We start from the raw sequence: 144,179 nt of genomic DNA on the forward strand, positions 1-144,179 counted from the left end.
GAAAGATAATGTCATCAACTAGCATTTATATTAGCCCTTTAACATATCAAAACGTCCCAAAGCTCTTCATAGGAGTGTAATTAGTTAAAAATGGTCACTAAACCAAAGCAGATATTAGGACAGGTGACAAAAAGTTTGGTCAGAGCTGGGTTTTAATGAGTGCCTTAAAGAGATGTTAGGGAGGAAATTCCAGAGCTTGGGACCTAGTCAGTTTAAGGGACGGCCACCAATGGTGGAACAACGGCAGTCAGGGATACACAAGCGATCAGAATTGGTGGAACACAGAGTTCCCAAAGGATTGCTGAGCTGGAGGAGGTTACATAGATAGAAAAGGGCAAGGTCATGGAGGGACTTGAACGCATGGATGAGAATTTTAAAATCAAGGCATTGGCGCACCAGGAGTCAATGTATTTCAGCAAGAACAGTGGTGTTGGGTGGGTTATGATATGGGCAGCAGGCCAAAAGCATAACAGTCCTAACATTACTCATACCGACAAAAAAAAATTCAAAGAAAAATCTCATCCCCAATAGCTTTTTTGCTTTGCCATGATTTAAGATGTTTATGTTCCTTTTATAACTAGGCTTTGAAATGAATATCTGAACATTTGACTTGTTGCTTACAAATGAGTAACTGCTTCAATGTTGCAGAAGCTGATAACGTGGCAGCAAAAGCGCTTTGCACTTCAATCTGACATCGTGATTTTGTAAAACTTAGTCATTCCTGGTATCCATCGCAGGAATGGTAGCACAGTGGTTATATTACTGGATTAGTAATCCAGAGGTCTGAACTAACGATTCAGAGACACGAGTACAAATCCCACCACTGAAGCTGGGGAATTTAAATTCAGTTAATTAAATAAAATCTGGAATTAAACAGCTTGTATCAGTACTGGTGACCATGAAACTACCCAGATTGTTGTTAAAAAAAAACCCCATCAGATTCAATGTACTTTAGGGAATTCTGAAATGGCCGAGAAAACCACTCAGTTGCATCAAACCAATACAAAAAAACCCCACCTAGCATCAATTTAAGCACCGGACACAACAAAGGTACACCTAGCCCAGTCAACCCTGTAAAGTCCTGCTCACTATCAGGGGATGTGTGTCAAAATTGGGAGAAATGTCTCACAGAATAGTCAAGCAACAGCCTGACACAGCCATACTCACAGAATCGTATCTTTCAGCCAATGCCCCAGACTCCACCATCAGCATTCCTGGGTATCCCTGTTCCACGTTCAGAACAGATCCACAAGAGGTGGAGGCATAATGGTGTACAGTTGGAAGGGAGTGGGAGTCATCAACATTGACTCTGGACCCCATGAAGTCTCATGGCATCAGGTCAAACATGAACAAGGAAAATTCTTGCTGATTACCATCTGGCTCAGCTGATTAATCAGTACTCCTCCATGTTGAACATCATTTGGAAAAGACATTGAGGGTAGCAAGGGTACAGAATGAAGTCTCCCATCAGAGTACAACGTCCATCAACAGGAATGGCTCAGTAGCATTATTACTGACCGAGCTGGCTGAGTCCTGAAGGACATTGTTGCCAGACTGGTCTTGCAGCAGGTAGTAAGAAAACTACTCGAGGGATAAACCTACTTGACCTTATCCCCACCAATCTACCTGACACAGATGCATCTGCCCATGACAGTATTGGTAGGAGTGACCACCCCACAGCCCCTGTGGAGATGAATTCCTGTCTTCACACGGAGGACACCCTCCATTATGTTGGGTGGCACCACCGCCATGCTAAATGGGGTAGATTCAGAACAGATCTCGCAGCTCAACACTGTCCCTATAGAGGCACAGTGGGCCATCAGCAGCAGCAGAATTATATTCCACCACAATCTGTAACCTCGTGGCCCAGCATATCGTTCACTCTACCATTACCAATGAACCAGGGGACCAACTCTGGTTCAATGAGGAGTGTAGAAGAGCATGCCAGGAGCAACACCAGGTGTACCCGGAAAAGAAATGTGCAAAATGGTTCAAATTGTAGCATAAGATTACATGCATGCTAAACAGTGGAAGCAGCACACTATTGACAGAGCTAAGCAATCCCATAACCAAGAATCAAATCAAAATTCTGCAGCTCTGCCACATAGTGGTGAAATGGCGCTGGACAAATAACAGGAGGAGGAAGAGATGGAAGCTCCATGAATATCCACATCCTCAATGATAGTAGAACCCAATAGGAGTACAAAACACAAGGCTGAACCATTTGCAACCGCCAAAGTGCCAAGTGGATGATGCATTTCAGCCTCCTCCTGAGGTCCCCAGCATCACAGGTGCCAGTCTTCAGCCAATTCAATTTGCTCCACATGATATCAAGAAATGGCTGAGTGCACTGGATCTGGCAAAGGCTATGGGGGCGGATAACATCGCAGCTGTAGAACTAAACATTTGTGTTCTAGAACTAGCCACACTTCTAACCAAGCTGTTCCAGTACAAACACTGCTTTCTACCCAACAATGTGGAAAATTGCCCAGGTCCTTTCCAGAAAAAGCAGGACAAATCCAATCCAGCCAATTACCGCCCCATCATTTTACTTGTGATCATCAGCAAAGTAATGGAAGGTGTTGTGATCAAGTGGCATTTACTTACCAATAAACTACTCACCAATGCTCAATTTGGGTTCTGCCAAACCATTTGGCTCCCAACCTCAGTACAATCTTAGTCCAAACATGGACAAAAGAGCTGAACTTCAGAGGCGAGGTGAGAGTAACTGCCCACGACATCAAAGCAGCATTTGACCTGAGTGTGGCATCAGGGTGCCCAAGTAAAATCAAGTCAATGGGAATCAGTGGGAAAACTCTTCACTGGTTGGAGTCATACCTAGCCACATAAAAGGAAGATGTTTGTGGTTTTTGGAGGCCAATCATCTCAGCCCCAGGAAATCGCAGCAGGAGTTATTCAGGACAGTGTCCTAGGCCAAACCATCTTCAGCTTCTTTATCAATGACTCTCCATCATAAAGTCAGAAGTGGGAATGTTAGCTGATGATTTCAGTGTTGAGTACCATTTGTAACATCTCAGATAATGCAGCAAGACCTGGGCAATATGCAGGGCTGATAAGCAGCAAGTAACAGTTACGCCACACATGCCAGATAATCATCTCCAACAAGACAGAGTCTAACCATCTCACCTTGAAATTCAAATGGCATTACCATTGTCGAATACTCTACTATAAATATGTTGGGGGTCACCATTGACCAGAAATTTAACTGGGCCAGCCACATAATTACTGTGGCTACAAGAGCAGGTCAGAGGCTGGAAATTCTGTGATGGGTATTCACCTCCTGACTCCCCAAAGCCTTTCCACCATTTACAAGGCACAAGCCAGGAATGTGATGGTGCAACAACACTCAAAAAGCTCGACACCATCCAGGACAAAGCAGCCCCCTTGTAGGCACCCCATCCATCACCACTTTAAACATTACTTCAGTGGTGGAGGGACAGTGTGTACACCATATACAAGATGCAATGCAGCAACTCACCAAGGCTTTTTTGACAGCATCTACCAAACCCAAAACCTCTACTAGCAGGACAAAGGAAGCAGGCACATGGGAACACCACCACCTCCAAGCTACCCTCCAAGTCTCACACCAACCTGACATGGAAATATATTACCATTTTCCATCATTGCTGGATCAAAATCGGGCAACTCCCTACCTTACAGCATTATGGAAGTACCTATAACCACTGCAGTCTGTGTGGTAAAGATGGCACACAACTATCTTCTCAAGGGCAATCAGGGATGGGCAATAAATGCCAGCCTAGTCAGTTACACCAGTGATCCCATGAACCAATTAAAAAAAAAACCTTGTTACATCATGTAATAGGTTGAATTATTTAAAAAGGGACAATAGTAAGTAATACATTCTTAGACATTAATTATATTCAAAACAGTTTCTCTTCCCCTACACCAAACCTGGGGCATGGTTTGATGGATATATCCCTACCTCCACCAGATATCAACTAGTCCTGGGGGATGGTTACACAGACACGGGCTATTCTGTCGCACCTCGCTCAAAATGGGCAATTTTTACATGTGCCTTGAGATGGACAGCAAGTATTCAGGGGAATCAGAGCCAAAGCCAATTCTGCCCTTTCAGTCAACCACATTTGCATTTTCCAACTGGAATCACGGAACAATCATGAGCAGGAGACTTGCCCAATTCCAATGTTTTCACCTCACTGGGGTACCCAGCACTCCAACTGTTGCTCCAGCTCTAATCAAATATGAACCTGCCTGGTCTATATTGCTCACTTGCATAACAAGATCCATACTTAATGTATACTTACTGCAGATTTAAAAAATAAGTTCGGATACTCAGTCTAAGATAGAAATATGCACAAACAATAAATCAAGTCAATTTTGACCACTTTGTTTAACATGGGTGCAAACTTCAGTCAAATTCACACTTCTGTAGCATACAGCTTAATGTATAAAAAAGTTATAGCACAAAAGAGCCATCAAGCAGATTTGACTTTGGATAAGGTTTATTCAAGGTACTAAATTGGATTATGAATACATGTATCTTATTTACAAAACGGAATGAAGACAATCAGCCAAAGGCATTATAATAATGTCAATAGACACATAGTACTATGACTGGATATATATTTACAATTTATAGCAACTGCAAACCAGATAGTTAAAATATTATACATTCTCAATGACATTAACAATGTATATAACAATAACTACTGTTGGGACAGAACCACAAGAACTTACTCTACACCTGATGAGGTGTCCAAGACTTCACGTTATTTCCATGCAAAATCCTTTCAGCAAAGAGCTCAATACAATCTTTGCAAAAATACACTTGAAACCGAACATCAATCTTGAAATAAATGGAAAACCCACCATTAAAAACACAACTGCATAAGTGAGAGGGTTCTTAAAATATATGTTTTTTTTTTGGAGTTTTCCAAGAGACCCTCCAAAGAGGCAGAAACAAATACTGAATAATTTCTATCCTTAACTGGAATTTTCTCAACAAGGGCAAAGTTTCAGCTTCAACCAATACTTAAAATCAATACAAAAGAAAGCGGCATTCTGTTCAAGTCATTTTAGAGTGTCATCTTTAAACACTTCAAGTTTAGGGAGGATTTACAGAAACCTTATCCTCCTATTGCCACAGTACCTTTCCTCATACAATGGAACTTAAAACAAAAGTCTAGTCGAATCATGAATTTCAGGAATGTTCTTATCTTCCTAAAATGTGATGGGCATGATTTTGATGCATGCCCAAGCAAAGGAGAGAAGATTTACAGAAGAGGGAAATTTTCCATGATTAATTCTCAGGCTGAAAATGTTGTATTACTGATATAAATCAGTGCATTGTAGTGATTGGGTTAGTAGGCACGTAACATACAAACATCGTCTTGGATGACCGATTTGAGATACCAATTTACTCTTTTTGTGCAAATTTGAAGGTGCATAAAGGATATTAAGATATTAAAAATATTCTCCTCTGAATTTTTCCTGTCAATTTTTCCTCCCCTGTTGATGTGGTGTAGTGCCGGAGGATTGGAGGACTGCTATTGTTGTAACTTTGTTTAAAAAGGAAGTGAGGGATAGATTAAATAACTACAGGCCAGTCAGTCTAACCTCAGTAGTGAGCAAATTATTCAAATCAATCCGGTGGGACAGGATAAACTGTCACTTAGAAAGGCACGGAGTAATGAAGGATAGTCAGCAAGGATTTGTGAAGGGAAGATAATGTCTGACCAACTTGATTGAGTTTTTTTGAGGAGGTAACAAAGAAGATTGTTGAGGGTAGTGCAGTTGACATGGTCAACATGGATTTTAGCAAGGCTTTTGGCAAGGTCCCATATGGCAGACTGGTTAAAAAAAAAGTCCATGGGATCCAGGTGAACATAGCAAGCTGGATACAAAATTGGCTCAGTGGCAGGAAACAAAGGGTAATGTTGACAGGTGTTTTTGCAACCAGAAGGCTGTTTCCAGTGGGGTTCCACAGGGCTCAGTACTAGGTCCCCAGCTTTGTGGCATATATTAATCATTTGGACTTAAATGTAGGAGGCATGATCAATCCACAAAAACTGGCCGTGTGGTTGATAGTGAAGAGGGAAGCTGTGGACTTGTCAGGTAGGCAGAAAAATGGCAAATGGAATTCAACCTGGAGAAGTGAGGAGGTGATGCATTGGGGAGGCCAAACAAGGCAAAGGATTACACAATAAATGGGACGATACTGAGAGGTGTAGAGAAAGTGAAGGACCTTGGAGTCAATGTCCACAGATCCCTGAAGGCAGCACGACTGGTTGATAAAGTGGTTAAGAAGGTATATGGAATACTTTCCTTTATTAGCCGAGGTATTGAATATAAGATCAGGGAGGTTATGCTGGAGCTATATAAAATGCTAGTTAGGCCACAACTTGTGTACAGTTCTGGTCACCTCATTACAGAAAGGATGTAATTGCACTAGAGAGGGTGCAGAGGAGATTTACGAGGATGTTGCCAGGACAGGAAAATTGCAGCTATGAGGAAAGATTAGATAGGCTAGGGTTGTTTTCCTTGGGAGAGGAGGCAGAGTGGAGATTTGATTGAGATGTACAAGGTTTTGAGGGGCCTGGATAGAGTGGATGGGAAGGACCTATTTCCCTTAGCAGAGGGGTCAGTGATTTAAAGCAATTGGTAGAAGGATTAGAGGAGAGATGGAGAGATGGGGAGAGGGCAGGGCAGTGGCAGTATGTGAACTGCTCCTTAGGAAAGCCAGCACGGACACAATGGGTCGAATGACCTTCTTCAGTGCTGTAACGATTCTATGATGTCAATTCCTTGCTGGGGTAAAGTTCCTCCAGCACCTTATTCAACTAGCCATTTTTGATTTGACACAAGAGCCTCCAGTGATTATAGACAGACTATTTGACTATCAGAATTAAGCCAGACGCTGCTCGCTCAATATCGACACAAGTGAGCTGTCCAGCAGGGATAATGATGAGGAGCAAGAAAACCTAGAAATTACTCTCTCGCCAACCCTTGGGCACCTACAGTCACCCCAACCAATTCAGCAAAGATCAAACCTGAAATTTCTGATGAATATGACTCAGCAACCTTGCTTTTTTTAGAAATCAATCATATTTTGGTATATTATGTAAATAGCAACATCCAAAAATAAATCAACTAACCAGAAATAACAGCATTAATTTAAAACAAAGAATTACTTTAGCCAATTTATGACAACACATAGCCGGGATTTTATTGGAATGGAGCAAGTCTCGACGTCAGGACCATATGCTGGCCCTGAGCAAACACGGACAGGCAGCAGGACCGCAGCGGCAATCTTCCCGGAGGTGGCTTCTTAATTGGCCGCCGCCAAGCCTGCCATCCAATTAAGGATGGAGGGTGGGCGCACCACGTTGGCAGCACAATCAGAGGGCCGGCAGCTGATTACCCTCAGCAGAGCCAATGAGAACAAGAGAGCGCTTTGCAAGAGAGGAAGACGCTTCATTTTTCTGCAGCGGCGAGGCAGGCAGGCCGGCCCCGGCGTTCGGAGGACAACACCTCCAGAGCCAGCGTCATTGCCGCTGCCGGCCTCTCCTTGGCCTTGGTGCCTCTGGCTCCAATGCGCACAAACTCCTTCCTCAACGTGGACCCAGCCTCCCACAGGGGCCAGTAAAATCTCAGCCATGAGCTCCATTAATCTGTTTGTGTACACCTGTACTAGGTAAAGTGGAATATTTAAAAAAAAAGGAACGCTGTACATCAATGATTGTAAACACAATCGCAGTATAACACACACCCCACTCTTTGTACGGCGATGTCCAGTTTTAAGAACTATTCTAATCAGCAATTCCGCAATACCATTCTATCTACATGAGGTCCCACCTACATGCTTAAAAGCAACCCTCTGTCCAATGAGTCAGAAGAGTAGCACAGACTAGTGATGGAATTTATATAATCGAAGCAAATACACAAAGTCAGAAGTAGTGTCATTATGTTGCAGCCATTTAATGTAAGACAATGGAATGAAACCCCAGAGAGAACAGCACACTTTAACGTCGCCCATTTAACAGTATAACTAGCGAGACTCTGGGGGCAAAGTTCAGTTTTAAAAACATTTTACTTGTGCACCAATTTCAGTTTTAAACTTTTAAAGACATTCAATAACTAAAGAAAAGGCATCAGCTCAAGATCTAGAAACAATCTTAAAAATAAAATGGCATGGTTTCTCTTGTTCTGCTCCATTTTCATAAGGGAAAGACTGATTGTCAGTCATTAAAACTTCAGTGCACACCATTGGAGCATGCCCAAATCTAACAGCTCAAACTTGGTGCAATAGTTATGGCTACATCTCAACTACATTCCTGCAGTTTTCAAAATGATTTGTTTCACAATGCCAACTTAGACATTGGATAAATCCATATCAGACCAGTTTTTTAGTGCCTGGATGTTACATTTTTGAAGTGCTTGATTTTTTAAAAATTGGATCAGATCCCTAAAGCATTGGTACTTGCAAAATGGGAAATAAAATTCTCATCATTCTTGAAGGAGCAAACTCTTGCTGGGGCGTGGGTCCCATAGTTGCTGGTCACTCTCTGATGCTTCATCCAAATAGCCATGCTTCATGTGGTGAACATTGAAAGCAGCCATTAAGAGGTTATTTCACTGTAGTGTGCATCACAGCCCAGCCCCTTTTTCACATATCAGATATACACATAGGACCACATATCAGCAGGGGTCAGTGGTTGGTGATCAGGAGCAGAACATGAACATGAACTGAATTCTCCCTGCTACAGGATTGCTAAATGCTTATTGTGACATTACTGCTACGTTCCCAGCATCAGTGAGCATGAAATCATTTATTGTTGCCACGGTCTAATTTCCCTGCCACCATAAACAATTTCTCATATTTCTGCTAACCTCATTTTCACCCAGGTATAAAGAATCAGACCTGCTTTTATCCACATCTCACTTAACATTAGACAAAAACAATTAATTTTCTTTAATCAATTCTATTAACAAGAATAGAAAAGTGAAGATTGATTTAATCAAGTTGCAAATATATTTTGCAAACTCACCTTGGGCAGGAACTAATTGTAATTTTAAAAGTTGCAGGTCAAATGAAAAGGAGAGTCTGCAACTTCAACAAAATATTCCTATCCAATTCCACTTTTAACCTGGTCATCAAAAATGTTCTTGCGCACTTTACGAAGGTAACAACCTATATTTTGTTTTGTATCATTTTGCTTATGTATTAAACAAAAATAAATTTTGCATCTGTAACGTATACAGATGCAATTCTATACTTAGATTGATAAAAACTATCAAAACAAGAAAAATCTACATAACAAAACCTATGCAACCAGCATGTTGGAGTTACTTGGGAGAAAAGGGGTTAAAATAAGCAAATTAAGGCTCGAGATGGCAGGTTGTTACCAACTACTTAAAGCAAAAGAGGAAATGTAAACAAACTCACATTCTTTAAACAGTTTTATAACTGAACTCCACAGGCAGGTGCTTGTCTATGTTAAGTACTGACAATGAAGACAAAATTGCGTTTCCTAAGTCAGCAAAATTTTCTGAGCAGTCAGGCAATGGAATATAAAACAAAAAGCAGCTTTTCAAAAGTGGAAGAGTTCAAAAACCGTTAACAGATTACATTGCTGGGATTCCTGTACCTGACCAGAGGAAAGGCTACTGCACATCCCTATATAGTATGCAGTTGGTTTCCCAAAAAACAAAGCAAACTTGAAACCAGATTTAAAACTTTAAAAGATCACAACAGTTTGTTCATACACCAAATCAAAAAACAATGGGCTATTATATCTTTCCAATGTTGAAAATGTTGTGATTTTATTCAAGTACCAGAATAAGTTATCCTTAAAAGGCTTTAGTTTAGGAAAACAAAAGCAAGATTTTCCAAAATTTCCTTATTTAATATATCAATTTGGCTCAGTTGGTGGCACCCATCTCCAAGTCAGAGGTTTATGGGCTGAAGCTCCCCCCCCCCCACCCAGAACATGAACAAATAGAACTATAGAAAAAATATGGCACATAATCAGGCCATTCAGTCCATTGTGTCCATGCTGGCCAAAAAAAATAGCCGTCCAATCTAATCCCACCTTCCAGCACTTGGTCCATAGCCTTGCAGGTTACAGCACTTCAGGTGCATGTACTTCTAAAAGAATTGAGGGTTTTGCCTCCACCACCATTCCTGGCAGTGAATTCCAGACACCCATTACCCTCTGAGTGAAAAGGTTTTTCCCTCACGTCCCCTCTAATTCTTCTACCAGTCACCTTAAATCTGTGCCCCCTGGTAATTGACCTCTCCGCTAGGGAAAACATGTCCTTTCTGTCTACTCTATCTAGGCCCCCCCCCCCCCCCCCTCCCCGAGAACTTTGTATACCTCAATTAAGTCACCCCTCAACCTCCTCTGTTCTAAGGAAAACAATCCTAGCCTATCCAATCTTTCCTCACAGCTGCAACTTTCAAGCCCTGGCAACATTCTTGTAAATATCCTCTGTACTCTCTCCAGAGCAATTATGTCCTTTCTGTAATGCAGTGACCAGATCTGTACATAATACTCCAGCTGTGGCCTAACCAGCGTTTTATATAGTTCCAGCATTACATCCCTGCTTTTGTATTCTATACCTCGGCCAATAAAGGAAAGCATTCCATATGCCTTCTTCACCGCTCTATCTACCTGTCCTGCCACCTTCAGGGACCTGTGGACATGCACTCCAAGGTCTCTCACCTCTTCTACCCCTCTCTATATTCTCCCATTTATTGTGTATTCCCTCACTTTGTTTGTCCTCCCCAAATGCATTATCTCACACTTTTCTGGACTGAATTCAATTTGTCACTTTTCCGCTCACTCAACCAAACCATTGATATTATTCTGGAGTCTACAGCTATCCTCTTCATTATCAACTACAAGGCCAATTTTTTGCATCATCAGCAAATTTCCCAATCATGCCTCCAACATTTAGGACCAAATCATTTATACCACAAACTACAAGGGACCCAACACTGAGCCCTGTGGAACGCCACTGGAAACGGCTTTCCATTCACAAAAACATTTGTCAACTACTACCCTTTGTTTTCTGTTACTGAGCCAATTTTGGATCCAACCTGCCCCATTCCCCTGTATCCCATAATCTAGTCTGCTACTTCAGCTGGAGTGCTGACTGAGCGCTGTGTTGTCAGAGTACTGTTGCTTGCATGAGAAAGTAAGCCAGAGCTTGTCTACCTGTTCAGGTGGACATCAAACATCCCACAGAATTATTCAAAGAGGGTAGGCAGATCTCCCAGTCTCCTAGCCAACAGTCCATCAACAACCAAAATAGTTTAAGCACTCATTCATCACATTGCTTTTTGTGGCAACTTTAAATTGTCTGCCAGTTTGCATACAATAATAAATCGCTGCACTGCAAAAGTAATTCACTGGCTGTGAAGTGCTTTGGGATATCCTGAGAATGTTATAAAGCACTATATATGTGTTCTTTTTATCAAACCAGCTAAAATAATGGTACTATTGTTATGAACCAATTTTTTTTAAAGCAACAAATAGATGTGCTTGGGAGTATATGGTTATCAATATGCAGCATTTCCAATCAACAGTTCAAAATTGAAGAACAAGATAGTTTATGATAAGGCCACACAACCACTCCCATGTAAACTGGTTGTGAACATAATGAAGGCCCACACACTAGTAACAATTCATCACTTGTGAAGCTGGTTTAAAGTACTCCTTTGCTTTTGTTTGTCAAGTTTTGACATTATTACATTAAAAAGATAAAAAGAAAAAAAAATCAAAATGCTGGAATCCCAATAAAAACGAAGTGCATTTCCAACGTTCTCTGTACTTTGTTTGAGCTTGAAAGTTTTTCTTTATATCTCACGATTTCTTTCTTCCTTGTGCAAGTGTTTTAACTTGACAGAATCATGAATGCATAAACATGGTGTTCAGTTTTCTTTTGACAACAAACTCCATTCTGGGATGCAGAGCACCTATTTTTCCTTTCATTTTGTAGGGATAATGAGAAAGTGAAATGTGAAGATATATCGGGGGTTCAGTGGAACATCTGTACCATATTTTATGATGGTGATATTTATATGTTGAATCTCAGCTTACATTTCTATTGTAAGATGTTACTTTCTAGCAAACCACCAACTAAAATTAAGTACAGATTATCCACAAATAGAGAGAGTGAAACATGAAGTGATGATAAATGAGAGCTGTAGAGTTTTCAGGAATTGTACCATTACAATCAGTATTCATGACTCTGTCACCATCAGTTTCAATTTAGAGATCAATGATCAGAAGGAGAATTACTGAAGTAAACAAAATTTCAGAAATTTACAGTCACCCAAACTTGTGTTTAAACTTTACAACATTTTGGAATTGCACAAAACTCTTAAAATGTGCATTAAGTACCCTATAATAAAAAAAAAACAAACTGAAAAATAAAAGGTGGTAAACACATTGAAAAGGGAATTTAAATACAATAAGCCCTCTTCAAATACTTTTCATAAACTGTACAGGATTCTTTTGCTGTTTCAGTCAACAAATGTTTATGGCTGGCCATAGAGGGAGGGGCAGGAGACATAAATATACCCCTACTCCAATACACAAGGAAGAAAAAATCCTGAACTCTTGCAGTTAAATTTTAAAAGGAAAAGGTAAGTTTGGGGAAGAAGCACTTATTAAACCCCCAACCCATTTTATTCTGAAAACCAAATAAGGCTTTCCAGTATCTGATTTAATATTCAAGCCAAGTTTAGTCAAATAATTTGCAGTGAAAACTAATGGGTGCTTTGAATAATCCTCTCCTAGACTTTCCCGCCCTCTCAAGCTCTGTATAGATTTCAAAAGGTTACTGATTACTATGGCTGCAATTCTGCATTGATTATTTTTACTTTCTCTAACGTTCCTTGGACAATACTATCCTGTTTGAATATTACAAATTTGATCTCAGAAGTTCTCATTTAGTGAGGTTCACAAGCTCTCTGACTATGCACTGTGGCCATGAGTACAGGAAGCAGACAGAGTGTTGCTAACTATCACAAAACTGTGATTTTTAAAAACATGCAAAGTATTTGGTGCCCGAGAGTGTTTATTAAAGCCAGAGGAAAACGATCCAAGAATCATTACCATATCACTAATATTAGATTATTTGTCACTTTCGTGACATAAAGTTGTTGCAAATCATGAAGCACAAGACCAGTGTTAGATAATGTACACAGGTCATGAGAGCACTTTCTATCACATCTATAGAAATTCAAAAGGATACCATTCAAACCTGTGGGTTTACATTTAAACTTTCTGAATTCCAACAAGGCTTGGATCTCTGCTCTGTCACTTCTCTATTTAAAAATATTCAGCAAACAAAAATTTAAGATGGGTCCCAAGGTCTTTACATAATTAGTGCTGACCAACCCAACAACTGGTTACTGTGCAATGTTTAGGGTATACTTTATGTTAAAGGCTAGTTACTGCCTCTAGTTCATAATAAAGTAGGTTAAGATTGTACACACATCTCATCCTTGTGTACTTTGCCCTGTTATTTTGTACAGGATAGCACAAATGATTGTCAAATTTCAAACTCCATGTTTCCATTCAATAAACTTCAACTTTACAATGGGAGAATAACCACCATCTAATTGAGTAGAAATAATGAGGTTTTCAATCCCACTATTGAGGAGGATTGCATTTAGATGCTGGCTGCATATATACTGGCTCCTGAGAATGTTGCAAATGAAGTTTGTTTCTTGCACATATTCCACGAAACAAGTCGTTGTTGTTGTGTCGATGCTGGCTGGAGTTACATAACACATTTTGGGGACAAGTGTGAATTTTCATTTCTTTATAGTTCTTTGCCGATAAATTCACACAATTGTTTCACTGGAATCTTTCCTCATGAGCTTTGATGAGAGGAGAGAATGCTGAGTGGCATTCTTATGGTCTGCTGCCATCAACTGGACCTTTTGGTTGGTCCTTCGCCATTCTGAGTAGAGCTGGCAGTGATAGCGGAATGAAACCTTTGGGCAAAAATCAGCATGTGTTATTTTGACAAGTAATGGATAGCTCTCTTCAAATTTCACCCTCCACCATAAACTGACTTTCCTGAGGAGGTGGTGATATTCTGGAGTAGAATTTCACATCAGCTTAGAAAGCAAGTTAGGACATCATGGGCAAACCCAACTGTGTCCTCACCTCACTGGTCAAGACTAGCAATCATAAGCAGGAATCCTAGCCAAATTTTTCTCGCTTCCCTGGCACAGGGACACAAAGACCCAATTAGCCAATTTAGTCCAGACCAGGGTCCGAACCAGGAACTTACCTGCTGTTTTAGGCTCAGAATAATGTTATGCTGAACACATACCCACTAAGCCACAGCACAGGCAGTTTTCCCTGTAATAATTCCACAGTTTGAATTTTCCTTTATAAGTTACTAGCCAGTTGATTTTGCACCTAAGTCACTTACCAAAGTTCATGATAGACATTTATCTTCAAATATGTCATTATTAGGTTTTGAGATAAAGTTATTGGACAATTGGGCTACCTGCATCCCCTGCTCAAAGCAAGTAATTTTACAAACAGGAAGTGCCTAAACACTGGTTTTGTATTTGCATTACAAAAAGTGGGCAACTCCAAATAAAGCACAAATGAAAGGTCAGTGATTTAATTCATGTGTCAGCACACTGCACCAGTGGCAATTCCACAAATAACTTCTATTTGCAAGCTACACTGCTGTTGAGAAGCAGCTAGGTGGGGCTACCTACTGCAATACAGGGAGAAATAACAAACAGCAGTCACTTTATGCCATTCTCACAGAGTACCTAGATGGCAGTTCTGAAGTGGTACAGAGCCTGCTCTGAGTAAAGGAATGGATCAACAACCCTAGGGTAGAAGATGAGGAAAAACAAAATGCATGTACATCATAAGGACTAGTTGCCATCCTTGGAGAAAGATCTGGAGAGAGAATATTAAAACATTTACAGCAGCATATCATTCATATTGCTGGAATAAGTTTTCGAATAAAAATACTGCCACTTTTAAAGTAAGGATATGAAACAAAGCATTTTGCCACAAGTGCTTCAAGACTAGTCAGCCCCCACTCTACTCAGTTATATGCTGCTCATTAGGTCAAAAAACTAATCTTCCTTTTGTTTCATCTGTATCATATCTTTTAAAAAGATCTGATAGTGGTGCATTGCTTTGCAGAAACCAACCACTGTCTGCAATGCTTTAATAATGCACACAAGACACAATCAGAAATGGTGTATGTACATAGATAAGCTCAAAGCAAGGCAGAATGGCATTAACAGATCGATATAGCGGTCAACTGGTTTAGCCATTCACCACCAGATCTGACTGAACCACATAAAGCACTGTCAGGTCCCGTTCTCCTCTGTCAAAACTGCTCACTATTCTGGATCATCCTGGAATGCAAAGATAACCCCCAGCTTATTTTCTCCGCTGCAAACCATTTTCTTAAACTCCTCTCCGTCTTCCCACCCTCACCTCCAAGTGCAAGGAGCTCATGGACTTCTTTGTCACCAAGACTGAGCTGCTTCTGCCTCCCTTCCCTCGCCCTAAACTCACATCATTCTTCAGTTTTTCTCTTATCTCCTCTCGTGCCCAATTTGAGGTCATCTTGTCCCCGAGACTTACCTCCTGCCCCCTCGACCCTATTCCCACTAAATTGCTGACCACCCAACTTCTCCTTCTGGCTCCCATGTTAGTGATATTGTTAACAATTCTCACTCTTCAGACACTGGCCCCATCTCTATTAAATTTGCCATTAATACCCCTCTCCTTAAAATACTGACCCTTTACAACTCTGTCCTTGCAAACTACTGCCTCAGCTCCAACTTCCCTTTCCTCTTCAAGGCCCTTGAACATGCCGCTGCCTCACAAATCCAAGCCCATCTTCCCCGGAACTCCATGTTTGAAGTCCTCCACAGTACTGAAATAACCCTCATTAAAGGTCACAAATGACATCATATGTGACTGACAAAGGTAAGCTCTCCCTCCTCGTCCTTCTCAACCTGTCTGCAGTCTTTGACACGATTGAGCACAGCATCCTCCTCCAATGCCTCTCCATCATCGTCCAGCTGGGTGGGACTACACTCACCTGGTTCCATTCATATCGGACTTATTTTGTAGCCAGACATTCACTGGCAATGGCTTCTCTTCCCGTATTGTTACCTCCCTCCTATTTCTCAACTACACATTGCCCTTCAGCAAATCAACTGAAAACACAGCTTCCACATGTGTGCTGGCAACACCCAGCTCTACCTCACCACTATATTTCTCGACCCCCCCACTATCTCAATTGTCAAACTGCATGTCTGACATCTGGTCCTGGATGAGCAGAAATTTCTTCCAATTAGATTTTGGGAAGACCAAAACCATCGTCTTCGGTTCCTGTCACAAACCTAGCCACCAACTCCATCCCTCTGCCTGGCAAATCTATGAGACTAAACCAGACTGTTCGCAACTTTGGTGTCATACTTAATCGAGAGATGAATTCCCGACTGCAAATGCACACCATCATGAAGATTGCCTATTTCCAGCTTTGAAACATCACCCGCTTCTGTCCCTCCCTCAGCTCTTGTGCTGCTGAAACCCTTATCCATTCCCGAAACCCTCATCCATTCCTTTGCTACCTCCCGATTTGACTATTCCCACACACTCCTGCCCTGTCTCCCACATGCTACCCTTATTTAACTTGAGGTCATCCTGCTGTCTGTGTCCCTACTTACATTAAGTCTTATTCACCTATCACCCCTGTGCTTGCTGACCTACACTGGCTCCTGGCTAAGCAACTCCTCAATTTTAAAATTATCCCCGTTTTCAAATCCCTCCATTGCCTTGCCTCTCCTTATCCACATAATCTGCTCCAGTCCCACACCCTCCAAGATATTTGCACTCCTCTAATTCTGGCCTCTTGAGCAACCCTGATTTTAATTGCTCCATCATTGGTGGTCTTGCCTTCAGCTGCCAAGGCCCTAAGCTCCAGAATTCCCTCCCTAAACCCTTCTGCCTTTCTACCACTCTTTCCATCTTTAAGATGCTCCTTTAAAACTACCTCTTTGACTAAGCTTTCAGTCATGTCCAAATAGCTTGTGACTCAGCATTAAATTTTTCTTTAGAATGCTTCTGTGAAGCGCCTTGGGACATTTTATAATGTTAAATACACTATATAAATACAATTTGTTTTTGTTGTGACAGTCACTTTGTTTTGTGCTTTTAATTGGAATCTTGTCACAAACCCACAACAGGAAATGCACTCGGTTTATCTTAACAGAACAGGGTCCACTAGATCTCTGCCACTCACAGCTGATATAATGAGCATCACTAACTGTGCACTCTGCAGTTAACAACTTATTTAAGCAAGACTACTGTTATTAGTTAGAAGTTTGAAGAAGGCAACACACCCATAATCCAAGCTGCTGCAGCTGTAAATGAATAAATCGCCACAAAAACTAGAAACAACAAAATTAAACTCCTCTAGTAGGTTTGAAGGCACGGGGGCAGACTTTCAAAAGTTTTCAAAGTAAACATATTGAAAATAGGACAGACTCATTTCCTTAAGCATCTGGTTAAAATTGCAGCAACACTGCCTGGTTGTCTTCAATATCTGTTTCTCATTGACTGTTATTGTTTTTTTTTGTAGTGGATCCCCTATTCATAAATTTGACACCACCTTGATTTTTGCATTTATTTGAGTTCATGACTCAATTTTTCTATCACGTCAGTCACAGCCAAATGTTTATAGCACCCTTTAAATTGAGGTGTAAGCCAAGTCTCTACAAAATCACAGTTGTGGTTACTGCAAAGACCATGATGGAGTGTATGGATCTTTTACTGAGTGCAAGAAGGGCAACACAATTCTCCAACCGATTTCAAACTTTTAAAGGATGACATACATTTACAGTACTACAGGTTTTGGCATTGAAAACTGTTTCAAAGACTGATTTGTGATCTGTCAATATTTAGGATTTTTCCATTTAAATGGCTGAAATCTTTGGAACTGGAATTTGTCCAAAAATATTTATACAGTTGATCCCATCTCCAAAATGAGCGATGAGAACAAGGAAACAGATTGTTTATACAAACAAAAATATGCTTTAGGCATCTAGTTTAGCAATTTAGGGTTATTAAACTAATAAATCTATAACTGGAGACTTTATTACTGTATTATTGCTGGTTTTCAATTCACGCAGTGACACTTACACCAAGTTACCCTAGGCAGATGGGAAAGGGAGAAGCTTTTCATTCAACCTGCTAGAAGTCTAAGAATTAAATCAGTTGAAATGGATAAAGTTACAGTAGAATGACTCACTGATGTTTAACCTCATCTAATTTCTAACGTTCACTTACCAGTGTCCACAGGACATAGATGGTAAAAAGTGCAACAGTGAGTGCAATAAGTCCAACTGCCTCCAGGCGGCTGTTGAATTGTAGATGATCCTGTGCCCCTCGCAAACAGAGCCAGCCAGAGATTGCTGCTAATGGAGTGATGAAAAGAAAGCAAATCATGTCACAAAATAATGTCCTCTTCTCATTCCTGGGACCCGGATCTCTGAGCCACTGAAAGACAGGACAGTCACATTACCCACCTAAATGAAGTATGCAACATGGACAGGTACAGCACAGTTGACTTGTTATGTAGCTTTCAGTAAACACTATAGGAGATGATCATATTTGTAACATTAAGTTAGTAACCAGGATGGGTGGTGGAAAGTGCCTCTGTTTGCAATGCAACAAAAACTGTAAACCTGTACTTTACAAATGAGCTTACAATTTTGTTAGATAGTGTGCTGAGATTTTCTTCTCCCACAATGCTGGATTGTGGTCTACTTTCTATCAACACAATTTCTTTTAAAATTAGCATCAATTCCAATGGATTGAATGCATTCACAGCCCAATAAGTATAGGTCTACATTCCAAGAGGGTTTATTGAATGATTCAATCATGATAGGCTGATAGTATGACACCTAATAAAGAGGAGGCAAAAGGTTGAATTTCTACTTTAACCTCTGTGAAATACCAAGGACATTGTTCTGAGTTAAAGGTGCTATATGAATGCAATAAATCCTTCCCCGCTCAAGAAGTATTGTTCATACAGCTCTCCAGACTGTACTTTGCTCACTTTGTCTTTCCTCATCCACTCCACCAAGATTAATTACATCACTACAAAGCTCTGCATTTACAGATCCAGTCTAGTAGAGAAGTGTATATCAAATATTGCCCACCTTAAAATGTGATACTTTGTTTTATTTAGTCGGTTAAAATTTTAAAAATTGTTAATAAAATCTTGCAAAGGAATAGAATTCATGTAAGCAAATTTAAATCTGCACCAAAACCAGCAAAAATTAGAGAACTACTATTCAAATCTTACATTTAAACTTTGTACTATAATGCATCATACGATAATTTTAGTACACCTACCTCCCTCAAAGGTCTAGGCCTTCGCTCCACCACAAACTCAGTGTGACAGAGTTCGCAGTAGCTGGTATTGGAAGAAGAAAGCCATCGCTCTAGGCAGGTTTTGTGAACTGTTCCGAGTGTTCCAGTGCAATCACAAGGTGACAGCAAGCTTTCCATGTTGTTGCCCTCGTGACATATCCGGCAAATTGGTCCATCACTGGAAGTGAAACATCTAGCTTTTATCAAGGCATGCTGCATTACATACTGTATATTAAGTACATTTGTATTCTGCTGCACATTACAACCTGCTAATAATGCATTAATCCACAAAAGAGCCAAAAATTTGATTGTGAATTCCACAGCAGTGAGACAATTACCAACTAACCAATAAAAAATACCAGAGGACAAGTTCTAGGCTGTAACATAATCTTGGATTTTGAAGAGGCTTATTAACTGCCTGAATTTCACACTCACATTTATTGCCCGCCATTAAATTATAGGATCTTCTTTCCTATGTGTGAGATATTTATACCAAGCAGAAAATTATGACAGACCTTCACCAAAACACAATTTTCAAACAGTCAAAAGAAATTCAAAACTTTTTATGATCATCTCGCAGATATGTAGGGCCCTTTATAAGGTTCCGTGGTCATGGAACAAGGTGTTGCATCTCTTCCCTTGATCACACTAAATAACACCCAACAATACTGGACGTGGTTAGCACATTCTGCTACCTTGGGTCCACAATGACAGACAACCTGTCCCTTGATGCAGAGCTCGATACATGCATAAGAAAAGCAGCTACCATCCTTGGCAGACTCGCAAAACGCGCATGGGAAAGCACCAAGCTGACCCTTAGGACCAAGCTGATGGTTTATAAAGGTTCTCAGCACCTTGCTTTATGGCTGTGAAACATGGGCGACTTACAGCTACCAGGAAAACAAGCTCAATAATTTCCATCTTCGCTGTCTGCAGTGCATTATGGGTATATCCTGGCAGGACAAAATCACAAATGCAGCAGTCCTCTCAAAGGCAGAGCTCCCAAGTGTGTTGGCACTAATCAAACAGAGCGGCTTCGACGGATTGGACATGCCCACAGGATGGAAGATGGTCGCATACCCAAGGACCTTCTGTATGGCGAGGTAGCCGGGGCCAGATGACCGGTGAAGCAACCAAAGCTCCGCTTCAAGGATGCTTGCAAGCGTGACACGAAGATCCTAAATGTTGTCTATCACACCTGGGAATCACTAGCTGGCAAGAGAGGGAAATGGTGACACATTCTGTGGACTGGCATGCACCACCACAATAACCAGTGGCTACAGCAGCTTGGCAACAGGCACCAACGCCGAAAACAACACTCACTTGGCAGCTTCATGTGCAGCACTTGTGGCAGAACCTGCCTCTTAAGGATTGATCTTTACAGCCATCAGCAAAGATGCACCAAGACAAGACACCCCATCTAAAATGGATGGTTTGCTGTGTGTCCATTATCTTTTGTAGAAGGAAGGATGCCAACATTATACAGTTTCACCAAAATTAAATTACCAACTGAAAATTCACAGCATTAAAATATCTTTTGTATTTTTATTGTGGGCGGCACAGTGGCTAGCACCGCAGTCTCACAGCTCCAGCGACCCAGTTTCAGTTCTGGGTACTGCCTGTGTGGAGTTTGCAAGTTCTCCCTATGACCGTGTGGGTTTCCTCCGGGTGCTCCGGTTTCCTCCCACATGCCAAAGACTTGCGGGTTGATAGGTAAATTGGCCATTGAAAAAATTGCCCCTAGTGTAGGTAGGTGGTAGGAGAATTGAGGGAAGGTGGAGATGTGAGGGGGAAAATGGGATTAATGTAGGATTAGTATAAATGGGTGGTTGATGGTTGGCGCAGAATAGTTGGGCCGAAGGGCCTGTTTTGGTGCTCTATCTCTCTATGACTATTAATTGTTAAGAAATTCATTTACTCAGCTGGTGAATTTGGGAAACAATGGCTCTGCTCCATTTGGTTCCCAATCGGAGTTGCTTTAAGTCAGCAGGAGCCCAAAATGAAAATCATGATATCTCCTTGGGATGGAGGGAAAAGCTAATTTCTGCCTGTCCAACACTGGGCACTTCCAACTATCCAGCCACCCAGAGTGCACTTACTGGAGTCTGGAACAGGTAGGATGTGACCAGTGGTGTCCCACAAGGATCTGTATTGAGGCATCAACTATTCGATGTTTTTATTAATGACTTAGATGATGAATTAGAAAGCCACATATCCAAACTGGCTGACGACAAAAAGATAGGCAGCATTGTAAGTAGTGTAGATGGAAGCATAAAAAAATCTTTGTAATTTTATCAGATTAAGCGAATGAGCAAAACTGTGGCAAATGGATTTCAATGTCGGCAAATGTGAGGTCATCCAATTGGGATCTAAAAAAGGATAGAAAAGGTTACTTTCTAAATAGTGAAAAGTTAGAAGCAGTGAAAATCCAAGGTATTGAAGGGAACAGATAGGATGGGGTGATAGTAGCTATTTCTGCTGGTTGGGAAGTCTAGGATTAGGTGGCATAGTCTAACAATTAGAGCCAGACCTTTCAGGAGTGAAATAAAAACAGAAAATGCTGGAAACACTCAGCATCTATGGAAAGAGAAACACATTTAATGTTTCAGGTCTGTGACCTTTCATCAGAACTGAAAAAAGTTAGAAATGTAATAGGTTTTAAGCAAGTGAAAAGGGGAAGGGTGGGAAGAACAACAAAAGGGAAGGTCTATGATAGGGTGGAGGGCAGGAGAGATTAAATGACAAAAGGTTTCATGGTACAAAGTCAAAAGGAGTGGTAATGGGACAAGTAAAGAAACAAAAGATGTGTCTAGAGGAGGAATGAATAGCTGGATTGCAGCTGTCCAAACACAAATTTAAGGAATTAAAAAAACAACAACAAAACAAACCAGCAAAAGAACATGAAACAAAATGGGCGCAGAGGTCACGATTTAAAATTGCTGAGCTCTGTTTGCAGAGTTGGCCATTTAATAGTCTGCTGTTTCTTCACAGCCCCTCCCTTTCTCTAAACTCCCCCAGCCCTACAACCCTCTGATATCTACATTCCTCTAATTCTGGCCTCTTGAGCATCCCTGATTTTTTACTGTTCCACTATTGGTGGCTGTACCTTCAGCTCCCAAGGCCCTAAGCTCTGGAATTCTCTGCCCAAGTCTCTCCACCTTTCTTTCCTCCTTTAAGACTTTCCTTAAAACCTACCTCTGACCAAGTTTTTGGTCATCTCCCCCAATATCTCCCTTATGGGGCTTGCAGTCAAAATTTTGCTTTATTGCATTCCTGTGACTTTTATTACATTATAGGCACTATACAAGTTGCTGTTGTGATTTACTGTTGTGATTTAATGTTAATACGAACATATGAATTAGGAGAAGTAGGCCATTCAGTAAGATCATGGCTGATCTGTTTGTGTCTCGAATTCCACACTCCCATCTACCCCTGATAACGTTTGATTCCCTTGCCTAACAAGAATCTATCTACCTCCACCTTAAAAATATTCAATGCCCCGCCTCCACCACCTTCTGGAGGCAGAGTGTTCCAAAGTCACACAACCCTCAAAAAATTTCTCCTTACCTCTGTCCTAAAAGTGCAACCCCAATTTTAAAACAGTGACCCCCTAGTTCTGGACTCACCCACAAGTGGAAACATCCTTTCCACATCCACCTTGTCAAGACTGTTCAGGATCTTGTATACTTCAATTCAGTCTCCTCGCCCTCTTCTAAACTCCAGTGAAAATAAGCCCAGTCTGTCCAACGGTTCCTCATAAGACTACTCGCTCATTCCAAGTATCAATCTAGTAAACCTCCTCTGAACCGCCAACGCATTTACATCCTTCCTTAAATAACGAGACCAAAACTGCCCACTGTTTGAGATGTGGTTTCACCAATGCCTTATGTAACTGAAGCATCACATCCTTACTTTTATTTTCAATTCCTCTCGTAATAAAGGATAACATTCCATTAGCCTTCTTTATGATTTGCTGTACCTGTATACTAACTTTATGTGACTCATGCACTAGAACACCTAGATCCCTCTGCACCTCAGAATTCTGCAGTCGTTCACTGTTTAAGTAATAGTCTGCTTTTTTATTCTTCCTGCCAAAGTGAACTTCACATTTTCCCACATTATACTCCACCTGCCAGATTTTTGCCCACTCACTCAACCTATCAGTCTGCAACCTCCTTATGTCCTCTTCATAACATACTTTCCTACCTATCTTTGTGTCATCTGTAAATTTAGCAACCATGCCATTGCCCCCCTTTTCTAAGTCATTGATATAAATTGTAAAAATTTGAGGCCCCAGCACAGACCCCTATGGGACTTTACTCGTCACATCCTGCCAATCAGAAAAGGACCCATTTATGCATACTCTCTGTTTTCTGTCAGCCAGTCAATCTTCTTTCCATGCTAATATGTTATCACCTACACCATGAGCTCCTACTTTGTGCAATAACCTTTTATGTGGCACCTTGTCAAATGCCTTCTGGAAATCCAAATACAGTACGTCAACAGGCTCCCCTTTATCCACAGCGCATGTTACTCCTTCAAAGAACTCCAATAAATTGGTTAAACACGATTTTCCTGTCACAAAACCATGCTGACTATTCCCAATTACCTTGACTTTTTCTAAGTGCCCAGCTCTAGCCTCCTTAATGATCAATTCTAACACTGTACTCACGACAGACGTCAAGCTAACTGATCTATAGTTACCCGTTTTGTCTGCCCCCCCCCCCATCTTCTTGAATACAGGGGCTGTATTTGTTATTTTCCAGTCTGATGGAACCTTTCTAGAATCTAGTGAATTTTGAAAAATTAACACCAACGCATCTACTACCTCATTAGCCACCTATTTTCAGACCCTAAGATGAAGCCCATCAGGACCCAGGGACATGTCAGCCCGCAGATCCATTAGTTTGCTCAGTACCGCTTCCCTGGTGATAGTGAAATTACAAAGCTCCTCTCTTCCTTCCACCTAATGATTTACAGTTATTACTGGAATGTTTTTTGTATCCTCTATAGTGAAGACAGAAGCAAAATATTTGTTAATTTCATCTGCCATTTCCTTATTATCTACTATTAACTCCCCATTCTCTCTCTAGAGGACCAACACTCACTTTACTTACTCTTTTCTTTTTTAAATACCCGCAGAAACTCTTGCTATCTGTTTTTTTACATTTCTAGCTATCTTCCTCTCATACTCTAATGTTGTGGCATCTTGATTAAAATTAGGCAATTAAGAGGTATACTGCAGTGACCAATGGTTCACCATAATATCTCAAGCCAATAGACATGTAAAATTGGTCCCCTAGTAAATTGCTGAGGAAAAAAAATTCCTACAGTTGAAAAGTACAATAGTTTCAAAGCTGCTAAACAATATGCTACTCTCACATCATGAACAATAATGGACAAGTGCATTTGAATTTTCTCACATTAACAACTCACCCCCATTTACCTTTGAGTGCTTAGAGCCTTAATGACAGTTGACAGCAGACGTCCATTTTTTGCTGTTACTTGCGTAATGTACTGAGGCCGCCCCACATCAGCTGCAGTTACTGTCTTAGAAAAGGCAGCACTGCCAGTACATTCACAGAGAGACCCTGGAAGATGACAGCAGTCGCCTGTTGTCATGGCAACAAGGAGTTAATACCTCTCGGGATAGATTCCCACATTCACGCTGCGCCTGAAAAACAAAATTTAGAAACACTGATGTTTTCAATTGGTTTTGTACAAGTTTAGTTTCCTCATCACTAATGAATATAAACCTTGCTGACAATTACTGCTCAGACTCAGTAAAGGCCATAATAATTACCATACACATGTGAAAATAAGGTTGTATAAAGGTCACTTGGAGCATCCTTACAGACCCTGTGAGATAGGGAATCTTCGTAAACCATCTAGCTTAATCATTTGTAACGCGAACTCTTGGGAAAGGCAACCCTTAACAAAAACTACCAACTTTGAGAAAAACACTGGGAAAATTCCTCCACAGCACAATGAGTCAATCAAACATGTTCTAGGAGACCAGTGTTCACCAAATGCATTACTAGATTAAGGCTTTAAAAAAAATACATATTAATCCTCTCTCCACCTATGTCCCATAGCTAGAATTGGGCACAATTAGAAGAGATAATTTTGTCCATTACAGAAGGATAGAATTCCTACCCCAGTTCTCATTCCTTTCAATAACTCTGTACACCAAAATGTATCCATCATCTTGAAATTTCTAATACTTGTGTTACCTCCCTAGATAAGGCTATTCCACATACTTCCCATCCTTTGATGAATTATATTATAACTGTATATCAACCTTTTTTTGTCTAACCTTGAAACTATTTCCTCTTGTCCTAGAGTTTGTGTTCATATTCGGCATCACTTGAGGATCCTGTTGATCTATTCCCCTTAAATACCATAGTACAATGCTTTGGAATAAAAATTCAGAAGTAGTGAGGTTATCTTGCATAAGACCCTAGTCAGGCCATACTTAGAATAATGTGCACAGTTCTGGTCTTCATATATCATAAAAAAAGATTTAAAAAAAAAAAAATTTGTTCGGGGATGTGGGAGTCACTGGCTATGCCAGCATTTATTGCCCATCCCAAATTGCCCTAGAGAAGGTGGTGGTGAGCTGCTGCCTTGAATCGCTGCAGTCCTTGGGGTGTTGGTACACCAACAGTGCTGTTAGGGAGTTCCAGGATTTTGACCCAGCGACAGTGAAGGAACAGCTATTATATAGTTCCAAGTCAGGATGGTGTGTGGCTTGGAGGGGAACTTGCAGTGGTGATCCTACATATCTGCTGCCGTTGTCCTTCTAGGTGGTAGAGGTTGCGGGTTTGGGAGGTGCTGTCGAAGGAGCCTTGGTGAGTTACTGCAGTGCATCTTGTAGATGGTACACACTGCTGCCACTGTGTATCGGTGGTGGAAAGAGTGAATGTTGAAGGTGGTGGATGGGGTGCCAATCAAGCTGGCTGCTTTTTCCTGGATGGTGTCAAGCTTCTTGTGTTGTTAGAGCTGCACCCAATAAGGCAAGTGGAGAGTATTCCATTACACTCCTGACTTGTGCCTTGTAGATAGTGGACAGGCATTGGGGAGTCAGGAGGTGAGTTACTCGCCGCAAAATTCCTAGCATCTGACCAGCTCTCATCACCACAGCATTTATGCGGCTCGTCCAGTTCAGTTTCTGGTTAATGGTGATCTCCAGGATGTTGATAGTGGGGGATTCAGCGATGTTAATGCCATTGAACATCAAGGGGAGATGGTTAGATTCTCTCTTATTTGAAATGGTCATTGCCTGGCACTTGTGTGGCGCAAATGTTACTTGCCACTTATTAGCCCAAGCCTGGATGTTGTCCAGGTCTTGCTGCATATAGACACGGGCTGTTTCAATATCTGAGGAGTCACGAACGGTGCTGAACATTGCACAATCAGCGAACATCCCCACTTCTGACATGATTGAAGGAAGGTCATTGATGAAGCAGCTGAAGATGGTTGGGCCTAGGACACTACCCTGAGGAACTCTTGCATTAATGTCCAGGGACCGAGATGATTGATCTCCAACAACTACAACCATCTTCCTTTGTGCTAGATATGACTCCAACTAGTGAAGAGTTGCCTGGAACAGAGGCCCAACCAGTCCCCATCCACCACTATGCTCCTCCGCCTGGCTGAACTTGTTCTCACATTGAACAACTTCTCCTTCAACTCCACGCACTTCCTTCAAGTAAAAGGTGTCGATATGGGTACCCGCATGGGTCCTAGTTATGCCTGTCTTTTTGTGGGATATGTCGAGCATTCTTTGTCCGGTACATTGATGACTGTATCGGTGCTGTTTCCTGCTCCCGCCCCGAACTGGAAAACTTTATCAACTTTGCTTCCAATTTCCACCCTTCTCTCACCTTTACATATTCCATCTCTGACACTTCCCTTCCTCGACTTCTCTGTCTTCATCTCTGGGGATAGGTTGTCTACTAACATCCATTATAAGCCCACCGACTCCCACAGCTACCTCGACTACACTTCTTCACACCCTACCTCCTGTAAGGAATCCATTCCATTCTCCCAGTTTCTCCGTCTTCGACACATCTGCTCTGATGATGCTACCTTCCGGTATGACTTCCTTTTTCCTCAACCGACGATTCCCCCCCCACTGTTGTTGACAGGGCCCTCAACCGTGTCCGGCCCATTTCCCGTACCTCTGCCCTCAACCCTTCCCCTCCCTCCCAGAACCGTGACAGGGTTCCCCTTGTCCTCACTTTCCACCCCATCAGCCTCCATATCCAAAAGATCATCCTCCGCCATCTCCAGCGTGATGCCACTACCAAACGCATCTTTCCCTCCCTTCCAGTCAGCATTCCGAAGGGATCGTTCCCTCCGCGACACCCTGGTCCACTCCTCCATTAGCCCCACCACCTCGTTCACTTCCCATGGCACCTTCCCCTGCAATCGCAGGAGGTGTAATACCTGCCCATTTACCTCCTCTCTCCTCACTATCCCAGGCCCCAAACACTCCTTTCAGGTGAAGCAGCGATTTACTTGTACTTCTTTCAATGTAGTATACTGTATTCGCTGCTCACAATGTGGTCTCCTCTACATTGGGGAGACCAAGCGCAGACTAGGTGACCGTTTTGCGGAACACCTCCGCTCGGTCTGCAGGCAGGACCCTGAGCTTCCGGTTGCTTGCCATTTCAACACTCCCCCCTGCTCTCATGCTCACATCTCTGTCCTGGGATTGCTGCAGTGTTCCAATGAACATCAACGCAAGCTCAAGGAACAGCATCTCATTTACCGATTAGGCACACTACAGCCTGCCGGACCGAACATCGAGTTCAATAATTTCAGAGCATGACAGCCCCCCATTTTACTTTCATTTTTAGTTGTTTTTTTCTTTTTTTACAACCTTTTTTTTTTGCATTTATTTCATTTCATCTTAGTTTGTTCAGTTTGCTTACCCACTGTTTTTTTTCATGTTTGCACTTGCTGCTGTTCAATATTCAGTCCGTTAACACCTATTCTGTACTAATGCTTTGTCTTTCAACACACCATTAACATATTGTTTGCCTTTGCTCCATGACCTTTTGGTCAGCTATGTGGCCTTGTCCAACCTGCACTTTCTCCTTTGTTATCTCTTGCCTTACCCCCACCTCACTTGCTTATAACCTGTGACATTTTTAATATCTGTCAGTTCCAAAGAAGGGTCACTGACCCGAAACGTTAACTCTGCTTCTCTTTCCACAGATACTGCCAGACCTGCTGAGTGGTTCCAGCATTTCTTGTTTTTATTTCAGATTTCCAGCATCCGCAGTATTTTGCTTTTATTTTAGTGAAGAGTTTCCCCCTGATTCCCATTGACTCCAGTTTGGCTAGAGCTCCTGGATGCCATACTCGGTCAAATGCTGCCTTGATGTCAAGGGCAGGTCACTCTCACATCACCTCTGTAGTTCAGCTCTTTTGTCCATATTTGGCTCAAGGCTGTAATGAAGTCAGGAGATGGGTGGCTCTGGTGGAACACCAAAAGTGAGTGTCAGTGAGCAGGTTATTGCTGAGCAAGTCCCGCTTGATAGCACTGCCGACGACCCCTTCCATCACTTTGCTGATGATCAGGAGTAGACAGAGGGTGCTAATTGGTCGAGTCGGATTTGTCCTGCTTTTTGTGCACAGGACATACTTGGGCAATTTTCCATATGGCTGGGTAAATGCCAGTGGTGCAGCTGTACTGGAACAGCATGGCTAGGGGTGCGGGTAGTTCTGGAACACAAGTCTTCAGTATTATTGCCGGAATGTTGTCAGGGCCCATAGCCTTTGCAGTATCCAGTGCCTTTAGCCATTCTTTGATATCACGTGGAGTGAATTGGATTGGCTGAAGACTGACATCTGTGATAAAAGCAAAATACTGCAGATGCTGGAAATCTGAAATAAAAACAAAGAGCTGGATATACTCAGCAGGTCGGGCAGTATCTGTGGAGAGAGAAGCAGAGTTAATGTTTCAGGTCTGTGACCTTTCATCAGCCCACAGCGCCAACAGCAGCAAGGTTGATACCAAAACTGAGAGATTACAGCTAAACAGGAAAGGTTGAACAGTTTGGGACTCTTTTCTAAAGAGAAGACTTAGAGGAGATTATGAATGGGCTGGACAGGGTAATTACAGAAAGGATGTTTCCACTTTTGAGAGAATCCAAAACAATTACTAATATCTCCAATAGGAAAATAAGGAGAAATTTCTTTACTCAGACAGTGGTCAGAATGTGGAACTCGCTACCACAAGGCAAATAGCTTTGATGCTTTCAAAAGGAAACTAGGTGAGTACATGAGAAAAAGGGAATAGAAAGATGTGCTAAAAAGCTAAGATGAGGTAGATGGAATGGGAGAAGGCCAGGGAAGACTAGTTGGGCTGAATGGCCTGTTTCATCGCTGAATATTCTACATAAAAAAAGCAGTTGTGGACTTGGCATTAGCAGTAAAGGTCTTCCTATAATCTTCTAAAATTGACCAGCTTAGAATGAATGATGCTCCACTCTTCACCCCATATTTCACACCTAGATTGCTAAAATTTGTAGTTTCCCTCCTTTTATGTTTACCATGTGTTATAGTTACCTTACAATCTAAAAAACTACTCCAGGAAAGAGAGGTGGGGAAGGACAAAGAGAGACATTGTTTTAGATAAGAGTGCCCAGAATCACTGAACTGGTGTTGAAGCTGCCCATCTGGAGACTGAAGCGTGCAACTGTAGTTTCTACCTACAAAAAGGTGAATTCTAGCTAAACTTATAACTATCAAGGAATGTCTCTGATATTAATGGTTCTTCAGTTCTTTGCAGCATGTATATCTGCTGCATTAGAGACCCTTTTGTGTAATCAGAGAAACGAACTTTATCTGTTAAGGTTAGAGAAACCCACTTACATTTCTGCCACTGATTTTCATATGGCTATCAATGTAGTGCGTCAAGTGGCCCTCATGACAAAACTGGAAGCTACAGGAATACATGGCTGAATCATTGGTTACTCCAACATCTGTGTAAAAACATATGAGGCACTGAGTTTGCCCCTATGCCCTCTCTCAAAAAGGAATGAGGCTACGTTGCCCACCATCATCCACAGTTTTAGCTTGTTAAATTACACCAGCATCCTTACACACACTTTGGGGGGATCCCCAAGCCTCTCAGCTTAGCCAAATATAGTTTCTCCCTCAATGGAAGCTAGTTTGCATTCTATATCAGGCACATATAGAAACTCGTATGCATTTCACAGTAATGATGATTGGGTCCTGCGTGCAACAGATATCCCAGTGACAAAAAAACATAAGTCTTGCATTCTGCTCAGATACATCATTCCTAATTTTCCTCATTAAACAGCTTTTTTTTTTTAAACAATCATTTCAAAGTAGTTCATAGCAGCCATCAGGTAAGTGAAAACATCAATGCTGAATCTATTTCCCACAAATAAATATAATTTACAGTACTCTTTTAAAAAGATGAGGGATTCCTTTTTTTAGCTACATATAATGTTTTTGTGAGTAAATGGTCAATACTGACATTTTAGCAAGGGACTTAAAAACAAATCACAGATTTGGAAGCAGAATTCAGTTAGAGTCTAAAACAAAGGCAGACAGCCAGTGTTACAAAAGAAAACTGACTTTATTTGTTACACCATGGAAACGCCCCAGTTGGAAGCGGTGTAGGAAATTGTTCACCCACTCGCACATCTGGAGGTGGTTGCAAGAGCAAGCTTAAAAAACCCATAAAAGGAATGTTTTTCTTAAATTGAACTCATTGCACTAGAGTCTGTGAGCATATTGTCCCTTTCTATTACACCAAACTTAATAAAAAAATGAAGAGTTATATCAGACAGAACTTATAATAAAAAATTAAGCTGCCTTCTGCATTACACCTGCAGTGTTGGTGCAAAGCTTTCTATACTTATCACTACCTGCCCTATGGTATGGTCCTCAGCACCAAGTCACATTTTAGCCTCTCCCACCAATCATCTTATATTTCCTCTTTCCACTTCTGTCAAACGCTCTTTCAAAATCCTTTTCATCTACAAAATCTAATCCTGAGTTTCTCACAGAACTATTATCCCTTCTATCTTTCTTTAGCTTCTGCACCAAGCAATTCTTCATACTCTGTGATTCCAGTTCCCCTTTCTCTGTCTCCTGAAATCAATACTTTCCTAAACCCCTCTGTCCAGAAAAACTCTCCTACCCATATTCATGGCCCTCCTCTTGCGATATCCTGTGGCCTTGACTGCAAACAGGCCTCTCACTGACCTTTTGTGTATCCCTCGCCATCCACATCTCCATATCCTCCTTTGCTCTGCATCCACACCTGGAAAAAACCCTCCCACTAATTGGTTACAACCACACTAAAATCCCAGCTGGCTAGCCTTTAGCCCTCCATTTGCCACAATGCATCGGAAATTGTTTATTTGCTCAACCACTTCCTACAATGAAGTGTCAGCCATGGTTCAGCTGGTAGCAATCTCATTGCCCAACACCATCTAGAACATCCTCCAGCCCCCAATTTCCTCCCTGAACACTCCATTCCTTGGATTCCAGACTGTGTACCCCCTTCCTTCACCTTTCAGATACCTAGGCCCCATGGTGTGGAAATCCCTCAATAAACAGCTCCTCCTCTATCTTCTTCTCCTTCTTTATGACTGAAAATAAACTATTGCTTCTGATCACAATTTAATAAATTACCATTTTCATTAATTTAGTTACTTCAAAACATATTTAAAAATGTATTTAAATAGGCCCCTTCAGAAAACACCTACAAAATGGGCCCTCAACTGGAACCTAATTTTCTCTGTTGCACTTGTGCTTATGCTCCCCACAGTATTGATTTGATTACAGACTCATCTATCCACAGTGAGGCTAGGAGGGGAAAAATACACCTGTGTCGAACTCTAATCACTATCTATTCTTCTTTGGCCTCCTTATCTCGAGAGACAATGGATAAGTGCCTGGAGCTAGTCAGTGGTTTGTGAAGCAGCGCCTGGAGTGGCTATAAAGGCCAATTCTAGAGTGACAGGCTCTTCCACAGGTGCTGCAGAAAAATGTGTTTGTCGGGGCTGTTACACAGTTGGCTCTCCCCTTGCGCCTCTGTCTTTTTTCCTGCCAACCAGTAAGTCTCTTCAACCCGCCTTTATGGCTGCCCGCCATATCTATTACCTTGTTATAAATAGCATATGTATAAATCTCCATTTGAATAGCCAATATTCACCATCTAAGCGCACATATAAATAGCCAATTGGGTAAAGTCATCAGTGGCATAGAAGGCCCCCAAGCAAGACCATTATAGCTATTCTTACAGCTCGTAATTTATGGTTAACTGGTTGGGGGTCAAATATGAAAAGAATTTTTTTTGATCTTCATTTTTTCTCCACCCCCAAAAGCAACAATTGCCTCAACAGGGAGCGTTGAAAGATTATTCATTCATGGGGTGTCACAATCCACCTGACCATATCCTTACCCCAATATGCAAACTTACAGCAGGGGGTACTGAATAGCAATAAAGAGCAGGAACCCAAGCCAATGTCTTGAATCTTCATTGGCCTCCTTATCTCGAGAGACAATGGGTAAGTGCCTGGAGGTGGTCAGTGGTTTGTGAAGCAGCACCTGGAGTGGCTATAAAGGCCAATTCTACAGTGACAGACTCTTCCACAGGTGCTGCAGATAAAATTGGTTGTCGGGGCTGTTACACAGTTGGCTCTCCCCTTGCGCTTCTGTCTTTTTTCGTGCCAACTGCTAAGTCTCTTCGACTCGCCTCACTTTAGCCCCGTCTTTATGGCTGCCCGCCAGCTCTGGCCATCACTGGCAACTGACTCCCACGACTTGTGATCAATGTCAGAGGACTTCATGTCGCATTTGCAGACATCTTTAAAGCAGAGACATGGACAGCCGGTGGGTCTGATACCAGTGGTGAGCTCGCTGTACAATGTGTCCTTGGGGATCCTGCCATCTTCCATGCAGCTCAAGCGCTGCTGACTCAGTAGTGTGTATAAGCTGGGGATGTTGGCCGCCTCGAGGACTACTGTGTTGGAGATGCTGAGAAAAACTGTAGCGGGTTGCCACCCAGCTGGATACCCCTCCCCTCATCCCAGGGTTATGGGAGCCCAGAAAAAAACCTCATTGTACAGGACTAACCACTCTATTGGCTGATATAAAGATGGTTAGTCATGGAAGTAGAGTTCACATTGCGAACTGTCAGACTGTTAATCAGTCTGCAAATCCTTCCATTACTTCACACTATTTTCCAAAAGGAAGAACAAGTTTGGTATTTATCAAATATATTACATCTTAGTGCATCTTCTAGGTTTTTGTCCATCAATTACAAGCAGTACTTTGACTTCAGAGAATGACGATGAGACCATTGACTCACACAAGTGTCCTGTCCTCCATCCAGAATGAAGTTCGAGACGGTTTGCCTTTTCCATAGTATGTCCTATTGGAGCTTCTCTGTATTGGTTGAGTTTGCTTTTTTCTCCTGTCCTGGAATGGTTCTTTCAATTGGTCAAGCTGATCAGGATGACAGCTCCTCTCTCTGGACAATGTTGTCAGTGTTTTCATGGTACTGAACTCCAGCGTTTTCGCTCATGTTACACATAATTTTGGCGGGTAACCAAGTACACAAAACAATAAGACAACATTTGCACGTTCTGCTTTTCGTCTTACCATTTTACAAACACAAAAAGGTTAAACTGTACATGCATACACCATATGAATATGAATATTGAGAAAGTAACCAGGTACTTACTTGCATTTATATAATGCTTTATCATATCCTTTGGATGTCTCAACGCTGTCACAACCAAAGCAGTACTTTTGAAATGCAGTCACTATTGTCACATATGAAAGCAAGATCCACTTCCAGCAGCAACATGCATTTAGATAGCCCCCTTAACTTAGAAAATATCCCAAGACGCAAAAAAAATAGATAAAAAGGGCCTATGGTGGGAAAATTACATGATCAAAAGCTTAGATTGAAGATTTTGGTTTTTAGAAAGTTTTTAAAATTGGTGAAGGATAAGGGATTTACAGTGAAGAGTTCATAGAGTAGAACCATGACATCTGAAGAGTTTGCCACTAATGGTGGAGGAAAAGGAGGACAGGCTGCACAAAAGGGTGCAAAGGAATATAATAGAGGAATTTTCAAAGATAGGAAGGATTGAGGATCCAGAGGAATTTGAAGAGGCTAGGAATTTTAAATTGAATGCTCTAAGAGAACAGTCAACCAAGGTCACAAGTCAGGAGTGTGATGAAATACTCTCCAGTTGCCTGGATGAGTGCAGTTCCAACACTCAAGAAGCTGGACACCATCCAGGACAAAGCAGCCCACTTGATCGGCAACTCATTCATCACTTTCAACATTCACTCTCTCCACCACCAGGGCACAAAGGTAGCAGTATGTAACATATACAAGATGCAGTGCAGCAACTTGCCAAGCCTCCTTCGACAGCACCTTCCAAACCCAAGATCTCTACCACCTAGGACAAAGGCAGTAGATGCATGGTAACACCACCATCTGCAAGTTCCCGTCCAAGTCACACATCATCCTGACTTGGACCTTATAATCGCCGTTCCTTCACTGTCGTTGGGTCAAAAACGTGGTACTCCCTCCCCAACAGCACCGTGGGTGTACCTACACCAGTTGGACTGCAGTGATTCAAGGCGGCGGCTCACCACAACCTTTTCAAGGGCAATTAGAGATGGGCAACAAATGCTGGCCTTGCCAGCGATGCTCACATCCCATAAAAGAATGAAAAATAAGTAGGTCAATGAGGACAGAGTGATGGGCAAGCAGTAATTAGTTTCAGACAGGATACGAGCAAAGTTTATAGAGGGTAGAAGCTGTGAGGCTAAAGAGGACATTGAAGAAATTGAGTCTAGAGTGTCAGAAGTGTGACTAAGGGAATCTACAGCAACAGGGTTGGGGTAGGGAAGGCAAGTTGTAGAAATGGAAAAAAAAATTGCAATTATATAACATTTTTCATGACCACAGGATGTCTCTAAGCGCTTTACAGCCAATGAAGTACTTTTGAGGTGTAGTCACTGTTGTAATGTAGGAAACACAGCAGCCAATTTGCGCATAGCAAACTCCCACAACAGCAATGTGACAACATTCAGATGATCTGTTTTGGTGATATTGATTGAGGACAGACCTGATGATGGACAATGTGTAGGGACTGAAGATCAGCTCTGTGCCAGACAATATATCAATGTTTTGCATGGTCTAGTTCAACTCAAGCTAGTGGCCATCAAGTGGGATGCAGTCTGTGGCAAGAAATTGCTGAATTGGTGCTGCGAATAGGACAATACCTGGACAGATGGGATTTAAATAAAGAGTTTTGGAGGGATGGTCTTGGAGCTAGATGGTGAAGGTAGAGAGGAAAAGAAAATTAGAGATCAGGCAAGAGTACGCGAATCAGGTGTATTTTTGAGAGAGTAGTGTGATGACTGTAGCTTTGAAAAGAGATGGTAGCTGAGAAAAAGCAGTCATTAACAATATCAGCTGGTACAGGGGCTAAGAGGGGCATTTGACCAGTTAAACTTTTCAATGGTGGCATTTTAAGGGAAGATGCTGGGAATATTACTTGCTCTTATTCACATAGTGCCATGGGATCTTAGACATCCTCTGGAACCACTTGATAAAAACTGAAGGGTCGTTAAATTAAATTTCATCTAATTGTTGTCACCTTTAACAATGCAGCACCCCTTACTACTGAACTGAAATATCAGCCTAGATACATTTTAGTTATAAGCCACTCTAAATTCAATATGCCTGTGATGCATAAATATATAGAAATTTTAGGAAATACCTAAAAGAATACCTTTTGAGTTGGGAGGGGTCAATTACACCCATCCTGAAACATTCCTTCCTGAATTGATTGGGTTCTTCTGAAACAAAGAGGGTGTGAAGTAGCCACATCCTAGGCCATTGTTGGTCACTACAGGGAGGGAGATCCACATCTCCCAACAGAGGCAAAGGTGTGAAACCATTTTTTGACCTTAAAGGTAGCTCCCTGAGGGGAGAGAGAGAGCGAGAGAGACCTAGAAAGAAGTTTGTTTCCAGCTAAGGGGAAATCTACCCCACTTAAAAACACTTACCCCTTTTCTTCTCTATCTGTATCGTGTGTGCATGCGTGAGTGAATGCCGTTGCGACAATTTCAGGATAAGGTAGTTAACTCAATAAATAATTAATCTTCTGTTTTAAACCTAAAAGAAAACCTGTCGTTGTCTATTTATTTGACAAATAAAACAAAAGGGTTAAATCCTAATAACAAAAAGCACTTGCTATCATCATGTGGGATTTGAACAGTGGGAACCACCACACCCCTCACCACATGGCCATAACACTCTATTGATGAAGCCCAAAATCCCATATGCTTTGTTTTCATTATGTCCCACCACCTTTAAAGTTCTATGCACTTGAACCCCCCCAGCTCCCTCTGTCCTTGCGCACTATTTAGTACTGCGCCATTAAGTCTATATTGCCTCTCCCTATCCCTTCTGCCAAAATGCATCATCTCATGCTTCACTATTAAGTTCCATCTGTCACTTGTCTGCTCATTCTGCTAGCCTATGTCCTGTTGTGGCCACACTGCACTGTTTGCCACACCTCCAAGTTTGGTACCATCAGCAAATTTTGAAATGTTATTCTGTATTCCAATATCCAAGTCATATATACCAAAAAGCTGTGGACCTAGCATTGAACCTTGGGGAACATCACTGTTTTTCGGACTGGAAGATAATAGACAATCATTTACCATGACTCGCTGTTTTCTGTACTTAAGCCAATTTTTTTTTTTATCCAAGCTGATATGGACCCTCCCATTCCATGAGCTTCAATTTTGTTAAACAGCCTTTTATGTGGCACTGTGAAACACTTTCTTAAAATCCATATAGACAGGATTCACTGCATTCCTTTAAATCAACCTTCTCGGTTACTTCATCAAAAAAAATCTAATTGGTCAGCACAATCTGCCTTTTACAAATCTGTGCTGGCTCTCCTTAATTAACTCAAACCTCTCTATGTACAGTTCTGGTCACCACATTATAGGAAGGATGTGACTGCACTGGAGAGGGTGCAGAGGAGATTCATCAAGATGTTGCCTGGGCTGGAGCATTTCAGCTATGAAGAGAGACTGGATAGGCTGGGGTTGTTTTCCTTGGAGCAGAGAAGGCTAAGGGGGGGGGGGGGGGGGGGGGGGCCTGACTGAGGTATACAAAATTATGAGGGGCATTGAGAGGACAGATAGGAAGAAACTTTTTCCCTTAGCGGAGGGGTCAATAACCAGGGGGCATAGATTTAAGGTAAGGAGCAGGTTTAGAGGGGAGTTGAGGAAATTTTTTTTCACTCAGAGGGTGGTTGGAATCTAGAACACACTGCCTGAAGGGGTGGTAGAGGCAGGAACCCTCAACATTTAAGAAGTATTTAGATGAGCACTTGAAACACCATAGCATACAAGGCTACGGGCCAAGTGCAGGAAAATGTGATTAGATTCGATCGGTGCTTGATGGTCGTCGCAGACATGTTGTGCCAAAGGGCCCGTTTCTGTGCTGTATAACTCTGACTCTCCAAGTTGCTGTTGATTTTATTCCCCCCCCCACCCCCGATTGTTTTTTTTCTTTTGTGCAGGTAGGAGCTTCATTCTGTATACCTCGGCAAACCCAACAGGCATGTTGCACTAACCACGCCGACCCAGAAAAGCGCATCAGATGGGTCCATCACACATGCATATATGAGAGTGGCCTGCCTGGTGTTATTAGGAGTGTCCTTATAACCTTTGTTGAACAAGGGTGTCACATTTGCCACGCTTCAATCCTCTGGCACCTTCTCAGTATCTAGGAAAGATTGGAAGATTATGGCAAGCCCTTGCGCTATCTCCACCCCCACTTCCCTTAACAACCTGGGTTGCAGGCAGCTTATCCACTCAGCATAGCCAGCCTTTCCAGAATATCCTGATCAGTTTTCAGTCCATCCATTACCTCAATCATCTCTGCTTCTACTAATATTTTGTCACCATCCTCTTCCTTTGTAACCAGAGACACAAAGTACTCATTAAGTATTCTAGCCTTCCCCTGCGCCTCTAAGCATAGATGACTTTTTGTTCCAAAAGGCCCTACCCCACCTCTTACTACCCGCTTACTATTTACATGCTGCTAGAAAATCTTTGGGTTACCTTTTATGTTACCTGCCATTCAATTCTCATTTTCTCTTTGCCAGTCTTATTTTCCTCCTCACTTCTCCTTTCAACTTATTGCATTTGGCCTGGTTCTCTCAGAATTCACCTGACATGCATCATACACCTTTGTTTGTTTCATCATATTCTCTATCTCCCTCATCATCCAAGGAGACCTTCCTTTTCCAAATCATAAATGTGAATCAAATCACCCATTGCAATGAAGCAGTTTCATTTTGTCATACTAGGACCCCACCTGCCAAGAATGAGGCACATTAATTTTGTCATGAACATTGATCTTAAACTGTTACTGGAGTGAAGAAAGGACTTGTTAAACAGATCAGCCATGGCTGGAAAAGACATTCGCATATTAACAGACCGTGATTGGAAGGACAAAGGACCATTCCCTGACACAATGGACCTTGATCACCAGGTATTGTGTGTAAGGGGAGCACTCCAGAGACTGCTAAGGTGACACAAACCAAGACATCGTCAGACTAGTTAGTCACGTGAGTAATCTGTTTGGCGACCTCAGTTTATTTGACTAGTACAAACAGTTTGAACTGAGTGTGTCTGTTTGCTCCTAGACTGCGAAGATCTCTCCTGTCAGCTCCCATATCTTTCTCACAAGCCTCTGAATCCACTGAGGACACATGAACCCCAAGAGAGAAAAGTCTCCTACAGCAAACAAGGTTTAAGAATAATACTGGGCCCAAACGAAAAGCAAGATCTACCTACAATCAAGGACTCTACAGTGAGCTCGAAGAACTGTAACAAAAACTCTTCAGATATTGCCTCAAACTTTTCCACTTAATTTTTCTTCTGCTCTTTTCTGTCTCTATTTGCATGTGTATGTATCGCGTATGCATGCTAGTGTGGGCACATAGTGTATCCGTAGGCGTTAACTGAACTAGAGTTTAAGTTTAATAAATTTCAACTTTTCTTCTTTAAACCTAAGAAAGCCTGTTTGTGCTGGTTTCTTCACCTTATAATTGGAACAAGGATTCACCAAAGGGGAGCTAAAAACACGGTGTGTTTAAAATTAAACCCTGTTACGCTCAGACCAGGTGAAGACTGAAAGGGAACCGTAGACCTCTGTCTCATCTGGTTGTAACAATTTCATTAGAAAAACTCACATCCGAAAGGGTTTCTTTCCATTTGTTTAGAAGCAGTGGCATCATTCCCACTGTCTATACAATGACAGGAAAAAAAAGTTAGCAGTAGTGTTATTACTACCAGCACAAAACAGGAAATTATTGCATCAGAATAATTCAGGTCACAAATTCTGGGAGACAGATAGAATTCTACTTGTACAACATCCAGTACATATTTTTGAACGCACACAGTCATAAATTTTTTAAAAAAGGACTAGAATATTAGAATGGTTTTCAAAGAGAATACGATTGAAATCTAGGGATAGTTAAGGTTTGAAAAAGTCGTCGATACTTGAAAAAGAGCTACTTTACAATATGTGTATATTATGCTTGAACTCCATATCTTAACCCTATCTTTCCAGAGGCTGATGGATCTGTTGTACTTTTCCAACACTGCATTTTTATTCTTGAACATTCTTTGTCTGCTTTCCTGATTTCCAGTTTACCCTATTTTTAAGTTTCACTCCAGAACTTCACCCTCATTTTGAATGCAAGAGAATGCTGATGTTACCAACATGTCTCAAATCAATTATGCTTTGTAACCAAACTGACAGGGGATATAACTCAATGTACAACAGTATAGCGGGATCATTCTTTCCCTTCTCCCAGGTGGAATTTACTGATGACCCACAGGCATGATCTGAATCTATCCCATTTAACACAGTGGTAGCGCCACAGAACACAATGAAGGGTGTCCTCTGTGTGAAGACAGGATTTAGTCTCCACAGGTCACTCCTACCAATACTGTCATAGACAAATGCATCTGCCCCAGGGAGATTGGTGAAGACAAGGTCAAGTAGCTTTATCCCTCTTGTTGGTTCTCTCACCACTTGCTGCAAGCCCAGGCAGCTTGGTCAGTAGTGGTGTTACTGAGCCACTCTGGGTGATGGACATTGAAGTCCCCCACCCAGAGTACATTGTGTCCTTGCTCTCCTCGGTGCCTCTTCTAAGTAGTGTTCAACAGTTCATCAGTTGAGGGAGTGTGGTAGGTGGTCATCAGCAGGTGGTTTCCATTCCTGTGTCTGACCTGATGCCATGAGACTTCATGGGGTTCAGTGTCAATGTTAAGGACTCCCAGGGTCACACCTTCTCGACTGTATATCAGTGCACCACCACCTCTGGTCAGTCTGTCCTGACAGTGGGACAGGATTTACCAAGGAATGGTAATGCAGGAGTCTGGGACATTGGCTTGTAAGGTATGTTTCTGTGAGTATGACTATGTCAGACTGTTGCTTGATTAGCCTGTGCAACAAATCTCCCAATTTTGGCACAAGTCCCCAAATGTTAGGCGAGATTGCAAGGTCAACCAGGCTCGGTGTGCCTTTGTCATATATGATGCCTAGGTCGATGCAAGGTGGTCTGTCCAGCTTTATTCTTTTTTGACTATTCTGTAGTGGTTTTATACAACTTAGTGGCTTTGCTAGGCCATTTCAGAGGGCAATTAAGAATCATCCGCATTGCTGTAGGTCTGGAGTCACATGCAGACCAGACTGGATATTGACAGCAGAATTCCTTCCCTAAAGGATATTTAGGGAACCAGATGGGTTTTTCATGACAATCTGGTAGTTTCACAGTCACTATTACCAATGATAGCTTTTTCATTCAGAATTTTTATTAATTGAATTTTGATTCCCCCAGCTGTTGTGATGAGATTTGAATTCATGTCTCTGTAGCATTAGTCTAGGCCTCTGGCTTACCAATCCAGTAACATATCACTAAGCTTCTGTTCTCAGTACTAGAGAACTTAAATGTTATAACCTCTCCTCACATACAGAAAGATGAGTTACAGGCAGAAGAAACAAATGGACACCAAGCATGATGGAGAAATGGTTACTGGAAAATGTGTGTTCAAAGCATAGACTGAAAAGAAAAGTTTTAAAAAGAGGCTTTTGAAAGCAGAGGGAAAGAGGTTGCTAAGCAGAGGGATTTGGGAGGAAATTCCAGAGTGCAAGATAAAGTAGTTGAAAGAACAATCACTGATGGTGGAGCAGGTATGAGATGTTGAAGAAATGGAAGTACATGGCTGGAGGAGGTCTCAGAGGTAGGATGGACAAAGAATAGCTGGGTGTCAAGGGAACGGAGGTGCACATGGATTTGTACGGCTAGTGGACATTGTTGAGGTCGGGTGGGGCAAAGCCATGGAGGGTTATTTAGGTTAGGATGAAGATCGTGAAATCAATTCACTGAAACATGGAGGGAACCATGCAGCTCAGCAGGGATAGAGATGAGAGTATAGGGACTTTGTGAAGTGAAGTAGTGGGCCATTGCATCTGCATACATTATATGCTGTGGAGGCCAGGAAGCAGAGCATTTGAGGAGTTAAATCTCATAAGGGCATAGATAAGGGTTTTGAAAGTAGTAACCATCTGAAAAATTCATGCGTATTGCATGGTTCTGTTAACAACCAATTGTTAATGCCATTGCCTAGCAGAATTCAAACCTGAGACTGTATCAACAGCAGCTGAATTAAAATTAAGCTTTAGTGCTGGAGCAACTACAGTTTTAAAACATCCAGTAATATTTCTTCAAATTATTTTGAAAGTTAATACTTTTTGAAACACTCCAAAACAGATGACTGTGAAAGCTATAATTATTTAAAGTTCATCATTTGTGACATATTTTAGGTAGTCAGGTTTAGTTTAATTAAACTTCCTAAAATGGTCTGGCTTTACATTACTACAGATTGGATTTTGTATGAGTGGTCCAAAAGTCACATTTAGTAGATCCAGACCATGCACATCTGCAGCATTTTTAAGAAACTAGACAAAGGATATTTGAAGAGCCGCCTCCCCCACAGCAGCAAATTACATTTTAAACAGTAAATCTCCATCTGTTGTGGTAACAGTAATGTTTTGAAATATTTAGACAGGGCAGAAAGGAAAGAAATTCCTTGCAAAAATGCAAGGAGACAAAACTGAAAAAGTAGTTCTCAGCACAAGAAATTGTAAACCAGTAAATCAATAATCAAACGCAAAAAGTGGGGTGGGGGTGAAAGAGTGTATCAATGTGAAATTACTGCCAGTGACATTAGCAGTTGAATGCTTCATATGTTTGTATAACATTCCTCTGTTAACAGCCATTAAAATAGCAGAGAAATCTTTACAAATGCAGTGTCTGTCTGTCTTCTATTGACAACAGTAATTTTAAGCTTTATATGAGCTTCCTCACATTCTTTTAAAGCAACATAGAAAGCAATTTCCTACATATAAATGCAAATTAATTGGAAAACAAATGGTTTTATCTCAATAAAAAAAATTCCCATATCTACTGCGAACTTGCAGAAAGAGAGACAAATGTTATAAAATATGGAGTACCACTGCTGAACAAGGGCCTTTCTTGCCCTTATTCTTCATTTTCTGATGTGACACCCTCCCCACAAGGTTAGATCTCCCAGCCTTTTGTTCTTCTACTTTCTCCTTTTCCAAACTTGAGAATTAGATGAAGGGTCAAGGTACATTGTACCAAGATTGAAAAACAGAAACTATGACTGAGGAAGAGAGTTTGGTTTTTCTAAGATCTTGGAAAAAGAATGGTTCAGATGATTACGCGATGACTCAATAAAGTGGGGATTCAGGGAGGAGGATGATGATGTAGGATGGTGTGATTGCAGTTGAAAAATCATGCATTATTTTTCAGCTAAATCAATAACAAAGCAGATATCCTTTTTTTGGTGTCTGTTAGTGTCACTCTAATGCAGGTGTTGTATGAAATCAGCTTGGGTTCATGTGCCGTGCAATTCTGCTTACAACAGCAATTTTCAAATATAGCTTAGTCTCCAGAAAAATGCTAAAAGTCTCATCATTGAATAGAATTGTACAGCATGGAAGACCGCCATTTGGCCCACCTGAGTCTGCGCCAGCTCCTTCTAACAGCAATCCACTTAGTCCCACACCTCCATTTTATAAATTGAAGCAAGAATACAGAAGCCAGGAAGTTATGTTAAATTTATCTAAAATATTAGTTTGGCTCCAGCTGGAGTATTGTGTCCAATTCTGGGCACCACACTTTAGGAAGGATGCGAAGGCTTTGGTGCGGACACAGAAAAGATTTACTAGATGGTACCAGGGATGAGGGATTATGGTTACATGGATAGACTGGAGACACTGGGTTGTTCTCCTTAGATCAGAGAATGCTAAGTTATATTATTGCCATCAAATTCACACATTTAAGGGGCTATCCATCAGACAATTCTCCCCCACCCCCAGAAAAGATTACACTGGTTCATTGATTTTTCAGCTTCCAAAAGCTTAATGGAGAAAAGATTGCAAGAACTATCAGAGTCATTTACAGCACAGAAGGTGGCATTTGGCCCATCGAGTCCATGCTGGCTTTCAATTGAACTATCCAGTCAGTCCCACTCCCCTGCTTGATCCCCAGAGCCCTGCAAGTTTACTTCCTTCAAGTGGCTACCAATTTCCTTTTGAAATCATTAATTGTCTCCGCTTCCACTACCTCTGTGGCCAGCAAGTTCCAGGTCATTACCATCTGCTGCATAAAAAAGTTCTTCCTCACATTTCCCCTGCATCTCTTGCCCAAAACCTTCAATCTGTCAGAGAGTCAGTCAGAGTTATACAGCACAGAAATAGGCCCTTCAGCCCATTGTGTTCATGCCAGCCATCAAGCACCTATCTATTCTAATCCCATTTTCCAGCACTTGGCCCATAGCCTTGTATGCTATGGCTCGTCTAAATACTTGAACTGTACATAGTACTCCAGCTGTAACCTAACTAGCATTTTATACAGCTCCATCATAACCTCCCTGCTCTTATATTCTATGCCTCGGCTAATTAAGGCAAGTATCTGATATGCCTTCCTAACCACCTTATCTACCTGTGCTGCTGCCTTCAGTGATCTATGGACAAGTACACCAAGGTCCCTCTGTACTTCCTAGGGTCCAAACATCCTTGTATATTTCCTTGCCTTGTTAGTCCTCCCAAAATGCATCACCTCACACTTCTCAGGATTAAATTCCATTTGCCACTGCTCTGCTCATCTTACCAGCCCATCTATATCGTCCTGTAATCTAAGGCTTTCCTCCTCACTATTTACGACACCACCAATTTTCGTGTCATCTACGAACTTACTGACCATACCTCCTATATTCACGTCTAAATCATTAATGTACACTACAAACAGCATGGGTCCCAGCACCGATCCCTGTGTTACACCACTGGTCACAGACTTCCAAGCACAAAAACAACCCTCGACCATCACCCTCTGCCTCCTGCCACTAAGCCAATTTTCAATCCAATTTGCCAAATTGCCCTGCATCCCATGGGCTGTTATCTTCCCAACCAATCTCCCATTCGGGACTTTATCAAAAGCCTTACTGAAGTCCACGTAGACTACATCAATTGCTTTACCCTCATCTACACACCTAGTAACCGCCTCGAAAAATTCAATCAAGTTCGTTAGACATGATCTCCCCGACAAAGCCATGCTGACTATCCTTGCCTCTCCAAGTGGAGATTAATCCTGCCCCTCAGAATTTTTTCCAATAGTTTCCCTACCATTGATGTTAGATTGATGTGTCCTCTAGTCCCTGTACCATTAGTTTTTTCTCTGTTTAACTTATCGAAGTCTGTCATAATTTTCCCTCAATCTCCTTTGCTCCAAGAACCAAAGCTTTTCCCACCTAACCTTGTAACTAAAGTCCCCCATCCCTGGAACCATTCTGTAAATCTCCTCTGCACCCTCTCAAGAACCCTCACAGCCTTTCTAAAGTGTGGTGACCAGAACTTGACTCAATGCTCTCGTTGTGGCCTAAAGAGAGTTTTATAAAGGTTCAGCACAACTTCCCTGCTTTTGTACTCAATGCCTCTATTTATGAAGCCCAAGATTCCAAATGCTTTACTAACTACTCTCTCAATATGTCCTGCCACCTTCAAAGATCAATGCACATGCACCCCCAGGTCACCTTGTTCCTGCACACTCTTTAGAACTGTGCCATTAAGTCTATATTGCCTCACCCTATCCCTTCTGCCAAAGTGCATCACCTCACACTGGTCGGTATTAAATTCCATCTGCCACCTGTCTGCCCATTCTGCTAGCCTATCTATGCTCTGTTGCAGGCAGTTCATATCATCCTTACAGTTTGCAGTCAGTATTAATTACACTCCCTCTGCAGTATTCTTAGTTGAAAATATAAATGATCTTTTACTAATGCCAGAAGTCAACTATACCTGCAGTTATTTTCATGTTTGAGAAGGTTTTTGGGGGGGGCGGGGACAGAAAGAAAAATATAGGAGTCCTAGTTGTCTATTTGGTTTTCAGAATGCAGAAAATTCTACATAAACACATAATTTTGTTATATTAGTATTTTTTAAATGCCTACTGTGGAAGAAATTACAATCGTCAGTTTTTTTTAAATCAACACCTGAATTAAAAACGAAGTTCTGTAAATACACAGCAGATCCATTAGCATATTAAAGAGAAGTTAACATTTTGGATTTATTTGAGTTGAGTCGATGACCAAGGCTTCCTGCGCAGAGTCAGTACATAAAATTTACTCGCCATGAAGTTTTTGGGAGGTGAGTAAGCAAAATAAATTCTGCAATCTTAAGGAAAGAAAGTCTGGTTGTGATGGATGGCAATAATACAATAATATGGGGCTTACGGGTCTTACTTTTTAAGATGCTGATCAGTACTGCTGTGTGTTTCCAGCACTTTGCTCTACAGACACACAAGATCCGACATTTTTACAGTCAACTTTAGGAGGGAAGGAAATAAATTATGGAAGCTCCGAACCAGCTTAGTTGAGGTGAAATTCTTATCCATAGTAATTAAGATTAGGATTTGTATGCTCTTTTGGCATTCAATTACCATTGCCGTCACACAACTTACTTCACATAAAAAGGTTTGATGAATTCTGACAACTTGTAATTAAAATTTCCATGTCATTATGATCAGAACCATTTCTCCAATTGATACTCAGACGTTTTATTAACTAGATTAAAACCACAATATAGAGCCATTTCCTTCCATGCTGCAGCCAACACAAAATTTGGCAACACAATTTATTTGCATAAAGTAAAGCCAAAGATTGACGTTAGTTCTATGGTTCACTTCAGAAAATAGTCCGGAATCCAAAATGGCTACATGAATTTAACTTTTATCTAGCTGAAAGTCCATTTTAAATACATAGTAGTCCATTGGTAGCAGGTTACAATGTTAATACATTTTCATGCAGTTACATCTAGAGAAAGGCTAACAAATTTCACAAGGGGCATCAAAGAAACTTGATTAAAATGTTAATTTTAAGTTATGAATAAAAAAAAAAGCATACTGAGGGGACAAAATAAGAGAAATTTATGATGAGTTACAGCTCTTCCTTGCTTTTGCAAGGTCAATTTGTTACCTTGTGTTCCCACTGTGTATGCTCTAGATAGTGTGTTCTGGCCATTAAACAAATTCCATACTCTGCACAGAAGTTTTACATCTGGAAACTGGGCGAGTATCCTACACACGTGAATGTATTTGTCTATTCTATTTTTCCATAAAACAGCAGTTACTTGGCAACCAAAACTGTTCCTGAGAGCTAAACAATTATTCCCATATACTATTCATCAATCTGACAGATGTGTTTTTACCTAAAGGTTATTCACATGAAAAGTGTATTAAACACTGTTTCAGTTCTTAAACTTATCAAATTTATACTTTTCTAAAATTTCTAAGAAACTTAAACAACAGAGCTTAGATTTGGCAAAAAAAATACATCTCACACTCGCATGCATACACAAGTACATATACAAGCTTTTACTTATCACATATTTCAATTACAAATAAACTACAGTTCCTGGCATATTTTCAAGTCACTGTAAATAATAAAAAGAACTTTTTTTTTTAAACAACTTGTTTATCAAAAGCTAAGTAAACTTTGAATGGTACGATTATGGAGTTTACTAGTCCATAAAGGTCCATATTTTAATCATAGAATCATACAGCACAGAAGGAGACCATTTGGCCCATCGTGCCTGTGCTGGTTCTTTAAAAAGAGCTATCCAGTTAGCCCCAATCCCTTGTTCTTTCCTCATGGCACTGCAAATTTTTCTTTTCAAGTTCATGTCCAGATCTGTTTTGAAAGTTACTATTCAATCTAATTCCACCACCCTTTCAGGCACTGCATTCCAAATCACAACTTTCTGCATTAAAAAAAAAATTTCCCCACATCTCCTCTCTTGTTCTTCTGCCAAATACTTTAGATCTGTGTCCTCTGGTTACCAACCCACCTGCCAGTGGTAACAGTTTCTCCTTATCTACTGCTTATTTTATTTTGAGAAACCACCAAAAATTATTTGCTAGTATACAAAAGATAAAGATTTTACAGTTTTCATCAAGCCTACTAAAAGACATTTTATAAACATAGATATATGGCAATTATGCAACATGATTTCCAAAAGATTTACATTATGCTAATGTAGTCAAGATCATAGAGGCTTTCATTACACAGTAGAATTTAAAGAACCACCCCAGGAAATGTAGGACTTAGTGTAGAGCAGCCTGGCATTTGAATACCAGGCTATCAGTAAATTGCACCAGTCCTCCACAACACATTCACAATGGCCAAATTCTTTACCTAAACAAAGCATATACATAAAAACTACCAGTACCATCACCCAAAAGGAAAGCAGAAAGTAGCTTACAACTCCTTATTAACTGGACACATTTTTATTAAGATACTTTACAGTATTGAGAAAAGATAGATACAATATACAGTATGTCTGTGCATTTTCTGATTACAGACAAATTAAAATCCTTCCTTTGCCTACGAGTCAGAAAACAATCCAGATACCCCATACTCAATGGGTTAAGTATCTCAATGATAATGCAGCATCAATAACCTCAGCTCAACGTTAGCAATATATTACCTGATAGGGACAGCTTTATAACAATTTGTATAGCACCTTTAAAGCAATAAAACATACCAAGGTGCCACAGGAGGGTTATAAAGCAAAATTTGACACCAAACCACAAAGGGGATTTTAGGGCAGTTAACCAAAGGTCTGGTCAAAGTACTTTAAGGAGCATCTTATAAAAGGAGGAAAAGAGGTAGAGAGCTGGAGAGTTTTAGGGAGAGAATTCCAGAGCTCCGGCCTTGGGAGCTGAAGGCACCTCCACCAATGATGGCACAATTAAAATCAGGGATGTTGAAGAGGCCAGAATTATAGCAGCAAGAATATCTTGAAGAGTTATGGGACTGAGCAGATTACAGACATAGGGAGGCAGTGAGGCATAGAGAGATATGAATTTTAAAATCAAGACACTGCTTAACCAAGAGTCAATATAGGTCAGATGGCACAAGCAAGGACACAGGCAGCAGAGTTTTGGATGACCTCAGGTTATGGAGGATACAATGTGGGCAGCCAAGAGTACATTGGAATCATCAACTCTAGAGATAACAAAGGCATAAATGAGGGTTTCAGCAGTAGATGAGCAAGGCAGGGCAGAGTCAGGTGATATAACAGAGGTGGAAATAGGCAGTGTTCATGATGGCACCAATATGTGGTCAGAAGTTCATCTTGGGGTTAAATATGACACCAAGGCTGCAAACAGTCTGCTTCAGTCTCAGACAGCTGCCAGGGATTATAAATATAAATGTATATTTCCACAAGAGAGACTGGCTTGGAAACTAGCTCCAAGCAGTGAAGTGAAAGATCTCATTCAGCAATATGCTTTTTATTCTGTATTTGTCCAAGTTGTGATCCTACAGGAATAGACTGTTCAGATGTGAATAATGCAAGTAACAGAAAATCTAAACTCAGAAGTGGCTAACCATTGAGCACTGATTAAAAATGGTACAGCCTTAAACATTATGTCACAGTGATATCACAATTCACTACTGGAAGATTTTTCAATGAGATACTAGTCTAGGTTCACTTATCCAAACTTTAGTACCATTTGGGTCTCCACTGTCAACAAGCTTGGCTGTTGACCAAACCTGTATGTATTGACAACTTATTTGAAACATTTATTCCAGACACACACACACACGACTATTCGAAAACAACAATAAACCACTCAGGCGTTGATGCCAGATTTATCTGGGAGTTTATGAGAGTTATCCGAAGAATTGTACGATTTGCTCAATTTCCTCCGAGTGGTGACAGCAGTGCCACGGGGTCCCTGCAAAAATGTTCACACAGCTGCAGAGTGACTGACAGCTCACTCGGGGGCCTGTTTAAACGATCACTTGAGGAGACATTTTAACCACAAATTCAACCAACAGAGACCCCCCCCCCCCCCCAACCAACCCAACCCCAGGATTATGACGCATAACACCACGTTAGGAGAGTCGATGTACATTTATTTTTTTTTTAAGTAACTGGCCTGATTCATCTTTCGTTACCTGAGTTATTGTTTTCAAAAAGACTGTGTTGACAATCCCCGAGACTCGGTTCAGCAGCTCATTCGAACCATCTCTTCGCCAACACGACCGCTCCCGACGCACAAACCGACTCCTCATAATAAAAAAAATCCGCGCCGGAAAAGGGGCGTGTGGATGATAACTGTGAATGACAGGCAAATTACGCAATCAGCGACGGCTGGTTAATTTGATTGACAGCATTTGTAAACAATCAGTGAACAGGATTCAGCAAAAGACGGGACGACGGCCGGACGGGGTGACTTCACCCAGTCAGGCGGCGCAGTGCGGGGGGGCGGGGGGAGGGTCTTGTCGCCGTAGCGATAGAACTTCTATGGTCTGTTGTATCCATCCCGGTCTATTATTGGTCAATAAGCTGTCAATCAGTAAGTGAGACGGAGGGCGTGTTGGTTCTAATTTCCGGTTGTCCGGTAGGGGTTGGGTTTGTGTTTGCGCTTGCACCGAAAAAAAAGATTTTTTTGCGGTCGTTGTTGGTTTTTGCTCTGGTCGAAACCGGTTATATTGAAGCTAAAATGGGAACCAGAGATGATGAGTACGATTACCTCTTTAAAGGTAAGCGAATTACAATCCGTACTAGAGTTAAAGTATATTTGTCCTTTTTCACACAAATAATTATGATAGATGTAGGCCTCAGGCTTTGAGTCTTCAACCCGGGCAAAGAGAGTACAAAAAATCTCCTCGCTGTGAACCAGGTAAGTTTTCTATTTCTTATCAGCAGTTTGTGAACTTACTATCAGAAAGCGTGGAGGGAATGAGTAAGCACCAATAGTGGGAGTTGGAACCGAGCGAGAAACGACCCAAGAAGCTGTAGTCTGCAATAATAATCCCGATCTATTAGCCACTTATAACCTACAGATCTAATCCAGCTAACACTTGCTCGCTATTTAATTGCACAGTAAGGATTTCTGTCCCCAATTTTTCTATTTATTTGAAATAATTTTTGCCATTTGGAGTGTGAAATTTGTTCTGCAGGTGTAGGGCATACTTTTATTCAGTTGTTTCTCTGGAAGTAGTTCCATGCACCTTCCCCTGCCTGATCTTATGAACTTTGTCTTAATTGTTATGTTTATCTTTTTTAATGTATGAATTATACTTTTTCCCGCCGCAGTATTGTATTTTTGATGTTTTTGCAGTAGGATTTCAGTAAAATGTAAGAGGTGCGTGAACTGCGAAAAACAATTAGTGCAAAGATTTTTGTTTCTAGACACTGATTGTATCTGGAGGGAGCATTAGTACGCTACCGGTGGTTGCAAGGTTATTATTGACTGGTTGAGGTGATGTGTATAACATGAATTGCATGGGCACATTAAATTTTATTGGGCCAAGGCATTTTTTTTGCTGGCACAGTAACCATTGTGCCAAATATGCCTGATGACATCAGTTGTCGTGCATGTTTTTGCAGATCTTTTCCCTGCTGGTTTTTCTCTTTTTTTCTCTCTTCTCCCTCAAAAGCCAGACTCCTGTTCTATATATGTCTACTATTCTCTGTATTTTCAACATAAACATTAATTCCCTTCAAGTGGGAAAGCAATGGTAAAACGTGTGAACCTTTGCAATGTTTGCATCCAATGTCAACATTAAGATCAAACGTAGGGTAGATTCAAAACTGTGTTTTCAATATGCCACAATTTGCAAGTACAGAGCCACTTTATCTACCCCTTCTAGCTTCTGTAAAAGCAAGCTTTCCTAACATTTGGATATTCCCTTACTTCAGTGATTCATTTGGCCTGGCATTCTCTTTTGTCAGAATATGCCTCTGAAGCACCTTGGGATGTTTTTCTACTTTAGAAAGTGCTATATATAAATGCAAACTTATCAGTTTTAAGTATAAATATTTGTCAAGTGCTTTAGCTATTGGCATTTGACTATGTACCTTGTTCACTAGACCCAGACTGAATTCAGTATATCGAAGTGTGGAAGCTAGGAGCTGCTGATGTTTGAACAATTTTATACAGACTGATAGAGTGAGTGTGTGTGTGTAATAAGTGCATGAAAAGATTTTATTACACTGCTTTAATCTCAATATTTTTGTGAAGTTGTAGTTAACACCTTTGTTAGTGTGAAAAATGTGAAGGACTCAATCTGTGGGTTCTCTGAGTTCTGGTCTCAATGCCTCATGGTACACATTCTCTTTTGGTTGGATGAATTTTGATGCATGTTTATTCTTGAAGCTTGCCTTTCCCAATTTTAGTGGGCAATCAGGTGGAATCCTGCAAAGTAGACAAATTTTTAATCCAGTCAGAGGCTAACTTTTTTTCAGCTCTTCTATCTTACCAGAGCAACTACATTTGTAACAGGTAGATTCAAAGCTGTTTTTGGGTTGCAATGCATTTATACTGGTCCACTATTTTGATGTGCATATTTCTTTTGGGATCATTTCACTTTTACATAACTCTAGAAATCAAATTAAGTACCACCAAGATCTGCCAGTGGAAGTATATCAGATGGTTGCACTTATATGATTTAGTTTCAAAGCATAATTGCTCCATTCATTTATTCATATCAAAAAGGGCAGGTTTTTTTTTTTAAGAAAAGGGCGGGTTCTATGCCTTCAATTTTTGAGTTGTCTTTGGTCATACTGTTGGATTCAGAGAAGGGCTGAATTATAAATAGTGGAAGATTAGCTGTCCTTTAAACTCCTCAAATATAGGACTTGATTTTACAAATGGCAAGTTACTTGAATGCATGAGAAAAAGCTTTTGGTCCATCAAAGCTTAGTCCTTTAGAGCCCTAGCATTCCCATCTAAATCCAACTTTATTTTGAATGAGCCTAATGTGTCTGCACTACTCTGTTTAGAAAACTAGTCCAAATATTTGTTATCCTTTTGAATAAAGTTTTTTAAAAATAATTATTTTAACCAATTTGTTTCTCTTCCAGTCTCTCTAACCAATCTGTGGTTTTTTAATACTTTGAGAGTCACTGTTCGTCAGTGCCCATGGGACATCAAGACCAAATGTAGACTTCAGGTGAACTGGGTTAGGGAGTAAGGAATAGGAGGACTAGGATGCGCAAATGTAATTCAGTCTGGCCTATTTTTATATAATTTTACTTAGCTTTGATGTTTAAACAATATTGGCTATTTGGGGAGCAACGTTGGTTCGAATATGTTAGAGTGCAGACTAAATGTTGGAAAAGGTAAAACTGAAGTACTGTACCTTTCCCAATGACATGAGGATACAATTAGTGTGACAAGTTCACATAGGCAATCTCTGCTTTCAGTGAGGACATGTAAATTTATAATGGAAAAGTTTACCAGCATGTGCAGACACTTTTTTTTAATACTTTTATATTGTGCTTTTTAAAGTAATAAAATGTCCCAAGGCACTTCGCAGTAGCGATTATTGGACAAAAATTTGATAGTCACATAAGGAGATATTGGGCCAGAAGACCAAATGTTTGGACAAACGGGTAGGTATTAGTGTCTTGAAGGAGGATAGGGAGGTGGAGAGTTTTGGGGAGGGAATTCAAAGCTTAGAACCTAGGCAGCTGAATGCACGATGGATGCACAAAAGGCCAGAGTTGGAAGAGCGCAGAGATCTCGCAGGTTTACAGGGCTGGAGGAGGCTACAGAGATGGGGAGAAGTAAGGCCATGGAAGTGTTTGCAAACAAGTATGAGAATTTTAAACTTGAGGCACTGCTGGGCCAGAAGCCACTGTAGGTCAGCAAACATAGGCGAACAGGACTTAGTGCTAGTAGATTATTTTGGATAATCTCAGGTGTGTCCCTAGGGTGTAAGATGGAATTCTGGCTACGAGAATATTGGAATAGTCAACTCTGGAGGTGTAATATAGTGCCAAGTATCTTTTTATATATACTAAATATACTTTTCTGGAAAAGCTTCTACCTCTGGTTTATTCCTTAATTTGCGTAACTTCTGTTCGTAAATTCTCTGCTTTCTTCCCCATTTCCGTCTGGCCTGTGAGTAGTTTTTAAAAACTTAGTTTGGCTCAGTGGTAGCATTCTCACCTTTAAGTATGAAGGCTGTAGGTTCAAACACATAATATAAGCTGATGCTTCAGTCCAATACTGTGGGAATGCTGAATTGTTTGAGGTGCCATCGTTCAAGTGAGTGTTAAACTGAGGCCCCATGTGCCTTTTCAGGTGAACATAGCACACTATTTGAAGGAGAGGAATCTCTTGATATCCTGAAGATCAAGTAAGTTTGTTGGGCTGTAATTTCACCCTCCCACCAAATGTAAAACTTTTAATATTACTAGTTGATCTGCTGTGTTACTCATGGGAAGTTAAGAGGCAAAACTAGTCTTCAGGTGAATCAGGGTTAAAGAGAAGGGGATAACGGACCAGAGTTTGCAAGGTATAGTTCAGTCCCAATTTTGAAACCATATATTATGGCCTTAATTTTTACTAATAAATTCTTATTTCCATATTTCTAATGGAACTAGCCTATGTAAACTTGTCTTGTGTAATTCTGACCATCTGTGTTGGTATTTCAGCATCTCCACTGTAGGGATGGCGTGATTGCAGTGTGACAAGTTTACACAGCCAGTTTCAATTATCAAAGCAGACATAGGAATTTATAATGAGAAAATTTGACTGCATTTTAGACAAGTGTGTGCCAATGTTAGATTTTAAATAGTTACAATTATATTAAAGTTTTCAGTTATCCATAGGCAAAGATATGAAGTAAGGTTGTTCTAATAATAAATAGTGTGGGATATCAATATCCATTATTGATGCAAGTATCTTGAAGACCACTGAATAATGGCCTCTGTTTCTACACAAGCTGTGCCTGGCACCAGTACAATTTTGTAATATTCTCTTTAGATAAAGCAATCTGGAATTCCTAACATACTTCTGGTTGACAGTTTGAGTTCCAAGTATGGAGCAGTGGTCCATGGTAGCTTTGATTATGATGTTGGCTTCTTAACCCTACCCTGTGCTATCAGTTTAAAGTCCACAGACTGAGATCTGCAAACCACAGGAGGTGTAACCTGTTGCAGGGCATTTGTACATTCAGAATAGTGACTTGATACTAATAGTAGAATGGGGTGGAGGTTGTTTCCCACTGAAAAGTAATTTGGTTGTCTTAAGTATTTACACATTTTATCACTTTTCTCATTCCAACCAACTTGATTTTTCAAACTGCTGCAAACATTTACAGTACTTTTGTGATTCAGTGTTGACCACTATCAGTAATTGGATAAAGTAGTTTATATAAATCAGGAGTAGCTAATGTAGACCGTATACCGTTTTGGATACTGTTGCGGGGGACGACTTACCAGAGGTAAGCAATGGGGTACAGGTATCTGGCACAGAGTCTGTCCCTGTTGCTCAGAAGGGAAAGGGGAAGAGGAGCAGAGCATTAGTCATTGGGGACTCCATAGTTAGGGGAACAGCTAGGAGTTCTGTGGGAACGAGAGAGACTCACGGTTGGTATGTTGCCTCCCAGGTGCCAGGGTTCGTGATGTCTCGGATCGTGTTTTTGGGATCCTTAAGGGGGAGCGGGAGCAGCCCCAAGTCGTGGTCCACATAGGCACAAACGACATAGGTAGGAAGAGAGATGGGGATTTAAGACAGAAATTCAGGGAGCTAGGGTGGAAGCTTAGAGCGAGAACAAACAGAGTTGTTATCTCTGGGTTGTTGCCCGTGCCACGTGTTAGCGAAGCGAGGAATAGGGAGAGAGAGGAGTTGAACACGTGGCTGCAGGGATGGTGCAGGAGGGAGGGTTTTGGTTTCCTGGATAACTGGGGCTCTTTCTGGGGTAGGTGGGACCTCTACAAACAGGATGGTCTTCACCTGAACCAGAGGGGTACTAATATCCTGGGGGGGAGATTTGCTAGTGCTCTTCGGGGGGGTTTAAACTAATTCAGCAGGGGGATGGGAACCTAAATTGTAGTTCCAGTGTACAGGATGTTGAGAGTAGTGAGGTCAGGGATAAGGTTACAAGGACGCAAGAGGGCACTGGCAAGCAAGAACCTGGTTTAAAGTGTGTCTACTTCAACGCCAGGAGCATCTGGAATAAGGTGGGTGAGCTTGCAGCATGGGTTGGTACCTGGGATCTCGATGTAGTGGCCATTTCGGAGACATGGGTAGAGCAGGGGCAAGAATGGATGTTGCAGCTTCCGGGATTTAGATGTTTCAGTAAGAACAGAGAAGATGGTAAAAGGGGAGGAGGGGGTGGGGGTGTGGCATTGTTAATCAAGGAGAGTATTACAGCGACAGAAAGGACGTTTGAGGACTCTTCTACTGAGGTAGTATGGGCTGAGGTTAGAAACAGGAGAGGTGAGGTTACCCTGTTGGGAGTCTTTTATAGACCTCCAAAAAGTTCCAGAGATGTAGAGGAAAGGATAGCGAAGATGATTCTCGACAGGGGCGAGAGTAACAGGGTAGTTGTTATGGGGGACTTTAACTTTCTAAATATCGACTGGAAATACTATAGTTCGAGTACTTTAGATGGGTCAGTTTTTGTCCAGTGTGTGCAGGAGGGTTTTCTGACACAGTATGTAGACAGGCCAACCAGGGGCGATGCCACATTGAATTTGGTACTGGGTAATGAACCCGGCCAGGTGTTAGATTTAGATGTAGGTGAGCACTTTGGTGATAGTGATCACAATTCGGTTAGGTTTACCTTAGCGATGGGCAGGGACAGGTATATTCCGCAGGGCAAGAATTATAGCTGGGGGAAAGGAAATTATGATGCGATTAGGCAAGATTTAGGATGCGTAGGATGGGGAAGGAAACTGCAGGGGATGGGAACAATCGAAATGTGGAGCTTATTCAAAGAGCAGCTACTGCGTGTCCTTGATAAGTATGTACCTGTGAGGCAGGGAGGAAGTTGTCGAGCGAGGGAGCCGTGGTTTACTAAAGAAGTTGAAGCGCTTGTCAAGAGGAAGAAGAAGGCTTATGTTAGGATGAGACGTGAAGGCTCAGTTAGGGCGCTTGAGAGTTACAAGCTAGCCAGGAAGGATCTAAAGGGAGGGCTAAGAAGAGCAAGGAGAGGACACGAGAAGTCATTGGCGGATAGGATCAGGGAAAACCCTAAGGCTTTCTATAGGTATATCAGGAATAAAAGAATGACTAGAGTTAGATTAGGGCCAATCAAGGATAGTAGTGGGAAGTTGTGTGTGGAATCAGAGGAGATAGGGGAAGTGTTAAATGAATATTTTGTGTCAGTATTTACAGTAGAGAAAGAAAATGTTGTCGTGGAGAATACTGAGGTTCACAAGGAGGAGGTGTTATCAATTTTGGAAAGTGTGAAAATAGATAAGTCCCCTGGGCCAGATCGGATTTATCCTAGGATTCTCTGGGAAGCCAGGGAGGAGATTGCAGAGCCTTTGTCCTTGATCTTTATGTCGTCATTGTCAACAGGAATAGTGCCGGAAGACTGGAGGATAGCAAATGTTGTCCCCTTGTTCAAGAAGGGGAGTAGAGACAGCCCTGGTAATTATAGACCTGTGAGCCTTACTTCGGTTGTGGGTAAAATGTTGGAAAAGATTATAAGAGACAGGATGTATAATCATCTTGAAAAGAATAAGTTCATTAGCGATAGTCAGCATGGTTTTGTGACGGGTAGGTCGTGCCTCACAAACCTTATTGAGTTTTTCGAGAAGGTGACCAAACAGGTGGATGAGGGTAAAGCAGTGGATGTGGTGTATATGGATTTCAGTAAGGCGTTTGATAAGGTTTCCCATGGTAGGCTATTGCAGAAAATACGGAAGTATGGGGTTGAAGGTGATTTAGAGCTTTGGATCAGAAATTGGCTAGCTGAAAGAAGACAGAGGGTGGTGGTTGATGGCAAATGTTCATCCTGGAGTTTAGTTACTAGTGGTGTACCGCAAGGATCTGTTTTGGGGCCACTGCTGTTTGTCATTTTTATAAATGACCTGGAAGAGGGTGTAGAATGGTGGGTTAGTAAATTTGCGGATGACACTAAGGTCGGTGGAGTTGTGGATAGTGCCGAAGGATGCTGTAGGATACAGAGGGACATAGATAGGCTGCAGAGCTGGGCTGAGAGATGGCAAATGGAGTTTAATGCGGAAAAGTGCGAGGTGATTCACTTTGGAAGGAGTAACAGGAATGCAGAGTACTGGGCTAATGGGAAGATTCTTGGTAGTGTAGATGAGCAGAGAGATCTTGGTGTCCAGGTGCATAAATCCCTGAAGGTTGCTACCCAGGTTAATAGGGCTGTTAAGAAGGCATATGGTGTGTTAGCTTTTATTAGTAGGGGGATCAAGTTTCGGAGCCACGATGTCATGCTGCAGCTGTACAAAACTCTGATTAGACCGCACCTGGAGTATTGCGTGCAGTTCTGGTCACCGCATTGTAGGAAGGATGTGGAAGCTATGGAAAGGGTGCAGAGGAGATTTACTAGGATGTTGCCTGGTATGGAGGGAAGGTCTTACGAGGAAAGGCTGAGGGACTTGAGGTTGTTTTCATTGGAGAGAAGGAGGAGGAGAGGTGACTTAATAGAGACATATAAGATAATCAGAGGGTTAGATAGGTGGATAGTGAGAGTCTTTTTCCTCGGATGGTGATGGCAAACACGAGGGGACATAGCTTTAAGTTGAGGGGTGATAGATATAGGACAGATGTGAGAGGTAGTTTCTTTACTCAGAGTAGTAAGGGGCGTGGAACGCCCTGCCTGCAACAGTAGTAGACTCGCCAACTTTAAGGGCATTTAAGTGGTCATTGGATAGACATATGGATGAAAATGGAATAGTGTAGGTCAGATGGTTTCACAGGTCGGCGCAACATCGAGGGCCGAAGGGCCTGTACTGCGCTGTAATGTTCTTAAAAAAAAGAACACGTAATTTGTCTCGGTTTTTAAACATTTTTAAAAGTTTCCTCTTGCTTAATATTGAACTTGCTTTATTTTAGTTTTAAAGCTTTTCCTGCACCATGTACTCTATCCAAGAGTGCAGGTAATCCTCTGAATGCCACCCTGCAGGCAAAGGCCTTCGGTTCTAAAAGTCTGATTTGTAAAAGAAGGAGATAATAGGGTGAAAATAAGGAGTTTCCCCCAGCATATTTGGAGTTTAGAGGAACAAGACAGGATGGTTCAGAGGAGTACTGATTATAGTCTTAAAAAAGAGCAATTTTAACTCTTGAGGTGGCAATTTTTTCTTAATACTTTGTGACATCAACATTAAAAACTAAGGGATGGTTGAGGGAGATGACAAGTTCCACATGTTGAGAAAGAAAGAGTTAAGAGTCATTATGGCACAGAAGGAGGCCATTCGGCTCATTGAGTCCACGCCAGATCTTTGTAGAGCAATCCAGCCAATCCCATTTCCCCCCCCACTGTATCTCTGTAGCCCTGCCGAGTTTATTTCCCTTAAGTACCCATTCAATTTCCTTTGAAATCAGTGATCGACTCTGCTTCCACCACATTCGTAGGCAGCAAGTTCCAGGTCACGACCACTTACTACGTGAAAAAAAAAGCTTCTTGCATCCACCTGTAACTCTTGCCCAAAACCTTCAATCTGTGTTCCCTAGTCCTTGTACCATTGGCTAATGGGAGTAATTTTTCTCTGTCTACCTTACCTAAACCTGTCATAATCTTGTAGACCTCAATCAAATCTCTCCTCAATCTCCTTTTTTCCAAGGAGAACAGCCCCAGTTTCTGCTTCCTAACCTTGTAGCTAAAATAGTTCATCCCTCGAACCATTCTGGTAAATCACCTTTGCACCCTTTCAAGGACCTTCACATTCTTCCTAAAGTGTGGTCACCAGAGCTGGATGCAATACTCTAATTGTGGCCTAACCAGAGCTTTAGAAAAGTTCAGCATAACTTCCCCACTTTTGTACTCTACCTCTATTTATGAAGCCCAAGATTCCATATGCTTTGCTAACTACTCTCTCAGTATGTCCTTCCACCTTCAAGGATCTATGCACATGAATCCCCCAGGTCTCTCTGTCCATGCACGCTCTTTAGAACTGTCATTTAGTCTATATTGCCTCTCCCTATCCTTTCTGCCAAAATGCATCACCGCATACTTCTCTGCATTAAATTTCATTTGCCACTTGTCTGTCATTCTGCTAGCTACCTGTGTCCTGTTGTAGTCAAGTAGCAGCTTGTGCAAGATATGAATTCAACTTGGATGAGGGGACTATCTGATGTGGGGAAGCAGATCCCCTTCAGTTGCTGTGTGTCCTGTGGGTTATGACTGAGGAGGGAGCAACGCGCTGTCAATTCAGTCCCGTCACTCCGCAGGTCGCAGCATATTATTTAAAGGTATCCCACCCAACCGGAAAACAGCCAAATTAGACACTCTAGTAACCCCCCAGAATAAAACAGACCAAACCAGGTATTTTTGGACAACAAATTAACTATTTATTAAAACTAAATCTTAAACACTATTAAGATAAACCTATGTCTAAAGACCTTATAACTTATTTTAATCTAACTTCCTCCATTCACAGACACAAACTCAAAAATAACAGTAGTTAACCGGTTTTGAAAGTATTTTTAGAATGAGCTGTTTCTTAAGAATAAATAAGTCTTTGTGGGTTACATTCCTGATGAATGAGGTATTCTAATTTGAAAATAATCAAACACTACTCAAAGTCTTCACTTAGATTTGATGAAGAAATCTGTTTTGATAGGCATTTAAACTCTTCGGTTGCAGTGGCCATCAAATGCCGGTGAATTCCAGAAAATACAGTCAGTCAAGAGAGATTCAATCTTGAAGCAAATACTTACTGGCATGGAAGTAAGGAAAAGGAGTTCAGCAATACAAACGGTCTCTTAAAAGAAGCCTCTTTTTTGGCAATTATTTTGGCCTGCAGCTCCTTGTAGAATTTCTGCTGAGAGAGAATGGATAGCTCTTTTCTCTTCAGTACGCTTCATTGGAAAGTCTTTCCAAACAAACTGATTCAGACTGGTTTTTGACAGTTTTACACACAGTTAAGTGGAAATGTTACACCATGTGACCTCTCTCCATTTGTTGCCTAGGTAACAAAATGCAACTGTGGCTCACTGTTCTCAGAAATCTAACTTCTCTCACTGTCTTAAAGGCACACTGTTGTAATCCGAGGAGAAACATAATACAAGTCCATGACGTGTGTAACTAAGATCAGAAATTTACTGGAATCTGTGCCTAGCACTGAAAACTGCTTTTTTTTTTAATGTAGTTCTAGAATCACTTGACAGCAGTATGTTTGGTAAATAAAATTTTTTAACTAAAGTTAAAACTCTTCAAATGCTTTTATCATCTCTAATTCTGATCTGTCAACTTGCCAGTATTGGCAGAGTTCTTTTCGTATACACGATGAATCTTAAATATGTAAAGGTTTGCATGTTCGTAATTTTAATGGTCCAGTTTTGTGCTGTTGTAAAATCAATAATTAACCCAATCAGGATATAATATTGACCAGTCTGTACTAAAACTCCTTTTTGGACATTGAAATCTAATTTTATTTGAAATGTGAAGATATTTTTACTAAATCTAGAGACAAAGGAGGAAACTAGCTCTGATCAGACTAGTAGCTATGACATGGACACAGCTATCCAACATTTATACTGCATTATTATTGCATGACCATTTCCTCCTCCTTCCGCATTCTCTTCCCACTCCACCTTACCTCATCCCTATCCATCAAAGGCCACATTACCATTCTGCATTCTTTGCGCACACACACAGCTGACATTAGTATCTCAGTTTGGAGGCCAAATATAATTTTGATTAAATTTACAGAATATCCATCAGTGAAGGCCTTGAATATTTCCCTCCCAAGTGGTCCATATTGTGAAATGTAACAGCAAAATGTAACACATTTTCTTTGCATTCTATTCTTTCTTGTCTGCATATGCTATTATTTTCTCCAACATGTTGAATTAAAACTACTTGAATTGGAAAGACCTAGGTGTTGAATTTGGACACAACAAAGGCACACCCAACTCATTCAACCCTCCCAATTCCTCCTCACTATGATCTGAGGATTTGTACCAAAAGTGGGAGAGCTGTCCCACAGACTGGTCATGCAACGGCCTTACGTAGTCATACTCACAGAATCAAAGTCCCAGATTCCTCAGCCACTATCCCTGGGTGTATCCTGTACTACTGACAGGACAGACCTACCAGTGGCACAGCAGTATACAAATTGTGAGGAGGTGATCCTGGGAGTCCTTAAATATTGTCTCCAGATCCCATGACGTCTCATGGCATCAGGTCAAACATGGGCAAGGAAACCTTCTGATTACCACCAAATACCCTCCCTTAACTGATGAGTCAGTATTCCGCCATGTTGGACACTACTTGGATAAAGCATTGACAGTAACAGCAGCGCAGGATGTACTCTAGGTGGGGGACTTCAGTGTCCACCAAGAGTGGTTCGACTGGTTCAAGAAGGTGGCTCAGCACCACTTTCTCGCATGTAATTATTGATGGGCAGCAAATTCTGACCTTGCCTTTTAAATGAATTTTTAAAAAAAGATATGCAGTGGTTAATATACACAAGTAAAATGAATTGATTCATTCTATATGCACGTTAAAATGGTGCTTGTAAAGATCAATGTACTTTGAACAGAAGTATTTATATTCATTACCAACCAATGGACAGAACAATCTTTTAAAAATCTGGTTAGTGAATTAAGTTTTTAAGTTTAAAGATTATCCATACTAATTATGGACTAAAGTCATAAGGTTGAAATTCAAAAATTAGTTAGGCTGTCTGTTGATCATGACTAAAAAGTCATCTATTGTGTAAACATAGGACTGGGGAATAAAAAGTTGCATAAGAATTTTCACTCTTTTTTTCAAGTTACCAATTCATTTAGTTTGAATTTGAGAACATTAAGATTTGAAACATTTTACAACATTAGGAGAAAGTGAAAGCTAAAATACAGGGGTAAACACTAATAACATAAGAATTAAGAGTAGGAGTTGGCCATACAGCCCCTTGAGCCTACTCTGTCATTCAGTAAGATCATGGCTCCATTTGTCTGCCTGCCTCTCCTAACCTTTGACTCCCTTGTAGATAAAAATCTGTAACTCAGTCTTGAATATATTCAATGACCCAGCCTTCAGTGCTCTCGGGTAGAGAATTCCAAAGATTAATGACCCTCAAAGAAGAAATTCTTCCTCATCTCCACCTTAAATGGGAGATCCCTTATTTTGAAACTCTGTCCCCTAGTTCTAGATTGCCCCATAAGGGGAAACATCCTCTCAGCACTAATGTTTGAGGGTGCCCCAATTATTTACGTTAAGTCATTGAATGGCTAAAGCATGTAGATCAGGAAAGTCCCTGACTCTTTCATTGGTTGGTCTATGCTGAGTTATTTGATCTCTACCAGTACAATGCTAACTCGTGGAGCCATAATTGGTTTTCTATTGGGTTAGAGGGGAGAAAATTGGATAGATGTCCCACTCCTAATTGTCTGATTACTTCTATTGAAAATGCCCTTCTGTGGACATCGAATAACATGCTGGAATTGTTTTTTTTTCTGGGCTCACAATAGAGAGCGGCCACTTGGATCAGGTACTAAAGGGCATCAGTTCAACTGTAACTCCCACCAACCCTGACCCCCCCCCCCCAACCTCTCCAAGAAGAAGCTGTCTTCAGAATGAGTTATACCAGAGATAATTGGCAAAACAAGGAAGGGGAAGAAAGAGTTAGGTGATTAATTACGCAACCAACAGTCTCTGCTCTGTTTATACATGGACATTATGCTTGCTCCCATCTTGCTCTGTTGTATTGAGATTGGCTAAAAGAATTGAGTTACTTCGTTGCAAAGCAACTTTTTTGTGAGATTTAGCCCCTGAGAAGTTGAAGTTTGAACAGCAGTTTATTTTGTGTCCGCTTTCCTGTAAAGGCTGCTCATTTTGGGGGAAATGCACACTAATTCTGGCTTCCGATTGGAAACACAACATGACAGTCAACCTCTTTTAAGCATACGGACTCTAACCACTCTTTGAACATCTAAGCCTCAAACGTAGTTTGGGTCGAGGGGCAGTTGTAAAGGAAAAGTTTATTTGTCCTTTCCAGTTCAGGAATGGGAAAAGTACACCAGTTGGAATTTGTGTTGTTCACCTAACTATACGTGGTTTTATATTGCATGTAGTACCAGCAGTTTTCAGTCCCCATTCAGCAGAGCTGGTGGTTTTAGCAAAATTAGCAGGCTTACTTCGGTTTTGCCTCTGGTTATGACTCTAAGCAAAATATGAGCCTCTTATCTCCTGAGTTACTTCATTAACTTGATAACATTAGTTGCTCTGGCTGGAACTTACCAATTAATGATTCAGTACCCTGCTGAAAAATGCACATGTGGAAGCCAGATGTGAAGGGTTTGGGCTTAACCAATTTCCTCTGATGGGTTGAATAGCCCTTCAACAATTGCTGTCAGGACTTTTGCATAAATAATGGCCAGTTTGAAGGGGTGCTAGAAGTTAAACGGACTTGCCGAGCAAGAACTACATGTGGAAGGGTTGGGGGTAAAACTTTTTTTGAAAAAAATGGAGTTCCTTTTGAGCATGGGAATCTTGGGCACTGTTGTATGTGTTTAAAGCTGCCTCCATTAAATTCAAATAATGGGAGATCTTAAGCCCCTCCCCAATGTCACAAGTGGCTGAGATCACTGACTAGGAACAGACTGGAATAAAGGGAATTCTTCAGAAAATTAAAAATTTGAAAACTTTGAAACTGAGGAAGGTAACTATTTGGATTATTAATACTAATGTGTAACGTGGGAAACGGATTGCAGCCAATGGCCTTTAACAATGTCTAAATCTGCTTTAACCAGCATTGAGCAGATGTTGCAGAATTCAGTGTGTTATCCATTCAAAGTAACTGTAATCTGTAATGACTTAACAAACAGGTAGCAATATTAAACTGGCTATTGACCTTTTTGAGAGAAGGTATCCAAAACTGATTCCTTGAGGGGGAAAAAATTGTCAATTTTTCTCTAATTTTCCTTCTGTTTCCTCAGCTACTCAACAAACATTGCAAATCCAGTGGGGAGGGTGCAATTCACATAATTTCTGCTAGTCCCAAAATATCTTTCTTGGAATCACTCCTTTTGGTGTGGGTGCAATAGAATCCCATCCTCATGAAATTATGTAAGTACAAATTACTTTAACCTAGGCTTCCAACAGAGGTGAAACTGCCCTATGTTGAGTTCTTTTAAAAGTCAGAAGTCAAATCAAAGGCATAATTCAAGCAGTAAAATGCACCCAAATAAAGAGTTCAAAATTAAACCAAATGCACCTTACCCACTGACTTGTAAATGATCATTGAATCATCCATATGCCAGGTGAGTGGACCAGAAAGCTTTCAAAATCACTTCACTTCCAATGGCTGCCTTCTTTTCTGTAACGGATGCTTCTTCGTGGTAGCACTATTGTAGTGCATGAACAAAGAAGAAAAGGCTCAAGGTTATGATGGTGATGAGTGCCTCTAATAGTTTCATGTGCCTTTCAGGGTTTTTCCATCCTTAGTTTCCTCCCTTGTTTATCATTGAAATCTGCTTTGTGTCAGTGATGCTTTCAGCCATCTAATGTTGCAGATAAACTGATGCCTGTTAAGCTGCAGTTCTCCAACTTGCATGGAGAAATTAATTGTTTCTTTATAGAAAATAAGCTCAGCAACACGTGGGGCTCAGATCTATTTGTTTCACCTTCAGTTGAATTAGTCACCATGACACAGATTAACTAGTTATTCATATTGCCATTTATGGAATATCTCCTGTGCACTTTAATAAAAATTATATTGGCTCTTTGATACATTTGACCTAGAAGTGTTGTACAAATGTGTTATAAATGCACAGCAAATTGTGTATATACTGGTAAATAAGCTGGTGTTGTATTTTTGAAAAATGTTTTTTAATGGAGATCCTATTCAATCTAATGTAATGGAACTCTGAAGACATTGTATTTGTAATGATTGAAAGTATATATGTAAAGTATTTTATCTTTCAATTTATTACAGTATTAGCACCTGAATGGTAGAAATTCAGGGGGGAAAAATCACTTCCTGCCATAAAACCACAAATGTCAACCATATTTAAAACTTTCCTTCAGTGTCTTCTCTACTGGAGAAGTATGATGCCCCAATTCTTAAGCAGCCTTGTTGTCCTTGTAGCAGTTAAAGGATTTCCCTTCACAGTTTACTGCAAGTGTAACCTCTCTGCTGCTGTACCTCTTTCCTCCTTTTAAGACACTCCTTAAAACCTACCTCTTTGACCAAACCTTTGGTCATCTGCCCTAATATCACTTCGTATCTTTGTGTTAAATTTTAACACTCCTGTCAAGTGCTTTGGGATGTTTTATTATGTTAAAGATATATAAAGTTGTTGTTGAATGGTAGACTTGACCCTCTAGTGGGATTTAATAGAAATGGTATGTGAGCAAACAGCAAGTCAGACATAGATCTCTAACCTTAATTTTACTTTCTTGGTGATTTTGCACATAATCCCTCAGCAGGGAGGAAATGCAAATGAGCTGAATGTTTTGGATACAGCTGTACCCTTGGTGATGATTTTTGCTATCTGCAGCTCCTGCTGCAGCACGTTTGGGGACAATTGTATTTTTCCAAACTATATTTCTTTATTGAACATACACAGTTATATGTATGATGTGGTTTGTCTCTTCCAGTTGTACTGATTGGAGACTCTGGGGTTGGAAAGAGCAATCTTTTGTCAAGGTTCACACGTAATGAGTTTAATCTGGAGAGTAAAAGCACTATTGGAGTGGAGTTTGCCACCAGGAGTATCCAGGTAGATGGAAAGACAATTAAAGCACAGATCTGGGACACAGCAGGACAGGAACGATATCGTGCCATCACTTCAGCGTAAGTATTTTGTGCCGATTGTGGTTAACTTGTAGAAATAAAACTGGAAAATAACATAAGGTACATGGGTATTTTGAGAAAGACAGGTTAAAGTTTTGGGTAATGATTCTTTGCCAGAACTGAAAGATGAACATAGAACAGTACAGCACAGTACAGGCCCTTCGGCCCACAATGTTGTGCCGAACCTTTAACCTACTCTAGGATCAAACTACCTACATACCCTTCATACTACTATCATCCATGTACCTATCCAAGAGTCGCATAAATGTCCTTAATGTATCTGCTTCTACTACCACCGCTGGCACTGCATTCCATGCACCCACCACTCTCTGTGTAAAGAACCTACCTCTGACATCTCCCCGAAACCTTCCTCCAATCCGCTTGAAATTATGCCCCCTGGTGATAGCCCTTTCCACCCTGGGAAAAAGTCTCTGGCTATCCACTCTATCTATGCCTCTCATCATCTTGTACCCCTCTATCAAGTCACCTCTCATCCTTCTTCGCTCCAATGAGAAAAGCCCTAGTGCCCTCAACCTTTCTTCATAAGACATGCCCTCCAGTCCAGGCAGCATCCTGGTAAATCTCCTCTGCACCCTCTCTAAAGCTTCCACATCCTTCCGATAATGAGGCGACCAGAACTGAACACAATATTCCAAGTGTGGTCTAACCAGGGCTTTATAGAGCTGCAGCATAACCTCGCGGCTCTTAAACTCAATCCCCCTGTTAATGAAAGCCAACACACCATACGCCTTCTTAACAACCCTATCAACTTGGGTGGCAACTTTGAGCGATCTATGGACATGGACCCCAAGATCCCTCTGTTCCTCCACACTACCAAGAATCCTGTCTTTAAGCCTGTATTCCGCATTCAAGTTTGACCTTCCAAAATGAATCACCACGCTTTTCCGGGTTGAACTCCATCTGCCACTTCTCAGCCCAGCTCTGCATCCTATCAATGTCCTGTTGCAACCTACAACAGCCTTCCACACTATCCACAACTCCAGCAACCTTCGTGTCATCGGCAAACTTGCTAACCCAGCCTTCCACTTCCTCATCCAAGTCATTTATGAAAATCACAAAGAGCAGAGGTCCCAGAACAGATCCCTGCGGAACACCACTGGTCACCGAGCTCCAGGCTGAATACTTTCCATCTACTACCACCCTCTGTCTTTTATGGGCCAGCCAATTCTGTATCCAGACAGCCAACTTTCCCTGAATCCCACGCCTCCTTACTGAGCACTCCGGACTGATCAAAGCCATTGTTTACCATCAGAGTTAGTTAATGGATTTAATAGCCTATGAATTGGTTACTTTGAAAGCTGGAAGGTGAAGAAGTGCTTGATGCATTAAAAATCATCTGACAGGAAGTGACTAACACTAGATAAACAAAATGGCCAAGTAAGTGGTGAAAAGAATGGAAGCCGCTTTAAAAGGGAATGATGTGAAAGTCAAAGGAGAAATGAACAAGATATGAAATTGCTAAAGTAATTCCTCTGACCAGACGAGAGAGATCTTGACTGCTCTGTGGCTTGCCACTTAAACTCCCATTCCCACTGTGGCTGTTAGTTTTGTTTTACCTTGTACACCTGTTCACCAAAGCTGAATGCAAGCTTCAAGAATAGTATCTTACCCCTCTTCCACCATGTCCTCCACATCTGCTGCTTCTCCCCACCCCCCCCCCCCCCTTCCCCCCCAAAAAAAATCCATATTGAATAGCTCATCAATTGCTGTCTAAGCTTGGATGTGAATACTGCCTTATTGGGTAAAATAGAGGATGCTGACTAGTACTGCAGACAGACTTCTCCAGTTTCAGAGGAGAATGGGAGGATGCAGCTAGCAGGAGTGAGCACTGATACAATCTGGGTTGTGTTTTCTCAGATACTACCGTGGGGCTGTCGGCGCTCTGCTCGTTTACGATATTGCCAAACATCTAACATACGAGAATGTTGAGCGGTGGCTGAAGGAGTTGCGCGACCATGCTGACAACAACATAGTTATTATGCTGGTCGGGAACAAGAGCGACCTCCGTCATCTGAGAGCCGTGCCAACGGATGAGGCGCGGGCCTTCGCTGGTGGGTGTTATATACCATAACATCTAGACAGCTAGCTATTTATATAGTGTTTTTTGAATAAAAACCTTGACCTTTATACAAGTACAGTTGCGGTGGATCTAATGAGATCACTGTTGAATAATTGCAGCAGGGCAGTGCTAGCAAAAGGGTGCCATGATTGACCCAGAGCTTAAAAATCATGTAGAATCTGCTGTCCAGTGACACCTGCTGAAATGATTGAGAAGAAAGTGGACATTGATAGCACCTGGTGTCATTTCACCCATCAACACCCACTGACCAGGTTTATATGAAGCGTAGGCACTTGGTTGAGGTACCAAAGAACCATTGTTACTTATGGAATTGTATTCCAGTGCAAATTTATTTTGAGAAAGGTATCTCCATAGCCAATACCCTACTGAACCCTGGCAAATTATCTAGCTAAGTGATGTGGGTTTTTTAAGCATTAATGCAGTTCAATTTCTAATGCTAATCTATTCATGTTTTATCATTTGATAGTATAACCATACATATGTATAGTGCTCACCAGTACATGCACATCCAGCTTGTACTTTGAGAGTGTTACTAGTCCCTGATGCTTGGTTCAATTTCTGCAACATACATCCTCTCTGACACTGGCCACTGAATCATATCTTCATGTTTCATTGTTCATTCTCCCAAGAGCTCGTGAAGCACTATTGATAGGTTACTACACAGATAATTGATTTCAACTAATTCAAGTGCTACAGAAATGAACACATCTACCCCATTTCTTTATTTTAACATTTGATGTGGTCTGTAGAATTCATTAAAAAGAAATGAATTTATGCTTTAAGCCAACATTTATTTTCCAATCAACACTAACTGTGGCACAACATCTTGGTGTACTCCTGAACACTCACATAGCAGTTTAATATAGCAAGATCTTTTGGATATTTCAGTGTCAGCTTGAGTCCTATATTGACTTACTTTCTGATGTGAAGGTTTCTGGTTTAATCCCAGTCTGCTGAGTTGGTTGATCTCAAATTGGGTAGATGTTAGATGCTACAGTTCCTAGTGGCTCCAGGCTGAGGGGAACAAGTTACAGAGGGTTCATGTTCCTGATAACTATCCATTGAGGCCTGGACATTTTGTATACATGGATGTTGGGTAATGCCCTTGATGGAGAATAATCTGCTGCTACTACTATCCAATTTGTCTTGTGAATGGCTAGTTAAGTAAAAAGCTGTGCCACAGCTAAAGTCAGCAGAGGAGGGAACAAAGTTACTTTAAAAGGTGGGAGACTTGTCTCTAGGCCAGAGGTCACAAATTTAAAATCGTTGGCAAAAGATCCAGCAGGGACATGAGGTTTTTTCATTTAGTTGTCTGGATTTGGAAGACTTTACCTGAAAAAGTGGTGGAAGCTGATTCCATAATAAAACTTTCAAAGGGAGTTGGTTGGGTCCTTGATGAGGAACTTGCAAGGTTACGGACAAAAAGCAGGGATGTGGGAATAAGCTCTTTCAAAAGGTTGGCACAAGCATGACTTGCTGAATGACCTCCTGTGCTGAGTTTCAATGATACTATGAAAATCACCTGAAACTTGCAGGTAGTTGGGTGAAAGTGGTGTTGTCACTTGAATTGTGCTGTCTTTTATAATGTAAAACATGAAATCTCACTTTCTCATTCTTTCAGAAAAGAACAATCTATCATTTATTGAAACATCTGCACTGGATTCAACGAATGTAGAGGAAGCATTTAAAAATATTCTTACAGGTAATATAAATTTAAACAGGGAGAAAACTACCGATCATGGTGCTTGGAATTGGTCTGTAACTCACAGTAGTGCCATTCAGATGTCTCTTCTCCACCTTGCTCTGAATACATCCCCATAAGTTCACGTTCAACCAACTCAAACTGAGGCTCTTTGACTCCTAGGCTTGGAGAGTCACTCAAAAATAAAAAGAACTGCTTAATTACAAAACTATCCTTTTATTATTTAGCCCTTGACCATCATTCAAAACAGATTAACAGGTCATTTCTCTCAGTGCTGTTTGTGGGTGGCACTTTGCTCTGTGCGTATTGGCTGCTTTGTTTCACTACAGTGATTATACTTCAGTAAATCTTTATTAACTGTGAAGTCCTTTAGGATATTCTGAGGTCATGAAAGATGAGATATAAATAATAAAAGTTCCTTCCTTGCATTTTTCCTGTGCTCATCATCGTGAGGGGATGTGTTAGAGAGTGGAACCATCTCCAATTCAAGCACCCAGTGCTGTATTGAACAATTTCAGGTCAGATACAGAACAGCCAGATGCACAGTGAACCTCTCTCTACTCTGTCCCAACAACATGCCTCACATCTCAATTCTGAACTGTAGAATGTAGATTATAATAAATCTTCCGGCTCAATATGTCTGAACTTGCACATGTCACTGTGGGGTCAGTGAGTTCTCACAATAACAAACTCTTCTTGAGGGGGAAGTGCTGCTTTAAAACCAGACACTGCCCTCCCCAAACTGATTTCTTGTATCTCACAACAGCTACTCATAAAATGGGCAGAGTTCTCGTCAACTTGGGTATGTGGTGTATTGATGGGAGTAAATTGCTAATGGAGCTGCACAATTAACAGCATTTAGGCATTCTTAAAATTAGTAAAACAATTGTTTTAAACGGTTTGAGATACTGAGCAGCATGTGGCTGAGAAAATACCATTTTTGTTTATAATTATAGAGAAGAAACTTTAACATGCTGGCTATCAAATGACCCTGTCTTTCTCTTCACCAGAAATTTACCGCATAGTTTCGCAAAAGCAGATTTCTGATCGATCAGCTCACGACGAATCACCTGGTAACAATGTGGTAGACATCAGTGTACCCCCAACGACTGATGGGCAGAAATCTAATAAACTGCAGTGTTGCCAGAATATGTGACCTGCTTCAGCAACCCTGATCCCTACTCCTGCCTGTGCATTGTAGTGTGTTGTGAATGCTTCTGTCCAGCGTTCTGTGATTAGTGAAATCCTTTCTAATGAGTTGTAGCAGTAGAGCTGATAGTCATTTTTGCATATGCGACATCCCTTTTAATGTGACTGCATTGCATGTGTCTTTCCTGTTCCTTTACTTGTAATTATGAACACACTCAAGACTAAGTCAAGCAATACTTTATGTACATAACTTTTTTTTGAAAGACAAAAACACATACCCCCTTCTAGATCTTTCAACAGTGAATGTGAGCTTGTGCATATTTATGCTTGTCATTGAGTGTTGCTGTACAAAAAAGGTCAAGATCCCACTACATTTCAGCTGTGGAACATCTTTTTATATTGCTACTGAGGCCTTTATATCCTGTCATTAAAGTATTTATATGTTGTGCTTTGGAGCCTTTTCAAAGGAGAACCTAATTTTCCCCTTTCCTTTCAGCTATCCATAGTGAGATCTATCAATTATAACTAATTGTAGCCTCTTTGCTGCATCTCAGTATAGACACAGAACTTGCAGTGCTGCTTTGCATTGACTGGTTGGTAGTTTAGTGCATTAAAAGCTGACACATTCCTGAAGCATGTAAATATCCACACTAAGTTAGTGTCAGCAGTACTATCTTCACTTTGTCACTTGGGGAAAGAAACCTGTTGACAGTGGGGTTGAAAGAGAATATACAGCTTGTTGGGAAGAAAGGGCAGTTTTCCAGTTGAATTCAGACAGATTTTTTTAAAATCATGTGCATTTTTTTGTACAGTGTTTTATTCAGTCTGGCTTCACTTCCACTGAAGTGGGAAGAAAAAAATGAATGAGCACAGCAAACCTTGGCCAACAGCTTAGGTTTGGAAGCTCATTGCCTGTCTGACCTGTAGAGTTTCATGAAGGGACTACTTTTTTCTTGCTGTTTAACACTGGGTTGTTAAATCAAGAAATGTGTTGATAATCCATTCTAATTCCTTCTCATCTCACCTCCCATCCCCAAACCACACCCCTTTTTAAAGAAAAAAGTTTGCCTGTGACTGACACACTGGAACAATGGCTGTTATGATTTGGAGCACACTGATATTTCCTTGTCACCAACGGCTCTTCTATTCCATTAAGTGCAATCCATTTTTGTAAATATGTAGTCACTTGATTGTGCATGGTTATTGTGTATGGTGGATAAACTTGTTGCCAAACCTTTTTCTGTGTGATTCCTTCTGTTGCTGTGCCCTAAACATTAGATGGCATAACTGGCAAAGCCCATTTGTCTTCAGTGTGTTCTATTAGTTTAAAAACTGTAGTTTCCCCACACAAAGTACATCTCCATTCACCTTCAAACTTCTGGTCAGAAAAAAAAAATCACATTTAAAAAGCATTTCAGTGAATCTCTACCTCTGGTCAATTAGTTTACAATAAAGAAACTTAAGTATGCAAATGAAACAACCACTTTGCTGTACAGTATAATGTCAATATGGGCACAAGAATTGATTATTCAAGGTGTTCAGTGTGAGTTGGTGATAGAACAATGCATAAACTAATGCACTAAAACAGCATGAAGAGATCACGTTCCAACATCTGTTCTGAAATTTCTGACTCTTTATTCTCTGGCTTGGTTCCTCAGCATCTAAGGTTGTTATAAATGCCTAGTTAAAATTTTCTCTGTCACTTCCTTCTGCGTTTTAAACAATTGTTAGGTTTTCTTCCCTTTGAAGGTGAAAGAATAGCAGGAGTAGGCCATTTATACCCTTGTGCCTGCTCTGCCATTCACCTAGATCATAGCTGATCTCCCTCAAAACTATTTTCTGGCACTATCCCCATATTCCTTGATACCTTTGCTAACTAACAATCTATCGGATTTTGTCTTAAACATACTCAGTGACCCTCTACGCTAGAGGGCTGTGGAGATTATGCCAAAGATTTGCCACCCTCCGTGAAGAAATTCCTCATCTCAGTCCTAAATGGCTAACCTCTTATTCTGAGACACTGTTGCCTGGTTCTAGAACAGGGAAAACCGCCTTCCTGCATCCACTGAGTCCTGTAAGAATTTTGTACGCTTTGATGAAATCATCTAAATGCTAGAGAACATGGGCTCTGTCTCCTCATAGGACAATCCCACCATCGCAGGGATCAGTCTGGTGAACCTTTGCATTCCCTCTATGGCAAGTCTATCCTTCCCTAGGTAAGGAAACCAAAACTGTACACAATACTCCAGGTGTAGTCGCACCAGGGCTCTCTACCATTGCAGTAAGACTTCTTTGCTCCTGTACTCAAATCCTCTTGCAATAACGACTCTGTTTTCTGTCCGTTAACCAATTCTCAGTCCATGCCAGTATATTATCTCCAATCTCGTCTGCTCTAATTTTGCTTACTAACCTGGGTCTCGAGTCCTGTTAAAAAAAAACAAAATCTCAATTTGAAGAAAGTTTCAAAAAATGTCTCGTTGCAAGTGGATTATGGAATGTGGATTTTTTTTCTTCAGGGATCTGGTAGCATAATGGTTATAGGAACATAGGGGCAGGGGTAGGCCATTCAGCCTGCCCCACCATTCAGTATGATCATGGCTGATTTTCAACTTCAATACCTTTTTCCCCACACTATCCTCATATCCCTTTATGTCATTGGTAGTTAGAAATCTGTCAATCTCTAAACATACTCAATGACTGATCTTCCACAGCCCTATGAGCTGGAGAATTCAAAATATTCAGAACCCTCTGAGTAAAGAAATTTCTCCTCATCTCTGTCCCAAGTGGCTTCCCCCTTACTTTGAAATTGTGTTCCCCTGGTTCTCGATTCTCCAACCAGGGGAAGCATCGTCGCTGCATCTACCCTTTAAGTATTTTGTATGTTTCAATTAGATCACACTTCATTCTTCGAAACTCTAGAGAATACAGGCCCAGCTTTCCCAATCTCTCTTCGTAGGAACTTATGGAAAGTCTTCTGAAAATCCAAATACACATCCACTGGTTTCCCTTTATCTATTCTGCTATTTACAAACATCAAAAAAAACTAACAGGTTTGTCACATAGGATTTCAAATAGTCATATAGTAGTACAGAATTTGAGTATTGCTGAAAATAGAGACATGTTGTCAAAGCTGTGTCTTGCACTCATCAGGACAGAGTTCACTTGCCAACCAATCAGTACTCTCTCTTCTAATATAAAGTTTTTTCCCCTTACATTGGTATTCTTTCAGATTGTCCTGATGAGTACAAGACAAAAAGCCTTGACAACAATGTCTCTATTTCCAGCAATATACATATGATTTCTCTTCCATAAATCATTGTTGACTCTGCCCAACATTAACCATTATTTTCTAAATGTCCAGTTATCACACCCTTTATTATAGATTATAGCATTTTCCCTACTACTGCTGTCAGGCTAACAGGTCTATAAGTTCCTGATTTTCTCTCTCCCTCTTCTTAAATAATGGGGTTACATTTGCTACCTTCCAGGAGTAGGTCATCTGGTCCTTCAAGACTGATTATTCAAGACTGAAAATAATAGGGGATTTGAATTTCCCCATTATTAACTGGGATAGTCTTAGTGCAAAAGCTTAAAGGGGGTGGAATTCTTAAAGTGCATACAGGAGAGCTTTTTAAGCCAGCATATAGAAAATCCTACAAGAGCAGGAGCGGTACTGGATCTAATCCTAGGTAATGAAACCGGACAAGTGGTAGAAGTGTCAGTGAGGGAACATTTTGGGGATAGTGACCATAACTCAGAGATTTAAGGTAGTTATGGAAAAGGACAAAGATGGAGCACAAATAAAGGTACTGAATCGGCCAAAGTGGACTGGGAGCAGCCAATTGTAGGAAAGTCTACATCAGACCAGTGGGAGTCATTCAAAAATGAAATAGCGAAAGTTCAGGGCCAGCATGTTCCCATATGGTGAAGGGTAGGACAAACAAGACTAGGGAACCCTGGATGTCAAGGGACACAGGATTGGATAGGGGAAAAAAAAAAGGAGACTTATGGCAGATTCAGAGGGCTGAAAACAGCAGAGGCCCTAGCAGAGTATAGAAAGTGTAAGGGGGTACTTAAAGTAATTAGGAGAGCGAAGAGGGGGCATGAAAAAAACACTAGCAGGCAAGATAAAGGAAAATCCCAAGGCGTTTTATTAAGTATATTAAGGGCCCATTAGGGACCAAAATGGCAATGTGTGTGTGGAGCTGGAGGACGTAGGTGAGGTTTTAAATGATTACTTTTCATTGGTGTTCACTATGGTAAAGGACGTTGTAGGTGTCGAGATCAGGGAGGGGGATTGTGATATACTTGAACAAATTAGCATTGAAAGGGAGGAGGTATTAGTGGTTTAGCGGGCTTAAAATTTGATAAATTCCCAGGCCTAGATGAGATGCATCTGTTATGTGAGGCAAGGGAAGAGATAGCGAGGGCTCTGACGCAAATTTTCAAATCCTCTCTGGCCACAGGAGAGGTGCCAGAGGACTGGAGGGCAGTGAATGTGGTACCATTATTCAAGAAGGGTAGCAGGGATAAACCAGGTGTTTATAGGCTAGTGAGTCTAACATCAGTGGTAGGGAAACTATTGGAAAAAATTCTGAGGGACAGGATTAATCTCTACTTGGAGCGGCAAGGATTAATCAAGGATAGTCAGCATAGCTTTGTCAGGGGGAGATCATGTCTAAAAAACTTGACTGAATTTTTTGAGGAGGTAACTAGGTGTGTAGATGAGGATAAAACAGTTGATGTAGTCTACGTGGACTTCAGCAAGGCTTTTGATAAGGTCCCACATGGGAGATTGGTCAAGAAGGTGAGCCCATGGGATCCAGAGCAATTTGGCAAATTGGATCCAAAATTGGCTTAGTGGCAGGTGGTGATGGTAGACTGTTGTTTTTGCAATTGGAAGCCTGTGACCAATGGTGTACCGCAGGGATTGGTGCTGGGACCCTAGCTGTTTATAGTGTATATTAATGATTTAAGATATGAATATAGGCAGTATGATCAGTAAGTTCACAGATGACACGAAAATTAGTGGTGCAAATGGTGGGGAGGAAAGCTTTAGATTACAGGATGAAATAGATGGGCTGGTAAGATGAGCAGAGCAGTGGCAAATGGAATTTAATCCTGAGAAGTGTGAGGTGATGCATCTTGGGAGGACTAACAAGGCAAGGGAATATACAATGGATGGTAGGACCCTAGGAAGTACAGAGGGACCTTTGTGTACTTGTCCATAGATCACTGAAGGCAGCAGGACAGGTAGATAATATGGTTAGGAAGGCATATGGGATACTTGCCTTAAATTAGCCGTGGCATAGAATACAAGAGCAGGAAAGTTATGATGGAGCTGTACAAAATGTTAGTTAGGCCACAGCTGGAGTATGGTGTACAGTTCTGGTCGCCACACTATAGGAAGGATGTGACTGCACTGGAGAGGGTGCAGAGGAGATTCACCAGGATGTTGGCTGGGCTGCAGCATTTCAGCTATGAAGAGACACTGGAAAGGCTAGGGTCGTTTTCCTTAGAGCAGAGAAGGCTGAAGGGAGACCCGATTGAGGTATTTAAAAATTATGAAGGGCATTGATAGGAGATAGGAAGAAACTTTTTCCCTTAATGGAGGGATCAATAACCAGGGGGCATAGATTTAAAGGTAAGGGACAGGTGGTTTAGAGGGGATTTGAGGAAAAGTTTTTTTCAGCCAGAGGGTGGTTAGAATATGGAGAACACTGCCTGAAGGGGTGGTAGAGGGAGGAACCCTTACAACATTTAAGAAGTATTTAGATGAGCACTGGAAACACCGTAGCATACAAGACTACGGGCCAAGTGCTGGAAAATGGGATAGATAGGTGCTTGATGGCTGGCACAGACAATTGGCCGAAGGGCCTGTTTCTATGCTGTATAACTATGACTCTGACCCATGTCTCCATCCACTACAAACGTTAGAATGTATAGCTTCAAAGCGTATGCCCTTTCCCACACTGGTTGCCACTGCCATGCCCTGAACCATTCAGATGTCTGTTTGCCCCTTGAAATCAACTTCTATCTAAATGCTTCTCCTTACTCCACACTGTTTAGTCTTCTCCACTCATCTAAGTCCCATTTTCTCTTCATAACCTTCTGAACCCCACTAAATAGTTGACCCTTTATCCATTGCACTCATAACTCTCCCAACCTCTCCAACCATAAATAAAAGCAATATACTGCAGATACTGGAAATCTGAAGTAAAAACAAGAAATGCTGGAAATACTCAGGTGGTCAGGTAGCATCTGTGGAGAGAGAAGGAGTTAACGTTTCAGGGCAGTGAGCCTTCATCAGAATTGGCAAATATTAGAAATGTAATAGGTTTTAAGCAAGTAAAGCAGGGGTGGAGCAAGAGATAATAGGCAAGGTGTTGATAGGACAAGGTCACAGAATAACTGACCAGGTGGTCATGGAGCAAAGGCACACAGTATGTTAATAGTGTAGTGAAAGACAAAGCGTTAGTGCAGAGAGGGTGTTAATTGACAAAAAAAATTAACAGCCTGGCCCCAAGCACAAACATGAAAAAAGTGCAGGCACAGTAGAAACAAACTAAAATAAAACAAAAAGAAAAAACTAAAAATAAAAAAAGGGGGGGTCCTGTCATGTTCTGAAATTATTGAATTCAATGTTCAGGCCGGCAGGCTGTAGCGTGCCTAATTGGTAAATGAGGTGCTGTTCCTCGAGCTTGTATTGATGTTCACTGGAACACTGCAGAAAGGTTAAGTAACATCTTTAACTTTCATTGAAGTAAGAGCAGAGTGATTATTAAAATAGTGTTTTCTACGTAGCCCTATATATAAATTACATGAGTTTTGGGTTCAAGAATAGAAACTACATGCCAGTACTGCAAGAAAATAAAGATAGGTGTGCAAGATACAAATAGAAGTTGTGCATCTTTCTCACTCAGGACGAATAACTATATTTAACCTTAGGCACCAATTGTCATAAGCATGAAAAATATATTTTCTCACCCCACATCCTTTAAAACATGGCGGTATAGAACAAAGTTTAATTTGTAATCTTTTGTAGATCATTGCAGTCAACTTGACAATCCTAAGCCTACCCAAAATCAAATACTTCAATACAGAGCATGGATGTGACTTTAATAGTGACGTAACATATGGAAGTGGTTAAGTTCCTTGTAAACCCAGATTCCTACACTTAATCATGTAATAAGGTTCTGTGCCACAGCTGTTTTGCCACAGCTACAATACACAATGCCTTTAAATAACTTTATATTATCTTGATAAAATGGCCATTCCACTCACCAAAAGATATCTCCCCACTAACAACTTTCACAGCCTACTGCATTTTCAACACCCAATGTTTTCTTCTACTGCCCATCCTCTGCCACAATTATGCCAATTGCTGAAACGTTAATAGTGTCAAAAGCAAAAAACAAACAAGTTAGCTACAAAGGACTACATTGTGAAAAGAACTGGTAGCAGTCCTCGCACTCTAGAAATTAGTGCTTCATGATATGGAAGAGATGCGCAAGCCAAGTCGGTGTTGAGGTCGCTGATCTCAAGGGTTATTAGTGGTTCCAGTGCTGAGATTAGGGAGAAAAACAAAAACTTCAGAGCTCACCATTATTTAATGACTGGAAGGAAAAGTGCAGCTCAGTTGAGCGAGAGGAAAAATGTACTTTTTAAATGTATGCTTTTTATCCTCCCTTATTTCTATTCTTCAAAACTCAATGGGATAATCGTGGTTCTCTCAACTACTTTTGCATAGAAATGCACATTGTAGCAAAGATTAATATGCATCAGGCTGGGAAAAGTGTCCTGTCAATGCAGGCTAGACCTTCAAATTCCACCTATCAGTGAAATCAGGTGGAGGTATAAAGGATTACTCATCAATTGTTTCTCAAGAGCCCTATGAGACACCTTGTTGCCTGACCCATTAATCAAGCCATTTGCCCACAATGGCACATAAAGGCTTCAAGGTTCTATTCCCCACTAACGCATCCCAACTAACGGATAACCTGCAAATAGCTGCTTGAAGGCAACAGATCACAGCCATCATTTTTGTATACTTCAAAAAAAAAAGGAAATTTTATTTGAAATTGAAAAGCTGAGTTATCTGGAAAGTCAATCTGCATGCAGTCAAATGCAGGATCAATCATCATCTCTTCACTCAACATCTAGACTCGAACAATAAGCAAAATACTGCAAAAACAGAAAACAAAAGACAGAAACTGAACAGTCACATCAAGCTGCATCTGTAGAAAGAACAGATAGGAATTTCTGGAACAAACCCTTCAGAGTCCAGATGACAGGATCCACACTTGAACCGTTAACTTTTCTGTTCTCCCCTGATTCTCTGCCTGACCTGATTTTGATGTGAGCTATAGACAACAACTTAGATTTATATAGCACTTTTAGCATAATAAAATGTTTCAAGGAGTATTATAAAACACAAAATATGACACTGAGCCACATAAGATTAGATCAGATGACAATGCTTGGGCCAAAGAGATAGGTTTTAAAGGAGTGTCTTAAAAAGAGGAAAGTGACGTAGAGGTGGAAAGGTTTAGGGAAGGGTATTCCAGAGCTTAGTGTCTAGGCAACTGAAGACAAAGCCACCAAGATGAGAGACATTAAAATCAGGGATGCCCAGGAGGCCAGAATTAGAGCAGCACAGATATGAAAGGCTGTGTGTGCTGGAATATAAGAGATTAGGAGGTAACAAAAGGCACGAATGGGGGTTTCAGCACATGTGCTGAGTTGGGTGAAGTCGGGCGACAGAGATAGAAATAGGCTGTCTTCGTAATGGCGTGAAGGCGTAGTCAGAAGCTCAACCTCCAAATATGACAAAAGACTGCTAATAAACTGATTGAGTCTCAGACTGTTTGCCAGGGAGAGGGATGGAGTCAGTAGCTAGGGAGGAGACCAAAAAAAGTCAAACCAAATAAACCTGGAAGATGCAGAATCTTCCCGTCATTTATTAGTACAGTTCAGATCTCAGGAGAGCTTGGAAGCCCCATAAATGTAAAAACTTACTGAATACAATTCAAAGTTTATTTTATTTGCATTTTCACCTTTCACAGGCACTAGTCAATGGATTCTTTTTAAATGCAGGTCACTTGTAACGAACAAATGCAGAAGATATTAGCAAACACCAATAAATGTGTAAAATACTTGTGGCATTTATCATAAATGTTGTCCAGGAGGTTGGAACTATTCTTCAAATCTGCACACAGGAACACAAAAAAGTGCAAGCTCACCATAGCACAGCTAAGTAGAGTAGACTGACAGTTTAACGTCTCATCTGAAAGGCACTGAAATGTCAACCTAGATTACGGGTTCAAGTTTCTGGAGCGGAGTTTGAACTGATGACCTTCTGACTGAGGCAGAAGAGCTACCACTGAGCCAAAGCTGACAACTGTACTTTCACAAATGTTTCCAGTTACACAATAAAAAATTGGAATTTTTGAATGATTCTGGTTAAAGTGTTCATTTTTGTTCTTAAAATACTAACACCTCTGAAATACCTTCACAATTATTCTGCTAGTGTCTCAGCAAATCTTGTTTTTTGAAGTTCATACAAGATAAAATTCCATGAACACACCAACTTAATATGTAAAACCACATTTATTGAATGTTCATAAAAAATTCCAGTTATAAAATGTATGTTTACAAATTACAGACAGAAACTTGTGTGTTTTGGCATGTCATTGCCATCCAGCAAAACACCTCCGAGTGGCATGTCTAGCTTATTGGCCAAGTTTTCATGCCCCTTCTCAAAAATCAATAGGTGAATTAAATGCAAATTCAAGTACAATACAAGTACTTGTGCTGCAAGAGCAAATTTAAGTTCCACTTTTCTGATATTTATGATAGAATTATCAAGTTATTAATTGTATGCTAAGCACACCTGCATCTTCTTTGGAGTAACCACTCATTCAGAAGTAGTTCATACATTGTCCATTTCCAGAGACAGCAACAGTTCCTGGTCTTGTTGACGGTAATATTGTAGTAGTTTAACAATCTACAAATCAAACTAACCTACTCCACAACAAAGAACTGCACCTTCAGCAACACACATCTGGACACAATGCATTTACCACAAGTGAAAATGACACAAATAACTGTTTGTTCACATTATCTTTCACTGTTCAAAAATTCACACATTAGTAATTCAGTTTTTCTTTTTTTAAAAGAAGGGCTAGTAAGAAGATTGAGGTTTTTTTTTCAAAAAGAAAAAAAGGCAAATTTGTCTTTTGGAATCTTGAGGCCATTGCTTTTCTGAAACTTACCAACATTTTAAACATTCCACTCGATTACAGGTTCTCTTTTCAAAAAAAAAGACTAATGTCACGGGTAAAGTGAGTGCATAAAGTGAAGGGAGCGTGCAGACCTGCCAAAGTTTTAATGAAAAACCTCAAATAAAACAAACTGAATTCCACATGTGCTTTGTGGGTTTCTTTTTTAATCAGTGGAAAGAAGTGTTTGATTTTACAAGGGTAACACCAAAAACCTTGCAATGCAACCTTTTAAAAAGGTTACAAAAAACAACTTAGCAATGCATATCATGATTTCATCAGTAAATTAGACCTTATTTAAGAAACAGTGTGCACATGATTTTTTTTTTTAAGACCATCCATTATGGTTCAAATAAGTTTAATATAAAAGCATAACTAATATTTTTTTTTTTAATTCTGTTTCCCAGGCCATAAATCTCAGCGACTTCTACTTGAGGGCACTTAATTCCACATTTCACAATCAATTCTAATTCACCAAGACTAGCAAAAATTTATGGAAAAAACTAATATTTTAACTAGAACTATTAGGTACATGTACTCAAAAAGGCATTACATTTAATCTCAACATTCCTAATTTGTATTCAGCCCACTTAAAAAATCGTCTGAGAAACAGAATTTTAAAAAGTTTATAAATGACAGATAAGCATAAAATTTGTATTTTAACCATATATATGATACATAAATCACAAAGTATGTTTGATAAAACATTAGTGTGACCAGGACTTCATGCTTTCCCACTACCCCTCCATACACCACAATGTACAGGTACTGTACTTTAAATCTGCCTATCCTTAAAGTACAAATAACATGATTTCCACCACCCACCCCCCAAAGTATATAGCCAATTTAAACATTCTTGGACAGTGATAAAAGAGGGAACATTCAAGGGTTAACTGCAGATCTCTTCTTTTCCAGAGTTTTATTGCTTAAAATTTCATAAGTAGCCATACTCTTTGAAAACCTATTACAAAGAAATAGAATGCTCCACTTTGTACAAGAATGTGATACTTATTTTTAAAAATCTCACTAGTTTTACAGTATCTCATCACCTTGAATACGGTCAACATTTTGATGATTTTGCTATTATATTCTGTTATGTACTGGCTACATGATTTGTTCAAACACAAGTTTTCAAATTAAGATGGTTTCTGCAACTGTTGGGCAAACTGTCTTATCAAATTAAGATTTTTAATATCTGTCCCAGTGCTGGGAAACATTTTTCCAAACCTCTCTGCCTTTATCTGAAGGTCAATCTAATAAGCCACTAAAACATGCAAGCTACTACAAATCGTTGTCAGTTAAGTACTAACCAGTCAATGAATGAAAAATCAAACTTCCATAAGCCACAATCCAAATATTAATACACCAGCCAGTGAATGTACCCAATAATATCAAACCAGGGATTCAAATGGTTAAGACACTACCTTAAAAAGAATGGAATTTTGACAACACTAATTACAAGGTTCAAGCTTTGCTATGAAATGAAAGCAATGCAGCAGAACATTACATGCAGCATTTAACATGATTGATATAAAAATAAAAAAGGTTTGGTGTATTCTGCTGTTTTTCGTGCAACATTTATGTTTCCATATATTAAATGCACATGATCACATAATTCACCCAATTGAAATAAATTTGAGCTCCTAATTCCAGATCAGTGACCATTCAGGCATTGCAAATCAGAACCCATCCATATTACAAATTCTTACCGATCACGTACAACAGTTTCAGTACAGCAGTATTTGTACAGAATAACTAAATAAATGGGCAGGATCACTGTAGAAACCTAGCATGATTTCTGTAAAACACCTGAGACTTCTGCACTGGAGGAAAGAATACTCCATCTGCAGCTTTGAAGGAGTTTCATACTCCTAATGATGCTAACTTTGTTTGGGTACTAGGTTAACACCAATTTGGTGAGTTTTTACAACAACCCTTTGGGTTTGAAAAACTGCAGAATAACCAAATTCTGATTAATACAGACTGTGATGCAGTTCCACAGCTAAATCCTAGATGCATTGAAACCAAATCTGTACACAAGGTTATATGATTAAAAATGTTTCTCCCCTTCTCCCTTCCACCCCCATGCAAAATTGACAACCTCACTTTTTAATGTCACATTGAAGTGTTTTGTCAAAAGATTTTTGAAAATACCCCTTCAGAACTCAGGTTTTACAAAATAAAACATGATCTTAAAGCTCTAAAAACAAACAGAATGGTTTCAAAATGTTAAAAGAAAAACAGTGTACAAAAATATTTCTCAGTGGCTCTGGATAAAAGTAAAGAACTCATTTTTTCTCCTGAACGAAAAGTAGCAAATTTGAAGGTGATCACATGACTGCACATTGACGGGAAGTAGTCCTTGGGTCACCCTGAAATAAAACAAGTTTCTGTTGAAAAATATTGTCTTGGCATTTCATTTAGTTATAAACTACATAACTAAACTAAGTTAATATTTAAACTCCCCCGCCCACTCCATGTTCCAGTGAGTAAAATACATCAATATAGTATGGTCATAAAGGCAAAGTTCCAAATTTGATTCTTGGTCTCAAAGATACTTGCAGGATTAAAATTCTGCATGCAGAACCAGGAAACAAAAAAAAAAAAACAGTAATTAGTACCTTTTGATTTGGATGAGGCTAAGAAATTAGGGACAAACCTGGGGGTTAAGTACTAGTCAGAAATATTTCTAGCTATAAAAAAATTCAGATTCAAAATGTCAATACAATATAACAATTTACACAAAAGTGAAATCTGCAATGCTGGAAATCTGGGCGGGGGAAAAAAAACAGAAAATGTTGGAAATACTCAACATCTGTGGGAAGATAGAATTAGCGTTTCAAGTCAATGACCTTTCATCCTGACATGCTGAGTATTTCCAGCATTTCTGTTTTTAAATGAAAATTTATACTTTTACCTGTTGGTGGAAAAGATCTTCCTCTCCAAACTCAGCTTCTTCCTCCACATCTTCATGGTAAGTTTTTCGGAGATTTCGTACTGCAACTTCCTGCGCAAGAAAGAAATGCAAGTTAGTTACTAAAGCGCTTCTTTTAAACACAGTAACCTAGAATTAATCCAGAAGTAATTTTTAATAACCAACATGTGTATTTTTTTTTTAAAGAATAATTCAATTGATTGTAGATACCATTTACACAAAATTGTCTACTTCCATTATTGATTACCAGTTGCACCAAGGGTAGACAACAGGCTGCTGAATGAATATCTAAACTGCTCTTAACCTGACCAAAGAGCTAACAAGGAGTCCAACTTGACCCTCATTCACTGCTCTCCAGCAGAGACTGAGCCCAGGACCTCCACTCTGGCAAAGCAAACAGTACTCAGGAAATAAATGGAATTACAAAACGAAAATACTTTCGAGTTGTGCATGAATTGAACAAAAATCAGCAACACAGAATAGTTGACCACAGCTAATACTCTGAAAGATGAACAAAAATTTATGACAGAAGCAGACCTTTAAAATGTTCATCACCTTAAATACCGCAACTTACTACATTTGTTGAATGTATACTTTTTAAAAAGATCAGAAATAAAGAACTAAAGCTGGCATTACTGCATAATCCAGTTCATATGAACATACAAAAAGGAAGACCAAGACAAAAAAGGAGAAACAGATGGAAAAGCCCATCAATGCTCAGTCAGATGGTGCAGTCCCAGGACATTGCTGCAGTGTCCTAGTCTCAGCGACTTAGTTACTTCAATGGCCTTCTCGCAACCATAAAAGGTCAGAAGTGGGGCTGTTCACTGTAGTGTAGTGTCCAGCTCCATCCACAACTCCTTAGATAATAAAGCAGACCATACCTGAAGCAGCAAAATCTAGACAACATTTAGGCTTAGGCTGATAAGTGGCGTAACATTTGCATCACACAAGTGCTAACTCATCTAAGAAATATGCTTAAAATCTAAGCATGCACTTGGATTGCAAACTACCATTTGAACACACGATTCCCATAGCCATTTTTCCAAAAGGAAGATGGAAGGGAATAAAAACATGACAATATATTTCATCACGAGTTAACCAATTTACAAGACACACCATCCTCCAAAAAAAAATGGATTACACCAAGCAGACATAAAATGTTCACAAGTTTAAAATTTGCTGCGTCTTAGTCATAATAGTTCAGATTTACTATCCACACTGCAACACAATAGGAGCTGCTTGCTTAAAATTGTCCTTAAATGTTCCATTTATATTAGAACAAACCAGAATGCTAGGAAATTCCTGCCAGCACAATTTGCAATTGTGTGTAAATACAATGCATGTATTCTTACAGATCAGCAATCAAGGGACCCAAGGGAAAAGGTCCAAAGAATACACCTGCATTGGAACTTCCATTTAAATAGGCACATGGAAAATGGATGCCAAGCCAAAGACAAAATTAAGTTGGTCAACCAAAAGTTGGGACCTAGAGCAAATAAGGGGTGAGTCACGAACAGACATGTGCACAAACGCAAGGGGTGGGGGGAGAAAGTGGTGAAGAGAGGGAGGAGTGTGCGTTTGTGTAGTATATAGGAGTAGAGTAGATTGAGGAGGTTTTTAAATCCAATGTATTTGGGGATGAAGAGTCAACACAGGTTGGGTCAGAGACAACTGTGATGAAGGATAAGCAGGACAAGATGTGGAGTTAGTTTTGGATAAGTTACAATTTTATTGAGTGGTGAATGGAATGCAGGCATATAAAAAGGGTTTCAGCAGCACTGGGGTGGAACTGGGCAGTGTTGCAGAGGTGAGCAAGTGACCTTTGCATTGCTAAGGAAAATGGGATCTAAAGCTCATTTCAGGCTCAATCTGCAGTGTGAACCAAAAAACAATTTTCCTACAATAGGTAATTAGCCATGTGAAATTTTAGCACTCCGAATTCACCAGCAATAAAAAGTGCATGCAAGTCGTACCTCTTCATCAGAGTTGGTGAGGACAGTCTTAATCTCATCGCCAGTGCCCCAGCTATGACTCTTCCACAGAAGGTCAGTAGGGGGGCTATGGGCTTTACCAGCATCTGCACTCCAGATCTAAAGAAAGAAAGAAAAAAAAAATTTGAGCAATAACTTCCTCTGCCCGAAGTTTAGTAACTTGACAGAACTTTGCACTGGCTTGACGGAGCAATTTAATTACTTTCATCCTCCCGAAACAAGCCAAGTCTTCAGTGAGAAGAATTTCAATAAAAATTGTGGTGTTTCAGATGTCCTTTTGAATTGAGAAGTACCCCAAAAGATAAACCTGCTCATAGTGGGATGAAAGTATCACCGAATATCTCCCTAAGCAGCAAAATTCAGTTCAGCATGCAATTTGCCCCCCACTCTGCTGCAATTGCCATTAAGTGTGCAAGTGCAGCTGGGTAACAAAGCCCACAACCATTCCCTGCTTCAGTGTGCTAGTGCCAACTTTGGTTGCTCTTCATCAACTCCAGTTTTCACCTTAGTACATTTCTTTTGGGCCTCCTTATCTCGAGAGACAATGGATACGCGCCTGGAGGCGGTCAGTGGTTTGTGAAGCAGCGCCTGGAGTGGCTATAAAGGCCAATTCTGGAGTGACAGGCTCTTCCACAGGTGCTGCAGAGAAATTTGTTTGTCGGGGCTGTTGCACAGTTGGCTCTCCCCTTGCACCTCTGTCTTTTTTCCTGCCAACTACTAAGTCTCTTCGACTCGCCACAATTTAGCCCTGTCTTTATGGCTGCCCGCCAGCTCTGGCGAATGCTAGCAACTGACTCCCACGACTTGTGATCAATGTCACACGATTTCATGTCGCGTTTGCAGACGTCTTTATAGCGGAGACATGGACGGCCGGTGGGTCTGATACCAGTGGCGAGCTCGCTGTACAATGTGTCTTTGGGGATCCTGCCATCTTCCATGCGGCTCACATGGCCAAGTACATAACAATACAAAAAAGGATGCAGTTACAGTGTAACTTTAGCATTGCTGCAGTTATCACTATCACAGGAATGGCGATAACCAGATCAAGTCCTGACCCAACGCCAAACAGACCCTTTTGGGGAAGCTCCCTGTTTCAACAGTATGTTAACCGAAACTCCATTATAGGTCAAGCTAGATTTATAAAAATGCTGAGGTTCACAAAGAGATCCTGCTTATACATTCAAATGTGCTGGGAATAAAGTCCTCCTAAAAGCCCACAGTACAAACTCAGCTGTGGTTTACTCCACAAAAATTCATCTCCGACCAGTAATTACAATTGCAAGAAGCAAAAATCAGCTTGTGTACTTAGGCAGATTTTTATATTGCACTGTGCAACTCACTTTGACTTCTTGTCCAGCCTTCAGAATGTATTTAGGTGTGAACTTGTAGACTATTTCCTCCCCATCTCCAATTTGCCTCTTCAGTCTCCAGCCTCCAAGTGGCTGATCCTGTAAGAAAAAAAAGTGATGGCGATTCAAATTATACATAACCAGATTAATAAGATCTCAAAGACCTTTAAAAAGGAGTGCATCGGCCCAGATGGCATATACACCATCCAGTGATACAGAACCCCAGAGAACCACACAGAACAAATTATGTCTGGCCTATGCCAAATGAGCTCTCATTTGAGATGTTATATGAAGAAAGAGGGAAGCAAATGTACCCACAGTCTGATTTGTGTTGGTGAGATGGAAGAGAAAGCAGCAGCACCACTCACATGAACCAAGTAACTCTGTCTGGATAAAGAATGCTATACTCTATCCGAATCCCTCACAATTTTGTACATTTCAATCAAATCTCCCCTCAGCCTTGCAAGGAGAACAACCCCAGCCTATTCAATCTTTCCTCATAGCTACATTTTTCCAGTCCTGGCAACATCCTCGTAAATCTCCTCTGTACCCTCTCTAGAGCAGTTACATCCTTTCTGTAAAGAGGTGACCAGAACTGCACACAGCACTCAAGTTGTGGCCTAACCAATGATTTATACAGTTCCAGCATAACCTCCCTACTCTTATATTCTATACCTCGGCTAATAAAGGAAAGGATTCCATATGCCTTCTCAGCCACCTTATTGACATGTCCTAAGTTCAGAGATCCGTGGACATGCACTCCAAGGTCCCTCACTTCCTCTACACCTCTCAGTATTCTCCCATTAACAGTGTACTCCTTTGCCTTGATTGACCTCCCCAAATGCATCACCTCACATTTCTCCAGGTTGAATTCCATTTGCCACTTTTCTGCTCACCTGACCAGTCCATCGATATCTTCCTGCAACCTACAGCTATCCTCCTCACTACCTACCACACGGCCAATCTTTGTCATATGCAAACTTCTTGATCATGCCCCCTACATTCAATCCAAATCATTTATACCGCAAAATGCAGGGGACCTAGTACTGAGCCCTGCAGAATGCCACTGGAAACAGCCTTCCAGTCGCAACAACACTGGTCAATTACCTTTTGTTTCCTGCCAGTGAGCCAATTTTGTATCAATCTTGCTGCATTTCCCTGGATCCCTGCATTTTTACATCAACACACTGACTCATAATCAAAGACAAACTGAATATAAAAAGTTCATTTTTCTGGGCCCTCACCTTCTCAGATTTGTTACTGAGACAGACAAACTTTCCCTCAAGATCAGTTGGCTCAATGCTGATCAAGCCGCTGCTAGAGTGGGTTTGTTGAATACGACTGCTGCTTTCTCTGGGCTCTTCCATTTCTACACGCTTTCGCTTGGCACGAGATGTGTGAACAGTGCTGCTGGATGTAGCACGGGATACTGTAACCCGAGAGGAAGGACTTGGAGACAGCTTCAACCTGGAAACAAATTAAAAAACATTTTTTTAGCTGTATTCCTCTTCCTCAGACAGGTGATACTGCATGTCTGATCCCATTATTTGCATCTTGTGTATCTTGGGCCCTTCTCATTCTCAACACTTGATTATGCCATAATTTCTCACTTCACCTTCTCCAATTGCTACCTCAACCCTACTTTGCCTCTGCCTTCTTTGCTCTCCAGCTACAGGAGCAACAACTGTAATTTATATAGCAGCTTTAATGTAGTCATCCCTCCTTGTATGGCTAGGTGCCTGAAAGATCAAATAAACATGTTTTGAGAAAATGTAGAGTCAGAATGAATGGGTTAAGCACTGACAGCATTAGTGACCAAATGGTAGGGCAAAGGGATTTTGGACTGCACAAGAGGTCAGAGTAGGAGGAACAATGTTCCAAGAGTTAGGTCTGGAGATTAGATAGCAAGGGAAGAGACCATAAAGAGACTTGAACACCAAGGATGAAAATTTTAAATTTAAAGGCATTGGACTTGGAGCCAACGTCAGTCAGCAAGTACAGGGATGTGGTCTTAGTAACAAAGTATAGGGGTTGGGAAAACCACCTGGATTCAAGTAGGTCACCAGGTTGCGAACAGTCTGCTTCAACCAGAGACAGTGGCTGGGGAGGGGAATGGAAACTCCAAGAGACGGAGATAATGGCTTCAGCTTTCACAACATTTAACGAGGAAAGTGCAACTCCTCCAGGCCTAGCTACTGGACAAGCTGTCTGATAGCACACAGTGGAGATAGAACTGGATACATTCAGTGTTCTTTTGGAACCTGACCCCTCATCTTTCAATGATGTTGGTCAGTCAACATGTAGATGAGAAACAGAAGGGGGGGGGGGGGGGGGGGGGGGAAGCTCAAGGTAGCTGTGAGACCTAAAGGGAAGCCATTGCAGGCGATGCTGTGCCTACTGTTGGATGGGTAAGACTGGACCAAGCAAGAACTACCCCATTAAACTAGACAATGGAGGTGAGGCATTGGACAGGGAAGTATGGCCAACCATGCCAAAGACTGCACAGCTCAAGGAAGGAAGAGAGTCAGTGCATTTTGGCAGTTAGAGGGATATAATTTGTAACAAGGAAGAGTAGAGTAATATGCCATGAACAGTATCACAGCACATAATTTCTGACTGATTGGATCAGTCTCCCTGCAGAGGCAGAAACCCAATTAGAAAAATATTCAAACACGGTGTGTAAATACAGGCATAGATTTGGGATCTAACACCACATTCCAGGACTGAAAACATAAGGGGAGGGGAGTTGTGCATCAGGGTGCATGTACAGAGAGGTCAAGCATTTTATTTTTGAAGAGGTAGGATATAATGCCAAGTTTTTAAACTGATCAGTGAATAAGTCAATGGGCCACCCTCTGTGCTTCAACATTTCCCCAAATAGGCCATTGAGGCATTCAACATACAAGTAGCAACCCCAAATTGTTATCCACCTCTCTCCCTTCAACCCACCTGCCACCCCCACTGGGGCCAACCTTCTTCCCAATTTGCTCACAACACACAATGCTCCATCCTAGTTTCTGCTGGAAGGACAATCAATATCACTTGCAACAATTCCCTCCAGCAACTGTATTCACTCAAACAAGGCCATGCCATCCACAACCTTTCAATGGATGACTAACAAATTTTGCCATGGATGGCAACACCTTGGCCCTTACCAAAACCTCCTCATATGGCTATACTTTTCTACGGTCTGTCCAAAACTCTGCATTGGTGACATAGCCCCCATCACCAAGTCACATTTCGGTCACTTCTCTTGTATGAAGAATAAAGCTAACACTATTTCACCCCTCCCATCTCATTACATAAACACCCTCCCCTTAGCATCTGCATTGTAACCCCTCATCCTTGCTAATTCCAATCTCCATCCTAGCTGCCCCTGCCACCCCCCACACTGAATTCACTCATATTAAATCACTCCTCCATAAAGAAATTCCTACCCACATTCCTCAACTTTGTCACCTGCAGTAGCCTTGAACACCAAGGTAATCTCCAATCACATGCTTGCATCCCCCATCCCCCACTAGGTTACAAATCTACTCCTTTCTGTGGCCACTCTGGAAAAATAATCTTCCACCAACACTTACAAACGAACAATTTACTGGTGTCTCACTTTGCCATAAAACTGCTGTCTATTTGCTCAACTAGTCTCGCGCCTGTACTTTTGATGTCCTTGTTCCCAGCAAAAAAAAAAAATCACTATCCGGTTGTTTGATGGTGTAACTTCATCCCCAGCTTCATTTTCATGTCCAAGAAGCACACAACTGTACTCACCAACCTGGCTGGACCACATCAAGCACTACTGGCCCCTCACACTCTTAACAAAACTATTCACTAATCTAGGATTATTCTGGAAAGCAAAGACAATCCCCAGCTTTTTTTTCCATGTCCAACTACCTGTGCTAGAAATGTGGCAGCCAAGTTGCACACAGCAATATCCCACAAACAGCAATGAAACAATGACCAATGTTTTTAAAGTGATGTTGAGGGATTAAATATTGCCTAGGACACCTGGGAGAAATGCTTTGCTCACTTCAAACACCATAGGATCTTCTGCATCCATCTGAACTCCCATCTTCACTATGCCTTTGAAGCTAGTCCTGTCCATGAGAATCATCTCCGCCCCAATCCTTCTAAGTAACGGAACACTCAACTTCCCTTCCAAATATTTACGCTATCTGGCATTACAAATAGTTCCCCCTCTTCAGGGACCACATGCTCCATATTGCAATCACCCATCTCAAAAAAGACACCTTTAAAAATCATTCCTTCAAAACTTAGGACACCATCCAGCTTATCTATGCTCAAAGTCCTGAAATTTGTCGTCACCCCCCCCCCCCCCCCTCAAAATCAGGGCCGATCTCTCCCACAGCTTCCTAATTTAAACTTTTTAGGCAAGTTTCTGTTCCTCACTCACCAAACCTAACCCAAGTTACAAACATCTGCCAAGAATGAGACCACAGTGCATTCTCTGACTTCTCTGCAGCCACAAAAACACCTCTCTTCCATTTCCCAGCCCTCAGTTTCACTCTTACCAATCCTTACTAATCAGGTCAAAGCCAAAGCACCTCCAGCAGTGATTTTCTTCTTATTTCCACAGTCTCAGGAGTCCCTAAAGAACCATCCATAACACTCCTCTTCCACATGCTGCCCCTTAGCAGCTTCATCAGCAACCAAGGGGTCAGCTTTCACAAGCACGCAAATGGCAGCCAGTTCTACCGCAGCACTGTGAGATTGCATGTTGAAAGTCTATTCTTTGGATAGGCTACAAGTTTCTTCCAAAAAGAGACTGAAACCATTGTTTTCACTCTATTGCTACTAACTTCATACCCTTGCCACTGACTCCATCTCTCCCTTCACATCTGTCTCATGCAGTCTGGTTCAGCAACTTCAGTGCCCGATTCAACACCAAGCCAAGATCCCAATCCCATATCTTTTACATCAAAAGACCACTTAAGTAACAGCACTCACCTTTTGCACAGAAAATCCTAACTTACACACAACCACCTCCAGATTCAAATATTTCAATGATCTCATGAGCAGCTTCACCCATTTTTAATTTCCTCCATAAACATTAGTTCATCCAGAATTCTACTTTCTGTACCAAATGTAACTTGGTGTGGATAAGGTAATTAGTTTTGTTTGCACTGACCTAGAATGGCTCAAATTTAGAATGTCATGTTTAAATCCCTCCCCGACCTCACCCTTCATCTTGGCAAGCTCTGCCAGACCCCTCCCCTGAACTCCATTTCATAGTATGGTTGGCATCCTTCCATCTTCAAAAGATGGACAAGCAGCAAACAATCCATTTAGGTGGGGTGTCTTTTCTTGGTGCACCTTTGCTGGTGGCTTTAAAGGCCAATTCGTGCAAGGCAGGTTCTGCTACAAGCTGCCAAGTGACACTGTTAGTTGTTTTCAGCATGGGCACCTGTTGCCAACCTGCTGTAACCACTGGTCATCTTTATAGCGACGTATTCTATGGACGTGTGCACTATTTCCCTCTTTCACCAGCTAGTGACTCCAGGGTGAGATAGCACTCTTGATGCAGAGCTTGGGCGCCCCACTGGTCATCTTGCCCCTTCTACCTCACCATACAGACGGTCCTTGGGTAGACAATAGTCTTCCATCCTGCAGACATGCCGGACCACCGAAGCTGCCTCTGTTTGATTAGTGCCAACACACTTGAGAGCTCTGCCTTTGAGAGGACTGCCACATTTGTAAATTTGACTTGCCAAGATATATTCATGATGTGCCAAAGACAGCAAAGATGGAAATTGAGCTTCTTTTCCTAACAGCTGTAAGTTGCCCATGTTTCACAGCCCTACAGAAAAAGGTGCCGAGAACACAAGCCTTATAAACTATCAGCCTGGTGTTATTCCATGTACATTTCACGAGTTGACTAAAGGTGGTAGCTACCTTCCCTCAGTGTATTGAGCTCTGTCAATTGTCTGCCACCGTGGACTCAAGGTAGCAGAATTTGCTAACCATTTCCAGTGTCATGGGGGTGTTATCTAGTGCAATCAGGGGCAGAGATGCAACACCTTGTCCCATGATCATGGTTTTCTTGACACTTAAATTTGAGAACAAGTTACAGGCATAGGAGAGACAGTCCAGGAGTCTTCATAGTGGAGTTCCCGTGTGAGCGACTAGCACAGCATCAGTCTACAGGAGTTCACTGATCAGGAGGTGGTGTTTCCTTTTGCTTTCAGCCTAGATAGATTGTAGAGCTTGCTATCTGACCTTGTGTGCAAGTAGACTCCTTCCATATCTGCAGAGGGTGAGGGTCAGGAGCAGAGAAGATGATGCAAAAAACAGAGTGGGGGCTAGGACACAACCCTGTTTCGCGCCAGTTTGAACTCCAAACGGTCAGAACTGGAGACATCAAACTGTACAATGCAATGCATGCTGTCACGGAAGGAGCTTCACTGGACAGCCAATTTTCTCTCAAAATCTTGTAGAACCCTGCTCTGCTGACTGTGTTGAATGCCTTAGCGAGATCTACAAAAAGTAAAGTAAAGGGGTATATTCAGTTTCCTACACTTCTCCTGTAGCTGGCACATGGAGAAGATAATGTCCACAGCAGATCTGCCAGCACAGAAACTGTATTGTGCTTCTGGGTACGTTCGGACTGCAAGTGAACTAACTTCCTAGCAAGATTGTTTTTTTTTTTAAAAAAAAAAGCACGGGAATAGGCCATTCGCCCTCATGAGCCTGCTCCATCATTTAATAAAGATCATGGCTGTTCCAATTGTGGCCTTAGCTCCAATTTCCTGCTGGTCCTCCCTATAACCCTGGACTCTCGTAGATCAAAAATCTGTCTAACTCAGCCTTGAATATAGTCAATGACCCATTGCTCCAGGGGTAGAGAATTGCAAAGATTAACAAACTTCTGAGAAGAGATTCCTCATCTCCATCTTAAATGGGAGATCCTTTATTTTGAAACTGTGCCCCTAGTTCTAGATTCCCTCATGAGGGGAACATCCTCTCAGTCAAGCCCATTCAGAATTTTATATTTCAATAAGATCACCTTTCAATTCTTCTAAACTCCAATGTGCATCAGCCCAACTTTTCCTCAAGACAACCCCTTCAGCCCAGGAATTAGCCTAGTGAACCATCTCGAAACTGCTTCCAATGCAAGTATATCCCTCAAGTAATTGTGCACAGTACTCTAGGTGCAGTCTCAATAATGCCCTGTACAGTTGTAGCAAGATTTCCCTACTTTTATACTCTATCCCCCTTGGAATAAATGCCAACATTCCATTTGCCTTCCAAATTACCTGCTGTACCTGCATGCTAATATTTGTGATGTACAAGGGCACCCAGATCCCTTTGCACTGCAGCATTCTGCAGTCGCTCCATTTAAAATTTTCTGCTTTTCTATTCCTCCTGCCAAAGTAGACAACCTCACATTTTCCCATTATACTCCATCTGCCAAATTTTTACTCACTTAACCCAATACCTCTTTGCAGACTGCATCCTCCTCAACTTGCTTCCCTACCTATCTTTCTAAAGTCAGCAAATTTGACAATACACCCATCTCTTCAAAAAGTCATCAACATCGACTGTAAATAGTTGAGGCCCCAGCACTGATCCCAGAAGCACCCCATTAGTTAGTTTGCCAACCTGAAAATGCCCCATTTATCCCAGCTGTTTCCCCATTAGCCAAAGCTCTATCCATTAGAATAGATTACCCCCAACCCTATGAGCTCTCACCTTGCATAGTAATCTTTGTGTGACACCATATTAAAGGCCTTTTGGAAATCCAAATACACATCTACTGGTTCCCCTTTACCCACCCTGCTCATTACATCCTCAGAGAACAAATAAATTTGTCAAAATTTCCCTTTCATGAAACCACGTTGACTCTGCTTGATTGCATGATTTTCTAAATGTCCTGCTTCTACTTCCATAATAATGTATTCTAGCATTTTCCCAATGACAGATGTTAAGCTAACTGGCCTATAGTTTCCTGCTCTGTCTCCTCTTTTCTTTGAGATGCTACATTTGAGGTTTTCCAATCTGCTGGGACTTTTCCAGAATCTAGGAAATTTTGAAAGATTACAACCAATGTATTCACTAGCTCTGCAGCCACTTCTTTTAAGACCCAAGTACACAGATGCAGACCATCAGGACCCAGGGATTTGTCAGTCTTTAAGTTTCATTAATTTTCCATAGGAAAGTTATAACAGGAGGCCATTCAGCCCATCGTGTCTGCACCAGCTGAAAAACAACTAGCCGCCCAATCTAATCCCACCTTCCAGCACCTGGCCTTGCAGGTTACAGCACTTTAGATGCAGGTCCCAGTACCGTTTAAATGAGTTGAGGGTTTCTGTCTCCACCACCAATCCGGACAGTGGATTCCAGACAATACACCACCCTCTGGATGACAGTTTTTCTCATGTTCCCTCTAATCCTTCTACCAATCACTTTAAATCTGTGGCCCCTGGTAATTTACCTCAACACTAGGGCAAACAGGTCCTTCCCATCTATCTAGGCCCCTCAATTTTGTACACCTCTATTAAGTCACCCCTCAGCTTCCCAAGGAAAACAACCCTAGCTGATCCAATCTTTCCTCATAGCTGCAACTTTCAAGCCCCGCCAACATTCCTATAATTATCCTCTGTACTCTCTCCAGAGCAATAATGTCCTTGCGATATTGTGGTGACCAGAACTGAATGCAACACTCTAGCTGTAGCCAAATCAGCGTTTTATACAGTTCCAGCATTACATCCCTGCTTTTGTATTCTATACCTCGGCCAATAAAAGAAAATATTCTTCACCGCTCTATTTACGTGTCCTATCAGCTTCAGGGACCTGTTGACATGCACCCCATGGTCTTTCACTTCAACCCGTCTCAATATCCTCCCGTTTATTGTGTATTCCCTTGCTTTGTTTACCCTCCCCAAATGCATTACCTCACACTTCTCCAGATTGAATTCCATTTGCCACTTTTCCACCCACTCAACCAAACTATTGATATCATTCTGGAGTCTACAGCCATCCTCTTCGCTATCAACTTCACGGCCGATTTTGTCTCATCTACAAATTTCCAATTATGCCAAATACTTTTTCTATATCGATCGTACAAAGTTCTTCACTCCCTTTTTTCTTTTTCTACTCTTTGGGATGTTCTGGGTCTTCTACTGTGAAGACAGATACAAAATACTTGTTCAAGGTCTCTGCCATTTCCTTGTTCCCCATCACTAATCCCCCAGTCTCCCTCTAAGGGATGATGTTTACTTTAGCAGCTTTTTTTCTTTTAATATAATTGTAGGAACTTGTACTGTTTTTATTTTACTCCCACACTCCAATTTCTCCCTCTTTTAGCTGTGCTTTGCTGGTTGCTAAAGTTTTCCCCAATCTTCTGGCCTCCTACTAATCTTCACAGCATTGTACACTTTTTCCTTTCAATTTGATACCATTCTTAACATCCAAAGCCACAGATGGTGCATCCTTCTTCTTTCTCAACTGAATATATTGGAGTGTTAGGAAATATCTCCCTAAAAGTCTTCCACAGCTTCTCTATCTTGCCTTTTAACTTATTTTCCCAGTCCACTTTAGCTAGCTCTGCCTTTACACCCTTGTAATTACCTTTATTTATTTAAGCTTAAGACACCAGTTTCAGACTCAAACTTCGCACCCTCAAAATGAATGTGAAATTCTAGCACGAGGTTCACTCTTGCCTAGAGGATCCTTTGCTATGGAGGTCCTTTATCAATCTCCTCTCATTATGCATTACCAGGTCTAAAATAACCTGCTCCCTGGTTGGTTCCAGAATGTATTGTTCTAAGAAACGGTCACGAATACACCACGAACTTATCCTTCATTGCCAATTTGATGTCCACTCAGCAAGATTAAAATCACCCATAATTATTGCAGTACTTTTCCTGGAAGCCACCATTATTTCTTGATTTGTATTCTGTTATACAGTGTAGCTCCTGTTAAGGGGCCTATAAAACTACTCCCACCAGTGACTTTTTTTTCTTTTGCTATTTCTTATCTCCACCCAAACTGATTCTACCTCTTGATCTTCTGAGCCAAGATCATTTCTCACTACTCTGATCTCTAACCAAGCTCCCCATCCTTCCAAAGTAGGAAATGTCCATGAATATCCAGTTCCCAGCCTTGGTCGCCTACAACCACGTCTCTAATGGCTAGATCATATACTGATATATTTCTATTAGTTCCATCAATTAATTTATCTGGTTACAAATGCTCATTCAGATAAAAGGGCCTTTAATTCTGTTTTACTACCATTTTTCCCTACTCTGACCCTATTTGCTGGTACACTCTCCCTTCCTGTCACATTCTGGTTATCATTACCCGCAATGCTACCCTGCATGATTGCCTTGTCCTTTCTTGCTACTTTAAATCCTCCTCGCCAACTATTTAGCTTAAGGCCCTCTCTCCAGCCCCAATTACACGATTCTCTTGTTCACCCTCCCCAAGTTTTACAGGCATGCTTCAAGTGGCCCAGACTCCCAGTTCTGGAATTGCTCCCTCTCGCCTCTCCATTGCCCTCAAGATTCTCCTTATGGTTCATCTGACAAAGTACTGTTCTGATCACTTCTTTGGCCAAGCCTTTTTTTCCTGCAATTATACCTGTGACTTAATTTTGCTATTTTTAAAATAAGTTGCAAAGGGGCAACAAAATACAAGTAGTTGCTGTTTAACAAAAAAAATGCTTCAGAGAGTCCCCCTACTGCTCAACAGGCAGACTACTGCGTGTCCAGACTTGGAGTGAGGTCCAGACTAAGCTCAGCTGATGCACTTCACAGTTAAATAGCCCATCAGGGCATACACATTAAATTCCAAATTATTTTAATGTAGATAAACTGAAGATTATGCAAAATATTCACACCTTTTACTCACTCTGGTTGACCTCATTTCAGATCAATCTTAACTACTTAGTTACTGATGGATAAATTGTATGATTTGCTTTACTATTCAAAATAAAACTATTAAAAAAGTTGTCTGTAACAAGAAAAATAAAACCTTACATCCAGAACCAGATTAGATTAAATGTGCAAAGACAACAGCACTTTCAGATGCATTATGAAGGCTTTCAGCTACAGGTACCTCTCTTCCTCGCCTTCCAGGAGTTTGCGGTAGGCTTGAATTTCCATGTCAAGAGCCAGTTTAACATCAAGGAGGTCCTCGTACTCCTGCAACTGCACCTCCATGTTATCTCTCAGTTCGGCCATTTCCCGGTCTCTTGCCTCAAGCATCTTACGATATTTATCACGATCATTTGCAAGCATCTCCTCCAACTCCCTAATGCGAGCCTCTGAAGCTGCAGACTACAAAGGTGGTTAAGGAGTTAACAAAACAATTAGGCCAGAATAATTTACATCATGACATAAAACATATGTAAAAATTCTCCTCTCAATATCCAACTTTTATACCAGTCAATATCTCCTAAAAACCAGCAGCTGTTTTGTGGGTTGTTGCTGGCACAGAATGACTACTGCAACTGTATTAGCTACAGGACTTCAAAAGAAACAATTCAAATCGGATTGGATTGTGCTTTGGAAGTGAACTATAGCGAGAGGAATTTGCCCATAAGGCAGCACAGTGCATACTGCACTGTGGAAATAAAGATGCAAAGTTTAAGCCTAGTTAGTATTCATTTGTTAAATTCAGATCATCAATTTTTAATATTCTTTCATGGAACGGGAGCATCACTGGCAAGGCCAGCATTTGTTGCCCTTCCCGAATTATCCTGGAGAAGGCGGTGAGCTGTCCTTGAACTGCAGTAGTCCATGTGGTGTAGGTACACCCACAGTGCTGTTAGGAAGAGTTCCAGATTTTTGAATAGTGACAATGAAGGAACAGCAATATACTGCCAAGTCAGGGTGATGTGTGGCTTGGAGAGGAACCTACAGGTGGTGGCGATCCCAACTCTGTTGCCCTTATTTGTCCAAGATGATAGAGGTCGTAGGTTTGGAGGTGGCTGTTGAAGCATTGGCGAGTTGCTGCAGTGCATCTTTTATATGGTACACACTACTGCCACTGTATGCTGGTGGTGGAGGGAGTGCCAATCAAGTGGGCTGCTTTGTCCTGGATGCTGGCAAGCTTGAATGTTGTTGGGGCAAGTGGAGAGTATTCCATCACACTCCTGACGTGCTTTGTAGATGGTGGATAGATGTTGCAAAGTCAGGAGTTATGTGCTGCAGAAAACCCAGCCTCTGACCTGCTCTTGTGGCCACAGTATTTATACACATGGTTCAGTTAAGTTTCTGGTCAATGGTAACCCCCCCCACCCCCCCCAGGATGTTGACGATTGAGGATTCACTGATTGTTATGCCATTGAATATCAAGGGGAGATCACAAGATTCTCCATTGTTGGCAATGGGCAGTCCTGGCACTTGAGTGGCACAAATGTAACTTACCATTTATAAACTCAAGCCTGAACGTTGTCCAGGTCTTGCTGCATGTGGACACAGACTGCTTCACTATCTGAGGAGACACAAATGGTACTGAACACCACGCAATCAGGAAACATCCCCACTTTATTTTTAAATTTGGACGTGGGATGTGGGCGTTGCTGGCTATGCCAGCATTTATTGTCCACCCCTAATTGCCTTCAAGGTGATGGCGAGCTGCCTTCTTGAACCATTACAGTCCTTGGGGTGTAGAACACCAACAGTGCATCACTGATCGACAGTAGACTAATAGGGCAATAATTGGCTGGATTAGATTTGTTCTACTTTTTTGTAGCCATGTGGTTGACAATGCTCTAAAGAGGCCAGTCAATTACTTCATGGCAACAGCCTAACACCTAAGGGATTAGCAATAAATGCATCCTTTCCAGCATTGCCTGATCCAAGAACATAAAATTCTATTCCTTTACCACATTACCCACCTAAAAAAAAAATCAAAAATATGCAACTACTAGTGGTTAAATGTTTACCTGCTTCTGCAGGGTTCCAAGTTGGTAGTTGAGACTCTCAATCCTAAGGTATGCCTCTTGCAGCTCCTCTCGTGCTGTGCCCACAGCTTTGTCATTTCTATCGGATGCCACCTTGGCATTTTCCAACTACAAAAAAGTTAACAGCATGCACGGTAAAAAAATCAAAGAAACAAGCAGAAATGACTTAGCATATTACCAAGTCTATTCAGGTAACCAAAAATATAACTATGATTGAAGAGGTTAAAACATTAGCTGCAGCGACAGAGTTCACTGGAACATGTTCCGTTACCTTGGCTTGGAAAGTTTGTTCCAAGTCATTCTTGTATTGTTTCACTTGCTCCTCATGCTGTTTTCGCAGGTCCTGCAGGGCCTCTGCCAGTTTGGATTCGTAGTCAACCCTTCGTGCAGAATCAACCTCGACTACACGACGTTCTTGTCTCTTCTTAGTCTCACGCACTTCCTATATTAAAAAAGGGTGCACGTATCAGGGTTTGCATTAGTTTTAGGTAGCTTGAAATGAAGGGCTATTAGGTTACAAGAGATCAAATGGTAATTTTGCTTTAAAAAAAAAATCACTATAAAATATGCACACTGTTAGTGTGAGCTTCACAGAGCAACAGTGGTAATTTGTATAAACCATGGATAGGTACTCAAATGATCAAAGTGATAATCCCTCGAGGCACAAATATTTGGTTGAATGAGTAAAAATTGAAGTTTCCAAATTTGCAACACAATATTAAAATGTCTAGTGCCCCGACAGTTCTAGTCAACAATTTTCATCGATTAAACTAAGATACAGAAATTCTTCCTGATGTAGAGAAAATTGCCCCTTACTCCAGAAAGGGATAATTAGTATTGTTACAACTTAAGGGCAGCACAGCGGCGTAGTGGTTAGCACCGCAGCCTCACAGCTCCAGGGACCCGGGTTCGATTACGGGTACTGCCTGTGTGGAGTTTGCAAGTTCTCCCTGTGTCTGCGTGGGTTTTCTCCGGGTGCTCCGGTTTCCTCCCACAAGCCAAAAGACTTGCAGGTTGATAGGTAAATTGGCCATTATAAATTGTCACTAGTGTAGGTAGGTGGTAGGGAAATATAGGGACAGGTGGGGATGTTTGGTAGGAATATGGGGTTAGTGTAGGATTAGTATAAATGGGTGGTTGATGTTCGGCACAGACTCAGTGGGCCGAAGGGCCTGTTTCAGTGCTGTATCTCTAATCTAATGTTACTGTAGAATATTTACAATCACACACCAATATTTCAAAAAGGATCTTATTTTTGAAAGTTGTAAGAAAGTCAGCATCTAAAAAAAGTTAGTTCCAAACAATCATACCTCGTCAAACACACTTTTCCTAAATGCCAGTTCCTCAGTTAAGCTTTGACATTGATTCTCCAGGTCGACTCGCATCAGTGTCTCCTCTTCCAACTGCTTTTTGGCAGCAGTCAGGGAACTTTCAGCCTAAAATTACAAAAGTTAACTTTTTTTCCCAATCTCAACAGTTGTTAGAGCCTCAAATCCACAACTCCCTCAAGTACTACACACAAGTCATTCCTAGTGTGATGTTCTACAACTCTGTTCCTGGGTTAGGAGCAAAAGAAATCCTCCAAAAATGTTAAATTCTACTGTCAGAGAACTCTTTCAATCACTATCATGGGAACCTTGCTGGAAAGTTGATGCAAAATCAGAACTGGATTGAGTTCAACTGTAATTTTCTTCACCATTAAGTAGTTCATCAACATTTAAGAATGGTCAAAAGCAAAATACTGCAAATGCTGGAAATCTGAAGCAGAAAACACTTGCAATACTCAGCAAGTCAGGCAGCACCTGTGGAGAGAAAACAGTTCTGATGAAAGTTCAGAGACCAGAAAGGTTAACTCTGCTCTTCTCTCCACAGATGCTGCCTGACCTGAGTATTTCCAACATGTTCTGTTTGGGTACTACAAATGGTCTCTTGGGCGAGGTACGAGAGACTGTTGCACTCTATTAACATGTCAATACTTTTGAGAGCAAAAGCTAGAGAGAAAATGAGAAACAATCCTTAGGCTCAATGCTAACTGTCTAATACACCCTCTACCAAACAGCTAAAAGATTACAAATCAATGTCAAGCATTAATAGAAGGACAAGTTAACAAATTAGAGGATAGAGGAAAAGCATAAGAAATAGCTGACAATCACTCCAGTCTTTCCTTGGCAGTACTGCACTCTTTCCAAATCATGATAAAGTTCAATGCTTTAAAAAAAAACTTAGAACATCTTTATCAATACTGCAACAGAAAAGTTTGCAGAATTCAGATACCCATCTCACTCCAAACAGAACAGCATCCCACTCCTGATAACTCAACTACTCCACTTCTTCACTGTGATTTACCTTAGCAAGCTGTGAACGCAGATCAGCCAGCTCCGCTTCCATACGACGATTTTCAGTAACAGCAGTGTTAAGTGCAGCTTCATTTTTATGATAGGTCAATTCAAAATCTTTCAACCGAGCCTGAGCAGATATCAGGTCATTATCTTTCTTTTTGTAACTGCAAATGCAAAACACCAAGTTTTAATAATGTTGTAATAGTAACCGAAGTGTTTCATTGCCTCAATACAGATAAGTCTCAATCACAAAGAATAGCCTCACATTCAAACCTTTAAAGAAAAAAAACAAATGTTTTAGTGAAGGGTCAAGGTCACATTCATAAAATACTGGATTTTAGCCAATTATAACCCAATAACTGTATTGGAGCAAGTTGCAAAGCAACATCATAACTGAGGTTTGCCAGAACCTTAATTTCTCATAGTAGCTCTCTTCTTTACCTTCAAATGGGTAAATGTGACACATTTCCAACCAGCAAGTACAATATGCTGTCTTTAAAGTATGCCAATTAGTTCCTTATACCCATATTTTTTAAATATTTTATTCTCTATAGAAAAGGAGAATAAATGCAATTTAAAAATATTTCCAATTACTCTAATTATCCACATTAGAAGTGAACTGATCGGTGCAGATAATGTTTTAGATTATGAAAGACGATCAACCGGTTATACTAGTTTCTGCCAATAGAGGTCACACAAGTAACATTCTGTGAAGGTACATCTTGCAATACATGCCCATCCAAAAAGGTAATACCACTTCCTTGATTACATACATTCCAGAAAAATTAGATTGAAAAACACCATGCCTGAAGTATCAGAAGCTATAATAAAATGCAGTTTTGTAAAAATATGCAAAAAGGTTTGCAGAAAGCATCTTTGTGCATATACTATGGGGACGACTAGACATCAGTAACAGCCACAAGTGCACTTGCCGGAGACCATGAATAGAACGGTTTCCTAATCAATCCTCTGGACAGAGGCTGACTCAGCAGAGTCTTTTTATTTTATTTTTTTTTAAACTTGCACCTCCTCCAGTACTTTTATTGTTCATGAATACAATTATTAAATTTATTCTTCTTTCATAGTGCCAGTTGTGATTGCAGCTCTATATGATCGAATATGGAGTGACTATTAACCATTAGCAGTTGATGTAATGTTTCTCATCTGAAAGCAGACATTAAAACTCTATGTGGTCATGGACAAAAAAAAAAGCTTTCCTCCCACATTGCCCATTCCTTTTGGCCATCTAGAGAACCATTCACCACAATAATCCGACTTTCAACAAAATGTCAAAGTTTTAACTATGCTCTCATTTTTCTTTGCTTAGTGCCCAATACAAGTTAAACTTGTAGCATACAAAATATGTGCCCAAACAGTTCGTCTCCAGCCCATGTGAGCAATGCATGGCTTGAATGCAAGATGGAGTACAGGAAGCCCTTTTATTGAATGCCTAGGCCTTCAAAGCTGTAAATGGAAGTGGCTGCAGAGAGTGAGGGCTATGGCCTACATCAATCTAACAAAATGGTTGAAAAGTGAAAGTTGGCTTCATGGAGGACCTGAATTAAGCAGTTGGTAATACGCAAGCCTGGAAAGTGGCACCAAGGCAGCTATACAACAAGCTGTTCTGTGTAGGTTCTAGTCAAATAACTGATGCAAAAAATAAAACTGTGGCAACAGCTACTAGGGAGGATCAATACAAAAGCACACGTTCATGTATCATGGGCTTGGCATCCACCATGAATGAGCTGCAGAAGCAAGCAGCTGCTGCTGACATTCTCTAGATGTTCCATGGGATATGCATGCCCATGGTGACAAAACACATTTTATGGGTAGTTGTGTTACTCATCATGCCATTCCCAAGAACTCCAGGTATCCAGTCCTCATGCCAGGGCTTGGGTGAGGGGGGGATTAAGCAGGGCCCCTTTCAGTCCAATGTAGCTCAAATAGGCAAGGTGACAAATCACCTTCTCCTGACATCCAATGGCATTACTATTGTCAAATCCCCACTAACAGAGGATCAACATTGAATGCAAACTTAACTAGACCAGCCAGATAAGTACTGCGGCTACAAGAGGTCAGTAGCAGCACCTCCCAAACCTGCAATCTCTACCACGTAGAAGGACATGAAAATAGAGGAGAACTTGAAGGTAATGCTAAGTCACACCATCCTGACTTGGAAATATCACCATTCCTCACTGGGACAAAATCCTGGCTATCTCTAACAGCACTATGGCTGTACCTGCAGTGTAGAGTGTAGTGCTTCAGGGTGGCTAAGCACCACCATCTCAAGGACAACTAAGGATGGTCAATAAACACTGGCCTTGCCAGCAAAACCCACATCTCAAAAAATGTCCAAAAAAACTCAGCAATAGTAGTTTCAACCAAGTTAACCCTCTTTGGTAATCATATACCTGAATCAAACAGGTCTGCAATACATCAATGCATGACTGCCCTGCCACCCCACCCTGGTTCACTAATGGAAGCTGGAGGGTATGGATCAATTGTTGGGATTCTTCCCACACTGGTTTCCAAGTAACTCTGCAAGCAATGTCACAACAATTAGGATGATCCTATCTCAACATACAGCAGAAATCTTACCACTGCTCTGAAACTGCATGTTTATGAGCAAGAATCAAACCTAACCCTTTTTCTTTTTCCTCTGATACAAAATTTCAGCAAGTCAGGCAGCAACAGCTGCAGTATTTTATCCCTTTTTAAAAACAAATTAGCAGAGTCTGATGCTAACTTTGAAAATTTTCCCTATGCGTCAAATGGAGGTGTTAATTTACTGCTCAAAGTTCATATTACTCACCTTTTGCTCATCTCAAGTTTTCCTACAGTACCCATATATCCCCCAATTACAGATACTTTGATTAAACTACCAATGGCCAAAATAACTGGCACAGTTACAAAAACAAGAAATGCTGGATTCACTCAGCAGGTCTGGCAGCATCTGTGGAAAGAGAAGCAGAGTTAACGTTTCGGGTCAGTGACCCTTCTTCGGAACAGTTCCGAAGAAGGGTCACTGACCCGAAACGTTAACTCTGCTTCTCTTTCCACAGATGCTGCCAGACCTGCTGAGTGAATCCAGCATTTCTTGTTTTTGGTTCAGATTTCCAGCATCTGCAGTATTTTGCTTTTATTTAACTGGCACAGTTATACTGTTAACTGAACACGAAATCATGGAATAGTAATTTAATTATGAATTACTGAACAATGTACTATGACGATTTCCATTCCACATGCAAACATCGTCTGATCGAGCTCATCCACAACATCCATCCCCAAAAAGTCTAGACTTCGAATTTTACACAAGTCAATATTTGACGCGATGGCCAAGCAGCCCCCTTCTGTGCTTTAACAATTCTGCGATTAGCCTCAATTTTTAAAATGGAACAGACAGACTTTCCTGGTAATTTAAAAACCAAGTCAACAACTACTGACAACAGCCATTGTCAGTAAATGTGTCCAAACAAGATAACAAAAAAAAAATATATAGTCCAAGTGAGTAGTAGATTAAATAAATTCGAAAAATGTTGGAAATACACCGATCAGTCAGCATCTGTAAAGAGAAAATGGCATTGATTTTTTCAGTTGCGCACCCTTGGTTCGAATAGGGTACAGATGCAAAACATCACTTGTCTTGTTAAACAGTTGCAGTGATCTGCGCGTTTCCAACATTGCCCGTCTTTATTTCATGTTCCCCTCTAAGGGAACAGTGTGCTTGGATTTCAGAAAACCCAAAGCAATCGGTAAGAGGTATAGCTATTATTGCACTTGAATTTTGCAACTGAATCGTGAACATGTTGGAAATTAAATAAATTATACACTAGACACCAATCTAAACAAAATAGGATTTGAATCACCCTGCAGCCGCCCTTCCCATTCAAACCGTCCAGTACCATCAGTGCGCTTGAACAGGACCCACCTTTGCCAGCAACGCAATTAACCGCAGGAAACCCAGCGCAGATGCTCATTGGCTAGTCACCAAAGCCCACAAAAAAAAACTCCGACACATGCTTAAACGTAAACGTGCTTCAAATTCCAAGTCAAGTTGAGTAGCTACAAAAACCCCACACTAGAATCAGTTGTAATCTGATTTTTTTTTTAAAGCTAGCCACAGCGAATATGCCTGCAAGTTAACGACTGAAAAGATACAAACTTCTTTAACAGTCCTCTCCATCCCGAAGAATATTCAAATAAGCCGGAAACACAAATATGAGCTCAGTTACATTGCGTTTCTTGTAATTGCGTGATCGCCTCAACATCAAAACCACAAACGCAAACTAGTCAAAGCTGCTGTTTTGTAGCAGGCTGAAGACATTAAAGTTGACCTATCTTATTCAAAAAGATAATGGATTTTATCCACACCAGGCTATTTTAGAATTGTAAATGAATGTTTTTCGAGTTGCTTTTTATCTACAATGGTTATTCTTGGTGCTTTATCTATTCAGCTCATCTATTGGAGTCTAATATAGACTGCCAACAATATATCTCAATATTAAAATGGGTCCATTAGTACAGATTTTCCACCCCATTCCCTCGAGGACATCGCGGTATCCAGAATCCGAGTAACTTCCTAATGAATTTAGCTCGCCAACTCATCGGTCTTAAAAACACAAATTTAGTTAGACTGTCCAAGTAAGTAAATTCGAATACGTTCCCCAAAATTCTCGCTTTATTTCCATTCATATTTATTGTTCTATCCAGCGCAGAAATATTGGGCGTGATCATCCGTAACTGAACGTTAGGTCTCGAGCACAAAGGATTAGGGCGTCGGTAATACAAGACCACTGCCAACGCAGCTCCTATGGGAAGTCTCGGGGCGGGGTGCGTGCAGGAGAAAGGAAAGCGTGTCAAATCAAGCGGCAGATTTATAGTAATGGTCCAGATGTGTGTTAGGAGAAAAAAAAAACTTAGTTTTGGTTGAATCTGAAAATCGAAGAATTATCGGATCTTTCTATGAAATACCATTCACATTTACTGTTCAAATATGAATCCCATCACCACTCGGTCAGAGAGAACAGATGTGCATCAATGTAACCTCAAAATGGCGATGTAATTTTCATAAGGTCTAATGTCAGATCCCATACAAAGCCCAAGCTCAACTTAGGGGGTCAGAGGGGGTTGGACAAGCTTGGTCTCCCCAAAATGTTATTCAGTGTATATTACGAATTAAAATCGCACTCATCTTCAACTGCAGTGGTTACATAATTTATTGTTTCTGGAACTTCCAATAGTGGAGCTACAGCAGTAACCCAATAATAGCACCTTGAGAGCATCAACTGCTGGATGCTGGCAACTCCGTTTCCTCGTAGAACAGAAGCAAGCCATTCAGCCTTCAAAAGCCTATTCAGCAATTCAATTAGATCATGGTTGATCCGTACCCCAATTCCATTTACCTGCCACTGTTCTACATTCCTTAACCCTTACCCAAAGTCTCGAAAATTTTACTCAGAACCCACATGACAAACTATCCAGGATGTTGATTATGGAAAACCAGATGCAGCAGCTTGTTCTTACCACTTCAATATCTTTTTTTAAATATAAAAAGCACTGAAAATGTAATATTTCTGCTTCTAACAGTAGCCAATTACACCCATAGATACAGAATATCAATCAAGCTTCTTCACTGATAACTACTGTACAAGCAACTAGAGTGCATATTGGCTGCTTGCATAGTCAAAACTTTACTTCTGCACAGCAGCAAGCTATACATCAGAATATTAAAAGATGCTGACTTGGTTCCGTAAGAGTGTGTTACTGTGCCATACCAAGGAGGACAGTCCCCATCTGTAGTCAATGAAAGCACTTCAGATTTGGTGCTTTTCAGTTTGAATGACAAATGTTTGTCTAGCAGCTCCCACATTTTCACATTTTGCAACTTTGCTATGAAGACAAGGGAGACACAGCAATGCAAGTGCAGGGAACTGGTAAACTCTACCATCCAAACTACAGAAGTGTTTAAAAAAATTCCAAAAATGAAACCAGGGTGACCATGATATCTCCACTTGGAAGTAAAAAGCAGCAGGTGCAGATTATGACCTGTGAACATACAGAATCACATTCAACTACGGTTTACACTTTTGCGGCATAGGTTTGCAACAACGTTGCAAGTTTGGTGGCTCTCTGCTTTCTCCCCACACCCCAAAAATCTATTACCCAGTATGTTTTGTAACCTTCCAGGTAGGCACATTGCCAATGGAAATGAAGCACACCCAAAAGCACGTATGCGGACTTTGAAAATGTTAACTCTATGTATATATTTTTGTCTGTAGGCTTCCCAACATTTTAGTGTCCAAGAGGTGCTCTACCTGAATGTTGAACAAGCTAAAAAGGTTCTTCTAGTTTTAACACCTGGCCACTGGCCTAGCCTCCTGGGAACGTGCTGGGCTAAAAACAAAATGCAGAATCTCAGGCAAGAAGATAGATTCTCAAAAAGCATAATGGAAGAATGGCATGCCTCTGACATTAATCACATGGTTCAAGTGTTCAGAAGCACTCTTATCAGAGGTGGGGGATTGGTTTTATGGGTAAGGAACCAGTTAGGGCCCATTTTGCACCTTCTCCAGCAGTGAGAATGGACTTCCAGATTTCAAAATTTACTGCTTAATCAGACACAAGTAGGTACAAAAACTTCCTTCTCTTGTGTCGTGAAACGCTTTCCAACTGACATCTACACATTTCAAATCAGGAACTCACTTTTGGACCTAAATCCTAGATGCTATAATATTGAGCTTCACCCTAGAATTACAGCAGAAACTAAAAGTGTGAGGTCTTTGAACAAATATGAACTGGAAAATTCCTCAATTATTAAAAACGTACTTTGTCAGCAAACTATCTTCAGACATAGCATGATTAATGTTATATATTCCAACCTCCACAATATACAGTGAAAGATTAATTCTCTTCCAATGTTATGCTGAAAAGGAAATTGGATAGGGAAAAAAATTACTCCGCAGAGCACTGATTTAACAAATTTTTGTTCAAAGAATGGACATTTCATGGAAGAACACTCCTGCACTGTAGTCCTAATTCCTACCTACAAATAAACAAAGTTGCACAAAAAGGATTTTCATTCACTTTAATTTGCTTTAAAAGATCAGCTGAACATGGGTTGAAGACAATTACCCCACAAAAACAGTTCCTGCAGTTTAAGAGCCCTTAGCTAGGAGAGAAAGGGAAATTCAAAAAGTTGAAATCCTCTACTCCCATATATTAGTCAGTCCCCAAAAAGAGAAATACTGATGACAATCAGATGGCTTCAAATCTACATTGCAGTTACTGTTGACAAGAAATATAAGCAGCTTCAAAGAAAAGGTTTGCAAGCACCAAATTACTATTTTGTTACTCAAGAGGGTTTTAGAAACTACAGTGAAGAAAAAAAAAGTTAGGGCAGACACCCTTGTGTCAACATTGCCTCAAATTTTTGGCATGCAAATAAAGTTCTAAATGACCCAAGTTCTTTAAATGCAACTTCTACAGTCAGGAGTGCATTAGGTTAAATGCTGACAATTGAAAAACAAAACCATTCATAAAATGTGACATAACATCTTAAATTCTTGCCAGAATGATGAAATTACACAAAACAAGACCTATATTCTCAGAATTTAGAAAAAAAGAGGTGTGATCTCATTTAAATTTATAAAATTCTTCGATAGCTTGACAGGGTAAATGCTGAGAGGCAGTGCCCACTGACTGGAACTATGGGTCATAAACTCAGGATGAGGGCCAGCCATTTACAATCATACCATAATGCAGCACAGAAGGCTGTTTGGCCAATCAAATCTGAGGCAGCTTTCAAAGAGCAATCCAGTTACTCCCATTTCCCCACAACCCTGCAATTTTTTTCTTCAGTGTTTATCCAATTCCCTGCTGAAAGCTAATATTGGATCGGTATCCATTCCATATTTTAACTACTTGTATAAAGAAAGCTTTTTTGCCAACTACCTTAAATCTGTGCCCCCTCAGTGACCCTTCAGCCACTCAAAAGAGTGAATAAAGAAAAACAATCTAAGCCCTTAAGGCAAACATGAGAACTTTCTTTACTCAGGATTGTGAACCATTGCTGTGGAAATTCAGTCACCAAGTATATTCAAGACTTACGATTGAGATTTCTGGGCACGGAGGGAATAATGGGATATGGGGATAGGGTGGGAATAATGAGCAGAGACAGAACACCAGCCATGACCTCATTTAATCAAGGAGCCATATGGCCTACTTGTGTTCTATTCTAAGTTATCAAATACACTGTATAGGACAATGAACACTTGTCAATCACTTTAAGAAATGACTATCCTTGGTCAATAGCAACTCAGGTTTGATCTTGAAAAGATAGGCATCTAACCATTCCCACAAACTTACATATTTAGTTGTAAAAAAGAAAACTTAGACCAAATACTGTTTTGCAAAATATACCAAGGTAACTGGCATAAAATAATTGACTATAGTACAAGTCAGGACTGGGGAAGAGGAAGAGACTTGTACACTAGTCGGGTTTACTTTCAGGGAATGAGATTTATAAATTGTAAACCAATAATGTTAACAGTTTTAAACAAAATAAGTGATATTCAAAAATTTTTAAATAACCAGTTACAAAGTTAATAGCAAGGAAAGTCCTAATATATAAGATATTACGCACCTCCCCCATAAAGCAGCTACAATGTGTAAACTGACAACTTAACCTCAATAAAGTATAAGGAAACAAGTGGAAAGATGCAGTTTTACGTCAACGTATCAGACAATTAGACAAATTCATGGTATGGTTGGTATTGCATAGACTACTTTACTTTTTGTTGAGTTCGTCCAGCTCCGCCTTGCTCTTTCCCAGTTCAATCTGCAGCTTCGCTTTTTCCCGAGCCGTCTCGTCCAGCAGCCTTCGAGTGTCCGCCAACTCCGTCTCGTATATGGCCTTGATGCCAGTCAACTCACGGGTCGTTACCTCTTCCTTCTCGGAGATCTTGAGCTGCAGAACGCTATTCTCGCACTCCAGGGAACGCACCTTGTCGATGTAGACGGCCAAGCGGTCATTGAGGTTCTTCAGGTCTTCTTTCTCTTGGATTCGTGTGATCCGAGTCGGGCTCAGCGGCGTTTGGGCCGCGCTAGCCCGGGTATGCTTCTGGGCCGGAGTAGTTGACATAGCTACAAACCTTTTCTTCCCCCCTTTACAAATGGCCTATAATTACCTGGTTTAATGATAACTTAGCTCCGTACCGATCAGCTAGAACACACGCTGCCAAACCCCTTTTATTCAATGAACTAGAAAATGGCGCCGCTATCATACGGCCCTCGACCTTATGGGGGGGGGGGGGGGAGTGGAATGCAACGCATGCCGGGAATTGTAGTCCTATTAATCCCGCCTTTCTGACTGTTTCGCAGGACATGAACAGCCAGCCTCCTCAGATCAGGACGCGTGTTGTTGCCCTGCTACATCAAATACCATCAATTTTCTCCGTCAGCTTAAATTTGTGTTTTGCGGCACGAGGGAAGGGTCCAGACAGACTACAGATCCCAGCGTGCCATGCGCGTGACTCAACACCTCGCCTGCTGCCCACCAAAAGCGCTGATTGGTCCGAGCGCCGGCGGTTACCCGTCAATCATGTCTAGGCACGCCCCCTGAGCAACAGGCGCCGCAACCGAAAGCGCGATTTTCAAATTTTGGCGCGCGCCTAGAAACCGCAACAGATTGAGGGAAGCGTCTAGGGATTCACAATCACTTCGAGCAGGAGGTGAAGTCATTATCAAATCAAGAAGCTAACCCATTATTTCGTAGGAAGGAAATTAAATATAAAAAATATCACTAGCGTGATATCTACTTGCTGCTGCTTTCCCTCCCCCACTCCACTCACTCTTTAAAAAGTAGACAGTGAAGATATCCCTTCGCCAAACCCTTTTTAAAAAATGCAGAAGATGAAATCCCAATTTTCCTTTCCTGGACACGGAGTAAACTACAATTTTATTTTCTGTTCATTCGCTCACGTTCAACTCCTAATTTGTAATCTGTCGCATTTATTTATTTTTTTATTATCTTGTGCTACATAGTCCACACCAAATGCAGACTATATATTTGTATTTGCTGGAAATGAAGACAAAGCATAATTTTAATCCTCTGCTGAAATTTCCTCCCTAGTGAATTGTTTACTTTTAATTTACCTGTTTAAGCTGTATTCTATATACTTTTTTAAAAAATGAACCGTATATTTCTGCAATCAAGATGAAAGGCGGTGGGAAATGATTACTGCACGATATACATTACACAAATTAAACCTCCCTCTTTGTCTTCAATACCCCCTCTATCCTTGATTTTCCTCTCCCATACATAATCCTTCTCTAATCCCTTTCCTCTTTCTTCATCCCAATGTTTCACTTCTTACCCTACCCACTCTACAAAGAAAACTGAAGTTAGCCCGTTTTCTCTGGTCTTTCTATATCGAGAGGTCCAGGGAGGAAGTAAAGCTACCCGACGTTTGTGGCACAGGGTATTATTCACAAAAACACCTCAATCTTCCTTTAGCCTTCTGCACAATAAGCCTCCAAATTAGTAGCAACTTTGGTCAGTCAAATAGCTTTACTGTAGATCAGGATATAGTTAAGGTTTAAACATTTAAATAATCAGAAAATATGCATTAAATTGAACCTCTAAAACACCTCCAACAATGCAGCACACTTGTACCACTGCTGCGCTGGAGGGAGCAAACACTTGGGAGTGTGGTGTAAAATCATGGAATTTTGATCAATATTCCATTGTAGCTTTGTCAGTGTTTGCTCCAAATCCTAAAGCGTTATACTTTAATCCCATTTCCCTGGCTTGATCCAGAGGTGGGAACTTTTTGCGACCGATTGGCACCGCAGGGTATAAAGTGTTTACACATGCCAGTAATTACATTCTAATTTGACTGGTAAAATTATTTTTTCTTTCTTTATTTTAAGCATATTAGTTTAATTAATACTTGTTTATTTATTATATTAGTGGTGTCCTAAAATAGATGTTAGTTCTGCTAGTTCTTGTTTGGTGGCACTGGGGCAACTGTCACCCTTAATGGACCAATTAAGCAGGCTCTGAGGTGAAAATGCAACATGCAAGCCACCCTAATTGCTGAGTAATATTAATCTAAAAAAAAGGCCTGCAGCTGTCGTCTTAAGAAAGTGACAGAACAGAAACCACATGTGCAACTGGTTACGTCTATGTGGAGAAAAAAAAACCTCTGATCAGTTCCTTATCGACCACTGAGGAACTTTGATTTTGAATAATCTCTGGCTTTTAAAATGAAATCCGTGTACAATTCAAATAGACAAGTATGTTTTTACTTCTTGAGATTTCTACCTCACAACTTTTGAGCATTTTTAAAATCTATAATTGTGCGTTTCTAAAGACTGACTGCTCTTGTGCAGCAATTTGGTGGGCTCAGTGTATCAGTCTACAGTCTCCACACTACGACATTGTCTCTTGGTTGAAGTACTTGGATCAATAAATGGTTGCAGTTTAAGTGTTAGTTGACAATAGCTTTAAAATGCACCCCCGACAAACGAACAAGAAATGTGGGTATCCCGATCGAGCAAACCCCGAACGTATTGATGAGCTGCAGTGCAGAATAGACTGTAATTGTACTAGAGAGGGTACAGAGGAGATTTACGAGGATGTTGCCAGGACTGGAAAATTGCACCTATGAGGAAAGATTGGACAGGCTGGGGTTGTTCTCCTTAGAACAGAGGAGGCTGAGGGGAGATTTGATTGAAATGTACAAAATGTTGAGGGGCCTGGATAGAGTGGAGGTGAAGGGTCTATTCACCCTAGCAAAGAGGTCAGTGACGAGGGGGCATAGATTTAAAGTGATTGGTAGAAAAATTAGAGGGGCAATGAGGAAAAACTTTTTCACCCAGTGGGTGATGGGGGTCTGGAACTCACTGCCTGAAAGCGTAGTGGAGATAGAGACCCTCAACGCATTCAAAAGGAGTCTGGATATGCACCTCAAGTGCCTTAAACTGCAGGGCTACGGACTAAATGTTGGAAGGTGGGATTAGAATGGGTGGATCGTTTTTCGGCCAGCACAGACGCGATGGGCCAAGTGGCGTCTTTCTGTGCCTTAAACTGTCTATGATTCTAATAGGGAATCTGGTGTAAACTTCAACTTTGGCATTTACCCGTCGTGTTATAGTAATGAGCGATCTGGTGGCGATGATGAGCCCAGCTAAAAGGGTTGGGGAACAAAAATGGGTGTATATCTGGTGGTCACAATTCAGTTACAGTTTTCTCCACACACAGATTGGCCACAGAATGGCATGGGAGAAGCTGTCCAAATATTCAGTTGTACTCAGTTGTATTCTGGGATGCAAATGCAATCAAAAAGTCTTGAAGGGAGGAATCAACAGCAGTAAAAGAGGGAAAATCGCCGCGTGGTCTGATTCAGTGCGATATTGACATATTTGAAAAGGGAGTATGACAGTGTAGAATAATATGAAATAGAAAAATGTACGTCTGTTGCTGTGGCACGACAATAGTATCATGTTGTCTGTAATCTTCTCTTGTGTTGATTTTGAGTTCAAACATGAACAGGCACTGGAGCGAGGTAGTTGAAGCTGAGTGATGCCCTGGAACGGCAAGGTTCGGCTTCTTTAGGTGGGGAGGAGTTGAAAAATTGAGAGGTAACGCAGTAAAAAAAAAATCAAAATTATATATCACTATATTTCCTTTTAAATTGCAGTGTAATTTATTTGCTCTGCCGCAACAAGACTCATTTATTTCAAAAAAATCCTGAATTTTTGGAAGTAGAATTCCAAAGCATATCTGCAAGTTTTTCCTAATGAGGGAATGTTTGTGAAATGGGTTCATCAATTTTCTCTTGGTTTATAAAGTGAATCTGTGGCCCTCTAGTGGGCAGAGCACAGGCTTTTTTGTCAATTGGCTGTGGTTTGGCATTGAATGTAGCTAATTAGATTTGTCAATTTCTATTTATGTAATAATGAACATCTTAAAATGAAAACTTGTGAACATACTGAATCCTTTATTTGTGGTTTCAACTTTTGGGGAAGCTTCACGTTGCAAAAAATACTGGTTTACATTTTTTACATTATTTTTATTTGATGTGGGTATAGTAAAATATTCTTTTCTCAAGCCTTGTTTCCTTCTCTTGTGAAGTTGCTGACGCTTGCTGAAGTATAGTTTAATGGTGTCACCAACCCTCTGGTATTTCCTCCAAGTATGTATTCTTCAGTTATTTGACTTGGGATGCATCCCAGTCTAGCTTAATTCTGTTTTCACTAATGCACATTTTCCAGCACAAGTCACTGAATAATGACCAGGAGCAGGACCCATTGGGTATTTTTAGTTGGCTAAGGCCAATTGTAACACCCTGACTGTTGGCCTAGTTCCGTGGTTCTCAAACTTTTTTGTCAGCAGTCCATTTTTAGGCAGAGCAAAAGACCCAGTGGACCACTTACTGGTCCTACCCCACCTGCTTTTGCTTGTCACCACAAAAAAACTCATCAGAATTAGAGGAAAGAATGGCGCTGCTTTTTATAAGACACCAATGAAGTGATGTCTAATTATAAGCTGGAGAACTTCAATCTCACGTAGGCCTTCACATTCAACCTGTTCCTCATTGTTTTCAGCCCCACAAGTGTTTAAAATCCAATCTTGCAGTTGTATGTTGCAACAGTAACATAAATCTTGCTTATCAAACTACGTTGTTGCTTGAGCTTATGATGCACCGGAGTCGGTCCGGTTGTGTGACTTCAAACGAGTGGTGAGGATGAGGGTTCTGACCTGTTCTCTTGTATGGCCTCGGCCGTGGCAATGCACATCAATGACTTGCATTTTGGACCAGCCCTCAGACCTACAATTCAATAGTGACTACACTTCAAGAAGTAGTTCATTGGTTCAGAAGCACGTTGGGATGTCCTAAAGTCATGAAAGGCTTTATATATATTCTGCTTGGCAGCTATTACTGACAGCATGGCTGAAAGTAGGAGCTTGAGTGCCAGAAAAATAGAGGTACAAACTCGCACCCTAACATTATTGGGCAGCACACCAACACTACATTTGAATTAATTTTGAGGCTGATCATCTTGGCAACAGAGATTGTAGTGGCTTTGAACAAAAAAAAATGGCTGTTAATAAGTAAGATCAGTAATTCTGATGGATACTAACCAGAAAATAGGAGTAAAATACTGTTTGTGAAACTATAACTATAGGATATAAACTTCCAGTTCCATCAAAAGTACCAAACTAGCTCCTATCGTTACTCTTTGAGCAAATAAAACAGTTGGTGTGTATCTGAACCATTCAGATTAGGAAGATCCCAGGTTTGATCCTCATTCATCAGTCATTTTGCTGATCTCAGTGTTATGACTGAGGTGGGAGGAGTCCACTTTTCCACAGGTAACAACATATGTTTAAACTTTTTCCCACTTACTGCTACAATCAATCATAGACTATTTTTATCCCAGAATAAAACACACCTACCAGGTTTCTTTAATAAACAACAAAATTATTCTAAAACAAGTTTATTCTAAAACAAGTCTTAACCAGTAATGAAGTAAAGCATAAACACACAGATTGAAATAATAATGTTCCCTTTTTACTTTAGCCCCTCACTCACACACACACATAGGCTGGTTAACCAGAAAAATAAAGGGATTTTTGTTTTTAGAGCTCTATTACAGACAAAAAAACACTTGGGCTGAATAATTGCTCATTCTTGAAGAAACAGCAGATGAGCTATGTTGTGGTCCCAAACTGGCATACAGTCTGGCTTTCAAGTACACATAGACGGGTCACTGGGATTGTTTAGAACATTTCTTTCCAGGCAGCGTTGAGAATTAATTTAGCAGGCTTTTCTTCAAAGACAGGAGATGAGATGAGTTGACACAGTGGACTTCTCAGGGTCTTTTAGAGAGGTGCTGGAAGACTGTACTGGGTTGTGGTTTTCTATCCTTCCTTGGGAATTCGCTTTTCTCCTTGGAAGTTCTCTCCCTTTTTATACAGTTCAACTCCAACTCAAAGCGCAATTGACAACAGGAGGTCAACCTTTTGACCTCCATCAATCTTGACCAGTCATTTCTTTATAAACAACTTCTCCAGGTGTCCAAAGTTCTCTATTGTTTATTGCGTTGGAAGTCAGGTGGTTCCCCGGAAAGGCTTGTTTTCCTCACAAGACCTCTCAGTGACCCTTTTAAAAAACATTTCCAGGGACTGTTTTTCAAAGTCAAGTGGCCTTTACATGACCCCCTTTGAAAACCCCAAAATTTAATATTTCTTCAATCTTTCAAAAATGAATCCTCAAAAAATATACTTAACAAAACACAGAGGCACTTTCATAACATCAATCAGGGCAGCAGTAGGAAGGAACCATAGTTGGTCTCAATGCCCCCGTGTAGAAAGAAGAAAACCATCCAGAGTTCCTCCTCCTAACTTCTGCTGGAAAGTCATGTGTTTGAATTTCAAGTGAGGACAAAATTGGTTTCAGCTGCAATGCCCTGGAAACACCTGTCCACATTGTTTTGGCTTACATGTGAATAACTAATTGAATGATGCACAGGAAGAGAGGAGAAACCAGTGCACAGAAGACTCAGAGAGACAAGTGTTATCAACGCTGGACTTTGTAACTTGATTCTGTTTTAAAAACTGTGATTTTTAAAAGTTTAAGATGGAGTCAGAGGAGTCAGATGACCTCACATCAACTCTGCTTAAAGACAAGACAGAAATCTTGGTTACCAGGAAAACAGAGAACACAGATTAAAGACTTTAAAAAAAAGAGAGACTGTGGGGGCATAACACCTGAAGATCAATGGGTTTCACCCTCCCAGACTTTCGGATCGTAAACAAGGAGTTAGTGATTCTGAGAATGCAAATGTGCATGGCAGCTGCTAACACCTGGAAACAATGGAAGGCGCAGGTGGCTCTGCTGAAACCAGGCTTCTGCACTTTGCTTATTGGAAAATGACAGTGAGCTATTGACTTTTGATTCCAGATAAATTTAATAGATTTTCGGAAGGCAGACAGGCTGTAAGAAAGGAAACCAGTGGTGGCAGCCTCAGAGCAGGCTGTAAGAAAGGAAGACAGCAAGCAGTGGCAGCCTCAAAGGCGAAAGAGGAAACACCTGCTCTCAGAAGACTGATACAGCAAAAGGCTGTGAAGATTTGAACTTGCTTTTTTTTTTAAAGTTGAGGTTTGTGGAGAAGGAAAAGACCAACAGGATCACCTTATTCATGGATGTCCAGATCGGAAGTGCTCGGAGAAGTGAGCGAAGAGGACATGGATTTTGAAAAGGTCTGGGAGATCTAACCCATTGCAACTGGGAGAAATTTGTGACTTTAACTGCAAAGATTTCACCATCAAAGAGGACTGTGTAATGTATAAGTATGGTGTGAGGTTTTCAAGTATTTTAATAAGTATAGAAAAAACCTTTCTTTGTAATTTGGGGCATCAGGTACTTACAAGTACTGTTTAGTTAATGGGGATTTCTTTTAGTTTACTTGTTATAACAAAAGTCTTAATGTGAAATCTTGTTGTGTAATTATTGAAAGTGGTCTGGGGGTATGTATCTCATTTTTAATGTTTTTAATATTCCTTGCCAAATCAAAACCAGGAATTAAATTGGATTCATCTGCAAACCTTCCTGTCACTCACTGTTCATGTAATCTAAATTTTTCTCTGTCCAGTGCAAATTTCCTGGCTCCTCTTTCTTTTTGTAACTCTCTTTTTCTTCCCTCTCCAGTTCAAGTTTTCTCATCTCAAGTTGTAATTGTCTGTCCCTTTCTCTTTCTTTTCCCCTTTCTTCTCTTTCCTTTCCTCTTTCTTTTTTTGCGTTCCAGTTGCCTAATGTGTAACTGAATTCTAACTAACTCAATCTAAGAGCTACCAGGAACAACACTTCAACAATTTCTTCCTTTTTAGTTTTTGATTTCAAGCTAACCCCCCACTTACTCTGTTACAGCTATTAACGCATCCACTGTTATCATTGAGAGTCAAATCTACTCTCTCTGTAAAGGCTTGAACATTGAAAGTAGACATGCTGACTCTCCCTTATGAGTATAGCAGAAGTATTTGTGAAATCTTGTTAGTTTAAATTCTAGCAAATTTCAATGTATCCATTTTACAGCCTTCGAATTCATAGCTTGGACTCAAACCCCCAATTTGTTATGATCTCAGCAAGATCGTTAAAATGAAAAAATACAAGATATGAACCCCCAGACCAATTTCAAGAATTACATGACAAGATTTCATGTTTTAAGACTTTTATTATAACAACTAAACTAAAAGAAATCCCCAATTAACTGAATAGTACTTTGTAAGTAGCTCATACCCCAAATTACAAAGAAAGGTATTTTCCTTACTTTTAAAATACTTGAAAACCTCACACCACCCTTATACGTTACACAGTCCTTTTTGATGGTGAAATGCCTTGCAGTTAAAAGTCCCAAACTCCTCCCAGGAGCAATGGGTTGGATGGCCCAGACATTTTCAAAAATCAATGCCCTCTTTGCTCTCTTCTCCGTGCACTTGCGATCTGGACATCCATGAATAAGGTGTTTCCTGGTGATCCTGCTGGTCTTCTACTTCTCCACACGCTTCAACTTTCAAAACAGATTCAAGTCTTCGCAGCCTTTTACTGTATCTGGCTTCTGAGAGCAGGTGTTCCCTCTCTTTCTCTCTCGAGCTGCCACTACAGGTTGTCTTCCTTTCTTACGCCTGCTGTGAGGCTGCAACCGCTGAGTTCGCTTCTTACAGCCTGTCTGCCTTCAGAAACTCTGTTAAATTTATCTGGACTCAAAAGTCAATAGCTTATTGTACTGTTGAAATATGCAGAGTCCAAAAGTTTGGTTTCACAAAGCCACTTGGGCCTCCCATTGTTCACAGGTGTTAACAGCTGCCTGGTATATTTGCATCTTCTGAATTACTAACTCCTTGTTTTATGACCCAAAAGTCTGGGAGGGCAAAACCCATTGTTCTTCAGTTGTTAGCCTTGCAGTCTCTGTTTTTCAAAAGAAAGTCTTTGATCTGTGCTCTGTGTTGTCCTGGTGACCAAGACCTCTGTCTTGTCCTTTCGTAAAGTGGAGGTGAGGTCACCTGACCTTCCAGACTCCGTCTTGAACTTTTGAAGATCACAATTGTTAAAACATAATCAGGTTACAAGGTCCAGCATTCATAAAAGCAGGCCACTTTGAGAAAGGTGTTAAAAAGTATATACGATCCTTGACTTTATAAATAGAGGTATAGATTAGATAGGATTACATAGGATATACGGCACAGAACCAGGCCATTCGGCCTAACCAGTCTATGCTGGCATTTATGTTCCACTCTTGCCTCCTCCCATCTTTCCTCATCTAAATCTAGCAGCGTAACCCTTTATTCCCTTCTCCCTCATATGCTTGTCTAGTTTCCCCTTAAATACATAAATACATCTATACTATTCGCCTCAACAACTCTCTGTGGTAACAAGTTCCACATTGTCACTACTCTTTGGGTAAAGAAGTTTCTTCTGAATTCCCTAGTGGATTTCTTGGTGACTATCTTATATTGATGGCCTCTAGTTATGCTCTTCCCCACAAGTGAAAACATTCACTCTGTATCCACTCTATCAAAACCTTTCATAATTTTAAAGACCTCTTTTAGTTCACCCCTCAGCCTTCTATTTTCAAGAGAAAAGAGATCCAGTCTGTTTATCCTTTCCTGATATGTATGTTAATCCATTAGTTGTGCATCAATTGTTTAATTATATGCAGCTGGAGGGTGTTAATTGGGGCCTTACCTGAGCACTTATAAGCAGACACTGAGTCTGATGAAAGTTTTTGAGTGAGGAGCTACATGTTTGTAATCCTTTTATTCTGCACAATAAATGTGAAACTGAATAAAGATAGGCTCCAGCATCATCCTTCCACAACAAGCTTTCTGGAATTTAACAATGTATACTCATGCATTTCTGGTATCATCCTTGTAAATCTTTTCTGCACCCTCTCCAGTGCCTCTATATCCTTTTCATAACCAGAAATGCACACAGTACTCTAAGTGTGGCCTAACCAGTTATAACTTCCCTACTTTTCAATTCTATCCATCTAGTAATAAAGCCTAGTGCTTAGTTTGCTTTTTTATGGCCTTGCTAACCTGTGGCACAACTTTTAGTGATTAGTCTAATTGTACTCCAAGATCCCTTTGTTCCTCTATCCCACCTAAGCTCGTACCTTCCAAGTAAAAAGTGACCTTCCTCATCTTCCTACCAAAATGTACTACCTTGTATTTATCTGTGTTGAACTTTCATTTGCCAGTTATTTGCCCATTCTGCAAGTTTATTCATGTCCTCCTGTAATTTGTTCCAGTCCTCCTCAGGATTTACTATCCACCCCCCCCCCCCCCCCCCCCCGGAACAATGGGTGTCATCCGCAAACTTAGAAATTGTGCTTTTGATTCCAAAATCCAAATCGTTCATGTAAATTGTGAGCATCAGTGGTCCCAGTGTTGATCCTTATAGAACACTACTTCTCATCTTCTGTCACTTTGAATAACTACCCTTTACTCCCAGTCTCTGCTTTCTGTCTTGAAGTCAGCTAGCAATCCATTCTGCCATTTGTCCCTAACTCTGCATTCTCTGACCTTATTCATTTGTCTATTATGGAACACCTTATCGAAGGCCTTTTGAAAATTCAGATGAATTACATCTACAGCATTACCATTAACTACTCTGTCTGTTACCTCCTCAAAAATTAAGTTGAATAGAGTTCAAAAGCAATGGAGTTATGTTAAACTTTTACATAGGAACATAGGAGCAGGAGTAAGTCATTCAGCCCATCGAAACTGCTCTGCCATTCAATATGATCATGGCTGATCATCTATCTCATTGCCTATTTCCCACACTATCCCCATATCCCTTTATGTCATTGGTATTTAGAAATCTGTCAATCTCTGCTTTAAACATACTCAATGACTGAGCTTTCACAGCCCCCTGGGGTAGAGCATTCCAAAGATTCAGAACCCTCTGAGTAAAGAAATTTCTCCTCATCTCAATCCTAAGTGGCTTCCCCCTTATTTTGACGTTGTGTCCCTGGTTATAGACTCCCCAACCAGGTGAAACATCTTACCTGCATCTACCATATCTATCCCTTTAAGTATTTTGTAGATTTCAATGAGATCACCTCTCATTCTTCAAAACTCTAGAGAATACAGTGGCACAGTGGTTAGCACCGCAGCCTCACAGCTCCAGGGACCGGGGTTCAATTCTGGGTACTGCCTGTGCGAAGTTTGCAAGTTCTCCCTGTGACCGCGTGGGTTTTCGCTGGGTGCTCCGGTTTCCTCCCACACCCAAAGACTTGCAGGTGATAGGTAAATTGGCCATTGTAAATTGCTCCTAGTGTAGGTAGGTGGTAGGGAATATGGGATTACTGTAGGGTTAGTATAGCCCAAAAGAAAGAAAAGAAGAAGTATAAATGGGTGGTTGTTGGTTGGCACAGACTCAGTGGGCCAAAGGGCCTGTTTCAGTGCTTCATCTCTAAATAAAATAAAATACAGTCCTAGTTTCCCCAGTCTCTCTTAATAGGACAGTCCCGCCATCCCAGGAAGAAGTCTGGTGAACCTTCATTGCACTCCCTCTACGGCAATTGTATCCTTCCTAAGGTAAGGGAACCAAAACTGCACACAGTATTCCAGGTGCGGTCTAAGCAAGGTTCTATACAATTGAAGCAAGACTTCACTACTCCTGTACTCAAAACCTCTTGTGATAAAGGCTAACATAATATTAGTCTTCCTGATTACTTGCTGCACCTGCATGTTAGCTTTCAGTGACTTATTGATGAGGACACCCAGGTCCTTTTACATTTACACTTTTTAATCTCTTACCATTTAAGAAATACTGTACACATCTGTTCCTCCTACCAAAGTGTATAACCTCACATTTTTCCACATTATATTCCATCTGCCATGTTTTAGCCCACTTACTAAGTTGTTTAAATCCCCTTGAAGCCACTTTGCATCTTCCTCACAACACACATTCCCACCTAGTTTTGTGTCATCCGTGAACTTGGAAATATTACATTTGGTCCCCACATCCAAATCATTGATATATATTTTGAACAGCTAGGGCCCAAGTATTGATCCCAGTACCCCACTAGTCACAGCCTGCCAACAAGAGAATGACATGTTTATTCCTATTCTCTGTTTTCTGTCTGTTAACCAATCCTTAATCCATGCCTGTATATTACATCCTATCCCATGTGCTTTAATTTTACTAACCAACGTCCTGTGGGGGACTTTATCAAAAGCCTTCTGAAAATCCAAGTATATTACATCCACCAACTCCCCTTTATCAATTCAATTAATAACATCCTCAAAAAACTCCAACAGATTTGTCAAACATGATTTCTCATTCATAAATCCATGTTGACTATGCCCAATCAGATCATTATTATCTAAGTGTCCATTTATCACATCCTTTAGAATCGATTCTAAACATTTTCCCTACTATTGTTGTAAGACTAACGGGTCTGTAGTTCCCTATTTTCTCTCTCCTCCCTTCTTAAATAGTGGGGTAACATTTGCTACCTCCCAATCTGCAGGAATCTTTATAAAACACTGGTTAGGCATGTGTGTTATGCTCAGTTCTGGGCCACATGTTTTAAGAAGTATTTTAGGAACCTTAGAGAGGGTGTAGAAAAGATTTACTAGAATGGTAATGGGGATGAAGAACTCAGTTATGTTGAGAGACTGGGGAAACTAAGGTTGTTGTCCTTAGACAAGTGAAGATGAAGAGATTTGTTAGAGATGTTCAAAGTCATGAATGGTTCTAATAGAATAAATAAGGAGAAACTAGATTAGGTTTATCCCTCTTCCCATTTTAGAATAAGGGTGTAATATTTGCAATCCTCCAGTGCTCTGGCACCACGCTCATATCCAAGGAAGATTGGAAGATTGTGGCCAGAACCTCTGTAATTTCCACCCTTACATCCCTCAGTAGCCTAGGATTTCATTCCTTCCAATCCAGGTGACTTTTTTTCTTTGAGTTCTGTCAATGTTTTAATTAATTTTGGGTTTGCAGGTTCTAACTAATGGGGTTCCACAAGGATCATTGCTTGGGCCTCAGCTATTTACAATCTATATCAATGACTTAGATAAGGGAACTTAGATGAGTGTAACGTATCCAAGTTTTCTGATGTTACATAGCTGGATGGGACGGTAAGCTGTGAGGAGGATTCAAAGGGATAGAGATACATTAAGTACATGGGCAAGAAGGTGGCAAATGGAGTATAATTTGGGGAAATATGAAATTATCTGCTTTGGTAGGAGTGATAGAAAAGCAGAATTTTTTTAAAAGGTGAGAGACTAGTAAATGTTATGCAGTGGGATTTGGGTGCCCTTACAAAAAATTAATATGCAGGTACACTCCTACGTTACAACATTGACTATACTTCAAAAGTACTTTATTTGCTATAAAGCAATTTGAGATGTCTGGTGGTTGTGAAAAGTGCTATATAAATGCAAGTCTTTCTTTCTCTCGAGAAAGCTATTCGGAAGGCAAATGGTATGTTTGCTATTATTGTAAGGGGAGGGGGTGGTGTTGGAGGACAAGAATAAGGAAGTCTTGCCGCATTTGTATAGGACTTTGGTGAGAACACATCTGGAGCATTGTGTACAGTTTTGGTTTCTATACCTAACGAAGGATATACTTGGCTTAGAGGGGTAAAATGAAGGTTCACTAGATTGATTCCTGGGGTGAAAGTGTTGTCCTATGAGGAGAGATTGAGTAGAATGGGCCTATATTCTCTGAAGTTTAGAAGAATGAGAGGTAATTGAAATGTTTCATTGAAACATATAAAGTTCTTAAAGGGCTTGACAGGGGTAGATGCCAAGAGACTGTTTTCCCTGGCTGGAGAGTATAGAACTAGAGGTCATAATCTCAAGACAAGGGGTCAGCCATTTAGGACTGAGATAAGGAGAAATTTCTTTACTCAGGGGGTTGTGAATCTTTAGAATTCTCCAGCCCAGAGGGTGGTTGCTGCTCTGTCATTGAGTATATTCAGGACTGAGATTAATAGAATTTTAGAAAATAAGGGAATCAAGGAATATGAGGCTAGGACAAGAAAGTGGAGTTGAAGTAGAAAATCAGCATGATTTTATTGAATGACAGGGCAGGCTTGAGGGGCCATGTGGCCTACTTGTTCTCCTGTTTCTTCTTATATGCTTATATTGTTTCCAGTAGCAGAAGGGTTGGTAACCAGAGTACACAGATTTTAAGGTGATTTGCAAAAGAACAAGAGGTAACATGAGGAAAGAAACATTTACACAGTGACTTCTTGTGATCTGAAGTGCAATGTCTGAAAGGTTGGTGGAAGCAGATTCAATGGTAACTTTCAAAAGGGAATCAGATAAATACGTAAAGTTAGAGCTCTATGGGGAAAGAGCAGGAGAGTGGGACAAATTGAATAGCTCCACCAAAGGGCTGGCACAGGGTCAATGAGCCGAATGGCTTCCTTCTGTTCCGTATCATTCTAAGATCCTAAAGGTTGCAGTAGCAATTGGTACTTTACCCCAACTAGAAGACGAAAAAGATGGAAACAAATATATGGGGACCTCTGACAGCTCATTGAGGTCATGCAATGACACTGAATCGTGCAGGTCAGGAATGGTTTCAACATGAGTCTCTGGTCTGTGCTGAGTTGGCTGATCTCAGCTGAGAGGGTGATAGAGGTTATTCCTGAGTGCGCCTGAGGTAGGAAGGAATAAATTCCCCAGGGTTCCCGGTCATGATTAGCCTCTGCTGGAAAGAACACATATGTAAACATCAGGTGAGGACAAGGCAGGCCTCGGCTGTGATTCCTTCTCCAGTTGAAAAACTTGTTAATATTCGCTAGGTAAGCTCATATGTGAATAATGACCACACAGTCAGAGAACCAGATGATTGTTAGCTTCTATGGAATCATACACCAAGCAAGCAGGCAATTGTTTTGAAAGTTGTCAAGGGAGAAAGGTATTTTAAGAAAGCTGACCTGACAACAGGACAGAAATAAGTACTGTTTGTATTTCATTGTATTGTTTAATCCACAATTATTTTCTTTTGCCTGTGATGTTAATAGCAATTTTTATCTGATTCTGTTACATTTCAAAATCAATGCGAAGTAATCTGTTTTCCAGTAAAGAAACAAACATCAGGGCCGTGATTTTATGTTGGCGATGGGGGGTCTCGGCATCTGGCAAAAGCGATGCCGAGAACCCCGCATCACCTATTCTATAGGAGGCCCGCCAAATCAAGTGCCAATTAGACACTTGACTGGACAGCAGCAGGCTTTCCATGGGATCAAGGACCCCGGAGACGGAAGACCCGGGCTGGCGGTCAATCAGAGGCTGGCAGCTTTTTAACTGAGCAGTGCCACCACGGAGGTGGTGGCTGCTGCCGGTGAAGCATCCACCAGGAGTGGTATTGGACCCAGGCCATAGGTAGGTCAGGGCGGGAGGGGGTCTTGCGGGGTTGGGGGAAAGGGGGTTCGGCAGCAAGGGCAGGTCTCAGCGGGCCCCCCCTCCCGATGCCAGGTTCCTTGTTCAGGCATTAAGTGCCTTTTAATGGGGGACCTCCACACACTCCTGGAGCCGGCAAGTAGCCCGCATGGTTTTTCCTGCCATGATTTCTGTGCGGTGACAGGGCGACCCGCAGCTCGACTAATTGCGGTGGCCTGAATTGGCGGCGGGCAGGTAGGCCATTCACAGGCCTTCCCGTCCCTATTTAATTTCGACGGAGGTGGGAACGTGGTGGGATTCTCCCCCACCAAAGTCTCACCCGATTACATGCTCTCCCCACCTCCAAACCCGCCGTGGGGGAAAGCATAAAATTCCCCCCAAGGCTGCAGAATAAGAGCAGCATTCTCACTGTTTGGAATGCAACACATCACTTTGAATTTTATTCAGTTCTGCATAGAGATGCTAATTTGACTTAAAAAAAATTATATGTAGTTGCTAAGACATCCTTTAACACAGAGGTACAAGTGAAGCAGCACAGTGGCTAGCACCGCAGCCTCATAGCTCCAGCAACCCTGGTTCGGTTCTGGGTACTGCCTGTGCAGAGTTTGCAAGTTCTCCCTGTGACCGCGGGGTTTCCTCCAGGTGCTCCGGTTTCCTCCCACATGCCAAAGACTTGCGGGTTGATAGGTAAATTGGCTATGTAAAAATTGCCCCTAGTGTAGGTATGTGGTAGGAGAATTGAGGGAAGGTGGGGATGTGAGAGGGGAAAAATGGGATTAATGTAAGTTTAGTATAATTGGGTGGTTGATGGTTGGCAACGACTCGGTGGGCCAAAGGGCCTGTTTCGGTGCTGCATCTCTCAATGACAAGAGCGGTCTGAAGCAAACTATCTCATAAAAGGGATTCCATTGGATAAGCTGCACACACGAATAATCTCAACCTGTAATAAATTAAAAGAGCAAACCAACCACTGACATAACACATTCTAGCCTGCCTGCACTGGTGGAACCTCCAGAATCATGACAGAGTGCCAATGAGAAACAGACAATCCTTTACATTTCTTGCCGTACAGACAATCCTTTACATTTCTTGCCGTAAACCTTGCTGACAATCAGTCTGGGTAGAAATAAGAAATAGCAAGGGAAAGATGTCCTTGGTGGGAGTAATCTATAGGTCCCCAACAGTAGTTCTGTAGTGTACACAGTATCAACCAGGAAATACTGGGGGCTTGTAAGAAAGGTGCTGCAATAATCATGGGTGATTTTAATATGCATATAGGCTGGATTAATCAAATTGGCAAAAGTAGTTTCGAGAGTTCATTGAAGGTATTAGAGATTGTTTTTTGGAGCAATATGTTGTGGAACCAACCAGGGAGCAGGTTACTCTAGATTTGGTATTGTGTAATGAGGTGGAATTAATTAACGATCTCATAGTTAAGGATCCTCTAGGGAACAGTGATCATAGCATGCTAGAATTTCAAATTCAGTTTGAGGGCGAGAAACTGGAGTCCCACACTAGCGTTCTGGAGTTATACAAAGGTAATTAAATAGGCATGAGGACAGATTTGGCCCTAGTGGACTGGTCAGGAAAGCTAAAAGGTAGGATAATTGATGAGCAGTGGCAGATGTTCAATTCCTCCCTACTAAAATATATTGCAGAGAGAAAGAAAGATTCTAAGGGGGAAAAAACATTCATGGCTAAGCAAGGAAGTTAAGGATAACATAAAGACAAAAACTAAGGCATACCATATTGCAAAGGCCAATGGCAGGCTGGAAGATTGGGAAACTTTTAAAGACCAACAAAGTGTTACTAAAAAAGTAATAAAAAGAGCAAAGGTAAATTATGAAAGAAAACTAGCGCAAAATATTAAAACGGATAGCAAAAGTTTCTATAAGTCTATCAAAGGTAAGAGAGTAGCTAAAGTGAATGTTGATCCTTTGGAGGATGAGACTGGGGAGTTAATAGAGGGGAACACAGAAATGGCTGAGACACAAAATCAATATTTTGCCTCAGTTTTCACGGTGGAGGACACCAGTACCATCCCAATAGTAACAGGAAATGCAGAGGTTATAGAAAGAGAGGAACTTAGAAAAATCATCACCACTAGGGAAAAAGTACTGAGCAAACTATTGGGATTGGAGGCGGACAAGTTCCCAGAGCCCGATGGCCTACATCCTAGGGTCCTAAAGGAAGTGGCAGCGGAGATAGTGGATCCATTGGTTATAATATTCCAAAAATCTCTGGTTATGGGAAAGGTTCTAGTGGATTGGAATAAAGCTAATATAACGCCCTTATTCAAAAAGGGAGGGAGGCAGAAAGTGGGAGACTACAGACCAGTTAGTTTAACATCTGTCATTGGGAAATTGTTAGAATCCATTATTAAGGAAGTAATAACAGGACTTTTAGAAAGTCAAAACACAATCCATCAGAATCAGCACAGTTTTATGAAGGGTAAATGGTGTTTGACTAATTTGCTAGAGTTCTTTGAAGCTATAACAAGCAAAGTGGATAGCGGTGTTCCTGTAGATGTCGTGTATCTGGACTTCCAGAAGGCATTTGATAAGGTGCCGCACAAAAGGTTAATACACAAGGTAAGATCACATGGGATTAGGGGCAATTTATTAGCTTGGATCGAGGATTGGCTAACCAACAGAAAACAGAGAGTCTGGATAAATAGGTCTTTTTCTGGTTGGCAAGATGTAACTAGTGGGGTGCCACAATGTTCGGTCCTTGGGCCCCAACTATTTACAATATATATTAGTGACTTGGATGCAGGGATAGAAGGTACTATAGCCAAATTTGCAGATGACAGTAAAATAGGTGGAATAGTAAGTTGCAATAAAGAAATAAGAAATTTACAAATGGATATGGATAGGTTAGGTGAATGGGTCAAAATTTGGCAGATGGAGTTTAACGTGGATAAGTGTGAGGTTATCCACTTTGGTCAGAAAAATAGAAAGGCAAATTATTATCTAAATGGAGAGAATCTTTAGAATGCTTTGGTGCAGAGGGATCTGGGTGTTCTCGTGCATGAATCACAGAAAGCTAATATGAAGGTACAGCAGGTAATAAGGAAGGCAAATGGAATTTTGGCATTTATTGATAAAGGAATAGAATATAAAAGTAGGGAAGTGTTGCTGCAGCTGTACAAGGCATTAGTGAGACTGCACCTGGAGTATTGCATATAGTTTTGGTCCCCTTACTCGAGGTGGGATGTAGTTGCATTGGAGGCAGTTCAGAGGAGGTTCACTAGATTGATTCTGGGGATGAGGGGTTTGTCTTATGAAGAGAGATTGAGCACTTTAGGTTTATACTCTCTAGAGTTTAGAAGAATGAGAGGAGATCTAATTGAGGTATAAAAGATAATTAAGGGGATTGACAAAGTAGACGTAGAGAGGATGTTTCCTCTTGTGGGGAAATCTAGAACGAGAGGTCATAGTTTTAGGATAAGGGGTAGCAGATCTAAAACAGAGATGAGGAGAAATTACTTCTCTCAAAGGGTTGTGTGTCTGTGGAATTCATTACCCCAGAGTGTGGTGGATGCCAGGACATTGAGTAAATTTAAGGAGGAGATAGACAGATTTTTAATTAGTAAAGGGTTGAAGGGTTATGGAGAATAGGCAGGAAAGTGGAGTTGAGGCCAAGATGAGATCAGTCATGATCGTATTGAATGGCGGAGCAGGCTCGAGGGACTGATTTGCCTACTCCTGCTCCTAGTTCTTATGACTTATGACAAAGGGATCTTGGAGACATCAAAGAAAATCCACAGGCACTGAACCAGATCAAATAAAAAGAAAGAAAAACAGTTTATTTAATCAGCAAGGATCTAAAAGTTAAAATGATTCAAGCACTGCCTCTGTCCCTTACCCACATGGGCATTAGTGAGGAAGGTTGTATTAATAATAATGTTAATGGCTCCATCTCCTCAAACTCCATCCAACATTCCTCCAAGACAGCTGTCATCACCCCCTCAATAATCTATCTTCAACTTCCATTCTCTATAATTACCTCTCTATCTCAAACTTCCACTTACTCTCTAAAGCCCTCAAATGTATTGTTGCCAGCCAGCTTCATGCCACCTCTCCCATCACCCCCACTTTGAATCTCTTCCATTTTCCACATTGCCCACAGCAGCAACCAATGATATATTTTGTGACTGCGTGACAGCAATTGTGACGCACTATCTCTCTTCACTCTGCTGGTCTTCTCCATGGTATTTGAAACAGTTATTCATCTCATCCTCCTTCGTTATCTCTGTGTGTTACATCTCTGTGGCTGTGGTCTAGCTGGGTTACATCTCAACTATGCTAGTAAAGACAACATATTCCTGCAATAGCTTCTCCTCCAATCCCCACCTGGCAGATACCTCAAGAAGTTAAGGATGGTGTCAGAGAGATAGATCAGGGTATCATCAGTGTAAAAGGAGATCTCTACCATTTTGAGTTATGTCAGTAAGGAAGAACACGTAGATAAGGAAAAGGAGGCTCTACCTGTACAGACAGGCCATAGTATGAAATGTCTATGGTTAATTTTCTATTTTAATTTATTACCTGCTCTTTTCCTTGTCCAAACAGTGTCCCCTAGTGACATAATGCAGATCATCTGTTCCTTCAACTAAACATTGACAAGGCAGAAGCTATCCTGTTTGGCTTCCATCAAAAAATTCCCAATTCCATCCCTCTCCTTTGCAATCTATTCAGGCAAACCTAACAATGTGCAGTCATGGTGTCCTATTTGATCCTGAGCTGAGCCTCAAACACCACATTCTAGCCATTTTCAAGAGCACTCCTAACCATTGCAATGTTGCCCGCCTCTGTGCCTACCTCACTTCTTTTTGCCACTGAGGCCCATACACATCTTTCTCACCTCTAAATTCCTAAAAAGTGCACGAAAATTCTCGCTGCCAGTCTCTTGAGTTCTCCCCTTCACAACTCCTACTCACCTAAAATGCCATCACCTGCTTCTCAGTCACTGCTGTCCTTGCTAATATTTGTTGCCTCCCCATCCCCAACACTTTGATTTCAAGATCCTCAAGACACTCACTACCTCTACAACCTTATTCCAGCACAGACTCTCCACTCTTTCAACTCTGGACTGTTACATACCCTGCTCCATCATTGGCAGCGGAACCTTCATCCATCTCAAACCCACACACTGGAACGCTATTAGATTAGATTAGAGATACAGCACTGAAACAGGCCCTTCAGCCCACCGAGTCTGTGCCGAACATCAACCACCCATTTATACTAATCCTACACTAATCCCATATTCCTACCAAACATCCCCACCTGTCCCTATATTTCCCTACCACCTAACTATACTAGTGACAATTTATAATGGCCAATTTACCTATCAACCTGCAAGTCTTTTGGCTTGTGGGAGGAAACCGGAGCACCCGGAGAAAACCCACGCAGACACAGGGAGAACTTGCAAACTCCACACAGACAGTACCCGGAATCGAACCCGGGTCCCTGGAGCTGTGAGGCTGCAGTGCTAACCACTGCGCCACTGTGCCGCCTACTTCCACCTTAAAACCTATCTCTGACCTAGCTGACTGTCCATTACTACCCCAAGCCTTTTCTCAGCAATTTTTTTTTTGTTTTTTGTTGTTTCACCTTGATTGAGCATTTTCTATTACAATTGACAACTCCCATAGTCAGCACTTATATCTGGACAGAAGCATTGATATCCCAACATTTTACATTGGTAAAGTCCTTCCAGTGCCAATGCCATAATGATAAGCAGGTAAGCAGACCATACTTTATTCCACACTGAATTTAAAATCTTTTTCAATTCTTCAAATCATATCTGGGCCTCACCCCCCACCCCCTCCAAATTTGCAGTCTCCTTTATGCTTATACCTGATGCTCACCATGGTATATTCAATTCTTTAATTTCATGGAGTCATTATGGCACAGAGGGTGGCTATTCAGTCCATCGGGTCCATGATGACTCTCTGTGGAGCAATCCAAAAGGTCCCATTCCCCTGCTCTATCTTCATAGCCCTGCAAGTTTATTTCCATCAAGTGCCCATCCAATATCCTTTTGAAATCATTCATCTCTGCTTCCACCACCCTTGTAGATAGAGTGTTCCAGGTCAATACTGCTCACTGTGTAAAAAGGTTCTTCCTCACATCCTCCCACTACATCTCTTGCCCAAAACCTTAAATCTGTATCCCCTAATCCTTGTACCAACAACTAATGGGAACAGCTTTTCTTTGCCTACCTTATCTAAACCTGTCATAATCTTATACACCTTAATTAAATCTCCTGTCATGAAGACCCCCACCTACCAAGAGTGAGGCATATTAATTTCATCACAAACATTAATTTCAAACTGTTGCTGGAGTGGAGATGACTTGTTTAAAGAGATCAGCAGTGGTTGAAAAGAATTTGCATTCTTAGAGACATTTGCCTAGGAAAAGACAATGGGAACTGCTCACTGATTCAATTAACAGAGCTTGGTCTGGGCAATGGTGATCCACATCTTGTCAGAGTAAGAGACAGCACTACACCCCTCCACCGAGAACTTTGGAATCCACAAATGCAGGAGTTTGTTAAAAAAGTGAGTCACAGGACTAACCTGCTGGCCCAGGTCTGGTTTTCTGCTCACAGAAAGGCTTGGGTCAGACTGCAGATTGCAACTGAATTTGGAACAAGATCCTCTCTTCTGTCTGGCTCTCTCTCTCCCCCAGTAACTTCTAGATCCACTGAAGTCACTTAAACCCCAAGAGAGAAAAGACTCCTACATCGAAACAGGTTTCAAAGCATGCACTGGGCCCCAATGAAATGGCAAGATTACCGGCAACCAAAGACTACATCGAACTCAAAGGACCATAAATAGAAACCGGGCTATTGCCTCAAACTTTTCCCCTTTATTCTTTCTACTTTTTCTGTCTCTATATGTGTGTGTGTTTATCACATAGGTATGCTAGCATGGTCGTGTCGCATATTCATCATCATTAGCCGAATTAGAGTTTAAGATGAATAAACTTCCACCTTTTCTTGTTTATATCTAAATCTTGTCTGATTGATTTCTTTGCCTTACAATTGGAAAGCAGTGAACAAGGATTCACTGAGGGGGAGCTAAAAATAGTGTTTTTAAAATTAAATCCTGTTACAGTTAAACCAGAGGCTGAGAGGGAACCCCTAGATCCTTGTCACCTGGTCATAACACTCCTTTGCTCCAAGGAGAACAACACCAGCTTTTCCAACCTAATTATTTTTTATTATTTTTCCCTTCTGTGAAGCTCCTTGGGATTTTTCCTTCCCAAATAGCTGTACGAAAATGTAAGTTAATGTGGTTAAAGAGTCATATAATTTCAAAAACGAACAGATTTTTGTTTATTTTCAATAGTTAGTGTAATAGTTTGATTTTAAACCAATTGACACAAAAATCCTTTTCCCAAATTGGGCATACAGAAACCATGTCTCTGTAAATGAGGTGCGTTTGACAAAAGACTTCAGCCTCCATAACCCACGATGGCGGCAATACTTTCATCTTGAGTTAACAGTGTCACGTGGTTACAGCCTGGCACTCGGAGGAAGTACTGATATCCCAGCATTCCGCGTTCCTCCGGTCCTTCCGGTCGCGACGCTATAATCGAGAAGTAGGTAAAGAGATAAATGTTGGGTTGATTGAATTTAAATCGGTTTGTTCTCTGAACCATCCTGAGGTTGAGTGATTCTGACTGGATAGGAATGGAAAGAGCAAGATCATATATGGTGGCTGGAATTATTATTTCAGCCCAAATTGTTGTATTTGAGTCGTTATTTGCGGAAGTCCGTACCGAGGCCTTTGAGTAGATCAGCGAGAACTTTCTGTTTGGCGAATAAACCTAAATCCTGGGGCCACTGGCGCAATATGTAGGTCTGGGATCCGTGATATTTCAGTTGATGAATTAAGTCGTCTTCTGAATGCCCTGACTCTACTGGGTGTCGGTCCCATTGTTGGCAGCCCTGGGAACTTCACCCGATTGCCGACTCTGCATATGTAAACCTGGACGATGCTGAGTCCCAGTTTGTACTTATCCGACACGCAACAAAACAAAAACTTGTATTTGTATGGTGCCTTTCACGTAGTAAAACGTTCCAAGCGCTTCACAATACTGTTAAACAAAACTTGACATGAAGCTACGCAAGGAGATAATAGGGTAGATGAAAAAGAGCTTAATCAAGGAAGTTTTAAGGTATCAAAACAAGAAATGCTGGAAATACTCAGCAGGTTTTGCAGCATCTGTGGAGAGAGCTTCTCTCACCACAGTTGCTGCCAGATCTGCTGAGTATTTCCAGCATTTCTTGTTTTTATTTCAGATTCCCAGCATCTGTAGTATTTTGCTTTTATTAAGGAAGTTTTAAGTAGGAGAGGGACAGAGGTTAAGGGAGAGGCTTAAGCCCTGGGCAACTGAAAGCACAACCAGCAATACGAGAGTGATTAAAATTAGGAATGTTCAAGAGGCCACAATTGGAGGAATGTAGATAATCTCGTAGGGTTGTGGGGCTGGAGGAGATTGCAGAGATAGGGGTGAGGGTATGAAGGGGTTTGAAAATAAGGATGAGAATTTTAAAATTGAGGCATTGGTTAACAATAGGTCAGTGAGCACAGGGGTAAATGATGAACGGAACTTAGGATGGAGGCAGCAAAATTTTGGGTGACTTCAAGTTTACAGAGAGTAGAACATGGGAGGCCAGGAATGTGATGAATAGTGGTAACAAAGGTATGGATGAGGGTTTCAGTCGCAGATGAGTTGAGGCAAGGGTGGAGTCAAGCAATGTTCTTCTTTGGCCTCCTTGTCTCGGGAGATAATGGGTAAGTGCCTGCAGGTCGTCAGTCGTTTGTGGAACAGTGCCTGGAGTGGCTATAAAGGCCAATATTAGAGTGACAGACTCTTCCACAGGTGCTGCAGATAAAATTGGTTGTCAGGGCTGTTTCGCAGTTGGCTCTCCCCTTGCGCTTCTGTCCTTTTTCCTGCCAACTGCTAAGTCTCTTCGACTCACCTCACTTTAGCCCTGCCTTTATGGCTGCCCGCCAGCTCTGACATTCACTGGCAACTGACTCCCACGACCTATGGTCAGTGTCACCGGACTTCATGTCGTGTTTGCAGACGTCTTTAAAGCGGAAACATGGACGGCCGGTGGGTCTGATACCAGTGGTGAGCTCGCTATACAATGTGTCCTTGGGGATCCTGCCATCTTCCATGCGGCTCACATGGCCAAGCCATCTCAAGCGCCACTGACTCAGTAGGGTGTATAAGCTGGGGATGTTGGCTGCCTCGAGGACTTCTGTGTTGGAGATACGGTCCTGCCGCCTGATGCCAAGTATTCTCCGGAGGCAGCGAAGATGGAATGAATTGAGACGTCGCTCTTGGCTGACATACGTTGTCCAGGCCTCGCTGCCATAGAGCAAGGTACTGAGGACACAGGCTTGATGCACGCGGACTTTTGTGTTCTGTGTCAGTGCGCATTTTCCCACACTCTCTTGGCCAGTCTGGACATAGCAGTGGAAGCCTTTCCCATGCGCTTGTTGATTTCTGCATCGAGAGACAGGTCACTGGTGATAGTTGAGTCTAGGTAGGTGAACTCTTGAACCACTTCCAGAGCGTGGTCACCAATATTGATGGATGGAGCATTACTGACTTCCTGTCCCACGATGTTCGTTATCTTGAGGCTGATGGTTAGGCCAAATTTGTTGCAGGCAGCCGCAAACCTGTCGATGAGATTCTGCAGACACTCTTCAGTGTGAGATGTTAATGCAGCATCGTCTGTAAAGAGAAGTTCCCTGATGAGGACTTTCCGTACTCTGGTCTTCGCTCTTAGATGGGCAAGGTTGAACAACCTGCCACCTGATCTTGCGTGGAGGAAAATTCCTTCTTCTGAAGACTTGAACGCATGTGAGAGCAGCAGGGAGAAGAAAATCCCAAACAGTGTAGGTGCGAGAACACAGCCCTGTTTCACGCCACTCAGGATAGGAAAGGGGTCTGATGAGGCGCCGCTATGCTGAATTGTGCCTTTCATATTGTCATGGAATGAGGTGATGATACTTGGTAGCTTTGGTGAACATCCGATCTTTTCTAGTAGTTTGAAGAGACCACGTCTGCTGACGAGGCCAAAGGCTTTGGTGAGATCAATGAAAGCAACGTAGAGGGGCATCTGTTGTTCGTGGCATTTCTCCTGTAGCTGACGAAGGGAGAACAGCATGTCAATGGTCGATCTCTCTGCTTGAAAGCCACACTGCCTCAGGGTAGACACGCTCGGCCAGCTTCTGGAGCCTGTTTAAAGCGATTCGAGCGAAGACTTTCCCCACTATGCTGAGCAGGGAGATTCCATGGCAGTTGTTGCAGTCACAGCGGTCACCTTTGTTTTAGCAATGTTAGCAGTTCGTACAGTGCTGAGAGTATAGCAGGCTTAGCACTCTTAATTATTTCAGGGGTAATGCCGTCCTTCCCAGGGGCTTTTCTGTTGGCTAGAGAATCAATGGCATTACTGAGTTCCGATTTTGTTAGCTGTACGTCCAGCTTATCCATGACTGGCAGAGGCTGGGCTGCATTGAGGGCGGTCTCAGTGACAACATTCTCCCTGCAATACAGTTCTAGGCAGTGCTCAACCCACCGGTCCATTTGCTTGCGTTGGCCAATGATTGTGTACCCTGATTTAGATTTGAGGGGGGTGATCTTCTCGATGGTTGGCCCAAAAGCTCTCTTAATGCCATCATACATTCCTCTGATGTTTCCGGTGTCTGAGGTCAGCTGGATATGACTGCATAGGTGTTGCCAGTAGTCATTTGCGCAGTGCCTGGCTGTTCTTTGTGCAGTGTTTCTGGCTGTTTTAAGTGCTACGGATGTTAACTCGCTGGGGGCTTTCTTGTAGTTCAGCAGTGCAATGCGCTTAGCGGCTATGACAGGTTCCAGCTCTTCAAAGTGAGATTGAAACCAGTCTGCATTCCGCTTCACGCGTTTGCCATAGGTGGTCATAGATGGCGTCTCTGATGTGGGCCCACTTGGAATCTGCATCCCCTGTGGGAGTGTTTTGAAGGGCTTTTTCAAGTGAATTTAGAAATTTACGGAAGTGGAAATAGGCCATTTTGGTGATGGTACAGATATGTGGTTGGAAGCTCATCTTGGGGTCAAATCCTGTTCTGCATCTCTGGGAGGAGAGGGAAAAAAGATTGAATCAGTGTGTCAGGTATCACGGAGCCAGAGGTCGTGGGTTTAAGTCCCTCTTCAGAGACTTATCACAAAATCTAGGATTACTGTCAGTGCAGTAGAGGGAATGCTGCACTTTGGGAGGAGATTCTATTGCCTTGTTTTGAAGAGTTCTCCCCAGTGTCTTGATATTATATTCCTCAACCAACATTGCTGACAAATCATTGCATTCCTGTCTTTGGGACCTTGTGTGCAAATTGGTTGCTGCATTTTGTACAACAGTGCTTAATTCACTGTAAAGTGCTTGGGATGTCCTGAGGTCACGGAAGGTGATATATGAATGTAAGTTCTGTCTTCAGGTTTGGTCTTTATGTCGGGCAGTGCATAAATATTTTTTAATTATTCCTTTATTATATTAATTTTAATATTGCTTAAGATTCCCAAGTTAGGTTGTGGGAGTGTGACCTAGGTGTGGTGTTCTCATACATATATGTGAACAGATGGAGCTTATTATCTATGCGGATTGCCCCACACCAGAAACCTAGTGCGCGGATGTCATATTTTGGCCTGCGTGCAGTATTGACATGTGCATTGTCCACCAATTGTGGTTTTGAAGTTGGATTATAAGATTTAGAACGTTAACACTAACTCATTCTCTGCACAAATGCTGCCTGACCTGTAGAATGTTTCAGCATTTCCTATTTTTGATGTCTGTTGTGATATGGGATCACAAAATATACCAATTTTATGCAACATATTTAGCTTCAAGTTTTGGAAGCTTTGTGAACTGGTAAAATGTGGGGAGACCCAGCAGGGGTCTGAAACCTGTTTCACATCCCATAGCAGCTACATATTTCCTTGATAGCACCACTGGCTGAGCATGACCTGTACTTTTGGGGACAGCAGTACAAACAATACAAAAAATGGCTTCAGTTTCTAACAGGGAATGGAATTGGTGTCAATGAACGGAGTTTGTCCCCAAATTATGTCTGATCATTATCTGTCATAGAAAATCGTAGAGAACAAACTTGCATTTATATAGCACATTTCACACCCCCAGTAGAGCCCAATGAATTACTTTAAGTGCCACTTGCTTTGTTGGCAAAATCAGCAATCAGTTTGTGCACCAGGTCCCAAATATAGTTCTGATGAAGGGTCACTGACCTGAAACGTTAACTCTGCTTCTCTCTCCACAGATGCTGCCAGACCTGCTGAGTATTTCCAGCATTTCTTGTTTTTATTTCAGATTTCCAGCATTAGCAGTATTTTGCTTTTATTACCCAAATATAGCAAATGTTTTTGTTGAGGAATGAATGTTGGTCAGCGTGTGGAAGAACTCCCTACTTCTGTGTGCTTTAATATTCACCTAAAGAGGCAGATATAACATTTAATAGACGACAGCACTATCAATTTGGCACTCCCTCAGTGTCAGCCTACGTTGTGTGCTCAAGTTGTGGAGTTGGGCCTGTACCCACAACTTTCTGGCTCATGAGACTGCTACCACTGAGTTCAGTTGAACAAAATTAGATTGACTTTGATAGTTTAAAATTTACATATAAAATGAATACTTGTGTCAACTACTAAATGTCATTCCCCTTGTTATGTATAGAAATGGCAATCAGGTATCCTATGGCAGTTGGCCTGCGCAAAGGTCATCCTGTTACCAAGAATGAGACCAGCCCAAGGCAGTGCCGTAGAAGAGGGGTGAGTAAAATGTGTAATTAAAAAGATCAGCATATATTAAAAGCCGTTGCAAAAAATTGAAGTTATTAATGCAGTACTAACAGTGATGTTGTCCAGCCGCAGTATCCATTCCCCTCAGCAATTTTCTAATGATTTTTAAAGAGTTGTGCTGTCTAGCTTTTTGGAATTCTGATTCCAAGAATATGGTCCAGAGAAATTAGATCGATAACATTTTTGTAAAGACATTTTCACAGTGACTATGCCTTCACAAAGGTTTGTCCCCACTACTGGCACGCTGCCATGTAAAGGGAGTAGACTGGAGTATCTGATTTATTGAGCCTTGAGCAAACGTCAAAGGTGGAGGGGAATAAGTTTTTATTGATCTTCCAATCAGGATTGCTGGCACGTTGAGCAGTGCTGAGCTGTCACATACCTGAGTACAGCATTCTTGACCTGAAATAACTGCTAAGAGTTTAGGGAGGGTTGGGATGTTTAGCCGGAGGCCTGAAATTATAAGTGGGTGGGGGGGGGGGGGGAGTTCTTTTTAAAAAAAAAAAAACCTCAAAACCTACCTTTATAAGCAATAAGGTTAGTATTACTAAAGTGTGTTTTTTAATTAGTGTAATTGATAATTACGGAGTTTGCAAGTTCTCCCTGTGACTGCGTGGGTTTTTGCCGGGTGCTCTGGTTTCCTCCCACAGCCAAAGACTTGCAGGTTGATAGATAAATTGGCTATTATAAATTGCCCCTTGTGTAAGTAGGGGAATTGAGGGAAGGTGGGGATGTGGTAGGAATATGGGATTAATGTAGGATTAGTATAAATGGGTGGTTGATGGTCAGCACAGACTTGGTGGCCCGAAGGGCCTGTTTCAGTGCTGTATCTATAAATAAATAAATTACTAGTAAGTATTACAAATTTTTTTCTATACTAAGTATTGTTTTCGAGGGAATCAAGATCCCTGGTGTAAATAATCTCAGATTTTTGAGTAAATTAAGGGTAAGTCATGGCAGGGCAGCTCGGCAACGTGGGGTGCTCCTCCTGTGCAATGTGGGAAGTCAGGGACGCTTCCAGAGTCCAGGGCGAACACGTGTGCAGGAAGTGTCTCCAGCTGCAGCTCCTCGAAATCCGTGTTTTGGATCTGGAGTGGCAGCTGGGGACACTGGAGGCTGATATCATGGTGGATAGCACGTAGAGGGAGGTGGTCACACCGCATGTAAAGACTGCTTAGGCAGAAAGGGAATGGGTGACCACCAGGCAGAGTAGAAGAACTAGGCAGGTAGTGCAGGAGTCCCCTGGGTCTATCTCCCTCTCTAACAGATATTCCACTTTGAATACTGTTGGGTGAGATAGCTTCTCAGGGGAATGCAGCAAAAGCCAAGTCTGTGGCACTGCGGTTGGCTCAGATGCACAGGAGGGGGAGGAAAAAGAGTGGGAGAGCTATTGTGATAGGGGATTCTATTGTAAGGGGTACAGATAGGCGTTTCTGTGGCCGCAAACATGACTCCAGGATGGTATGTTGCCTCCCTGGTGCTCGGGTCAAGGATATCACGGAACGGCTGCAGGACATTTTGAAGGGGGAGGGTGAACAGTCAGAGGTTGTGGTTCACATTGGTACCAATGACATAGGTAGAGGGATGAGGTCCTGCAACAGGAATTTAGGGAGTTATGTAGCAGATTAAAAAGCAGGGCCTCAATGGTTGTAATCTCTGGAGTACTCCTGGTGCCACATGCTAGTGAGTATAGGAATAGGAGGATAGAGCAGATGAATGCGTGGCTGAAGACATGGTGCAGGAGGGAGGGCTTTAGTTTTCTGGATCACTGGGTCTGTTTCTGGCGAAGGTGGGACATGTACAAGTGGGTGGGTTGCACCTGAACCAGAACGGGACCAATGTCCTTGTTGGGAGGTTTGCTGGTGCTGTTGGTGGGGGTTTAAACTAATTTGGCAGGGGGATGGGATACAGAGTGGAGGTACATTAGGGGGTGATGCACAGCCAAATATAGAAGAGAAATTAAGTCAGTCTGGAAGGCAGAGCAAATATAGACATGTTATGGCACAAGGGAATAATGCAAGGCTGGATTGCATCTATTTTAATGCAAGGAGTTTTACAAGTCAGGCAGATGATTTGAGGGCGTTGATTAATACATGGGAATATGGTATTATTGCTATCAAAGATAGGGTTGAGGGAAGGGCAGGACTGGCAGCTCAATATTCCAGGATATAGAATCTTCAGGCATGATGGGGGGGTGGTGTAAAAGAGGAGGTGGCATTGCACTATTGACCAATGAGTCAATTACTGCAGTAAGGAGGGATGATATCTTAGAAGGTTCCTCAAATGAGACCATATAGGTGGAACGTAAACAAAAAGGGGGCAGTCACTTGGCTAGGAGTGTACTAAAAGGCCTCTAAATAGTCAGTAAAGGAACAGATATGTAGGCAAATCTCAATGTTAAAAATAATAGGGCAATAATAGGGGATTTCAATTTCCCCAATATTAACTGGGATAGTAGTGCAAAAGGCTTAAAGGGGGCGGAATTCTTAAAGTGCATCCAGTAGAGCTTTTTGAGCCAGTACGTAGAAAGTCTTACAAGAGAAGGGGCGGTACTGGAACTAATCTTAGGGAATGAAGCTGGACAAGTGGTAGAAGTGTCAGTGGGGGAGCATTTCGGGGATAGTGACCAACTGTAAGATTTAAGGTAGTTATGGAAAAGGACAAAGATGAACAGGAAATAAAGGTACTGATTTGGGGGAACGCCGATTTTCAATATGACGAAACAGGATCTGGCCAAAGTGGACTTGGAGCGGCTACTTATAGGAAAGTCTACATTAGACCAGTAGTAGTAATTGAAAAAGGAAATAATGAGAGTTCAGGGCCAACATATTCCTTTTAAGTTGAAGGGTAGGACGAACAAGTCCAGGGAACCTTGGATGTCAAGGGATATAGAGGATTGGATAAGGGCAAAAAAGGGAGGCTTATGGCAGATTCAGAGGGCTGAAAACAGCAGAGGCCCTAGAGGAGTATAGAAAGTGCAGGGAGGTACTTAAAAAAAAAATAAAAATAATTAGGAGAGCGAAGAGGGGGCATGAAAAAACACAGGCGGGCAAGATAAAGGAAAATCCCAAGGCATTTTATAAGTATATTAAGGGCAAGAGGATAACCAGGGAAAGAGTACGGCCCATTAGGGACCAAAGTGGCAATGTGTATGTGCAGCCGGAGGACATGGGTTATGTTTTAAATGA

General features: G+C 41.2%; 4 protein-coding genes across 6 annotated transcripts in view; 2 read left to right on the forward strand and 2 right to left on the reverse strand.

Annotated features, from left to right (window-relative positions):
* Nucleotides 1-10,351: 10,351 nt before the first annotated feature.
* On the reverse strand, nucleotides 10,352-50,238 carry marchf2 (membrane-associated ring finger (C3HC4) 2). Its single transcript, XM_068016453.1, has 5 exons — nucleotides 50,121-50,238; nucleotides 24,901-25,128; nucleotides 19,437-19,632; nucleotides 18,366-18,575; nucleotides 10,352-14,014 (listed from the first exon to the last, which is right to left on the reverse strand). The coding sequence occupies exons 2-5, from the start codon at nucleotides 25,074-25,076 to the stop codon at nucleotides 13,862-13,864; spliced, it is 735 nt and encodes a 244-aa protein (XP_067872554.1). The 5' UTR covers nucleotides 25,077-25,128; nucleotides 50,121-50,238; the 3' UTR covers nucleotides 10,352-13,861.
* A 319-nt stretch (nucleotides 50,239-50,557) lies between these two features.
* On the forward strand, nucleotides 50,558-73,092 carry LOC137351719 (ras-related protein Rab-11B). Of its 2 annotated transcripts, none has more exons than XM_068016454.1 (5): nucleotides 50,558-50,708; nucleotides 66,708-66,903; nucleotides 68,782-68,975; nucleotides 70,626-70,706; nucleotides 71,717-73,092. In XM_068016454.1, the coding sequence occupies exons 1-5, from the start codon at nucleotides 50,669-50,671 to the stop codon at nucleotides 71,860-71,862; spliced, it is 657 nt and encodes a 218-aa protein (XP_067872555.1). In that variant the 5' UTR covers nucleotides 50,558-50,668; the 3' UTR covers nucleotides 71,863-73,092. The 2 variants fall into 2 exon arrangements, with proteins under 2 accessions (XP_067872555.1, XP_067872556.1); XM_068016455.1 differs by lacking the exon at nucleotides 50,558-50,708 and adding an exon at nucleotides 65,073-65,174.
* Nucleotides 73,093-81,445: 8,353 nt separating this feature from the next.
* Nucleotides 81,446-112,986, reverse strand: lmnb2 (lamin B2). Its single transcript, XM_068016456.1, has 11 exons — nucleotides 112,470-112,986; nucleotides 103,688-103,844; nucleotides 102,652-102,777; nucleotides 101,613-101,783; nucleotides 101,324-101,449; nucleotides 99,490-99,710; nucleotides 89,658-89,880; nucleotides 88,405-88,512; nucleotides 87,047-87,163; nucleotides 85,053-85,142; nucleotides 81,446-84,507 (listed from the first exon to the last, which is right to left on the reverse strand). The coding sequence occupies exons 1-11, from the start codon at nucleotides 112,817-112,819 to the stop codon at nucleotides 84,466-84,468; spliced, it is 1,731 nt and encodes a 576-aa protein (XP_067872557.1). The 5' UTR covers nucleotides 112,820-112,986; the 3' UTR covers nucleotides 81,446-84,465.
* A 22,672-nt stretch (nucleotides 112,987-135,658) lies between these two features.
* Nucleotides 135,659-144,179, forward strand: part of LOC137351721 (large ribosomal subunit protein eL36) — an 11,772-nt gene continuing 3,251 nt past the window's right edge. Inside the window, exons 1-2 of one of the 2 annotated variants that reach the window (XM_068016457.1) lie at nucleotides 135,659-135,726; nucleotides 140,867-140,961. In XM_068016457.1, coding sequence (XP_067872558.1) covers nucleotides 140,869-140,961 — 93 coding nt within the window. In that variant the 5' untranslated portion in view covers nucleotides 135,659-135,726; nucleotides 140,867-140,868. Of the gene's footprint in view, nucleotides 135,731-140,866; nucleotides 140,962-144,179 lie in introns of both variants that reach the window. The other variant, XM_068016458.1, reaches the window with a different exon arrangement.

Source organism: Heterodontus francisci, chromosome 36, assembly GCF_036365525.1.
Source record: "Heterodontus francisci isolate sHetFra1 chromosome 36, sHetFra1.hap1, whole genome shotgun sequence".
Classification (NCBI taxonomy): domain Eukaryota; kingdom Metazoa; phylum Chordata; class Chondrichthyes; order Heterodontiformes; family Heterodontidae; genus Heterodontus; species Heterodontus francisci.

Bases quoted from the DNA above. Each gene is read 5' to 3' on its own strand.
- marchf2 (XM_068016453.1), bottom strand. From the start codon at position 25,076: ATGACAACAGGCGACTGCTGTCATCTTCCAGGGTCTCTCTGTGAATGT. The intron at 18,576-19,436 runs GTAGGTGTACTA...CCTGTCTTTCAG, and splicing joins GGCCTAGACCTTTGAGGGAG to TGGCTCAGAGATCCGGGTCC. The intron at 14,015-18,365 runs GTAAGTGAACGT...TTTTGCCCAAAG, and splicing joins TCTATGTCCTGTGGACACTG to GTTTCATTCCGCTATCACTG.
- LOC137351719 (XM_068016454.1), top strand. From the start codon at position 50,669: ATGGGAACCAGAGATGATGAGTACGATTACCTCTTTAAAG. The intron at 50,709-66,707 runs GTAAGCGAATTA...TGTCTCTTCCAG, and splicing joins GTACGATTACCTCTTTAAAG to TTGTACTGATTGGAGACTCT. The intron at 68,976-70,625 runs GTGGGTGTTATA...TCATTCTTTCAG, and splicing joins TGAGGCGCGGGCCTTCGCTG to AAAAGAACAATCTATCATTT.
- lmnb2 (XM_068016456.1), bottom strand. From the start codon at position 112,819: ATGTCAACTACTCCGGCCCAGAAGCATACCCGGGCTAGCGCGGCCCAA. The intron at 88,513-89,657 runs GTGAGGGCCCAG...TTTTTCTTACAG, and splicing joins TCAGTAACAAATCTGAGAAG to GATCAGCCACTTGGAGGCTG. The intron at 87,164-88,404 runs GTGAGTTGCACA...TTCTTTCTTTAG, and splicing joins AGGCTGGACAAGAAGTCAAA to ATCTGGAGTGCAGATGCTGG.